Source organism: Palaemon carinicauda, chromosome 27 (genome assembly GCF_036898095.1).
Source record: "Palaemon carinicauda isolate YSFRI2023 chromosome 27, ASM3689809v2, whole genome shotgun sequence".
Taxonomy (NCBI): Eukaryota; Metazoa; Arthropoda; class Malacostraca; order Decapoda; family Palaemonidae; genus Palaemon; species Palaemon carinicauda.
Window position 1 is genome coordinate 36,926,357 of NC_090751.1, and position 102,253 is coordinate 37,028,609.

General features: G+C 41.2%; 1 protein-coding gene across 2 annotated transcripts; it reads left to right on the forward strand.

The window, feature by feature from the left end:
* Window positions 1-995: 995 nt before the first annotated feature.
* On the forward strand, window positions 996-62,060 carry LOC137620690 (deoxyribodipyrimidine photo-lyase-like). 2 transcript variants are annotated; one of them, XM_068351037.1, is made up of 11 exons: window positions 996-1,153; window positions 6,877-7,015; window positions 11,645-11,771; window positions 14,921-15,046; window positions 41,501-41,703; window positions 41,856-42,014; window positions 42,189-42,387; window positions 44,238-44,430; window positions 45,636-45,717; window positions 46,282-46,441; window positions 60,964-62,060. In XM_068351037.1, exons 1-11 carry the CDS (start codon window positions 1,131-1,133, stop codon window positions 61,134-61,136), a joined length of 1,584 nt encoding a protein of 527 aa, XP_068207138.1. In that variant the 5' UTR covers window positions 996-1,130; the 3' UTR covers window positions 61,137-62,060. The 2 variants fall into 2 exon arrangements, with proteins under 2 accessions (XP_068207138.1, XP_068207137.1); XM_068351036.1 differs by lacking the exon at window positions 996-1,153 and adding an exon at window positions 1,695-2,511.
* The last annotated feature ends 40,193 nt before the right edge of the window (window positions 62,061-102,253 follow it).

Genomic DNA, 102,253 nt, shown 5'->3' on the forward strand with positions numbered 1-102,253 from the left:
TATATTCACATTTTCCCCCGAAATTCGCTTTAAAGTTGAGCAGGAAGAAGCATCGTAGCACGAGACAAATTGACGTTTGGCAAGTTGTTATAATTTACAACGGCCCCTCTAAAATATGTTCCACTTTTATCAGTTTTTTTTTTCGTTCCACTTTTATGAGTTTTTTTTTTTTCGTGAAAGTGAAATAGGATATTTCTAGGGTTACAGTTGGTGTCATGATTTATTTCCTTACAATTACTTTGTGAATTATTATTATTAGTTTACCCTGACTCCACTCATCTAGTTTTCATCCGTGCTCCTATATGTAGTTGAATTAGTTCTTTTAGCCTAGAAACCCATCTTCTAGCTGCCTTTCTCTTCTTAACAAATTCTTCACCTTGAACTATTTATTAACATATAATAACTCAAACGTGTTCATGATATCCTGTCCCGGGTCTGACACCACGATGTACTTATATGACTAACAAAGAACAAGGCATTTAAATAGTGTAGAATTAACAGGTGAATCATTCCCATTAAATTAATAAAATCAGTAAAAACATCACTGCATGTAAAATTAAATGAGGATGGTGCGAAAAAATGGTTCTCATTTTATCCAGTACATACAAATACACGCGATAGTTGAAATTTTCAACTATCAAGCGTATTTTTCTCAAATTCAAGCTGGACTACAAATGCACACAAAACCATGTTATGGTTGGTGTCCAATGAAACGTTCTTTTCCAAGTAGTCAGTAAGTATTTGACAAAAATTCTCAATTTGTTTCACGAAGAATATGCGTATAATAACATCTTTGCGTTAATAGTGTTGTCAAGGTTACGCAATTATATAACGTTTGCAGTGATGCCATATCGGAAGTAGCTAGTTCTTGGAGGACTGTAAGAGATACATGACTGGGACAGTCAAGAATGTCAATCAAAACACAACAGAATTTATCTTGTTTGAGAAATATGCAATACCTTTAATCATCTAGATATTATGAATAAATTGCTTTAACTAACATGACCGAATGTGGGTTAAATCAGGAGTTACGCAAGGCTTACGCAATTACAACTTTTGAACTGAGTTTGGTAATAGTGACTGGCGGGTCATATAACAATTCTCAGTCAACATAAGCGCGTTAACCCTGGATGATACAACGAGGTATCTTGAGGTAAAACCATTATTCTCTTTTGTATTATTTTACACCAAGTTTGGTCACGTATTAAAACATAAACCTCTGACAAATGTAGCAAGGGTTTGAAAGATCCTTTGTCTCTCAAATGGTATTAACCATGTTAGATATAAATAGATAACTCCAGTTTTAGACCACTTCCCTAAGTACTCAGTTCTTTGGGTTGGCTGCTTTGGCAATTCTATTAGGTAAACTACCTCTCTGGATGAGCTATATCAGCTGATAAAATAAGGTTTGAAGGAATATGCGTATTTATTGGTCAGACTTTAACCCCATCTACTCGTACCTTTATATTAGTGAATCCGTACCTTCCGTAACTTATAAAATTGTAGCTATTTTTCCAAAGTATGAAGATTATAAGCACAATATTCGAAATCGGTTTTATTATATTTCTGGCCGGAACATCATCATCTAATAAAGAAAAAAAATTCACGAGACTATAATTGGATATTTATGGCTGTCACTGTACCGTACGCCATTCATGTAGTAAACAAACATTGACTCCTACTGTCAATCACGATTCACGCAGGCTATCTTATTAGGCCTTTTCATTTCTATTATCTGGTTTTATGGAAAAGAAAACAAGTGTTCCATTTGTATATTCCACTGATAGCCTATACGTTTTATCCACTCAAGGCTTTAGTTCACAATGGCTATAATCCATAATTATATATGATCAATATGTGATGCTTTAATTGTATTTATAGCCAAGTACATGAACTATATATTTTTCCAAGTGGTTATTGTTATTCATCAAATTCTAACCATGATTAATTCCGAATGATAATAATAATGATAATACGTGTATGAGTGTTCCTACCCCTTTACAATAAAAACAATTATAAGGGATTCCAGTAGGAAAATAGGGATTATGGTAGGAGAAACACCAAAAACAAGGGATTAGAGTACAAAAAAACAAGATAACCTCTGAGAAAAACATATGGTTCATGTAATTGGCAAGAAGTTGAAGTTTCAGAATTAGCTGTAATTTGCCCCCATTATAATAGTTATAAGTGGAGAATATAATACCCAGCACTCTGATTTCTTATAATAAATTCTAGTTTTGCTGAAAGTTATGGAACCGCACATTAAACGGAAAAGTGATATTAATGATTGATATATAAATTATGAAGGTTTGTAGATCAGCGGATAATGGTAGACGGGAGTAGAAAATGGAAGTTTCAAACTTAATTTCATATATCGGCTATGTGTCCTAACAAGGTGAATCTCCTAACCTTACCTTGGTTTAGCGTGTCTACCATGGGAGCCCAATTACCTTTGCTACCGGTAGGAATAGTAGCAGGTGCATCCGATATTTTACAAATCATCCCTAGGAGGTGTGTCCAACATTCTACAAATTAACCCTTTAATTAATCACTAATACGTTTACTGTATTTATAACCTTAACCATGGGGAAAAGCTTTACTATCCCTATATTATTTGGTAAATGTGTGCATTTTTACAACTCATTTTGACCAAGGTGAAATCTAACTTCAACTTGGATGTATGTTCTATCTGATCACTAGTGGTTTTTCTCCTTCTTTGATGTTAAGATTAGACGTAGTAGGTTCCTATGATTTTTAGAGTGACACACATGAATATATCTTAATCTAATTAACGTAAGATGATGCTATTTCATTACTGACTTTGGTTTTTAGCAATTTAATTAAATAGCTGATGAAAAATGTCTAATTGGTCAGAATCAACCAACCCTAATCTGAAGATATCTTTGTTCCTTCGTGTATACAAACCTTTTGTCCTCTAAAATAGGGAAATGTCTTCAGCAGAGCTGGTATGCCCATTAAATTTGTTAATGAGTTGGTAACATCCCCTTGCCTGTCGGAAGCTCCTCACTTTTGTCTTTGGCTGCAACAAGTATGTGTGTACCATTCCATCCTAACAAAAGGCTTTGATCTTTTTGCTTTATTTTTCAGGAAATGAATGCTTGTTGTTGTGCATGATGGATGTGAAGCAAGAGTTTTGTACTTGGTGGAGGGAAAGGGTGGGCGCTGTAACTGGCTTTTGGCTAAATGGCTGTTGGTCCACACACTGTGCATTTTGCAAGAGGTATGGTTGTTTGCAATCATCCCCATGTGCCGAGTGCAGATTGTGGCCTTCTGTGCAGTGTCAGGCATATATTTTATAAAGGTAAAAGAAAGCTAAGCTTTCTTTGGTGTCTGTTCTGGCAATGTCCAAGACAGAGAGTAAGTCTGTTACCAGTTTTTCTCAAATCTCTCAAGTGTGCCTCATATTAGCCCTTGAACTGAGCATCAGTCACAGCTATGACTCTCTTAGACAGTCCTTACACTAAACTTAGTTTCAACAAAGCAAGTTGGTGAGCTTTTGACATCTTGTATGTTTGTTAGTTATTACAAAGAATACAGGAGGTTTCCTTGGCTTGTTCCTGAGTTCATGACCAAGACCACAGGTTGTCCATGATATCAGGTTTGAGTTGTCCTCCATCTCTTATGAGGATGCAGGCAGGGGCATCTGAATGACGAGCATCTATCCTTTTGGTCCTCCACTTCAGGCCTGAACTCAAAAGACTTTTCTTGACATTGGCAAGATAAAGGGGAAAGATATCAAATAACACTTTCTATCTAGCTTTGTGAGATCTATATTTGCCGATATGTCAACAAGTAAGTGGGTTGGAGGTCCAACTCTAGTAAGGTCTCACACATACAGATACAGTATTGGGTCCTACTCATCACTATTATTATTATTATTATTATTATTATTATTATTATTATTATTATTATTATTATTATTAGCTAAGCCACAACCCTAGTTTAAAAAGCAAGATGCTATACACCCAAGGGCTCCCACAGGGAAAAGTAGCCCAGTGAGGAAATGAAATAAGGAAATACCGTAAATAAACAGTATAAGAAGTAATGAACAATTAACGTAAAATATTTTAAAAACATTAACAACATTAAAACAGATATTTCATAGTATATAAACTTTAAAATGACTTATATCACCCTGTTCAACATAAAACCATTTGCTGCAAGTTTGAACTTTTGAATTTCTAATGATTCAACTACCCGATTAGGAAGATCATTCCACAACTTGGTCACAGCAGGAATAAAACTTCTAGAATACTGTGTAGTATTGAGCCTCATGATGGAGAAAGCCAGACTATTAGAATTAACTGCAGGCCTAATATTATTAACAAGATGGAACTGTCCGGGAAGATCTGAATGTAAAGGATGGTCAGAATTATAAAAAAAATCTTATGCAACATGCATAATAAACTAATTGAACGACTGTACCAGATATTAATATCTAGATCAAAAATAAGAAAATTAATAGACTGTAAGTTCCTGTCCAACAAATTAAGATGAGAATCAGCAGCTGAAGACCAGACAGAACCTGTCAGTGGCTCGGATATTAAGGCGGGAGTCTGCTAATGCAGATTTCATATACAGGTACTTCCCACTACCTTTGTGAGTATACCCACAAGTCCTTGGGTACCTTTACTCTTGTTCGTGTGGTAGCATCTCGTCTAAGTTAGCGGTTTCAGCATGAGTCTAGAATGATAGGTAGACTGGCTGACTTATAACTCTTCTTTCTTCCCAATCCCTTAGGGAATGCTGCAGCCATGGCCACAATAATCTGGACCATATGGCAGTTACAGGTGAGTTTCCTAATGGAATAACCTTTTTTTTTTTCTCAGGCAAAACTTGTTTATAAGTATCTTTCCCATCCTCCTAGTAAAGGGAGAGGATGCATAGAATATGTTGAAACCTATTTCTTAGATGCATGTACTGTACATTTGAATAACATATTCTGTATAAGGCTATAGGTTTCCTGTAACCTGTTACCATTTACACTTGGTGTAAGCCTAACCTAATGCCTGTGACATCTCCATGTTCAGACCATTATTAGGTTGGCAGGAGTGAACAGTCACTTTCGATCCTCTATTGTACAGTACTAGGTGCTCTGACATTTCATAGGAAAGTTAAACCAGTTAAGCTTTTGGAACATATGAACTGCCTCCCCTTAAGGATGAATCCATTTTAAAAGAATGATGGTTTGTATTTGTGTAGGAACAAATCACAATTTTTAAAGTAATTTTTTTTCTAACTATGCAAACCATAGACCTTGACGTTGCATATGCTCCCTCAACCACCCTGTAGGTCCCAGGCCTAAGGTCAAAAGTCAATGTCTAGCTGATTGACAGGGGGGAGGGGCTTTCTTGCCACCTGGCAGTAGTTAGAAGTGCCTCATCAAGTTTTTATTGCCATTCTAGCTTTACCGAAGTTATACTCCTATTAAAGGAGTCAGGTTTGTAGTTAAGAAGAGTAAAATTTATATTAAAAGTTGTGACTTATTCTACCTTTTTGGGCTCAAGCCATGTCGTCCTGATGGAAGTTCCTATTAGGTAGCTTCCTTGGGTATATTACAACTACGGCGATATTCCCAGAGAATTTACCTTAAGGTACCCAGAATTCTAACTCCTGGAGCGAATATCCCTAATAAAAGAACCAGGGATATCGCAAAATATCAGCGGACGTATTCTTGACACGCCACATGGCAGTCTGTACCCCGAACAGAGTTAACACTTCGTAGGGGTCAAATGGCAAGAAAACGAAAACGATAAGAGAGGGGGGAGCCGTTCGTAAGGTACCTCTCCTCTCCCGTTTCGTAAGCGTGCCCTGCGCCGCTCGCGGCGCCATCTGTATTCCTTTTTGCGTAGCTTAACAGCTCGGTGTTTTTCCCTGTGTTTCTAGCAAATCTTGGATTTATCTCAGCATTTATGCTTTCTCCAACTTCTTCTACCTCCGATAAGTTGAGTATGGCACGTTTTGAGAATCCACAGATACAGTAATGCTCTGGTAAACTTCCATCAGGACGACATGGCTTGAGCCCAAAAAACGGATTTTGAGCGAAGCGAAAAATCTATTTTTGGGTAAGATGGCCATGTCGTCCTGATCGACCCGCCCTGCCCCTTTCTTTAAAAAAAAAAAAAAAAAAACGAAGGGGCTGTAGGTCCCCTCCCTACATACAGTATCTGTAGCACCTCGTGTATCGCTACAAGGAATACAGATGGCGCCGCGAGCGGCGCAGGGCACGCTTACGAAACGGGAGAGGAGAGATACCTTACGAACGGCTCCCCCCTCTCTTATCGTTTTCGTTTTCTTGCCATTTGACCCCTACGAAGTGTTAACTCTGTGCGGGGTACAGATTGCCATGTGGCGTGTCAAGAATACGTCCGCTGATATTTTGCGATATCCCTGGTTATTTTATTAGGGATATTCGCTCCAGGAGTTAGAATTCTGGGTACCTTAAGGTAAATTCTCTGGGAATATCGCCGTAGTTGCAATATACCCAAGGAAGCTACCTAATAGGAACTTCCATCAGGACGACATGGCCAACTTACCCAAAAATAGATTTTTCGCTTCGCTCAAAATCCGTTTTATAAACCCAAGTTCTTGGAAGTCAACTTCCCACCTTAATCACACTTTTCAGTATTGAGCTGAATGTCAAAAGTAAAGTTTTTGATAGGTACTCTACTCGCTACCTGTCAACTACATTTTTTAACAATTTCAATGACTGAGCTTTGCTGAAAAAAAATGTCCTACTTTAAAGGACTCAAGGTTATATACTACAGCTAGGAAAAATACAAATTACTTTTAAAATTTGATATTTTTTCTCTTTAGTCTTACTTCAAGAGATTAACTTTATATATTTTTTTCCAGACACTTCAATAAATCTAGGTTGTTAATTTGCCTGAGAAACAAGATGACATCCGTTGAAGCTGAGCCACCTCTGAAGAAACAGAAAATTAGTGCGACCGACTTGGACATACATGCACGAATCAAGAAAGATAGAATGGAAGTAAGTACAGTACTTTACTGTTTAAAAAGTATTTTTTTTTCATAGATTGTTTTGCTTATTTTGTTTCCCTCTTATGCAAATACAAACCATCATTCTTTAAATAAGAGTATGACTTCAGCAAAGCTGGAACAACTGCTGAAAATGTAACAGTGCTGTTATAATGACCGGGGAGGTGGTGGGAAACCCTAACTGGCCCACCAGTCAGCCAAGGAGTCTCATTGTGACTTTGCTGTAAACAGTAGCAATCTTTGCTGCAGTAATAATTTTCTTTACCTGTGCTGTTAAAATGGCGAACTGTGTTGACATGCAGTTGTAATTGGGTAAGTGTGGTTAGAAGTGTGGCAGGTTTATGTCTAAGCCTGCCATTGATCCTCACCATTTGCATGTGGTTTGCTGAGGGCATGAATGTTCGTAGTCATCCCATTGTGATGAATGCAAGTTCTGGTCACCTCTGTAATTGGTTGAGTTAACCGAGAAGGAGAAGGAGGAGGTTATGAAGGATTCTATCATATTTAATCTGAAGGGCCAATACTGTTGGTGTTGTGTCGCTTTTTTGTTCCCCGCATATTTTATTTCATATATTTTATGAAAATACTGGCCAGATTAAAAGATTTCAGGGGGAATGAAAATACTGTAGAAAGATAATTTCATTTTATTATTATTATTATTATTATTATTATTATTATTATTATTATTATTATTATTCTTATTCAGATTACTTGCTAAGCTACAACCCTAGTTGGAAAAGCAGGATGATATAAGCCCAAGGAAAATAGCCCAGTGAGGAAAGGAAACTAAGAAAAATGGAATATTCTAAGAACAGTAACAACATTGAAATAAATATTTCCTATATACAGTAAACTGAGTGTACCCTTAAGTAAGAGAACTCTAACCCAAGACAGTGGAAGACCATGGTACAGAAGATATGGAAGACTGCTGGCGCGCGCAGGAGAGAGCTGGCGCGCAGGCGAACGCTGGTGAGCATAGATCGTTGGCGCACAGGTGCAGGAGAGAGCTGACGTGCAGAGATTGTTGGCGCGTAGGACAACGATGGCGCGGCCGGAAGACTGCTGGTGCGTGGAAGCAATGAAGTGCAGGAGAGAGCTGATGCGCAAAGATCGTTGGAGTGCAGGAGAGTGGTGGTGCGTAGGACAACAATGGCGCAAGCGCGCGGGAGCGTGATGGAGCGCAGGAGAGCACTGGCGTGTAGGAGAGCACTCACGAGTAGGTGCAGGAGAGCGCTGGCGTGCCGGCGCAGGAGATCGTTGGCGAGCAGGAGACCGAAGTTGTGTTGCCCCTGTATTCGTAGGTTGATTGGCGCGGTGGCAAACATTGCTCTCTGTGGCGAGGTTGCGCTGGTCGGTTGGCAGGTCAGCTGTTAGGACGATCAGAAACTGGGATGTGCCCTTTAGAAGGGCGAACATCCACCGATGGGGATCGCGAATGATCCACAGGAGAGTCCAGGACCAAAGTCCAAGAACTAGCTGCAGTGCGAGGTTGCGCCGGTAGGTGGCCGGGTCAGCTGGTAGGACGATCAGGAACTGGGATGTGCCCATTGGAAGGGCGAACATTCACTGTAGCGTCGTCAGAAGGTTCAGGAACAGATGATGTCCATGACGCCCAGTAGCAATCCTCTGAAGAGGAGTCTCTATGAGTGGCCCCTCTCGTGAATGAGAGAGGTGATCACTTTGCAGGAGAGACTTGCCTAAGACTATGCTCCACCCCTGAAGGAAGAGAGACTCAGCAAGGGGGGAATGTAGTCTAGGCGAAGACAGCCACAGCAGTCTGAGTTGATGAAGATGCAGGAAGTTCTCCCTCGGAAGGGAGAAACAACCTCACACCTGGGTAGGAAACTCTCCCTCGGAAGGGAAAGTTGTCCAACCCCTAGAGGCAAACATCCTGGTAGCGCTTTAAGATGATCTGATGAGAGCGCTACGTGAGGAAGCATAGCCGGAGCTAGTTCCTCGAAGATGAAGTGCTGATCAGGTGTTGCCACGGGCGTACTTCTAAGAGAAGGGATGACGCCTATGATGACGTCCTCTCAGGGACGGCAGTGACAGCAGATTCCCCAGGCATGAACAGAATAGCTCTGCTTTGTCGGCACTCTTAGTCGAACGAAGAAAACTGCATGGCTACCTAAGGAAAAATAAAATAAATTATGTAACAGAAAATTCCCTAGGGAGGAACACCTTTAAGTTTAAAATTCTAATATCTTGAGTGGCTCATAGTTCAGCAGAAAACAAAGCAAAAGCAGCACGTTTGGTACCCACTGAACAGTATTGTATTTTACATTATTTTATATTTTATGAGGATTTTTATGATTTATTTATTTGTTACTGGAAATTGATAAATCAGGCAAGTTTGGTTATTTTACATTATGGATACAATACTGTACAAGTGTTAGTATTAATAACACTGCAGCATTTGTTATGTGGATGATCATAAGTACTGTACATCTTGTACCAGTGGATCATCCCAGTATTTTTCCCAATGTTTTATTATTATTATTATTATTATTATTATTATTATTATTATTATTATTATTATTATTGGGCTCCGGCTCCAACAAGGAAAATACCCCAGTGAGGAAAGGAAACAAGAAAAAATAAAATATTTTAAGAAAAGTAACAACATTAAATTAAATATAAAAAAATAAATAAATTGAAACAAATAGTTAAAAATATAGATATTGTATAGAACTGTTTACTTGTTTATATCCTACTAGAAATATATATAAACAAAATAAAGCTAATGTTAACTTCTTGAAAATATAGATTTTGAAAGAAATATGAAATTATGAATTGATACATAGAAACATAACAGATCATATACCCTGTACTTGATAAAAACAAATACCAAATGCATTACTCTTAAATGTGCAGTATACTGAACTTTTTAATTTACAAAAACAGAAAAACTGAAATTGCACTGTAAAAGTACAGTTTACAATACATTATAGACTGGAAATACCATGAGTGTTTAATATGCAGTTTTGTTGATAGTGTATGCATTTTAATGATGGATACCATTGGATGGGGTTCCTATCTGGACCATTCACTTACTGTGCAGTAGTAATGTTAAGAAGGATTATCATTTAGAAAAATAATTTTTTTCCTGTATTCAGTAAGTGTCTTTTTTTTGTGTGTGTGTGTTTTCTATGGAATTTGATTGGTTCCCATAGGCTGAAGCTTGTGTCATACAGTTTATAATGTACTTTTGGAGATGATAAGCCCAAGTCTAAGTAGGGTGTTGTACAGTACTGTATATTTACATCATCCCATCTTTCTATAATAATTTTTAAGGTCTTTCGTGATTGTATTTTAATTCTTGAATGCTTTTAATTCTCTATACTAATTATCATTATATTGTTGGGAATGAGGAATGTCACCGACATTTTCCCTAGGTCCTGTACTCTCATCTCGTCATTCTATCTTGGGATAATCAAATGCTATTCACAACCCTCTGCCAACGAAGTTGGAAGGAGGTTATGTTTTACCCCCCCCCATTTGTGTTTGTTTGAGAAAACCTTCCTGGCCACAATTTTAAATGTAGAGTAATGAAACTTGCAGGGATTAACTTATGAAAAACCTGGAAACTATTAAATTTTGGAAGGTCAAGGTCACGATCAAGCAAAATGTCCAATTCATGTAATTGGTTATAAGTTTTGCCATTGTTTTCACAGAGACCTCAAACTTGGTTCATATTTGAGTGTATGGAAATCCACAACAATTAATACACTTTAAGGTTAAAGGTCAAGGTTAAGTCCAAGGTGAAAGTCAAGCAAAAGGTAAAATTCCAGTCATCAACCATATAGCCACCTGGCCACAATTTTGATTATAGATTAATGAAACTTGCATGGATTAAATGTTATGAAGAAAGCTGGAAATAATTAAATTTTGGAAGGTAAAGGTCAATGTCATGCAAAATGTCCACTTCACGTAATCAGCCGTAAGTTTGGACATTGTAATCACAGAGACTTCAAACTTGGTTCATATTTGTGTATGAAAATCCACGCCAATTAATACTTGTTAAGGTCCAAGGTCAAGGTTATGTAAAAGGTCAAATTCCAGTCATCAAACATACGGCCACAATTTTAATCGTAAAGTAATGAAGCTGGCAAGGTTTTTAAACTTATGTAAAGAGCTGGAAATTATTAAATTTTGGAAGGTCAAAGGTTAAGATCACAGACAAGCAAAACGTCAAAAATCAGTCCAAAAGGTCGAGAAATAAGCTGCCCTGGTGAAGGTCTCCGCTTTACTGAGTGCCCCTGTAATTACCCATGGATTAATCAACTTGTTTAATCTTCTATCTTCAAATGTTTTTGATTTTTTGGTAAAAGTAACATCTGTAACTAGGACACAACATTATACTATCTTTCCAGTCCATAAGGGTTTTTTTTTTTTATTTAAAGCTAATTGAGGGGCTACAATATTGAAAAAGGCTCTCTATATCTATTTTTTATTGGTCAGGCTACATGTTATTGGGTAAAGTTAAGCCAGATTTTAAGTAAAGTAGGTAGGCTATTGGTTCACCATACGTACAAATATTACATTACCTATTTTGTTTCCTTTTGAAATTATTGTCTTTATTCAATATACTGTACTTAACACTACTTTGGTTATTATTTAGGTGGCAGAGAGCATCATGGATTTCAAATTTAACAAAAAACGTGTTGAGATGTTAAGTAAAGCTACGGAAGTCCCAGATGGCAGTCAAGGAATTGTTTATTGGATGTCACGTGAACAACGGGTGCAAGGTACTGTAAAAGACTGTAAAACTAGTACATTTGTTTTGCATATTTTTTTTATTACATGTTATCTGACAGCATTGTAATATATGCCCGGTCTTGGTCATTACTGACATTATTCCTTTACAACATTATTAAAGCATGAAAAATTCTCAGAATAGAGTACAGCAGTGCATATTATTTACACATTACAACTTGGAAATACTGTATATATTTTTTCCTACACGTATAAACACCTTTTGTCCTTTGAAATAGGGATATATCTTCAGTGATGCTGGAATTTACACTTAATCATTAACATTGTACAGTAGTTGGTTAATGACAGGTTGTACAAGGAGTAGCCACACCCATCTGCCTTTTACAGAATAGCCACTTTAGTTTTTGTCATTAACAACTACAGAAATCTCTCTCTACTATTGTATCTTTTCCTACATTCATTTGTCATAAGTGCTTGTTAATAGTTTTTGGTTTTTGGCAGCGCTCTCACTTTTAAGCAGAAGAGCTCTGAAAGTTGAGCGTGTGGCGAATCGAATTTTCTTCCTTCGACCATACAAACCAAAACCCTAATGGGTTTTTACTTTTATAAAGGGTGATCTTAAGTAGTCCCACCCCACTTATGGAGTGTAGTTCTTGTTCTTCCAATCTCATATAGCTTCAGGGTAGTTCCTCTGCCTCATAAGGGAGTTACCTGGTAAAAACTAACTGTCACCCTTAGCTGTGTGCTCGCTATTGAAAATTATTTGTTTGGTTGGCTCACCTAGTGCAGAAAGTGTCCCCCGAATGATGATCCAATTGTTGCAGTGTCAGCAAGTGGTCCCTTTGTGACAAAAATCTCAGCACATAGTAGTTTATATTATGGTGGAGAAAGCTCTTGTAGCTTCTACCTTGAGGGAGTGAAGTCATTATCGGTTGCCCAGACTTTAACTCCTCTTTGAAGACAAAATGGTTGACAAGGCAGGGAAAAGTTCACTCTATCTCTCTCTCTATGTTCCCTCCTCCTTTACCAATCTCTTCTTCCTCCATTCCCTTTGTTAGACAATTTTTCTTTGTGATAGGAATGTGGAAGGGGCTTCCCCTTCACCACAACTGTCGTTAACCAACTACCTTTTTAATGATTCAATGGCCATTCCACCTCTGCTGAAGACATATACTCTAAAGGAATTGGGTTTATGTATTTAAGAAAATACTTTATATCAGGCACCTCAAGGTATACCATTACATTATCTGTACAATACCCTGTATACAAGTGCATATTATACAGCAAATGATAAAATTAGAGCAATAAGTAAACTCCTATACAGTACTCTTATTTGGATTTCTAGAATTCATAAGACATCACAGTACAGTAATTTTAAAGATAATGGCCTAAAGTATCATGAAAGAAATGTAGAAAACTAACTAGGAAGCAAAGTTGCTATCAATTAGCCACATGTTTGGCAATAGAGTCACAATGGATGTGCTTCTGGATTTGATGCGTAGTCCTTTGCCCTGTATAATCTACATAAATTACTTGTACTTAACAAAGTAGGCAAGTTTGATGGTGGTACAAAAATGTCTCATTGTTGATAATGGTAGGTTGGCAAAAGTCATAAGAACTAGAGGAAATGGGTGAATGGTGATTAAAATTGTAGATTGCTTTTATATTTTAGAAAAGGCTGTTATGTGGATAAGCAATAAAAGCAAGATACCTTTTCTGGGTATACAGTAATTCCCCAAGATGAGCACATTAGTTTTATCAACTTGCAGAGATAAGAACTTGTGCTGGCAGTAAATAAAGATTGGTTTAACTTCTTTTAAAAGTGGTTTATTACGCTGAAATGGCTGAAGGTATTCATGATACTTATGCAGGATATGTCATTATAGTTTGTATCTTTAAAACCCCAGAACTTTTCAACTTGAAACCCAGTCTTGGAACATATAGTGCTCTCATGTACGGGATTTCATGTACAAGGTTGTTATCAAGAGAATGATACAGGAGCCAATATCTACTTTTACATTCCAAGCAATGTATATAAGTTGAAAAGAAAAAACAGAAAATACTAGGTTACATCTAGCATGTCATTTACCACTTGGTAAAACAAAACTATGTGAACTTTAAAAAATGTTTATGTTGACCTCACTGAAATTATAAGGTCTAGTTGTGGGCAGCATCTTTGAGGAAGAACATAGACAAAGCAGAAACAGCACAGGCAAGAAAAATCAAGCTATTATTATCACTCGGACATTGGATATCAAAGAGGCTAGAATGCCTCACCTTATGTTATAAGAAAAGTTTCGATTAAGTGGTCAGGTTACATACATATTGTAAGTATTTCATTAAAAAAACTATATGGTATCTACAGTATTTACCTTAATTCACAACCAAAGTATGGATGGAAACCAGAACTAAAGTGGTTGGAGACCAACCTATTGGGAACAACTTCACATGTAACATAACCTTGTCTTGGAATAGACTACCATGTGTGCCTGTGCTTTTATTTATTTTTATATTCAGATGGATTAGCAAGTCGGGCAATATTTCTGCATTCATGTAACCTACTTGAACAGTACTGTATTTGCTATTCACCTACAATAATAGAGGCTAAATCAAATTACCATTACCCAGTGTGATTTTTCACTCGTCAGTTTTTTGTAAGAAAAAAGTTATAGTTTCTTGGTGTAATTGTGCGGAATTATCTAGAACAGAATGAAATGTGCTGTATAGTGTATTGATATTCAAGTAAAGCCTGGTTGTTGTTCTATTGAACTACATTTTATACATTGAATGCACAAGCAAAATGTGAAGTAATGTACAGTAAATGTAGCATAATTGATATACTGAAAAGGCCTTCTCTCCAGTCCCACTGATGGATATATTTTATTTAGCAGTTTCAGTTTGTTGAGGCAGCTGGCAAAATGTAACTTAGCGAGTATAGAAAGTCACGTGGGAGATGAGCGTGTTATTGTCTAAAACCACCATTTTAGGCAGTGCTGCTCTATAAAAGTGAGAGGGTTTTATTTAAAGATTATTCAAGGTTACTGGTAATTTTATTCTTTTAATGTCTATTTGAAAAGATGGAAGGTACATTGATTTTTTATATAATATAATTAGGAAATAATCAGAAAAACCTGTTTTATGCCAATTCATCTTTAATTACTTGAATTTTTATTATCGACAGACAATTGGGCTATGCTCTTTGCCCAGCGCTTGGCAATGAAAAATAATGCATCGCTGCATGTTGCCTATTGCCTTCTTCCCAAGTTCTTGGATGCCTCCTACAGGATGTTCGATTTTCTCTTGAAAGGCAAGTGTATATCTTTTAGTGAGTAACTACATTATATTTAAGACTTTATATCTTTATTTTTATAACAGTTTTATCAAAGTTCTGAATGTCATAGCAAATAGTCTGTTGAAACTATTTATAGGAGTAATGATTTTATAATTCAATTTGAAAATAAAGAGTTGAATATTTAGTTGTGATGTGGTAAGCTACGTGGAACATTATTTATAGTTAGTTTTATAAAAAAATGAATCCTGGACGTAGAGAGAGTTTAGTAGTCTGGATAGATCGGTGCCAAGGAGCATGTGGTGCTATGTAGTTATGATTTTGTATGAAGAAACATCTGTTTATATAGTCTAGGTTATAACATGGGCATTTGATGTAAGAGATGGACTTGTATTGAAATATTTGTTTACTTTTGTTTTACAACATCTATAACATGGGCATTTGTTGTAAGTTATGGACTTGTATTGAAATATTTGTTTACTTTTGTTTCACAACATCCATAATTTTACACTAACCTGTATCTCAGTTTATGCCAATTGAAACTCAGGATATAATTTAAAAATCTTGGGCTTGAGATTAGAAAGGAACCCAAGATGTTTTATAGAACATGGAATCATTTAGTAATGATTAAACCTCATCAGGAGATATGGAACTAGGGGTTTTACAAATAAGTATCCATATAACTTGAGTGAAAAGTATAGAGCAGTACATAGCAATGCTCACCAGACTAACCTGTACAGACAGAAATAATCCTATCTTCAATTTCTTAAATTAAGTCATTTTGAAACAGAGGAGAACTAATGAAATTGAAGCTATAAATCCACCTACTAAAGAAAAATTAAACATAAGGAAAAGAACCTTTGTTTCAAAATCCAACATTGTGTGTGTTTTCCCAATATCCAAGAAAGTTCACTAATATAATACATCTACACACATTTGCATTCATGAGTATGGGCTGACATTAGTTTTCCCCTTAAAGGACATTTAAAGATTGTGTGATAAGTAGGCAAAGTTTTAAACTGCTTAGTGCTGTCACCCTTTACTTAGCTGCTACATGTTTGTGAGGTGACCTACAAGATCCCAAGTGAAGACATGTAATTTGGTACTATTTCCTAGAATGGTGTGAATGGAGGAACTTCAGTTTGCTGTTTTTTTTTTTTTTTTGTAAAGTGGTAAATATTTAGCGGAGACAAAGAGAAAGCTTTATCTACTTAAGGTGAAAAGTACCAAGGTTGGTCCTGTTGTGTGGAACTTTACATTTGCAATCAAGTTATATGTTACGCCAGAAGTATAGCTTTTCTTGTAAGGAATCGATACTCTAGACAACTGAGAAGAAATTGCGTCAAGAGAGCTCACTCACTTGCGGGAGAGAGGCATAAATTATGCAATATTTTGTTTGGGGCTGGGAATTCTCTGCCTCTGAAATAAGCAATAACATTCAAATACAGTGGTACCTCTACATACGAATTTAATCCGTTCTACAACCGACTTCGGGTGTCGATAATGTTCGGATGTAGAAACGAAATTTCCCATAAGAATACATTAAATAGGATTAATCCGTGGTTGAGCCCAAAAACCTATGATAACTCCTTAATAAATTACTACACATAATTACACATGACAATATGTACTCTAAATTAGATAATAGAAATGTAAAAAAGAATAATTATCAAGAAATAATAAATAAACGGGTTTTTAGCATCATTTTACCTTAGAAAGTCCAGCCATATTCTTTTGCAAGTTCACTCACGCGGACGCCACGCTCATGCTTTTCAATAATTTCTTGCTTTACTTCTAAAGAAAGCATTTCCTTCTTCCTTTTCTCACCACTACCACTACCACTTGTGAAACTAAGCCTTTTAGGACCCATGCTTTACGTAAAAAAACGTAAAAGGATGTTCGTAAAAAATCACGATTAAAATACAGTTAATAGCAGAACGCACAGGGCACAACCACATGAAGCCGACGAGAACAGAGAAATTACCCAAGCCACGCTAATTGAGGGTCCCTCCGAGGTCGAAGTGCTACCTTCTATCGGCGGAAATAGAAAATACATCCAGCGCTATGAGTACCATCTACGTGTACGGGGTATTGTTTACTTTGGGTGTCGAAAAAAATTTGGGTGTAGAGTAGGAACGTTTTCGAATTGTACTTCGCGTGTCGAAAAATTCGGATACAACCGGTACGACGAAAATTGCTTACTTCGTGTGTCGAAATAAAATTTGGGTGTAGAGTCGAAAAATTGCTCGAATTTTACTTCGGATGTTGGAAAATTCGGATGTAGATACATTCATGTGTAGAGGTTCCACTGTATTCTGTTCAAAATGAGGCTAAGAAGCTTAAGGTTGATGTAAATCTCTGAAGTCTTTCATGTAGTAAAAGAAGTCGAACCTAGTCATCATTGTACAGTCCGTGGTACAATGAAAGACATTATGAAAGTTTTTGAAGTTTCCTGTTCACAATTGTTTTTGCTGCAAATCCACTACTGCCTCATTTCATGTGAGGAAAGTCAGAAAAGTAAACCATTGTCAGTGGGTGTATTGGGGTAGCTAGGCCATTTTGTACTAGCTCATCTAGCATATCATCCTCTGTCATCAAAATGAGAAGTTACCTTGAGGGATCCTCACGGGGGTTGAATCCATCATACACCATTCCTTAAAACATATCCTCTTTCGTAAACTAAAAGCTTCCCATACTGCGGATTTTACTGCATGGTGGCAGTGTCCTTAACTATGGTAGCATGTTGCAGGTGGCAATAGTAACCTTCCAGAACAACTTAGTTACAACCTACCCCATTTACTTATTCCAGCTGCAAGTGCTGCTGTTGGGTTGAACTTTTCAAGTTATATATTTCATTGTACCTTGTTTTGGTTAAGTTAAGGTTATGACCAATTATTTTTCATGAAAGTCCCCTGATGTTCATATTGTTTTCACTTAAAGCTGGGTCAATGTCTACCCCAAAATTAATATATTCAATACCCACTGACATCTGCAGTTTTGTGATTTTGTGCATGAATGATTATGTTGTTTACTAATATTCCCTCTTCTTTGAAGTTTTGTCAGGTTTGAGTCAACTGCTTTGATTATTTAATATAGTGTAAATTAATTTAACCTTAATAACACCTTTCCCCTTCTTTGTTGTCCAGGGTAATCCAGAAAAGATGAAGAACATTCGGTTAACTGCGTATGTTTTGCCTAGTGGTTAGATTTTCTTCTTTTTGTGATATTTTTGGTCATTTCGCATCCTCTGCTTTTTGGTGCAGTGTGTCTGAGATACAGTACAGTAGTTGGTGATCATGTCCACCTTTTTACGCATATATTATGGTGTGCATGTTTAGTAAAGATTATTTTCAATGATGCCTGACAAATGATCTTAGTGGAATTAGTATGGACTGGTAGGAGTCACTTACCATAGGCAGATAGGCACTGTGCATTACAAGAAACAGGCTATCCTTTGATAAATCAAGCCATTGAATTCTCTATGGATTTGTCAGTCAATGGAAAGTGAAAATGACAGAATGGCCTCCACTCCCGGATGTAGCGGGGTGCTAAGAATCTCCTGGTTTATAAAAACTAAAGAAAAATTTAAAATTGGTAATTGGAATATTAGAACCATGAATCAGATTAGGAAGTTACAGCAAGTGGAGAAGTGAAACACGTTGTAAGGGGATTGGTAAGGAAACTTAGACCAAGGCAGTATATATATCTATTAAGGAAGAACGGATGGAGTAGGAAGGGAAGAGGTAGGAATGGTGATACCAAGAGCAGAAAAGGCATTAACGGAGTGGAGAGTTGTAAATAGAAGATTGTTACTTTCAAAGTTTAAATCAAAAGAGTGCAATATGAGTATTATAGTTTGCTATGCACCAACAAATAATTCGCCTGAAGAATGGAAGATAAGTACTATGAAGAACTGCATAGCGTAATAGATGAGGTCCCAGATAGAGATATGAAAATTGAGATTGGTGACTTCAATGTTAAAGTTGGAAGGAATAATCAAGGTATAGAGAATGTGATGGGTGTTGAGGGTCTTGGCAAAGTTGCCAATGAAAATGTAGCACATTTTTTAAGTGCCTGTGCAACAAACAATCTTATCATTGGAGGTACTCTTTTCCAGCACAGGAACCATATGGTAATTACAAATATCAATTAGATCTCAGCAATTTATTGAGAGAAAAAGGACTAAGAAATGTATGAAGCTATAGTGGTGCAGTTATTGGTAGTGATCATCAGCTTCTCATTGCCACCAAAATTAAAACTGAAAACACCCAACAGAAATGTAGGTAGAATACCTAGGTTTGAAACAACTAATTTTCAATATTAAACTTACCCGATAATCATGTAGCTGTCAACTCCGTTGCCCGACAGAATTCTACGGGAGGGATACGCCAGCTATCACTATACTAGAAGGGGGTGTACTCACAAGCGCCACCTGTGGCCAGGTACTACAGTACTTGTTGTTGACGCCACCTCACTTTTTCCTCTGTCGTGCTTCCGGCAAGACGTTCTTGGATACGCTTATGATTTTGGAGTATTGTTCACGGTTTGGTGAAGTATTTCTCTAAAATTTGCAGCTATTCGCTATACTGGAAACTTCTATATTAGCTTAGTTAGCTTTTGGAATTAATTTGATTAATTATGGTGACGAAGAGAGTATGAACTCTCTTTCACCTTTAAATGGCTGACCCTTCCCTTAGACGGAAGTGTTGGTGTCTAAGAGAGTATAGACTCTCTTTCTTAATTTTGCTTAACAAAAGTTATAGATTTATTTTATATCTCTCCGCCTTTTATAGGCCTCTTCGATTAACTTCCTTTTATTATAAACTTATTAAAATTAATTTTTATATTTGTTTATATTCGACCTTTCCTAATAGTAGGCGGTCTTTTCTTGGTAACGAAGTTAATTAACATTGAGCCCGTCATTTCGGTTTTACCTGTTAACATATTTTGCTATTTTAATGTTTTTGAAAGAATTTCTTTGATAGTCTCGTACTGTTTTCAAAGTTGAACTAACGTTTTGTTTTGTCTCTACAGTTGTTGACGTTCAGAACGTTCAACTTGCGCTCTATCGTCACGATAGAGAGAGAATTTTCACGGTGTCACGTTGCAGTAAGAGTAACCGTGTCTAGCGTTTTGTTCATTCTTTCTTAACTTAATGGTTTTAAGCAGCAACCTCCGCCTCCTCCTGCGAGAGCTCCGCCTCCGCAGTCCAGTCTGCCAGGCGTACGAAGTTGAGGTTCCTCAGGCTACCTTACCGCGTTCTGAGTTGCCAGTTACCAGCGTTGTGCAGCAACCTTAACCTTCCTTAAGGCAACCTCAGCAATGGGAGCAGGAGTCTTATGCCTTACTTCCTCCGCTTCCGCTTGCGGTTCCACCAGCGAGGCAACAATCTCTTGAGGTACGACAACCTCTTCCATCAATGAGGCAGCCACCTCAGCACTCGCTGCAGCGACCACCTTAGGCTAGCACCTCAGGAACCTCAACTCGCGAGACAAGAACTGCGTTCTGCGCAGCCGCTACCTCAACTCTCGCAGCTCACACCTCAGGAACCTTAACTCGTTCCTCAGGAACCTGCTACTGCGCATCCGCAACCCTTACAGCAAGCGCAACTCTTAAGGCAGCAACCTCATGCTATGAGTCAGCCACCTCAACGCATGCATCTGCCTTTTTTTCCTCAACTTGAGCTTCTTCCCATTCAACTTGGGAATAACAAATGACAATAATAACACCTCATTACTTTCATAACTTGCATTTGTAATCATATACATGTATGCCTACACAAACATTATGATAATGGAGGTTATTTGTATTACTTATATAAAAATATATATGTATTCCTTGCAATATATTTTTAACAAATCGCAAAATATGGCAAAAATATCTTCTAAACAAAAATGAATCATGAGTTATGAATGTAAGGTAATATTATGTTGATATTAAACCCCATGCAAGCATGCATGTAGTAATGCAGTGTTGCCAACAGGGCGAGTTTCCCTTTCCTGAGGTGAAGTAGATTATAGTACATTTAGTGTAGCTTAATTCTACGATTATCATGCCGGCTATCAAATTCATCAACAAAACAGTCTAAATCAATTCCCTCGGCACGTGCACTTTCAATGAACGGTAATGCGATATTACTCACTCTAGCACTGGTCATGGAATTTCTGAGAAATGTTACACGCCATGCAACACGCTCTGCTTACCTTACAGCATGCTCTACATACAGCATGCTCTGCATACAGCATGCTCTGCATACAACATGCTCTGCATACCTTACCGCATGCTTCTCAGTCACACATCTTTGGTTGTTGCCAACTCACTAGACTGTCAAGCAGTTTCATAACGTTGCCTTCTAGTCTGCTGCTTTTGCACCAGTGAAACCCTCACTGAGAGAACTTAGCTTTTCTCGGATATGGTCCCTGTAGATGAGAAAGTGCTTTTCTCCCTCCTTCTGATATTCCCTTGAGGACTCTGTCATTTGGAGAGGAGCCTTTAGCTGCGTAGCCTCCTATGGACTTTTATTTAAGCATAACATGCTTCCAGGGAAGGTAATGGTTCCACTTCAGTCGCTAATCCCGTCTGTTACCACACCTGCTCCCATAGACCTTGAGCTGTGTTGCAAGACATGCAGTCCAAGCTTAGTCCTTGTTAGAGGATTTTTTGTTTACGGAGTCAATGTGTCACTGGGAAGACGTTCAACAACCAGCAGAAGTGACTTGTTGTGACGCAGTGCGGCAACCTCAGCAACCCGATAAGGAGTTGTCTGTACGACCCAGACAGTCTAGACAGCTTCGGGTTGTCACTGTACTTCCTCGCTTCCCCATGGTTGACAGTTCACAGACTGTGCAGCAGTACCATGATCTTGTGTCCGGCTCCGTCAGACGACTGGCTTTTAAGAGCTCCCACAAGTCGTCGCTGTCTGGAGATTCTCAAATGGACTATGGATCTGACCAAGGAACTGGGCCTCCTGGTCAATTTTGAGGAGTCTCAGCTCGTCCCATCCCAGACCATTGTCTCCTTGGGTATGGATCTTCAGAGTCGAGCTTTTCGGGCTTTTCCGTCGGCCCCAAGGATCTTCCAAGCCCTAGAATGCATCCAGAGCATGCTGAGAAGGAACCGATGCTCAGTCAGGTAGTGGATGAGTCTAACAGGGACACTTTCATCGCTGGCCCTGTTCATCGTGTTAGGGAGACTCCACCTCCCCCCCCTTCAGTATCATCTAGCTGCTCACTGGATAAAGGACATGACGCTAGAGACGGTCTCAGTTCCTGTTTCCGAAGAGAGGAGGTCTTCTCTCGCGTGGTGTAAGAACAGCTTTCTTCTCAAGGAAGTCTACCTTTGGCTGTTCAGAAACACAACCGCCGTCTCCTCTCGGACGCATCAGACACGGGCTGGGGTGCGACTTTGGACGGACAAGAATGCTCGGGAACATGGAATCAGGAGCAAAGGACACTTCACATCAATTGCAAGGAGTTGTTGGCGGTTATTCTGGCCTTGATAAACTTCAAGTCCCTCCAGCTTAACAAAGTGGTGGAGGTGGACTCTGACAACACCACAGCCCTGGCTTACATCTTCAAGCAGGGAGGGACTCTTTCGTGGAAGTTGTTCTAGATCGCAAGGGACCTCCTCATCTGGTCTAAAGATCGAAAGCTCACGCTGGTAACGAGGTTCATTCAGGGCGGTATGAATGTCATGGCAGATCACCTCAGCCGGAAGGGTCAGGTCATCCCCACAGAGTGGAGCCTTCTCAAGAATGTTTGCAGCAGACTTTGGGCCCTGTGGGGTCAGCCAACCATAGATCTGTTCGCTACATCGATAACCTAGAGACTCCTGTTGTATTGTTCTCCAATTCCAGACCCAGCAGCAGTTCACGTGGATGCTTTTCTGCTGGATTGGTTCCATCTCGACCTGTATGCATTCCCGCCGTTCAAGATTGTCAACAGGGTACTTCAGAAGTTCTCCTCTCGCAAAGGGACACGGCTGACGTTGGTTGGCTCCGCTCTGGCCCGCGAGAGAATGGTTCTTAGAGGTACTGCAATGGCTGGTCGACATTCCCAGGACTCTTCCTCTAGGAGTGAACCTTCTAAGTCTACCTCACGTAAAGAAGGTACACCCAATCCTCCACGCTCTTCGTCTGACTGCCTTCAGACTTTCGAAAGACTCTCAAGAGCTAGGGGCTTTTCGAAGGAGGCAGCCAGAGCGATTGCCAAAGCAAGGAGAACATCCACTCTCAGAATCTATCAGTCTCAAGGGGAAGTCTTCCGTAGCTGGTACAAGACCAATGCAGTTTCCTCAACCAGTACCACTGTAACCCAGATTGCTGACTTCCTGTTATATCTAAGGAAAGTAAGATCCCTTTCAGCTCCTACGATCAAGGGTTACAGAAGTATGTTGGCAGCGGTTTTCCGCCACAGAGGCTTGGATCTTTCCACCAACAAAGACCTACAGGACCTCCCTAGGTCTTTTGAGACCTCAAAGGAACGTCGGTTGTCCACTCCAGGCTGGAATCTAGACGTGGTCCTAAGGTTCCTTATCTCATCAAGATTTGAACCTCTCCAATCAGCCTCTTTTTAGGACCTCACATTAAAAACTCTTTTCCTCGTGTGCTTGACAACAGCTAAAAGAGTAAGTGAGATCCACGCCTTCAGCAGGATCATTGTTTTCACATCTGAGACGGCTACATGTTCCTTGCAGCTCGGTTTTTGCTAAACGAGCTTCCTTCACGTCCTTGGCCTAAGTCGTTCGAGATCCCAAGCCTGTCCAACTTGGTGGGGAATGAACTGGAGAGAGTACTTTGCCCAGTTAGAGCTCTTAGGTACTATCTAAAAAGGTCTTAACCTTTACAAGGACAATCAGAAGCCTTATAGTGTGCTATGAAGAAACCTTCTTTTCCAAGTTCTAAGAACTCAGTTTCTTACTATTCAGGCTTCTGATTAGAGAAACACATTCTCATCTGAAGGAAGAAGACCTTGCTTTGCTGAAGGTAAGGACACATGAAGTGGGAGCTGTGGCTACTTCAGTGGCCTTCAAACAGAGCCATTCTCTGCAGAGTGTTATGGATGCAACCTATTGGAGAAGCAAGTCAGTGTTCGCATCATTCTATCTCAAAGATGTCCAGTCTCTTTACGAGTACTGCTACACCCTGGGACCATTCGTAGCAACGAATGCAGTAGTAGGCGAGGGCTCAGCCACTACATTCCCATAATCCCATAACCTTTTAACCTTTCTCTTGAATACTTTTTATGGGTTGTACGGTCGGCTAAGAAGCCTTCCACATCCTTGTTGATTTGGCGGGTGGTCAATTCTTTCTTGAGAAGCGCCGAGGTTAAAGGTTGTGATGAGGTCCTTTAGTATGGGTTGCAGCCCTGTATACTTTAGCACCTTTGAGTTGATTCAGCCTTCCAAGAGGAACGCTGTGCTCAGTAAGGAAGACGATCTTATTAAAGGCAGAGTAACGGTTCAAGTCGACTTCCTTACCAGGTACTTATTATTTCATTGTTATTGTGGATAACTGATTATATGAAATACGGGATACTTAGCTATCCTTTAGTCTTGTACACTGGTTTTTCACCCACCCCCCTGGGTGTGAATCAGCTACATGATTATCGGGTAAGTTTAATATTGAAAAATGTTATTTTCATTAGTAAAATAAATTTTTGAATATACTTACCCGATAATCATGATTTAATTGACCCACCCTTCCTCCCCATAGAGAACCAGTGGACCGAGGAAAAAGTGAGGTGGCGTCAACAACAAGTACTGTAGTACCTGGCCACAGGTGGCGCTTGTGAGTACACCCCCTTCTAGTATAGTGATAGCTGGCGTATCCCTCCCGTAGAATTCTGTCGGGCAACGGAGTTGACAGCTACATGATTATCGGGTAAGTATATTCAAAAATTTATTTTACTAATGAAAATAACATGCTTCTAGAAGATGATCACAGAGAAACATATGCAATTGAATGTAGAAAACAATATGCCATCTTAGAAACTTTGACAGATGAAGAGCAGACAATTGATGAAGAATGGTGTGATTTTAAGAACATACCATTCAGTTGGTAGTGAAGTTTTGGGACTTGCAGTTACAAGGAGAAAGCCACGGATATCAAATGATACTTAGGATATTATATAGAAAACATACAAAGACAGAAATTGATTGTTAAAAGTTTTATAGGAAGTAATGAAAATTATAAGGTAGAGCATGCTAAGTATTCTAGTATTGATAGGGAAGCCAAAATAAAAGTCGGAGTGGCTATGGTATAAGAATAGCTCATAGAATTAATAAAATCTCTGCAGGAGCAAAGAAGAAGCATATCCCTATCAAAAGAGGGATGGATTTAGTATAACAACAGAAGATGAAGAAAAGCAATGTTGGATGGAACACTTTAGTGAGGTATGATTGATTGATTTAAAGTTTTCAGGCATCCTGACATCTAAGGTCATTGACGCCGTAGTGAAGTATGAAGGGAATAATTTGATTGATATACCTGAAGCTGATGAAAACCTTGATGTGCCCATGAATGAGTTCAGTGTGTTTGAATTCGAAGCTATCATTAAGAAACTCAGGAGATGGAAAGTCCCTGGTTATGATGGGGGTAACATCCGAGATGATACTGGCAGAAAATGGAGTGATCCCCAGAATACTTACAAGATTATTTTGTAGAATGTGGCATGAAGAAGCAAACCTGATGAATGGGAATCAAGAGTGTTGGTGAAAACAGCTACAGAGGCATCACACCTAGACAATTGTCATAAAAATATTTACAGTAGTATGCTTATTGTAAAGAGACTAGAGGGAAAGATTGATGAAAAGCTAAAAGATGAACAAACAGGATGTAGAAAAGGTTGAAGTTTTACTGACCAAGTTTCCATATTGAGATATACAACAATGGGTAGAATATAGAAATCCACATTTGATGGTATTTGTGGACTATGAAAAGGCCTTTGGTAGTGTGCACCAGCCAATTTTGTGGAGAGTCCTGCATTATTATGGAATTCCTCTTAAATATGTAAACTTGAATAAGTCTGTTCATGAGCATAGCAAGTGCAAAGTTAATGAAGTCCTATGAAAGGAATTTCCTGTGAACAGCAAAGTACTCCGAGGGAAAGTTTTGTCACTAATGTTGTTTATCCTCCTCATGGATTTGGAGATGATGGAGAAGGATTGGTAATGGGAAATTAGATGACTGAGAGTATGCTGATGACACTGTCATTATTATTAGCAGAATACCACAGGATTTAGAATGCTTGCTTATACCACAGGATTTGCAATGCTTGCTTACCAGAATGCATAAATTATCGCAGGAGGTTTGGCTCAAGATAATTAGAATAAAGACAGATGATGAGAATGGAATATGCAATGGAAAAGGAAATATCATTGGAAGGAGAAAGAATAAATGAGGTAGAATCATTTAGCTATTTTGAAACTATGATCTCTAACACAGGGTCTTTAGAATTGAAGTTTAATGAAAGATTGAAAAAAGCAAATCAGACAATGGCTAGAGTAGGTAAAATTTGGAAATCAAATTGCCTGAAATCACTTATAAAAATCAGGCTATTCTGTATATCAGTTTAGTGAGATCGATGTTACTTTATGGACATGAGTCACATTATGGCAATGAAACTCTCCTACAGATTTAGTAGATTTGAGAACAAATCCCACTGAAAAATATTGAGAGTTAAATGGCAGGACAGGATTAGAAATGAAACTATAAGAGAGATTATCCGAGTGCCTTATGTGGAGGAGATCATGGTGATGGGTAGATGGAGATGGTTTGGGCCATGCTCTTTGCACTCCCCGAGAGAGATTAATTCACCAAACATTTAATTGGCCTCCACCAGGTACTAGAAGTGTTGGAAGATTGATTGATTGATTGATTGAAAGTTTTCTGGCATCCTGACATCTAAGGTCATTGACGCCGATACCATTTACTGTATATGAAAATTAAAAGAGAATTCGATTAAAACCATAAAAATTAAGAAGTCATTAAAATAGTTAAATAGTTTTCAGAAGACCTGCTTCTGAAATAAATCTAAAAATTCCGCTCGCATAGTAAGACACATCATGTCCAAGAATCTTGGCAAGGATAAACCTGCCATCCTCACCTCGAGCCTCAAACAGATATCTATTTCTTAAGTTAGTAAAATTAGGGCAATCGGTCAACAAATGCCTCACTGTTAAAGGTACTAAGCAGTCCTCGCAATACGGTTGGTGTTGGCCCTTCAGCAGAAACTCGTGTGTCAACCGTGTGTGACCAATACGGAGACGACAAAGAGTCGTCTCCCATTTTCGGGGAATCATGTTATACCTCCAAGGTGATATGATATTTGTTACTTCCCTCATTTTATTGCCGTCTTGACTGTCCCAGTGCTGTTGCCATTTATCACAAACCAATTTCTTGATGTAAGGTAGGAGATCGTTACATGGAATGGGATACCTCCTTGGTAGCAACTCGGATGCCGCATTCTTCGCCAGTAAATCTGCCTTCTCATTCCCAGACACACCTACATGTGCTGGAACCCAACAAAATCGAACAGTTATACCTTTCCGTCCAATAATAAAAAGCCATTCTAAAATCTTTAAAACTAGAGGGTTACTAGAATTAAAAACTTCTAAAGCTTGAAGAACACTCCTTGCATCACTAAAAATTGTAAAATTACCCTCCTTTTCCAAAGCTATTTTCTCAATAGCGGTTAATATGCCATACAGTTCGGCAGTAAATATGGAAGCTGTTAGAGGAAGTGCACCTCTACAATTAAAATCATTACTATGTACTCCAAATCCAACGCCAGCATCAGATTTGGAGCCATCAGTATATATAAAAGTCGATCCCCTATGTTCTTCGACATGTTCCATAAAAAGAGACCTGGATTCTAAGTCAGTCATATTCTTCTTAACTCCAATAAAGTATTTACAAAAAGATATGTCAGGTAATTTCCATGGAGGCGTTGATGATACCTTGAATGGAAGTACCTTATTTCTAATTATATCCAGACTATTTAAAAATCGTTTCACCCGAAAGCCATAAGGTTGAGGAGATTTTGGGTGCAACTCAAAGTATGATGCGTGTCTTACAAGGCTTGCAGTCTGAAAGGCTAGAGAGCTAGGGAGTCTTTGCAATCTAAACCAATACCGAAGAATGGAAGACATTCGGTAAAGGTCTAGAGGTAACTCTCCAGCATCAACAAGGAGACTTGGGATAGGCGAGGTTTTAAAAGCTCCAGTAGATAATCTAATACCTGCATGATGTATCGAGTCTAATATTTTTAACCGGCTTGGGGTGGCTGAAGAATATACCTCACAACCATAACTAATTTTGGAAAAAATCAAGGCCTTGTATAATTTTAAAATAGTATTGCGGTCTGCCCCCCATGATGTATGGGACAATACTTTTAAGATATTCAGAGCTTCAACACATTTAGCTTTTAGCGCTTTTAGGTGAGAAACCCATGTAAGTCTACAGTCAAATATCAAACCTAAAAATTTGGTTTCCGATACACATGGTATCCGTTGACCTTTAATGTATATATCCGGGTCTGGATGTACTCCCCGGATACGACAAAAATGGACAATGGTAGTTTTACTTGTCGAGAACTTAAATCCATTCATGTCAGCCCACTGGATAATTTTATCAATAGAGAGTTGGACTTTTCTCTCAACCATTGCCATTCTAGTGCCAGCAAATGATATTGAGAGATCATCCACAAATAGTGTTGAGAGAACATCCTGGGGAATGGCTGAGGATATCCCATTAATTGCTAGTGCAAAAAGGGTTACACTCAGCACACTACCCTGAGGAACTCCTTCTTCCTGGCACTTACTCTCTGATAGAGTTTCCCCCACTCTCACTTGAAAAACTCTACGTGAAAGAAATGCCTGAATAAATAGTGGAAGCTCTCCTCTCAATCCCAATTCATGAATGGTTTTGAGAATACCATATCTCCATGTGGTATCATATGCCTTTTCAAGGTCAAAAAATACTGTAACATGGTGCTGTTTGGAAGCAAAGGCTTCACAAATAGATGACTCAAGTCGTATCAACACATCAGTCGTTGAGTGCATTTTTCGGAATCCACATTGAATCAGTGAAAAAATACCTTTCTTTTCAAGGTACCATATCAGCCTTGCATTGACCATCTTCTCCATGATTTTACATAAACAAGATGTCAATGCAATAGGACGATAGTTTGCTGCTAAAAACTTGTCTTTACCGGGTTTTAAAAAGGCTAAAATAATGGCTAGTTCCCAAACACTTGGGTAGCTATGATCATGCCATATTCTATTAATAATGCTTAAAATAAATAGCTTTGTATTAAAATGTACATGTTTAATCATTGCATATGGAATTCCATCGGGTCCAGGGGCTGTATCGTTGCAATGAGCAAGTGCGGAATCAAATTCTCTTTCAGTGAAAGGAGAATTATACGACTCTTCCCTTCTTGTTGCAAAATTTAAAATTTTCTTTTCTTCAGTGCTCCTATACTGGTGACCAGGGGCTCCTTCACACTTGCTGGATACATTTGAAAAATGATTAGCCAGGGCATTGCTAACTTCATTTGCTTCAGTTACATACTGGCCATTCACCTTCAACACTGGTGGTGGGTTGGGGGTGAATTTGCCAGCTATCTTTTTTACTTTCCTCCACACAGAAGATGGTGGTGTTCTACTGTTAATAGAGGAAACAAAAGACATCCATGACTGGCGCCTTGCTTCTTTCATGGCAAGACGGAACTGTGCTCTACATTTGTACATTATTAAATTCTCATCAGTTCTGCGTCTACGCAATCGTGTTAGAGATCTTCTTGTGGCTCTGTGGAGTGCAGTTAATTCTGAAGACCACCACGGGACTGGTCGTCGTTTGAATAACCCTGTTGTTTTGGGAATTGAATTGACTCCTGCTGTATGAAGAGTTCCATTCAGTAGGTCTATGGCATCATCAATACTTTCAAACTGTTCTGCTCTCCCTTCGATTTCACTTAGCTCACAAAATTTAACCCAGTCTGCCTTGTCTAGATTCCAACGTGGCGATCTTTGCAAAGGCGGACCCTTGTTGGTGTTTATAATGATTGGTGCATGATCACTAGTATGCCAATCATCTAATGTCCTCCAATCAAAATCAAGAAGGCAGTTAGAGCTTGCAATTGAAAGGTCAATGCATGACAAAGTACCTGTCTGAACATGGAAGTGTGTGGGCTCTCCGGTATTAAGGAGTCCCACATCCTCATTCTCCACAATTGATGAGATAATATTGCCCCTTGTGTTGGCCAAAACATCACCCCATAAAGGATGTCTACCATTCATATCTCCCAGTAAGAGAAAAGGTTGAGGGAGTTGTTGAATGACCTCTGCTAAATCATCATATAAAATATTATCATTTGGAGGTAAGTACAGAGAGCATATTGTATATTTTCTCCCAATATCAATTTGTACAACAACTGCCTGCAGGGTTGTACGTATAGACATGGGTATTTGGGGAACATCTCGACGAATGTACATGAGACTTCCGCCATGGCTCTCTGCTTGTTGATTATATGGTGTTCTATAGCTAACATACTCTCGAGGACTAGGAGTGTTAGAATCAAGCATACTTTCCTGTAGACATACAATTATGGGGGAATGCTCATGAATTAGGAGCTTAAGTTCTTCATATTTCGCCCTCAAACCCTGACAGTTCCATTGCAAAATGGAGGAGAAAACTATGGATTATTTCTGGAAGACATCTTGGATGAGGTCTTCCCATTAGCAGTTTTTAATGTAACATTATTACCAGTATGTTTCTTCAGAGGTGGTCTTGTTATGTTGGGTTTAACGTTGGTGTTTTTCTTTGTATTCTTTTTATCTATTTGTTGAGGTGGATGGTGGACCTCAACTTGAATTTCTGATTTATTCAGTCCATCTTCTGGTTCATTAGAAACATCAACAGACAAAACATCAAATTTATTTGATGTCATAACCTTAACGTTTCTAATGGAGGGTGGAGAGAGAGATGGAGGTCTCTCTCTTTTGCGATTAATAGATGGTGGGATTCGAGGTTTTTGCACCTTTCCCACAACAGGTGCATCAGGTAAGTTAGTCTTAAGTGGAACCTCCATCAGATCAGGCAAGGACATGGCCTGAGAGAGGTTTGTATTACTTTTTGTAATGGTGGCTGAAGGCTGTACAGCAATGGGCAATGACCTAGTGTTAATACACCGTGGTAAAGCCTCAGGAGGTGATAAGGTTACCTCGTTATTTGACATTTTGTCAGATAGTATACTTTTTTTTTGAGCTATTGGCAGTGCTAGGTTGGTTTGATTTTAATGCCTTAGCATATGTATTTGATTTATTTAATAGTCTTTTGGCATGGGTCACACTTATGTGTTCTAAGTTTGATTTGTTGAGGGCAGCTTCCTCCAACTTATATAGCTCGCAAATCTTGTCTGTGGATTTGTGATTCGAGCTGCAATTTAAACACCTGGCTCCAAGTGCACACTCTCCATGGTAAGATTTGGAGCAAATACCACACATCTTCTCATTTTTGCAAACTTTGGACGGGTGCCCAAATTTAAAACAATTAAAGCATTGCAATGGCTTCTGCTTGAAGGGTCTTACTTTAATCCTTTCCTTCTCGATAATAATATGAAAAGGTACATCAGCATCCTGGAACGTAAGGATTATCATTGATGTACCTGGGACTTTATGAACTTTCCAAACATTTAATGGACACATGGCCAGTATCTCCTCCTCTGTAAAATCATATAGGTCTCTGTTAAAAACTACGCCCCTTCCGTAGCTAAAATTTAGGTGGGGTTTGACATCTAACTTAATGTCATCATTATTTATTTTCATATTGGACAATATTACCGACTGTGTACTGGATTTGGCATGGATAAGGAAACTATTTTTTCCGAAACGAGATATATCGCCTGGTGCAATAGTTCCTACTTTTTTCTGAATCAATTTGCATATTTTAAAATAATTCCCTGTAACCCCCTTTGATTCAGCTATAAGCCACATCGGTGGTTTTGGATTTCTCTGGGAGGGCATGACTAAATCTGTGCCTTTTTCCAACCAATCGGCAGGCCTGTACACATCTAAATCTTTTGGTACCTTATCGCAGAGAGCAGCCGCGACATTCAAGTTATTAATTTTAATATTATTCAAATTACTTATTGCACTAAATGCTTCGTCATAACTACTATAAGATATCCATGAATCCCAAGTTTCAGCTACAAGTTTCATCCTTATTTCTTTTATGCATCCATAGCATTCAAATGCTTTACATAGATCATCATAATTTGTTTCTATTGAAATTTGTGTAACATGGAGGATTCGAAGTTTCCTCGTGTTACCCAAATTACTCGATTTAGAAATATCAGTAGAATGGTCCTTTCCCGTTCCGAGGTCATCAACAGAGCTATCCCTTATCACATTAGCAGAGGTCGTCAACAGTGCCGGGGGAGAGTCAGCGTATCCAGGGGATGGGGGTTCGTTCCTTAAAGAATCCATTATAGTAAAGAGGGAAAAGAGTTAGTTTGATGTACCTGCTCGAGAATGTTAGGCCATCACGCGTCAGAAAGGAAATTTGCACTCTCTACTATCGGCACAATGAGAGTATACTTCCCAGATGGTCCACTCCATACCCTACCCGAAGGATAGCATCAAAACAGATATAGAGGCACAGGTGTAAGCTGAACCCGCCTGTTAGGACTGACCAAGAAATTATGGAATCATCCTCCCCATATCTATAATGACGGGCTTCCGGCCAAAAGCCGAGAGTCCTACCCCAAGCATTGGATCCCCCTGGATTCCGAAGACCCAACACTTGAGAATAGTTCCGCCAAAAAGGTCCAAACCATCTTCGGGATGGCTGAAATCATCCAATACTCTCATATATAGCTTTGAATGCAAACACCTCCCAACCGCGATACATCCTCCCACTCATCAAAGCAGGCAGCAATAAAGGATGTATGAACATCCCCGCCGGGGCTACAATGGATGTGAAAACATCCAAGCCATATGAGAAAAAAAAAAAAATAAATAAATATATATGTACATAATATATACACACATATAATGAGGGAAAGCAAGACTAAAGAAAGTTTGTGAAATTAGGATAAGGTCGAAGTAGTATTGAGAAAAAGAAAAAGGTAAAAGAGAGAAATTTAGATTCGAACTGGGGGAGCAATTTCCCCAAGTTCGAGAGCCCTCTTGCCCGTCACCAAGTTTCAGCACGGGAATTAAATGCCGTGCTGAAGCTTAATGACTTCATCAAGGCATTCTCTCATTAAGAGGGAGTGTTGGAAGAACCAGGCTTACGTGGCTGTGGACTACGAAGCCTAAAGTTGGAGAGGATGAATGGAGAAGTATCGAATTAAAAGCTCAAGATAGAGATGACTGATGAAATCTAATCAAGGTCCTTTGCGTCAATGGGCGTAGGGGGAGGAGATGATGATTTTCGATATCACTTCAGGACATTAAAGTTTTATATTAAAATCAGCGGCAAGCCTAGTCAGATTAATATTTTACTTGTCATAAGATATAGGAAGATCATGATCCGCTTTCTTTTTGTGTTTTCCGCTTGGTATTTTTTTTACTTTGTAAATCTTGTGAAGAGGTGTGCTTAAAGTTCAGAGCGTGAATGAAAGCTTACTTTTTGTTCAGAGAATCCAGTGAAGGTTAGGCTTATAAGTCAGTGGCTGCTAGTTTTATTTTTTATTTTTCAATTTTCACCTTTTCCGACTCATTTTGTAATTATAGGAGGCCATTGTAATTTTGCTCCTGAAATCTTTATACTGAAACTCAACTTATAGGTCTATGATGGTCTTAGGACTCAAATTTTCCTGAGAGGAAAAGTTTCTCTCTTATCTAATTTGGAAAGACTGCTACCAGTTCATTGGGTATGTTCCTTCGTGAAAAGTCTGTCGAATGCCTCTGGCCTTCAACCATTGCTTATTCAGTAATACAAGTTAGTTTTCAATATTAAACTTAGCCGGTGATCATATAGCTGTCAGCTCTGCTGCCCGACAGAAAAACCTAAGGACAAAATACGCCAGCGATCGCTATACAGGTGGGGGTGTACATCAACAGCGCCATCTGTCGAGCAGGTACTCAAGTACTCCATGTCAACACAGAACCAATTTTCTCTCTGTCGTGCCACTGGCAAGACCTACTAAATACGCTGTTACTAACTGGATTTGTTTTCACAACTATTTGGTGAAGTACACTATTCCAGTTTTGAGCTTTCGCTATGCAGGGGTTTTATCTTCATCTCAAAACTTGAACTCGTTTTGGATAGATTTAATTATGGTGAAAAAGAGAGTATGGACTCTCTTTCACTTTTAAATGGCCGACCCTTCCCTTAGACGGAAGTGTGTTTAGGTTTTTAGTAATTTTGCTTAACACGTTATAGATCTATATATTTTATATCTCTCCGCCTTTATTAGGCCTCTTCGATTAACTTTCCATTTATTATAAACATATAAAAATTAATTTTTATGTTTTGTTTATATGCGACCTTTCCTGATAGTAGGCGGTCCTAACTTGGAACCGAAGTTAATCAACGTTGAGCCCGTTATATCGTATTTAGCCTTTAAAGAATTTAAAACTTTTTAAATTTAATGCTTTATGAAAGAATTTCTTTGATAGTCTCGTACTGTTTTCAAAGATGAACTAACGTTTAGTTTTTTAGTCTACGCAGTTGTTGACGTTCAGGACGTTCAACATGCGCTCTATTGTTACGATAGAGAGAGTGTATCACGGTTTCACTTTGCAGTAAGAGTAAATCGATTCTGACGTTTCGTTCATTCTTTCATAGCTTAAATGGTTTAAATTCTAAATTAAAGGAACTTTTAAGGAACTTTTTATTTGGAAAACCTTTCAGTTTTTTCCTTTAGCCAAATAACATGTTTTGACGATATATATAGGCTCTTCTCTCAGGTGCGAAATCAAGAGAGAAAGAGAGAGAGAGAGATAGAGACGGAGGGAGAGAGAGGAGAAAAAACGTTCCGTTCAAGCGGGTAACGTTGTTCTCGTGTTACTCTCCTCCCTAGTCGCTGTACGGGGAAGAAGGTAAAACGTTTCTAGGGTTTTATTCTTGTCCCCAGGCTATGTGCGGTGAGAGATTGTAAACGTAGTTTATTTTAACTAGTGTTTAGTCTCTTTTCCAGCCACTGAATTCTTTATCTTTATATATGTTTTCTGTTTTTGCTAGTATTAATTTCGATTTCAGTGAAATAAGTGCAAAACAGAAAATCGAAGTGATAAAGTGATATGCGCAAAGTGTTACAGTGTTGCGTCCGAGGGTTCGTCTGTTCGTGCCTGTCGTTCACCTAGTCCGGGACCTCTTGCAAGCTCCCAAGCCCAGGGGAGAAGTAATGTCGAACGACTTATGGGTTCGTCAGGCCTTGATCAACGAACAGACGTTTTCCCTCCGTGGTTTCGGGCGTATCTACCCAAGATCGCCCCACCCACACAAAGACGAGAGAGCCCATTTACTTCTCGTCTGCGGAAGAGGTTTCTCGTAAGAAACCTTGGACCAAGGTCTCGCAGCTTATTAAGCGCAAGTCGGTCCCTTCCGCGCAAGTCCAACGGCCCAGGTGTAGCCACTGGGTCAGTTCGGACTCGCTGCAGTCTTCCGATGACTGCACACCTCCTAAGAGAGGCAAAGTGGTACCGCAACAGGCAGTAACACCGTCTGTTGCCGCACCTGCTGCTGTAGACCCTAAGTGGTCTTTGCTACAGTCTATGCAGACACAGTTAGCATCTTTTATGCAGGAGTATCGTGCGGAGAAGGTTGACGCTGCACCCGTTAGCCTACAACCAACCACGGTTGTGCGTACAGTAGACGCTGACGCTACCTGCTCCCGCACTCCGCCTGTGAGAGTTCCACCTCCCATGCGCAGTGTACCCTGCCAGCCGCACGTTGACGTTCACAGACGCACGCTACCCTCCGTTGACGTTCGCGAGTTACCACAACAACAGGAGGGTGGAGTTAAGTTGCTTTGTTTTGACGCTGTGCTTCAACCTCCGCAACCCTTTGTGGTTACCGCTACTCGCCCGCAGCAGACTAGTCAGTCAGGAGTAGAGGCTTTGCTTCCCCACACAGCTATGGTTGTTGCCAGCTCACAGACTGTCTAGCAGTTACATGACGTTGCCTTCTGGTCTGCTACTAATGCACCAGTGCTGTATGTCCTTACGCAACTGTTGTGGTTGACAGTTCAGTTTTTGACAGTTCACAGACTGTCAAGCAGTTACATAACGTTGCCTTCTGGTCTGCTGCTAATGCACCAGTGAGACCCTCACTGAGATACTTAGCTTTTCTCGGACAAGGTTCCTGTAGATGAGAAAGTGCTGTTCTCCCTCCTACTGATATTCCTTTGAGGACTCTGTCATTTGGAGAGGAGCCTTAAGCTGCTTAGCCTCCTATGGACTTTAATTAAATCATGATGATTTTTTAAGGAGCTTCGTCCGGATCTTGTAACTGCTGCTCCTCGTTCGCCTCACGTCAGAACTTACACTAGGCCTAGCTACCTCGAAGCCGTTGTTGTTAAGCTAGTGCTCTCTCGCTCTCCTAGAGAGCATTACGTTGGCTAGGCGACTGGTTTTTGCACCAGGAGGAGTTTTAGGGATACAGCCTTTGATTTCCCTTCTTTTAAACTGGCTTATAGAGCGAGAGTCTGATAGGACACGAGAGAAGTTCTCGGCTTGGGAGTTCATGCCTCTGCCCAGGTAGACTTCTCAATTCTGGTAGACTCGCCCTGGCGCCTAGCCAGGAGACGCTCCAGTTGTTTACAGGTCAACTTCTCAACTTTTGTCGAGCCTTTGAAGTTTTGCTGTACTATTATGCACACATAACAAGGCTTCCAGGGATGGTAAATGGTTCCGCCTCAGTCGCTAACCCCGTCTGTTGCCACACCTGCTCCCGTAGACCCTAAATGGGCTTTGCTGCAAGACATGCAGTCCAAGCTTGTGTCCTTGATAGAGGACTTAAATACGGAGAAGAACCTTCTGGCCAACAACCTTCCTACCGGTTGGTTGTGCGCCCTGTTGACGCTGAGGTATCCTACTCGCGTCTGCCAGTTGAGGTGGTTCCTCCACCGATGCGACCCAGTGTGGGTTGCCAGTCGCACGTTGACGTTAAGCGACGCTCGGAGGTGGTTGTTGACGTTCAGTGTGTCACTAGGAAGACGTTCAACAACCAGCAGAGGTGACTTGTTGTGACGCAGTGCGTCAACCTCAGCAACCCGGTAGGGTGTTGACTGCACAACCCAGACAGTCTAGACAGTTCGGGTTGACGCTGTACTTCCTCGCGCACCCATGGTTGTTGACAGTTCACAGACTGTGCAGCAGTGCCATGATATTGCGTCCGGCTCCGTCACGCATCCACCAGTGCGACCGGACTCAGCGAGTCAGACGTTGCCCACTCCGTTGCCGTTTCCTCATCAGTTTCAGATGACGAACCCTCTGATGAGGACGTTGCTGAACAAGACGATCAACCCCCAGCCCTGCTATCCATCCAGAAGATGCTGAAGAAGGAACGCTGCCCAGTCAGGCTGTGGATGAGTCTGGTAGGGACACTGTCATCCGTGGATCAATTTGTGTCACTAGGAAGACTACACCTCCGTCCTCTTCTATACCATCTAGCTTTTCACTGGAAAAAGGACAAGACGCTAGAAGCGGTCTCGATCCCGGTTTCCGGAAAGATAAAGTCTGGTCTGACTTGGTGAAAGGACTATATCAACCTTAGAGAGGGTCTTCCCCTGACTGTTCAGACTCCCAACCACGTTCTCTTCTCGAACGCATCGGACGTAGGCTGGGGTGCGACATTAGACGGTAGGGAATGCTCGGGATTATGGAACTCGAGTCAAAGGATAATGCATTTCAACTGCAAGAAGCTACTGGCAGTACGTCTGACCTGGAAAAGCTTCAGGTCTCTCCTTCAAGGCAAAGTGGTGGAGGTGAACTCGGACAACACCACGGCTTTGGCGTACATCTCCAAGCAAGGAGGGACCTACTCTCTGACATGGTACGAGATCGCAAGGGACCTCCTCACCTGGTCAAAAGGTCTAGACATTTCACTAGTAACGAGGTTCATCCAAGGCAACTTGAATGTCATGGCAAATTGTCTCAGTCGGAAGGGACAAATAATTCCAACAGAATGGACCCTCCACAAGGATGTATGCAAGAGACTTTGGGCCACCTGGGGCCAGCCAACCATAGATCTCTTCGCAACCTCGATGACCAAGAGGCTCCCAATATTTTGCTCACCAATCCCGGACCCAGCAGCAGTTCATATAGATGCCTTTCTACTAGATTGGTCACATCTAGATCTATATGCATTCCCTCCGTTCAAGATTGTCAACAAGGTACTGCAGAAGTTCGCCTCTCACGAAGGGACAAGGTTGACGCTAGTTGCTTCCCTCTGGCCCGCGAGAGAATGGTTCACCGAGGTACTTCGATGGCTAGTAGACGTTCCCAGAACACTTCCCCTAAGGGTGGACCTTCTACGTCAGCCACGCGTAAAGAAGGTACACCAAGGCCTCCACGCTCTTCGTCTGACTGCCTTCAGACTATCGAAAGACTCTCGAGAGCTAGAGGTTTTTCGAAGGAGGCAACCAGAGCGATTGCTAGAGCAAGGAGAACATCCACCCTTAGAGTCTACCAATCGAAGTGGGAAATCTTCCGAAACTGGTGCAAGTCAGTATCCGTATCCTCGACCAGTACCTCTGTAACTCAAATAGCTGACTTTCTCTTATATCTGAGGAAAGAACGATCTCTTTCAGCTCCCACTATCAAGGGTTACAGAAGAATGTTGACAGGGCACCAGCCACCCGTTGAGATACTACCGCTAGAGAGTTATGGGGTCTTTTGACTGGCCAGACAGTACTACATTGGATCCTCCTCTCTGGTTACGGTTCATTTTCCCTTTGCCTACATACACACTGAATAGTCTGGCATATTCTTTACATATTCTCCTCTATCCTCATACACCTGACAACACAGATTACCAAACAATTCTTCATCACCCAAGGGGTTACTGCACTGTAATTGTTCAGTGCCACTTTCCTCTTGGTAAGGGTAGAAGAGACTCTTTAGCTATGGTAAGCAGCTCTTCTAGGAGAAGGACACTCCAAAATCAAACCACTGTTCTCTAGTCTTGGGTAGTGCCATAGCCTCTGTACCATGGCCTTTCACTGTCTTGGGTTAGAGTTCTCTTGCTTGAGGGTACACTCGAGCACACTCTCCTATCTTATTTCTCTTCCTCTTGTTTTGTTAAAGTTTTTATAGTTTATTTAGGAGATATTTATTGTTGTTACTCTTCTTAGAATATTTTATTTTCCTTTTTTCCTTTCCGCACTGAGCTATTTTCCATGTTGGAGCCCCTGGGCTTATAGCATACTGCTTTTCCAACTAGGGTTGTAGCTTAGTAAGTAATAATAATAATAATAATAATCAGTCTTCCGTCACAGAGGCTTAGATCTTTCCAACAATAAAGATCTACAGGACCTCCTTAAGTCTTTTGAGACCACGAAGGAGCGTCGTTTGGTTACACCTGGTTGGAATTTAGACGTGGTACTAAGATTCCTTATGTCAGACAGGTTCGAACTGCTACAATCGGCCTCCCTGAAAGATCTCACCTTTAAGACTCTTTTCCTGATATGCTTAGCCACAGCTAAAAGAGTCAGTGAGATTCATGCCTTCAGCAAGAACATCGGATTCTCATCCGAAACGGCTACATGTTCTACAACTTGGTTTTCTAGCCAAACACGAGCTGCCTTCTCGGCCTTGACCAATATCGTTCGATATTCCAAACTTATCGTATGGTTGGAAATGAACTAGGAAGAGTCTTATGTCCTGTAAGAGCTCTTAAGTTCTATTTAAAAACCTTTACGAGGCCCGTCTGAAGCTTTATGGTGTTCAGTTAAGAATCCATCTTTGCCTATGTCAAAGAATGCTTTATCCTATTTTATCAGACTGTTAATACGAGAAGCTCATTCCCATCTGAATGAGGAAGACCAAGCTTTGCTGAAGGTAAGGACACACGAAGTTAGAGCTGTCGCAACTTCCGTGGCCTTTAAACAAAATAGATCTCTGCAAAGTATATTCGACGCAACCTATTGGAAAAGCAAATCAGTGTTCGCGTCTTTTTATCTTAAGAATGTCCAGTCTCTTTACGAGAACTGCTACACTCTGGGACCATTCGTAGCAACGAGTGCAGTAGTGGGTGAGGGCTCAACCACTACAATTCCCTAATTCCATAACCTTTTTTAATCTTTCTCTTGAAATGTTTTATTATTGTTTTTGGGTTGTCCGGAAGGCTAAGAAGCCTTTCGCATCCTACTTGATTTGGCGGGTGGTCAAAGTCATTTCTTGAGAAGCGCCTAGATTAGAGGTTTTGATGAGGTCCTTTAGTATGGGTTGCAACCCTTCATACTTCAGCTCCTAGGAGTCGCTCAGCATCCTATGAGGATCGCGAGGCTCAGTAAGGAAGACGTACTTAAAAAGGCAGAGTAATTGTTCAAGTCGACTTCCTTACCAGGTACTTATTAATTTTATGTTTGTTATTTTGAATAACTGCTAAAATGAAATACAAAATACTTAGCTCTTAATGTTAACATATTATGCTGGTCTCTACCCACCCCCCTGGGTGTGAATCAGCTATATGATCACCGGCTAAGTTTAATATTGAAAAATGTTATTTTCATTAGTAAAATAAATTTTTGAATATACTTACCCGGTGATCATAGATTAAAGGACCCTCCCTTCCTCTCCAATAGAGACCCAGTGGGCCGAGGAGAAAATTGGTTCTGTGTTGACATGGAGTACTTGAGTACCTGCTCGACAGATGGCGCTGTTGATGTACACCCCCACCTGTATAGCGATCGCTGGCGTATTTTGTCCTTAGGTTTTTCTGTCGGGCAGCAGAGCTGACAGCTATATGATCACCGGGTAAGTATATTCAAAAATTTATTTTACTAATGAAAATAACATTTTTGATAAATTATAGGAGTTTTTAGTTTCTGTTAGAAGAATTGATCTGTAGGCAGTAGAGGTTTAAACCGTACACTAGAACATGGTCTTATGGAGTACTGTACCTTGGTCTTGCTGACTGGATTCATCTGAGGAATTAATGAAGAGGTAGTTGTACATTGGGGGGCAATCATTAGACCTACCCCTAATATTTATAGTTTGGTCTACTTTCTGTAAAAGAAAAAATCTTGAATGTTCAAGACATTTTCTATTTGAGTGGCCAAATGAAGGTCAAGACAAGGCTCTAAAATGTTCTTGATAAGATATCAACTGTTCCAGTTACGTGTAAAGATATGTTGCCTAGTGTTTTGTAGGTAAAATGAGGCTTAATTCAATTAACTTTCCCACTGAGTAGTCTATTTATCCAGATTGAACATTTCTCACTGAAAGGAATATATATGTAGATTTGAAATTTTGTTGAATTTTAGTAAACTTTTTTTTAACTACCACTATATTTTTTAGGGCTAGAAGAAGTCGAAGATGAATGTCAGAAACTTGGGATAGAATTCCATCTTCTGCTTGGTGAAGCAAAGGTTGTTATTCCAAAGCTCATTAAGAGCCATAACATAGGAGGTGTGGTTACTGATTTTAGCCCCTTACGTGATCCGCAACAATGGGTAAAAGATGTCAAGAAAGCTATTCCAAGTAATGTTCCTATGTGCAGGGTAAGTAGCACTATATCTTACTTCATAATGAAAAGTAATAAAGTACATGTTCATTATACTGTACTGTATCTAGAATGTCAAGGAAATTTTAAGTGAATTCATATTTTTATGGAAGAGTTTGCCATCCTGATTTTGAATTTGGTAATTCTTAGGTGGATGCACGTAATATTGTGCCATGTTGGATAGCTTCAGACAAGCAAGAGTATTCTGCCAAGACCATTCGTAAAAAAATTCATGATAAGCTTTCTACATTCTTGACCAACTTTCCACCAGTTATTAAACATCCACATGAAAGTACTATCAAAGCCGAGGTATGGTTCTCAGGTTTTATCTTGTGAAGTTATATGTACCATTAAAATTACACTTAATGAAAATATGTTGAAATATGTGAAACTGCACTTAGTTTTAGACTTTTTTTTTATTGTATTCTTGAAGCTCAAGCAGAACAATGCTATTATGATAATCTAAATTTTTCTCATTCGAAGGTTTCAGATTGGATAGCAGCAGAAAAATACTTGGAATGTGACCGTTCTGTGGGGCCAGTCGCATGGGCAAAACCAGGAACAAAAGCAGGGTTAAACACACTTAATGAGTTTTGTTTGAAGAGACTTCGTAAATATGGTATAAAATCCAATGATCCAACAGAAAATGCACTGAGCAATCTCTCTCCTTGGATGCACTTTGGTAAGTACCATATGATGAATTTTGCCATATTTGGATATACCAGTGTGAGTTGTTTATAAGGTACCAGTTTAGGTTCTTTATGCTGTCCCAGTGATAATATTTTCTATCAATTGCTCTTTGCCCTTTCCATATGGACATTCCAAACTTTGATATCCATCTTATTTTAGCTAAGTTTTGCTCTAATTTTATTTTTTATTTAAATTGATGTGTATATTAAATCATGGGAGGAATTACAAAAGATAATAAGTTATGCTGTAAATTAATAAGCAGAACAAAGAATAGTGTAAATGAAGTGATGTGGTTGTAGATGATAACATGAATAAAATTTCTGTTCACTTAATGTATAGGGGTAACTCGTAACTGTAGAAACAGAAAACGAGCACTCTATGGTCACGCTCTCAAGGTTACATAAAGACTAACATCACACAATAATATAAGAAAAATAATAAATTTGATTGCTTTTTTCTTAATAATTGTAATAACCAAGAACGAAGAATAACGACAACGTAACAAATAAACATAAAGATATAGTCTAAAACGAGCACCTTCTTGAGGCGTGTACATAACTATAACAAAGACTAAATCGCTATTCTTCATAGGTCCAAATTGGACTTGCTAGCAAATAAATACTGTACCATAGTAAAAACCAATAATAAATAATGATAATAAAATTGGTCCTAAAACGTAAGTGATATAACCTAGATGACAGAGTACCAGATGGGCAAAATTAACTTGAAAAACTACCGAAGCGAACATACCCAAAATGGCTGCCGACACCGAGGCAGGCCAACCGCTTCCAAAACAAAAATCCACAATACTGGAAAAAGAACAAATGCCCGGTACTGAAATAAACTCAAAACAAACTATGGTACTTAACATTGGTAAAGGTGAAGTAGCAACGTCAGTCATGTTGAATTAACGACAATCACTTGCGAAAAACACTGAGCAAAACACTTATCGACTTTGCGGGCAAGTCCAAAACAGAAGGATGATCTGGAGAGCGCGAGTAGTAGGTGTCGGTGGGGTAGCCCAACTGTATTCTCTAGGGCCTGTCACGGCCCTCCCCTTTGATGAAGGGATTATCTAAATGGAAGACAGCCTGTGAATAGTGGTTTTCACACGCCCTTGTTAAATACACGACACCCACAAGGTGATCGCGCGAGGGTTGTAACCTCTGCATTCCATGCTTTTATCTTTCTCTAGTATATTTGGAAGATTTTTATTAGAAAAGTGTAAAGAAGGACCCTTTTCACCGGGCGTCACAGGTCTCTCCCCAGAAATAGATTTTTCCTTCGTCAAAATCCCTTAATTGGTGGGAGGTAATTTTTCATAATTATTTTGAATGTTCTTTAATTGACTGATGTATTTTCAAAGGGATTTTTAAAACTTTTGCTTTTGCTTGTATTGTAATAGATTAAAATTTTTAGTTTTTATTCTAAGCAAATTTATATCCTTGATAGATTAGTAGCTCTACTCTACTACTATTAGATGATCCCTTACTAAATATGTTCCAGGAAAACAAAAAATTAATAAAAGACACAATTTTATATCAGCAATCTAAGTAGAGATAACTGAATTAGTGTGTGCCACAAGTTAAACAGATCAATGCCACCTTTGTAGCTGATTGATGTGCTAGTTGTTTATATGGCAATACTGTATTGTTTATAGTAGTATGAGTCATTTGGAATTACCCCAATAATAAAGTCGGCAAGTAAAAAAATGACTACCGTATTTTACCGTTTCAAACATAAATGACTAAAAAAAATCCTTTAACATTTGAAAAAATATTCATTACACCATATAGTAATGGTTTTATCATGAAATTGAATTAATTTACTGTACTTTTACAGGTCAAATATCAGGTCAGAGATGTGTGTTGGAAGTTCTCAGATACAAGAAGCAGCTAAAAGAACAAGTGGATTCATTTGTTGAACAGATGGTAGTGAGACGAGAACTAACAGACAACTATTGCTTCTATCAAAAAGATTATGACAACATAAATGGAGCTTATGCATGGGCAAGGAATACCCTGAATGATCACAGGTAATCGATGTAAACTGTTTGTCATTGTACTACGGCAAAATTAACAACTTTTGTCATTTTATTTTTCTTAGCTCAAACCTGAGTCCTTTAAAAAAGGGACATTTCTTGAGTGGCGCTGGAATAACGATTGAATTGTTAACAAGGTAGTAGATAACGACAGGTGGTTTACAAGATGAAACCGCCGCTTACCTGCCTATCACAGAATAGCCACTGATGTTCTTAGACCTGGAACAGGTTTTTCTGGGGTAGAAAATTTAATTTAAAGAACTTTGTCAGATTGTTTTTAATTGCTATATTTGTAAATTATCTCTTGACTATTAATGAATAGCTGATATTGCATATTGACCTACTGTATTCCTGTAACACTTGTGATACTGTTGATGATGACTTGCTAACTAAAGATGAAATAATATATGCTAGTTTTGATGAGAGCTGGAAATAGAAACCACTTAAAAGTCACAAGACCTACTAACCAAATAATCTAACAAAAAGAGGAAAATAAATTATAAAAACAAGCAACTCTTTGAAATTTGTGACTTTAGATGGAATGACTTATGGCGGTCAAGGTAAGGTGAAGTTGTCCCACTTGTGGTTCTATTGCTTCTTAGATGTAATAGCACTGAAATCAGATGGAAGGGAAGAAATTATTTGTATCTAATCTTTTTTAATATCCTATTTTTATCATATTTTAAAGTACAGTTTTATAGAAGTTTTAAGTGGGTCATGATGAAAGATTTTAAGCATTCCATTTTCACAAACTTTTATGTATCAATCCTGGAGTATCACCCAGTATGGGAAAGTTCAGTAGGTGTAAAGTCAGTAACCAAAAATTAATCTTAAATGTAACCTTTGTAAATGTTTAGGCCTAATATATGGAAAAAAAAAAAACCTTTTCATTCAAGGGTATGTCTGTTGTGTTTTAAAAGTCAAGTGCATGCCTTGTGCAGTGTAACAACATTTGTACAATAATAATATGTTTATTTTGCAATATAGTAAATATTTAGTGACTTTCTTTGGGAGAGAAGTATATGCTCGAATGTAACCCTGGCCTACCCCTTAATTTTTACTTTTTCAGAATTGTACCTCTGAAAGGTATTACCTTGTAATTGTAACCTAGTAATTGTCTAAATAAGTCTAACTTAAGTATATTCTAACAGAAAATGTACCATTTACCATTTTAATTTTTTTTTTCCATATAATCTCAGAGATGACAAACGACCATATTTATATACCAGAGAGACCTTTGAGGAAGCCAAAACTCATGATGAATTATGGAATTCTGCTCAGGTTGGTGTTTTCTTTGGACTTAATGTATTCATTAGGTTAATTAACTTGGATTTACTTCCCAAACATTTATTTGTTCCATAACTGGAATACAAACTTACACTATTTATTGGGGTATTACTTTCGGTGAAGCTGAAAGGACGAGCCATTAAAATTTATCGAGGATTAATTACCCATCCCGCTAGTTAGGGGGGGGGAATTGCTTGCTACCCCTCTCACTCACACACCTGTGACTGTGCTTCACTTTACTTTTGGCTCAGAGAGTAAACGGTTGTTGCCGCTCTTCCTCCTAGTCTTTTGGACTGCCATTAATAATCTTGTCTTTTTAACTTATATATGGGTAGTTAACCCTTGCTAAATTTTAATGGCTCGCCCTTTAGCTTCGCCAAAAGAAATACCCCTATAAATAGCTATGATTGTACCGTTAGGAAAAATACAAATTACTTCCAAATTAGTCAGAGTTTTGATGTTCATAATTATTACGTATATGAAATTTTATGTTTTTTAGTTTCTGATGCTTTGTCTTTAATTGCTTGTCTCATTATTGAAATATTTTTTTTGTTGCAGATTCAGTTAGTTAAGGAAGGAAAGATGCATGGGTTCTTGCGAATGTACTGGGCAAAGAAAATCTTGGAGTGGACAGCAAGCCCGGAGGAAGCACTAGCCAACTGTATATATTTTAATGACAAGTATAATCTAGATGGCAGAGATCCTAATGGTTACGTAGGTAAGTAGATTTGGTGTCTGGCCTCCCGATAAGTAGTGATGAATACCAGATCCACATAGTCCATGATCACCCCCAAGGGATACTTATAATTTATAGTCGTTCCAGCGCAAATACAAACCTTCCACTATTTATATTTGTTATATTGTTTTTGGCAAAGCTGAAGAAGCCGTGATAATTTTAACTGGGGGGGGGGGGTAGCCTGGCTACCCCATTCACTCTCACACCCGTGGTGAGAAACCACTTTGCTTTCTTGGCTTGGCACGCGCTCTCCTGATTTTGATGGGCTTTGATTATTTTACAGTTAGTTCTGTTTCTTTTTCATTATATATATAAAAACATTCACACATTTATTTTTTATATATACATGTAACTTTTATTACAGTGCTGTTTGTGTGACAGTGTATTACGGTGGTCTCGCCGCAAGGGAGACGTCATTGGATTGATACTACCACTCCCTTACTTGCCGTCTTCCCTCTTACGTGGATGGCTGTCAGTTCCTCAAGGAGGGGGGGGTGTCACCTTTTCCATTCATGGATTATGTGTCGCTCCGTATTAGTTTCTTCATTTCACTAGCTGAATGTATTAACTTTTTCTGCGGTTTTATTTGTATTCATCATAACTTTTATTCGTTTCTCTGATAGCGAAACCTTTCTTCTTTCGGCTAAAACAGCTGACGTAGAAGCAGATCTGTTTGTTCCTGTGGAATTAACCGTTCCGGTCTGTCTGGTGCTACCGGTGGTAGCTTGTGAGCTGCCCACTATTTACGAGGTAGCACTCTATGCCGACCTTCAACTTGAACAAAGCTTGTTGAAGGAAAGCAGAGTGCTATCAGGAGGTTTGCTTCCAGAGGTTGGAGAACTTTCCGTTTCAAGGGAGTGTTGACCTCCCCGGGTGTTGGGCTGCTCTCCCTTCCGAGGGAGAGCATCCCTTCATCAGCCATTTAGCAACCTTCCCTCTTTTTTTGGAGACTTGCAGACAGCTCACCGAAGATTAGCAGCTGCTATCTCGTCGCCGAAGACTATGCTTCTCCCCCTTGGGCTGGGGGGAAAGGAAAGTCCAAGGCAAGGTCCTCCTTTGTGAGGACTTCCCTCTCATCTGCGAGAGATTGTTGGTGTTCAGTGTCCAACACATGATGTGCGCCTATGTTTTGTCCCGTTAGGGTGGGGGGAAAACTAGTTCTAGGTGATGTCCTCCTTCGGGAGAACATTCCTCTCGTTCATGAGAGGAAGCTTGTTCAGATTTTTGTGACAGAGCAGACTCCTTCTCCGGATGTTCCTGCTAGAAGTTTCCCTTTGAGGGTCCATCGGGAGGAGGAGTTTCTGACCCCTCTTGTCCTTGGACTTTCTCCTTCCCCTGCGGTAGAAGACGCCCTTTTGAACCTTCGGGTTGTCGTAGGTACTGTAGCTTGTCGGCTTGACCTTGGTCTCATGGCCTATGCCGAAGACGTTGCTTCTCCTCCAGGGGCGGTGGGAGAGCAAAGTTCTAGGCATGTTCCTCCTCTGGAGGAACATCTCTCGTTCGCGAGTGAGAACCGCTTTTGGTCAGCGGTCTCCTTGCACTTAGGCTTCTCCCCCAAGGGCAGGGTTAGTGTGTTGTCCTAAGCAATGTTCCCCCCCCCCCGGGAGGAATTTCTCAAGCTTGAGTAGTCTCCCCCTTGGGTGGTTTCTGCTTGATATCTCTCTCTCTCTCTCTCTCTCTCTCTCTCTCTCTCTCTCTCTCTCTCTCTCTCTCTCTCTCTGTGTGTGTGTGTGCGTGTGTGCAATAGGAGACACATTTTTGAGCCCTGGGTTTCAAGTTGCGATGTCCCTTCTGGGCCTCATGGCGATCTGGCATTGGTCTTGCTTGATCCGAAGCCTTCGGGCTTCCTTTGCGATGTTCTTTCGGGTCCTTGTTTCCCTAAGCCTTTGTGGAGCCCCCTGTTATGAACAGCATGAAGTTTTTCAAGTAAAGTCTAGTAGCTGACTCTTATATCTGACATGCATAGTCTAATTTTCTCAGACAAAGAAGTATAAATTCTAAACAAATTTGTTCTATCAGCACCCCAATCAAAATGTGATAAAACTTTCAAGATGTTTACTTTTTAACCCTGATGGGTATGTCATTTATATGGTGACCAAAGGTCACTTTCTTGTCAAAAATTACCAAGAAACTTGACATCCTCATTTGGCAAAATACTATCATTTAAGAAAAGGATGGGAATTTCTTCTCTTTTATAAATGAGTAAAACTATTGGATTTGGACTTCTGAGGTGAGAACATGAATCACTAAGTATTTTCCCATGCAGGAACAGTATTTATTGTAATTTGAAACCTTTGGGATGCTTGTAGTGCAAATGATCTACTACAATAAATTGCAAAATCATCAACAAATAGCGACCTTTGTATACCAGGTGGTAGGTGACTCAAGAGGCTATTAATCCATCCATCCATATACCAAGGCACTTCCCCAATTTTGGGGGGTAGCCGACACCAACAATGAAACAAAACAAAAAGGGGACCTCTACTCTCTATGTTCCTTCAGCCTAATCAGGGACTCAACCGAGTTCAGCTGGTACTGCTAGGGTGCCACAGCCCAACCTCCCACATTTCCACCACAGATGAAGCTTCATAATGCTGACTCCCCTACTGCTGCTACCTCCGCGGTCATCTAAGGCACCGGAGGAAGCAGCAGGGCCTACTGGAACTGCGTCACAATCGCTCGCCATTCATTCCTATTTGTAGCACGCTCTCTTGCCTCTCTCACATCTATCCTCCTATCACCCAGAGCTTTCTTCACACCATCCATCCACCCAAACCTTGGCCTTCCTCTTGTACTTCTCCCATTAACTCTTGCATTCATCACCTTCTTTAGCAGACAACCATTTTCCATTCTCTCAACATGGCCAAACTACCTCAACACATTCATATCCACTCTAGCCGCTAACTCATTTCTTACACCCGTTCTCTCCCTCACCACTTCGTTCCTAACCCTATCTACTCGAGATACACCAGCCATACTCCTCAGACACTTCATCTCAAACACATTCAATTTCTGTCTCTCCATCACTTTCATTCCCCACAACTCCGATCCATACATCACAGTTGGTACAATCACTTTCTCATATAGAACTCTCTTTACATTCATGTCCAACCCTCTATTTTTTACTACTCCCTTAACTGCCCCCAACACTTTGCAACCTTCATTCACTCTCTGACGTACATCTGCTTCCACTCCACCATTTGCTGCAACAATAGACCCCAAGTACTTAAACTGATCCACCTCCTCAAGTAACTCTCCATTCAACATGACATTCAACCTTGCACCACCTTCCCTTCTCGTACATCTCATAACCTTACCCTTACCCACATTAACTCTCAACTTCCTTCTCTCACACACCCTTCCAAATTCTGTCACTAGTTGGTCAAGCTTCTCTTCTGTGTCTGCAACCAGTACAGTATCATCTGCAAACAACAACTGATTTACCTCCCATTCATGGTCATTCTCGTCTACCAGTTTTAATCCTTGTCCAAGCACTCGAGCATTCACCTCTCACCACTCCATCAACAAACAAGTTAAACAACCACGGCGATATCACACATCTCTGTCTCAGCCCCACTCTCACCGGAAACCAGTCACTCACTTCACTTCCTATTCTAACACATGCTTTACTACCTTTGTAGAAACTTTTCACTGTTTGCAACAACCTTCCACCAACTCCATATAACCTCATCACATTCCACATTGATTCCCTATCAACTCTATCATATGCTTTCTCCAGATCCATAAACGCAACATACACCTCCTTACCTTTTGCTAAATATTTCTCGCATATCTGCCTAACTGTAAAAATCTGATTCATACAACCCCTACCTCTTCTAAAACCACCCTGTACATCCAAGATTGCATTCTCTGTTTTATCCTTAATCTTATTAATCAATACTCTACCATACACTTTTCCAACTACACTCAACAAACTAATACCTCTTGAATTACAACACTCATGCACATCTCCCTTACCCCTATATAGTGGTACAATACATGCACAAACCCAATCTACTGGTACCATTGACAACACATAACACATATTAAACAATCTCACCAACCATTCAAGTACAGTCACACCCCCTTCCTTCAACATCTCAGCTTTCACACCATCCATACCAGATGCTTTTCCTACTCTCGTTTCATCTAGTGCTCTCCTCACTTCATCTATTGTAATCTCTCTCTCATTCTCATCTCCCATCACTGGCACCTCAACACCTGGAACAGCAATTATATCTGCTTCCCTATTATCCTCAACATTCAGCAAACTTTCAAAATATTCCGGCCACCTTTTCCTTGCCTCCTCTCCTTTTAACAACCTTCCATTACCATCTTTCACTGTCTCTTCAATTCTTGCGCCAGCCTTCCTTACTCTCTTCACTTCTTTCCAAAACTTCTTCTTATTCTCTTCATATGACTGACCCAATCCCTGACCCTACCTCAGGTCAGCTGCCCTCTTTGCCTCACGTACCTTGCGCTTTACTTCCACATTTTTCTCTCTATATTTTTCATACTTCTCTATACTATTACTCTGCAGCCATTCTTCAAAAGCCCTCTTTTTCTCTTCCACTTTCACCTTCACTCCTTCATTCCACCATTCACTGCCCTTCCTCATGCTGCCTCCAACAACCTTCTTGCCACATACATCACTTGCAATCCCAACAAAATTTTCTTTTACTAACTTCCACTCCTCCTCTAAATTACCAGTTTCTCTTACTCTCACCTCGTCATATGCCATTTTCAACCTTTCCTGATATTTACTTTTTACCCCCGGTTTTGTTAGCTCTTCAATCCTCACTACCTCCCTTTTACATCCACCTACTCTATTCCCCCACTCTTTTGCTACAACTAATTTTCCTTCCACCAAAAAATGATCAGACATACCGTTAGCCATACCCCTAAACACGTGCACGTCTTTCAATCTTCCAAACATTCTTTTAGTTATCAGCACATAATCCATTAATGCCCTTTCTACTACTCTTCCATTTGCCACTCTTACCCATGTATACTTATTTTTATCTTTCTTTTTAAAGAAGCTAGCATTTATTACCATCTCTTGTTCAACACACATGTCTACCAGTCTCTCACCACTCTCATTTTCACCTGGTACGCCATACTTCCCAATGACACCTTCTACCTCTCCAGCGCCCACTCTAGCATTTAAGTCACCCATAACAACTACATAATTCCTTCTACCCAGTCCTTCTACACACCTAGTTAATTCATTCCAGAACTCATTCCGCTCTTCTTCACTTTTCTCACTACCTGGCCCATACGCACTGACAAACGCCCAACATTCCCTACCCAACCTAACCCTTACCCACATTAACCTAGATGATATCTCCTTCCATTCCACAACTTTACCTGTCATCCATTCACTCAGCAATAACGCCACACCCTCTCTCGCTCTTCCCCTTTCAATCCCAGACACTCTACCAGACATTTCACCAAACATTACTTCACCTTTTCCTTTCATCTTTGTCTCACACAAGGCCAATACATCCATCCTTCTACTTCTAAACATACTTCCAATCTCACATCTTTTACTCTCTATCGTACTACATCCACGCACATTCAAACACCCCAAAACTAGAGTGCGGGGAGCAGTCACTCTCCCCCCAGCTCCATCTCCTTGTCGATGTCTCGCAGGAATTTCATACAGGAGAGGGGGTTCCCAGCCCCCTTGTCCCGTCCCTTTTAGTCGCCTCTTACAACACGCAGGGATAACGTTGGCGCTATTCTAATTTTTATATGCCCCCGCGGCCACAGGAGGCTATTAATAGCAACAGCAAATAAGGTTACACTCAGTAAGATGCCTTGGGGGACACCTTGCATGTAGGATGAAGATAGTTCTGACCCTACTCCTACTTTAATTAATCAGTTTGATAAAAATTCTTTAATAAGAGAAAACGTATGTCCTATACCCCACAAGGCCACCAGGTGGTGTCATATGAATTTTCGAGGAGGAAAAAAAAAAAAAAAAAAGACGCCCACCACCTGGTTTGGTGAGAAAAGGCATTTGAAATTTCCCTTAACAACATCAGCAAAGGGTCTAGCGTACTTCGGTTCTTCCTAAAACCACACTGCCTTTTTTATATAAGTGTTTTGTATTCAAGATGTCATGTCACTCAAGCTGTTGTTGATCATTCTCTCAAATAGTTTACATGTGCCACTAGTCAATGCTATAGGCACATAACTATACGGCAGTTCTGGGTCTTTACCAGACTTGTGGCCTGGAATTATGATGGAAGAATGCCAGGAATCATTAGGGGTTTCTAATAAAAATTCCTTTGTATCCAGTGGGAGATGTGAAATTTCCTATCAGATGCCAACCCCACCTGGGGCAGTCAAAGAAGAGGTAGAGATAGCATTTTTCATCTCCTCCATACTAAAAGGCAAGTTAAAAGCTTCATTATTGGAAGAAGAGGGAGAAACAACATATGATGCTCTAATCTATTGAAATGCTGGGGAATAATTGTCAGCATTTGATACATGATCGAAGTGCTTAGCTAGTACCCCTGCTACATCTTTGGGGTTATATATATATCTATTATTTTCCCTTAATATTTCTAAAGGTCTAAGGACAAATTTTCCTGGAAATTTTCTATCTTGTCCCATATTTCCTTTGCTTTTTTAAGTTCTTTTCTGTTTCGCACAGGCTCTGAGGTAGGCTATTGTATGTGCTTCATAGTTCGTTCTTAAGTATCTTCTGAAGCAAGTTCGGGTCACTTTTCTTGCATTGGCACATTGTTTACTCCACCAAGGAACCACAGAGTGATGAGGTAAACCACATGGTTAGGTATACACTTGCTAGCATTATCATCAATAACATTTGAAAGGTGTTGATAAGCATGTACTGGAGATGTAAAGTCACCACTCTCTCATCATAAGATGTCTAGTCTGCCTCATCTATCTTCCATTTTGGTGGACACTGAGAAAGAAGATTGTGGGCATAATATAACACTATTAGCTAATGGTCACTGCCATGTAGGTGTTCATTGACAGACCAAAGGTAATCTAATCTAATGGATGAGGAACAGAAATGGCTAAGACACACTTCATTGTCTTCCAACTCTTCTAGTGCCTTGTGAAGCACAGTTATAAGTTTGGTAAACTGATCTTTCTTGGGGAGTGTGAAGAGCATGCCCAAACCATCTCCATCTATCCCTCACCATGATCTCATTCACATAAGGCACTCGAGTAATCTCTTATACAGTATTTTCATTTCTAATCCTGTCCTGACATGTAACTCACAACCATCTGAGAGCTTTTTTTAATCAAATCTACAAAATCTGTTGGTTAGTTTCATTGTCTTACCAGGACTTATGTCCCTACAGTAACACAGATTTTTCAATATTAAACTTAGCCGGTGATCATATAGCTGTCAGCTCTGCTGCCCGACAGAAAAACCTAAGGACAAAATACGCCAGCGATCGCTATACAGGTGGGGGTGTACATCAACAGCGCCATCTGTCGAGCAGGTACTCAAGTACTCCATGTCAACACAGAACCAATTTTCTCTCTGTCGTGCCACTGGCAAGACCTACTAAATACGCTGTTACTAACTGGATTTGTTTTCACAACTATTTGGTGAAGTACACTATTCCAGTTTTGAGCTTTAGCTATGCAGGGGTTTTATCTTCATTTCAAAACTTGAACTCGTTTTGGATAGATTTAATTATGGTGACTAAGAGAGTATGGACTCTCTTTCACTTTTAAATGGCCGACCCTTCCCTTAGACGGAAGTGTGTATAGGTTTTTAGTATTTTGCTTAACAAGTTATAGATCTATATATTTTATATCTCTCCGCCTTTAGTAGGCCTCTTCGATTAACTTTCCATTTATTATAAACATATAAAAATAAATTTTTATGTTTTGTTTATATGCGACCTTTCCTGATAGTAGGCGGTCCTAACTTGGAACCGAAGTTAATCAACGTTGAGCCCGTTATATCGTATTTAACCTTTAAAGAATTTAAAACTTTTTAAATTTATGTTTTATGAAAGAATTTCTTTGATAGTCTCGTACTGTTTTCAAAGATGAATTTCTTTGATAGTCTCGTACTGTTTTCAAAGATGAACTAACGTTTAGTTTTTTGTCTACGCAGTTGTTGACGTTCAGGACGTTCAACATGCGCTCTATCGTTACGATAGAGAGAGAGTGTATCACGGTTTCACTTTGCAGTAAGAGTAAACCGATTATGGCGTTTCGTTCATTCTTTCTTAGCTTAAATGGTTTAAATTCTAAATTAAAGGAACTTTTTATTTGGAAAACCTTTCAGTTTTTTCCTTTAGCAAATAACATGTTTTGACGATATATAATTGGGCTCTTCTCTCAGGTGCGAAATCAAGAGAGAAAGAGAGAGAGAGATAGAGACGGAGGGAGAGAGAGGAGAAAAAAAAGTTTCGTTCAAGCGGGTAACGTTGTTCTCGTTTTACTCTCCTCCCTAGTCGCTGTACGGGGAAGAAGGTAAAACGTTTCTAGGGTTTTATTCTTGTTCCCAGGCTATGTGCGGTGAGAGATTGTAAATGTAGTTTATTTGAACTAGTGTTTAGTCTCTTTCCCAGCCACTGAATTCTTTATCTTTATTTATGTTTTCTGTTGCATTATACGACTGTTTTCGCAATTACTACCTTTTAATGAAGGGTAGGATTGCGTGTTTCAGGTAGAAATCAGTAAAAGTTTCGATTTCAGTGAAATAAGTGCAAAACAGAAAATCGAAGTGATAAAGTGATATGCGCAAAGTGTTACAGTGTTGCGTCCGAGGGTTCGTCTGTTCGTGCCTGTCGTTCACCTAGTCCGGGACCTCTTGCAAGCTCCGAAGCCCAGGGGAGAAGTAATGTCGAACGACTTATGGGTTCGTCAGGCCTTGATCAACGAACAGACGTTTTTCCCTCCGTGGTTTCGGGCGTATCTACCCAAGATCGCCCCACCCACACAAAGACGAGAGAGCCCATTTACTTCTCGTCTGCGGAAGAGGTTTCTCGTAAGAAACCTTGGACCAAGGTCTCGCAGCTTATTAAGTGCAAGTCGGTCCCTTCCGCGCAAGTCCAACGGCCCCAGGTGTAGCCACTGGGTCAGTTCGGACTCGCTGCAGTCTTCCGATGACTGCACACCTCCTAAGAGAGGTAAAGCGGTACCGCAACAGGCAGTAACACCGTCTGTTGCCGCACCTGCTGCTGTAGACCCTAAGTGGTCTTTGCTACAGTCTATGCAGACACAGTTAGCATCTTTTTTGCAGGAGTATCGTGCGGAGAAGGTTGACGCTGCACCCGTTAGCCTACAACCTACCACAGTTGTGCGCCCAGCAGACGCTGTGGCTGCCTGCTCCCACACTCCAGCTGTGAGAGCTCCTCCACCCATGCGCAGTCGACCCTGCCAGACGCATGCTGACGTTCACAGACGCACGGAACCCTCCGTTGACGTGCGTGTGCTACCACAACAACAGGAGGGTGGAGTTAAGCTGCCGTGTTTTGACACGGTGCGTCAGCCTCCGCAACCCACTGTGGTTACCGCCACTCGCCCGCAGCAGACTAGTCAGTCAGGAGTTAAGGCTTCCCCACACAGCTTTGGTTGTTGCCAGCTCACAGACTGTCAAGCAGTTACATGACGTTGCCTTCTGGTCTGCTACTAATGCACCAGTGCTGTATGTCCTCACGCACCTGTTGTGGTTGACAGTTCAGTTTTTTGACAGTTCACAGACTGTCAAGCAGTTACATAACGTTGCCTTCTGGTCTGCTGCTAATGCACCAGTGCTGTATGTCCTCACGCACCTGTTGTGGTTGACAGTTCAGTTTTTGACAGTTCACAGACTGTCAAGCAGTTACATAACGTTGCCTTCTGGTCTGCTGCTAATGCACCAGTGAGACCCTCACTGAGATAACCTAGCTTTTCTCGGACAAGGTTCCTGTAGATGAGAAAGTGCTGTTCTCCCTCCTACTGATATTCCTTTGAGGACTCTGTTATTTGGAGAGGAGCCTTAAGCTGCTTAGCCTCCTATGGACTTTAATTAAATCATGATGATTTTTTAAGGATCTTCGTCCGGATCTTGTAACTGCTGCTCCTCGTTTGCCTCACGTCAGAACTTACACTAGGCCTAGCTACTTCGAAGCCGTTGTTGTTAAGCTAGTGCTCTCTCGCTCTCCTAGAGAGCGTTACGTTGGCTAGGCGACTGGTTTTTGCACCAGGAGGAGTTTTAGGGATACAGCCTTTTGATTTCCCTTCTTTTTAACTGGCTTATAGAGCGAGAGTCTGATAGGACACGAGAGAAGTTCTCGGCTTGGGAGTTCATGCCTCTGCCCAGGTAGACTTCTCAATTATGGTAGACTCGCCCAGGCGCCTAGCCAGGAGACGCTCCAGTTGTTTACAGGTCAACTTCTCAACTTTTGTCGAGCCTTTGAAGTTTTGCTGTACTATTATGTCACACATAACAAGGCTTCCAGGGATGGTAAATGGTTCCGCTTCAGTCGCTAACCCCGTCTGTTGCCACACCTGCTCCCGTAGACCCTAAATGGGCTTTGCTGCAAGACATGCAGTCCAAGCTTGTGTCCTTGATAGAGGACTTAATACGGAGAAGAACCTTCTGGCCAACAACCTTCCTACCGGTTGGTTGTGCGCCCTGTTGACGCAGAGGTATCCTACTCGCGTCTGCCAGTTGAGGTGGTTCCTCCACCGATGCGACCCAGTGTGGGTTGCCAGTCGCACGTTGACGTTAAGTGACGCTCAGAGGTGGTTGTTGACGTTCAGTGTGTCACTAGGAAGACGTTCAACAACCAGCAGAGGTGACTTGTTGTGACGCAGTGCGTCAACCTCAGCAACCCGGTAGGGTGTTGACTGCACAACCCAGACAGTCTAGACAGTTTCGGGTTAACGCTGTACTTCCTCGCGTCCCCATGGTTGTTGACAGTTCACAGACTGTGCAGCAGTACCATGATATTACGTCCGGCTCCGTCACGCATACACCAGTGCGACCGGATTCAGCGAGTCAGACGTTGCCCACTCCGTTGCCGTTTCCTCATCAGTTTCGGATGAGGAACCCTCTGATGAGGACGTTGCTGAACAAGACGATCAACCCCCAGCCCTGCTATCCATCCAGAAGATGCTGAAGAAGGAACGCTGCCTAGTCAGGCTGTGGATGAGTCTGGTAGGGACACTGTCATCCGTGGATCAATTTGTGTCACTAGGAAGACTACACCTCCGTCCTCTTCTATACCATCTAGCTTTTCACTGGAAAAAGGACAAGACGCTAGAAGCGGTCTCGATCCCGGTTTCCGGAAAGATAAAGTCTGGTCTGACTTGGTGAAAGGACTGTATCAACCTTAGAGAGGGTCTTCCCCTGACTGTTCAGACTCCCAACCACGTTCTCTTCTCGGACGCATCGGACGTAGGCTGGGGTGCGACATTAGACGGTAGGGAATGCTCGGGATTATGGAACTCGAGTCAAAGGACAATGCATTTCTACTGCAAGAAGCTACTGGCAGTACGTCTGACCTGGAAAAGCTTCAGGTCTCTCCTTCAAGGCAAAGTGGTGGAGGTGAACTCGGACAACACCACGGCTTTGGCGTACATCTCCAAGCAAGGAGGGACCTACTCTCTGACATGGTACGAGATCGCAAGGGACCTCCTCACCTGGTCAAAAGGTCTAGATATTTCACTAGTAACGAGGTTCATCCAAGGCAACTTGAATGTCATGGCAGATTGTCTCAGTCGGAAGGAACAAATAATTCCAACAGAATGGACCCTCCACAAGGATGTATGCAAGAGACTTTGGGCCACCTGGGGCCAGCCAACCATAGATCTCTTCGCAACCTCGATGACCAAGAGGCTCCCAATATTTTGCTCACCAATCCCGGACCCAGCAGCAGTTCATATAGATGCCTTTCTTCTAGATTGGTCACATCTAGATCTATATGCATTCCCTCCGTTCGAGATTGTCAACAAGGTACTGCAGAAGTTCGCCTCTCACGAAGGGACAAGGTTGACGCTAGTTGCTTCCCTCTGGCCCGCGAGAAAATGGCTCACCGAGGTACTTCGATGGCTAGTAGACGTTCCCAGAACACTTCCCCTAAGGGTGGACCTTCTACGTCAGCCACGCGTAAAGAAGGTACACCAAGGCCTCCACGCTCTTCGTCTGACTGCCTTCAGACTATCGAAAGACTCTCGAGAGCTAGAGGCTTTTCGAAGGAGGCAACCAGAGCGATTGCTAGAGCAAGGAGAACATCCACCCTTACAGTCTACCAATCGAAGTGGGAAATCTTCCGAAACTGGTGCAAGTCAGTATCCGTATCCTCGACCAGTACCTCTGTAACTCAAATAGCTGACTTTCTCTTATATCTGAGGAAAGAACGATCTCTTTCAGCTCCTACTATCAAGGGTTACAGAAGCATGTTGACATCAGTCTTCCGTCACAGAGGCTTAGATCTTTCCAACAATAAAGATCTACAGGACCTCCTTAAGTCTTTTGAGACCACGAAGGAGCGTCGTTTGGTTACACCTGGTTGGAATTTAGACGTGGTACTAAGATTCCTTATGTCAGACAGGTTCGAACCGCTACAATCAGCCTCCCTGAAAGATCTCACCTTTAAGACTCTTTTCCTGATATGCTTAGCCACAGCTAAAAGAGTCAGTGAGATTCATGCCTTCAGCAAGAACATCGGATTCTCATCCGAAACGGCTACATGTTCTACAACTTGGTTTTCTAGCCAAACACGAGCTGCCTTCTCGGCCTTGACCAATATCGTTCGATATTCCAAACTTATCGTATGGTTGGAAATGAACTAGAAAGAGTCTTATGTCCTGTAAGAGCTCTTAAGTTCTATTTTAAAACCTTTACGAGGCCCGTCTGAAGCTTTATGGTGTTCAGTTAAGAATCCATCTTTGCCTATGTCAAAGAAGGCTTTATCCTATTTTATCAGACTGTTAATACGAGAAGCTCATTCCCATCTGAATGAGGAAGACCAAGCTTTGCTGAAGGTAAGGACACACGAAGTTAGAACTGTCGCAACTTCCGTGGCCTTTAAACAAAATAGATCTCTGCAAAGTATATTCGACGCAACCTATTGGAAAAGCAAATCAGTGTTCGCGTCTTTTTATCTTAAGAATGTCCAGTCTCTTTACGAGAACTGCTACACTCTGGGACCATTCGTAGCAACGAGTGCAGTAGTGGGTGAGGGCTCAACCACTACAATTCCCTAATTCCATAACCTTTTTTAATCTTTCTCTTGAAATGTTTTATTATTGTTTTTGGGTTGTCCGGAAGGCTAAGAAGCCTTTCGCATCCTACTTGATTTGGTGGGTGGTCAAAGTCTTTTCTTGAGAAGCGCCTAGATTAGAGGTTTTGATGAGGTCCTTTAGTATGGGTTGCAACCCTTCATACTTCAGCTCCTAAGAGTCGCTCAGCATCCTATGAGGATCGCGAGGCTCAGTAAGGAAGACGTACTTAAAAAGGCAGAGTAATTGTTCAAGTCGACTTCCTTACCAGGTACTTATTGATTTTATGTTTGTTATTTTGAATAACTGCTAAAATGAAATACAAAATACTTAGCTCATAATAATGTCAACATGTAATGCTGGTCTCTACCCACCCCCCTGGGTGTGAATCAGCTATATGATCACCGGCTAAGTTTAATATTGAAAAATGTTATTTTCATTAGTAAAATAAATTTTTGAATATACTTACCCGGTGATCATAAATTAAAGGACCCTCCCTTCCTCCCCAATAGAGACCCAGTGGGCAGAGGAGAAAATTGGTTCTGTGTTGACATGGAGTACTTGAGTACCTGCTCGACAGATGGCGCTGTTGATGTACACCCCCACCTGTATAGCGATCGCTGGCGTATTTTGTCCTTAGGTTTTTCTGTCGGGCAGCAGAGCTGACAGCTATATGATCACCGGGTAAGTATATTCAAAAATTTATTTTACTAATGAAAATAACATTTTGTTGAACTCATATATAGCCTTATTTTTATATGCAATTTCAGGCAGTTTCATTTATAAATTTTACCTAGCCCAGCCTTTGTCTGATTTGCTTTTTTCAGTCTTTCATTAAATTCCAATTCTAAAGACGATGTATTAGAGATCAGAGTTCCTAAATATTAAATGATCCTGCCTCAATCCTTTCTCCTTCCAATGATATTTCATCCATTGCATATTCAGTTATCATCCAGTCCAATCTTTCTCCACCATCCTTAACAGTTCTGCGCATTACAAAATTCATGAGGAGGATATTCCCTTGGAGTGCTCCACTGTTCACTTGAAATTCATTTGATAGGACTCGCACTAACATTAACTAGCACTTGCTTTGCTCATGAACAGACTTGATCAAATTTTCATATGTGGAATTCCATAATTTTATTTATAAGGCAAGTATTTTTCAAGAATACAGCATTTCAAAACCATCTTTATTTACTGATTTTGTACCCAAGATAATTTAATTTTTGGGTGCTTAGTGTACTAATTAATTATCAGGAAGACCTGAAATTAAATTCAATCTTTATTTGCAGGATGTATGTGGTCAATTTGTGGTATTCATGATCAAGGTTGGGGAGAGCGCCCAATATTTGGTAAAATTCGTTACATGAATTATGATGGTTGCAAAAGGAAGTTCAAGATAGAAGCTTTTGTGGCACGATATGGAGGGAAAAAGCATAAGTACATTCCCCCAGTTAAAGGGTAGAAATTATATCTAAGCCCTTGTTCTCAGGGCCATAACCATATACAAGTAAGGTTTTTTAAAAATGCAGCACATTATTATTATTTTATTGTTTGACAGAATGAAATTATATATTTTAATTTGTTTTAAATTTCCTTAATGTGCTTCTATATTTAAGAATGCTAAATATTTGTTAAAAATTTTGAATGAAATTTCTTATCAAGCAAAAAGTATAATGTGTTAACTCAAAATGCCCTTGTCTGAATTTTGTTACTTCAAAACTTTTTTCTTTTTTTTTCATTATTTTCATGCTATAGCTTCTTGGTAGAGGAAATGTCTTTCCCCCCCAGTGGGTACTTCAAATTTAGAATTTTTATTTCATTCGGGTGATATTACTACTTTATTATTTAATCATACCATTATCATAAGTTCTGTTTAAATTCTGGTAATATTACTGTACTATATTATTTAAACATACCATTAAATATGCAAAGAATTCCTAATGATACTTAAAGAATAAGAAATATATGCCGGGTAATTCTAAGTTATTGGTATGTATATGTCATTCTCACATCATAACTTACGAGTGATTTTCATATCAGATAAAGGTAATCTTGCATTTTAGGCATTTGCAGAAGAGTTCTCTCTTGTTATGTAGTGCTCTCTATGGGATTTACTCCTCACTGAGTAACTTGAACAGAACAGCTTAAGGTATATTGATTTCATTTTTGCTTAGCTTCATGATTTTTCTTTTTTCCTTTTAGTTCTCCCTTGTTGTTTGTGGACTTGTCCCACCTCAATGCCTTATCTTGAAATATTTTTTGTAGCCAAATACAAGATTTTAAATACGACTCTTGTCTGGATTCAAGTTTTGAAATTCCATCTCCATTTATTTTTTTCTTACTTTAAACAGGTAGATCCTCATTTTTTTTTTGGAGAGGTGGTGGGGGGGGGGGGGGGGGCTTTCAAAGCTTGTAGTTTTGTATAGTACAAATAATTCATGAAAAATAAGTTCTGAATCGACAGGTTGCCAATGCTAGAGTCTACATTCCATGTAAGGTGGGGCAATCGTAATCAGACTGAACAGGTTGGGAATACTTTATCGGATAGGGCTTGGCCAAGGTTTTCTAGAAACCTTGATAGGAAAGAGGTGTTTTTGCAGTTTTATATATGCTAATGAAGTTTTGAGTTTATCTAACTAAATTATCTTCTTAATTCATTGCTGCAAATCCTATAGTCAGTGTAGGTTCACTATAAAATTTACTATCACTTGGCATCTTATATTTGTGTTCTCACATGGCCATGTGTGAAAGATATACTGTTAGATTTGTAATTGAAAAGTGGCAGTTTGTTATCATGTAGTGCAGTTAAAAATAACTTCCCTAAAATCTGTGTAGAATAATCTTTGTTAAATGGTTGAATGAACTTGGATTCTCAGCTTATTTTGGTAGTTGGATAAATCCACTTGTTTTGTTACACTTCATCAGATAATTATCATTATCTTTGAGCTTGTATTGGCTGTCAGAGTTGTTTTGACTTTGCAATTACCATTTGACACAATGTAACTATACGATCTTGCTCTCCAACTTGTTACCTTAGCAAAAAAAAAATTTATATATTATAAAATTTCTGCTTATTTGGAGAGGATTTAACATTTTCTATCCTAACTTTATGTATCATTTGATTAATGTATAAGAATCCAAATATTAAATTTTATTATTTAGAGTTGCAAAACATTTTTGTAACATTTAGAGCTCTGAAAATTATATGATCAATGTTGGTTATGACCAAAAGGCTTCTGTACTTTAAAGTGGTAATATAATTATCTGTGATAATACAGTTGAATTCTTGAGGTTTATTTTATTACAGTGAAACTGAATTAAGTAGGAAATAATTTTCTAATTTACTGAGATTCTTTAAAAAATAAATTCATTATTTCGAGTGTGATCCCTTTCAGTCGAATTGTTTGACAATGGTCGATACCAAAAGTAAACCGAATCTCCTCTAGTGTTAAGGTATTCCTATTTTTAAGGAAGTAAAGTTGTAAATAATCTCCATTTATGTATTCATGAATCTAGTAATTCTTCAGAAATAATTGTTTCCAAAAATTTTATACCATATAATTTGCTCATTAAATTATAGCGTTTCACCGTTTTGTTTCCCTAACACTGTACCATTACTCTTTAGTATAGAGATCTTGCAAATATAAGTTGGTTTGTAGAAATAAAATTTTTAATGAAGGATTATCTAAATGGAAGACAGCCTGTGAATAGTGTTGTACAAACGCCCTTGTTAGATATACGACACCAACAAGGTGCTCGCGCGAGGGTTGTAACCTCTGCATTCCATGCTTTTAATTTTCTCTGGTATATTTGGAAGATTTATATCAGAAAAAGTACAAAGAAGGACTTTTTCGCCGGGCGTCACAGGTCTCTCCCCAGAAATAGATTTTTCCTTCGTCAAAATCCCTTTTATATAGATTACCTTATAACAGAAAGGTCTTGTACAATGTACAGTACCCTGTTTCTGCTTTTTGTCACAATCAAAAATTGCATTCTATTAAAAAAAATTTCATAAAGATTAGTCTTACAAAAGACGCCTTAATTTAAAAAAGGTGTCTAATGTGGCATAAAAACTAAAAAGGTACCTACGTAATGACTTTTCTACACCACTCTTCAAGTAAATTTTTTTTTCAGTCCTCAGTTTTTTTTTTTTTTTTTAGTTTTATATCTCCTTGCCTTTAGAATTTATAAAGACTTAATTTTTGCGTCATTTTTGGGACAAACGGTTTTGCAGATACTGATGATCCTGATCTAGGAACTGGCTTTCCAGAACATTGTGCTTCCATAAGTGGAACAAATGATACTTATGGTAGTCAAATAAGCATTTTAGGTTTTTACTTGAATAAATTTCTAGGCTATATTCAAAGAATTGTTAAAGTTTTTTCGTCCTATTGGACCAGTCTCATGACACCAGAAAAATGGTACGGTAGTTGTAGAATGGCAGACACCCCACTACCTAGTCTTATTACAGTAAATGGAAGGTTGCAGGGCCTTTAGCCCAGATATCTCTAAGAAAATGGAATTATTATTTTTACTAGCTAAGCTACAACCCTAGTTGGAAAAGCAAGATGCTATAAGGCCATGGGCTACAACAGGGGAAAATATCCCAGTGAGGAAAAGAAATAAAATAAGAAGTAATGAAAAATTAAAAAAAAAAATATATTTGAACCATTAAAACAGATACTGTATTTGATATATATATCCTATAAAAGGACTTATGTAAGCCTGTTCAACATAAAAAACATTTGCTAAAAGTTTTGAACTTCTAACGTTCTATTGATTCAACTACCTTCTCTTGATGGTCAAATTGCTCTAAACTTGAAGCAAGTCAAATACTTACCCTGTATGTCTACCCAAAAACTAAAGATTTTTAGTTTTCTTTCCTTGTAATAATCCTTCTCTATTGTAGTTTTGATGTTTGTGACAACTTGCTCTCTATTGTCTTCCGGTTCTCTCATCAACTCATCATAAATGGTCATAGGTGTTTTACCTATACTCCAGATTTTTTTTGTTTTAGGATGTTCATTATTGATTATTATAGATTAATAGGGAATGTATTCTAACTTTGTTATGAAGTCTATTAGTTTAGAACAATGTTAAGAAAGACTAGTTGATTACTGGATTATTATGGTTAGGCTACTGATGTTTATCCAGACGTTACCAAATATGACAAATTCGAAGATAATTTGTATTTTTCCTAACCATACAAACCTTAGCTATTTACATTGGGTTTACCTTTTAGCGCAGCTGAAATGATGAGCCAATAGTTTTAACGAGGGTTAATTACCCCCGCGCTAGTTAGCGGGGGTTAGGGGAAGGGTAGCTTGCTACCCCCTCCCCCCCCCCACACACACACACACCGGTGACTTGCTTCACTTCACTTGGAGGTAGGACTTGACTTGGGGGTCAGGGATGGCGGGCACATATGTGTAAATAGCTAAGGTTTGTATGGTTAGGAAAAATACAAATTATCTTCGAATTTGTCATTTGTTCCGCAACCGAAATACAAACCACGCTATTTACATTGGGTGACTTACCCCTTAGGAAGGGTGGAAAGTCCCCAGCCTTACTGACTTCGGCTTGCCCGGGGGCTCAATCCCTCAGTGAGTAGCACTAGAGAAAAGGAGCCCCTGTACCTCATCCTAGCATCGCTAGGAACGAGTGGCCTACATAAGCAGTGTGTGGAGGAGTGTGTGACTCGTCCTATGAAGTTGACCTTGAGACCTTTAGATAGGAATCTAGGATAGGACGTTCCCAATACCACCTCGTCAGGGTATGGAGGACGCAACAATATTAAGCTTAATACTAGGAGCACAAAGAAGCATAGGTTACCTGCAGAGGTCGAGGTCAGCTATGCGAGGACCAGGATGCTGCTTCCCCAAGAGAGGAGAGGATGAAGAAACTCATTCACGCAGACTAAGACCGGGTAACAACGCCCTCAACCTACTGCTACTTATCCAAAAAGGAGCCTGAGGTTAGACCAGCTGTTGTGCAGCCACCACAGGGCCGACAGAAAACGTATCTAGGCTCCTGTGGGTCACGTCTTGCAGATAGTGGGCTGTGAAGGTCGTCTGACGCTTCCAGACCCCAGCTTGAAGTACCAGCGTCACAGAGAAGTTTCTCTTGAAGGCCAGGGATGCAGCAACACCCCTGACATCGTGTGCCCGAGGGCGACGTGACGGAGGAGGGTCTGGATTCAAGGCATGGTGGATAACCCTTCGAATCCAAGCTGAGATGGTGTTCTTGGTGACCCTCCTCTTAGTCCTGCCTGTGCTCACAAACAAAGCTCGCACTTGAGGACGAACTGCAGCCGTTCTCTTCAAGTAGTGCCTCGGACACCTCACTGGACATAGTAGCAGCTGGTCTAGGTCGCTTGTTACAGGACGGAGACTCGCGATCCTGAAAGAGTCGAAGCAAGGATCCGGCACTCCGGGATTCTGAATCATGGCAACAAACTCAGGGACGAACCTGAACGTTACCTCCCCCCATCCCCTTGAATGGGCGATGTCGTATGAGAGACCATGAAGTTCACTAACCCGCTTGGCCGAAGCCAAAGCGAGTAGGAAAGCGGTCTTCCAAGACAGGTGGCGATCGGAGGCCTGGCGTAATGGTTCAAAGGGAGGTCTCTTAAGAGACCTGAGGACTCGAACGACGTTCCAAGGAGTAGGTCTCACTTCCGACTGGGGGCAGGTAAGCTCATAGCTACGTATGAGTAATGAGAGTTCCAGCGATGAAGAAATATCCACACCCTTCAGCCTGAAGACCAAGCTTAAGGCTGAGCGATAGCCTTTCACTGCCGAGACCGAAGGGCGCATTTCTTCACGCAGATAAACGAGGAAGTCCGCTATTGCTGGAATAGTGGCATCGAGTGGAGAGATACCCCTCCCACGACACCAACCACAAAAGACTCTCCACTTTGCTTGGTAGACTCCCTCAGAGGACCTTCGCAGGTGCCAAGGCATTCTCTCCGCAACCTGTTGCGAAAAGCCTCTCTCCGCGAGGAGACGCTGGATAGTCTCCAGGCGTGAAGCCGAAGCGAGGCCACGGCCTTGTGAGGGACACCGGAGTGAGGTTGTCTGAGAAGCTCGTGTCGTGGAGGAAGTTCCCTTGGGAGCTGCAGAAGGTCCGGGAACCATTCCGCGTGATGCCATAGCGGAGCTACCAGAGTCATCGAACAGTTGACGATAGTCTGGTCCTGTTGAGCACCCTTCTCATCAGACAGAACGGTGGGAAGGCGTACACGTCGATGTTGTCCCACCGTTGCTGGAAAGCATCTTGCCAGAGTGCCTTGGGGTCCGGGACTGGGGAGCAGTACAGGGGCAGCTTGAAGTTCAACGCTGTCGCGAACAAGTCCACGGTCGGGGAACCCCACAAAGTCAGGACTTTGTTGGCTATCTGAGGATCCAAAGACCACTCGGTACTCACCATCTGCGAGGCCCTGCTCAGACTGTCGGCGAGCACATTCCTCTTGCCAGGAGTGAAGCGAGCTAAAAGTGTTATCGAGTGGATTTTGGTCCACCTCAGAATCTCTACTGCAAGATGGGATAGCTGCTGCGAAAAAGTGCCTCCCTGCTTGTTGATATAAGCCACTACCGTGGTGTTGTCGCTCATCACCACCACGGAGTGACCCGCCAGGGACCGTTGGAACTGCTGAAGAGCCAGAAAGACGGCCTTCAATTCTAGCAGGTTGATGTGTAGGCACTTTTCTGATTCTGACCAAAGGCCTGAGGCCCTCTGGTTCAGAACGTGCACCCCCACCCTTCTTTTGACGCGTCCAAAAACAGAGTCAATTCCGGGGGGAGGACGAGAAGATTCACTCCCTTCCGCAAGTTCTCGTCGACCAGCCACCACCGCAAGTCCGTCTGTTCCAAAGACCCCATTGGGATCAGAATGTCCGGAGAGTCGGATCCTTGATTCCACCGGGACTTGAGCCGCCACTGTAGGGATCTCATCCTGAGGCAGCTGTTTGGAACCAGACGAGCCAGGTGACCTAAGAGACGCAACCACGACTGGGCGGGGAGCTCTTCTCGCCTGAGGAAGGGTTCCGCCACCCTCCTCAGCCTTGCTATCCGGTCGTCTGATGGAAAGGCTTTGTGGAGATTGGTGTCTATTAGCATGCCTAGATAAACCAGTCGTTGGGACGGCTGCAGAGAGGACTTCTCGAGGTTTACCACGATCCCCAGATCCTGGCAAAGATCCAGAAGCTTGTCTCGGTGCCGAAGAAGGGTCAACTCCGAGTCTGCTAGGATCAGCCAATCGTCCAGATAACGAAGGAGACGAATGCCATTCCTGTGCGCCCAAGATGAAATTAGGGTGAACACTCTGGTGAACACCTGAGGAGCTGTGGAGAGACCGAAACACAGCACCTTGAACTGGTAGATCTTGTCGTCTAGGCAGAATCTCAGGTACTTCCTGGAAGACGGATGGATTGGGATCTGGAAGTACGCGTCCTTTAGATCCAGTGTGCACATGAAGTCTTGTGGTCTCACCGCAAGTCTGACCGTGTCTGCTGTCTCCATGCTGAACCCCGTTCAGAGCTGAGAGGTCGATGACAGTTCTCCAGCCTCCAGACGTCTTCTTTACAAGAAAGAGTCGACTGAGGAAGCCTGGAGAGCCGTCGACGATCTCCTGGAGAGCACCCTTCTCGAGCATGGTCTCGACTTCGGCCCGAAGGGCCAGCCCCTTTGCGGACCCCGTGGCATAGGAGCTCAACGACACTGGATTCACTGTCAGGGGAGGTTAAGATGTTGTGAATGGGACGCGATAGCCTTGGCCGATCACTGAGACCGTCCAAGCATCGGCCCCAGTTTGCTGCCACCTGCGGACGCAACGCTGAAGGCATCCCCCCACAGGTGGACACGCAGGGGGACTGCCACCCCTAGGGCTTGCGGCCACGGCCGCCGCCCCTAGGAGTCTTGCCTCCCCTGGAGGACTTACCGCCCCTCTTGACCTTGGCTGGAAAGGGCTGGGGCTTAGACACCACCTTTTTAACTGCCGGTGCCTGCTTCGGAGCCTTACGAGGCCGCTGCTGCTGTTGCTGCGAAGCTGGAGGCTTATAGGGCCGAGCTGTAAGGGCCCTATGGAGGAGGGAGTCCGTGCTGGATTTCCTCCACCTCTCAGCCGTTCGCTCCATGTCCTAAGGCTCAAAAAGGTTCTCCCCCAGAAGGGAAGCATGTCTGAGCCTACACACATCCACGGCGGGGACCTTCGGATGGAATCTCTCGGTCACAGCATCGCGCTGCTACAACACTGAGTTGGCCCACAGGGTGGTAATCTGGTGCGCCAAAAACTCGATGGAGCGGGTGCCCGAGAGTAAGAAGGTCTCCAGGGCCTTCCTATTGATCTCCTTGGACAAGTCTCGGAGCGCAATAGGATGCCCAGAGTTCCTAGCCAAAAGTCCAGCCACGAAGTGGCCTGCATGGCACACTTAGCGACCTTTTCATGGTTAAGGATCTCTGCCGCTGAGAACGACACCTGCCGGGCAGAGAGTTTCTCAAGGGGAACTCCCTTCGCCAGCTCCTCCACGGAGTGATGGAGAGGAAGAGCAAGGCTGGACTCACCCAAGATCTTAAAATACCTCCTCTGCTGAAGACGAGGAGGAGGGATGAGCTTGTTCCCGGCAGAGGAACGACTGGAGGAGGCAAGAATCGCGAGCTGAGCGTTAGCCCTAGCTCTGGCACTCTTCAGACCCCGAGACCAGGGCAGAGCTGCACTGGACTTAGGGGCCTTCCGAACGTCAAACACTTCATCTAAGATGGTGTCCTTGCCTTCACGGGGGGCGATCACGGGGTCCATAAGCCCGTTAAGTTGCCTTATCAGGCTCAGGACCTGCCAGAAGGCATGTTCGGATTCCTGCTGATCTCCTCCTTGCGGGCTGGCAGCTAAGTCTCCTGTCCCAGGAATCTCTTCCTGGGGTGAAGCGTGGACGTTCCCCCGGGGAGCCGCGGGTTCCTGGCGAATCCTCGAAGATGATTTCGGGACGGTCTTGGAGTCCTTGGATTCCCTCCTGGGAGGGATACAGGATCTCAACAAAGAGGTTCGGAGAGCCCCTTCCTCACGAGACGACTCTCCTCCATAAAGCGAAGTCTCCCCCCTTGGTGCCGAGGGAAAGACTACCGCTTCACTGGACTCACCCGAGGACGGAAAAGCCTCGTCCACGGGAGAAGGAGAAAACACTCGAGCAGGAGAAGGGGGCTTCGCGACAGACCTCTTGGGAACCAACTTCGCCCTGGGGGAAGTCACCACGAAGTCCACTCCTCTCTTTCTCTTCAGCGTAGGAGAGGCAGCCGTTGGTTTGTTGCCCTGATCAGCATGCTGGTTTCATTACCCTCATTAACGCCCGCATCAGAGGACCAAACCAAGTCTGTTGCTCCATGGACACAGAATCCAAAATCCTCGCTGGAGGGAAAGGGATCGGGCGATCCTTTGGAGTGGGCACCACAGTACCTGCCTGAATAGAAGGGGGGGTAGAGTGATGCACTAACCTCTCCGCAGTGCCTTCCCTGTCCTGTATTAGTCCTGCGTTTGGATGGAGGCGATCCCGAGCGCTGTCTAGGAACACGTGTTCCTGCTGCTACCACTGGCTGCGAAATTTGCTGCGAACGATGGTCTTGCGGGCGCGCGGGCCAGCGGGCGAGCGGTCGCGCGGGCGAGCGGTCGCGCGGGCGAGCGGTCGCGCGGGCGAGCGGTCGCGCGGGCGAGCGGTCGCGCGGGTGTACAGGTGAACGAGCGCGTGGCCGAGTCGGCGAACGAATGCGTTGGCGCGATGGCGAGGGAACGCATTGCGCATAGCGCGCAGGACGCGCAGGTGAATGATCGCGCGATGGCGAGCTAGCAGATGGCGAACCATGTCCTTCTAGAACCTCTGGTCGACGACGCGTTGGAGAACGCGTGCGCGCAGGTTGTAAATCACGCGGGCGGTTCGGAGATCGCCGATAAACAGGTGATCGTTGACGCGTAGGAGAACGCTGACGAACAGGCGATACTAGGATCGTCTGTGAACGCTGGTGAGCAAGGGGGCGACGCGTGAGATCCTGTGAAGGAACAGGTGGCGCGTTCACGAACAGGAACAGGAAGATTGTAGGCACGTGGGCAAACATGTGCTTTTGAAACACGCGCTGGAGAACGCGGACGATGTTGCGTAGACACAAGATGAGGATCGCGAGAGAGCTCAGGAGACTGATGGCGCGCAGGGTGTCCAACAGGGACTGCAGGATTATCAGAGACCACAGGGGAGCGCTGGCGAGCAAGCGGGGGATGATCCTCAAAAGAGCGCTGACGAACGGGAGAGCGCTGACGCTCAGAAGAGCGCTGACGCTCAGAAGAGCGCTGACGAGCAGGAGAGCGCCTGTGCGCTAACACTGCAGAAGGGCGAGCAAGAGAATGCTGGCGCGCTAAGCGCTCTTCAGGAACCACAGGATGTAGGATGTCCTCAGGAGAGCGCTGACAAGGAGGGCGAACATCAGGAGAGCGCTGACGAGGAGGGCGAACATCAGGAGAGCGCTGACGAGGAGGGCGAACATCAGGAGAGTGCTGACGAGGAGGGCGAACATCAGGAGAGTGCCGGTGAACAGGTGAGCGCTGACGAGCAGGAGAGCAATGACGAGCAGGAGAGCGCTGACGAGCAGGAGAACGCTGACGAGCGGGAGAGCGGTGACAAGCAGGAGAGCGGTGACGAGCAGGAGAGCGCCTGTGCGCTAACACTGCACGTGAAAGGGAAGAATCCCTTTGCCCCGAAGGGACCGTTGCCCGTTGGGTGACGAGTTCCCCAGAAGGTGAAGTTCTAGCAGGAGTAGGAGAACGGTCTGCGGAGAGGTCCAAGGGAGCAGGAGCTGTAGACTGAGTACGACGAGGAGAGTCCCCTTCGGAGGAAGAAGATCCAAAAGGCGCCTCTTAACCCCCTTATAAGGGGAAGGGAGGCCCTTGCAACGCAGCGGACGGTGAAGATCATCAGGACCATCAGTCCTCCGAAGGGGAGTCTCAGTCAAGGCACTTCCCTTCGAGGGAAGCTGAACAGCAGAAGAGCCCATAGGACTCACTTCCCCCTTCGAAGGATGTACGGAAGGGGGAGGAGAGCCGTCAGCACCATCACCCTCAACTGCACCTGCAAAGGATTGCCCCGCCTCGTCGGAGGCCTCTGCCACCATGACGTCGACGATAGACAGAGGGTCCACCTCTGCTACCGCCGGCGACTGCGTAACGGCGGCCCCCAACGAGACAAGGTCAATCAAGGCGACCCTGGAGGGCAAGCCCTTAAGCCCCAGGGAAGCCCAAATCTCTAAGAGATCATTATTAGACAACGAATTATCAATAACCTCCCCCGGAGGAGGAGGGGGAACCGCCATGCTATGGGAGGTGACGCCCTCTCCTCCCACCCAAGGTCGGGAAACAGAACTAGGGCCTGCGCTACCACTCGGCCGACTCTCCTTAGGAGCCGGACGAGGGGGAGTTTCGGAGGAGGTTTGGGCAGCGAAAGAAGAGTCCCGAGAGCCTTCCTCCTTCAAGGCAACCCCCGAAGGAGAACGGTCTCTCTTGGACTTCTTCTTACGCCGGCGGCCAAACCTCTCCCACTGGGAGGCAGACCACTCCCTACACATGTTTTCCTGGTCACACCGTCGGCCCCGACACTGAGGGCAAAGGGTGTGAGGATCCGTATCCAAGGCCGACATAAAGGTCCCACAAGGGTGGCCGGCAACACCAGGGCACGTACGCATAGCAAAGATAATATAAGGAAGTCAACTTCAAACACACACACAAGCTGTAGTAAAGAAAAAGAAGAAAAAAGATTAAAGGCTGTCAACGAGGATGATGGACAGACACGTCTGTTCATCGCCGAGCCAAAAGTGAAGTGAAGCAAGTCACCGGTGTGTGGGGGGGAGGGTAGCAAGCTACCCTCCCCCCCCCCCCGCTAACTAGCGCGGGGGTAATTAACCCTCGTTAAAACTATTGGCTCGTCATTTCAGCTGCGCTAAAAGGTAAACCCAATGTAAATAGCGTGTTTTGTATTTCGGTTATGGAACAATTACAGTTTGATTGTTATTAGCGTTTGGCTAATTTTGGTATGTTTGTATTACTACTATTCTTATTAATAGCAAAGTTTCAACCCTAGTTGGAAAAGCAGGATGTTATAATCCCTATGGCTTCAACAGGAAGAAAAGGGCCCAGTGAGGAAAGGAAATATACTATATGAGATGTAATGAACAACTAAACTAAAATAAAATATTTTAAGAACAGTAACAACATTAGAACATATCTTTCATAAATAAACAAAAAAGAGACTTATGCCAACCTGTTCAACATAAAAACATTTGCCGCAAGTTTGAACTTTTAAATTTCTACCGATTCAACTACGTAATTAGGAAGATCATTCTGCAACTTGGTCAGAGCTGGAATAAAATTTCTAGAATACTGTAGTATTGAACCTTATGATGGAGAAGGTATAACTATTAGAATTGACTGCATATCTAGTATTACAAACAGGACGATCAGATTTATGAAAAATCTTATGCAACATGCATAACGAACTAATTAAACAATATATCCAGAAATGAAGAACATCTAGATCAGTAATAAGAAATTCAATAGACTAAGCTCCTGTTCTGCTAATAAATTAAGATGAGAATCAGCAGCTGAAGACCGGAAAGAACAATACTAAAAAAAAAAAAGGAAGAATAAAAGAATTAGAACACTTCTCCAGAATAAATTAATCAGCGAATTTCTCAAGACTTTCTAAAGAAGCCAAATTTTTGTGCAATTGAAGAAGAGACAGACCTAACGTGTTTCTCAAAAGCAAATTTTTTGAGAATCACACCTAAAATTTTAAAAGAACCATACCAAGTTAAAGAAACCTTATCAATGCTGAGATTCAGATGTTGAGGAGCCACTGTCCTTAACCTATTTGCAGTCTAAGTTTTGTCTGGATTCAACCTTACACCTCGTAATTTCCACCATGGACTAATTTTAGCTAGATATCTATTAAGGGATTCAGCAACCCCAGATCTACATTCAGGAGATGGAATTGATACAAGGAGAGTAGCATACCCTGCATATGCAACAAGCTTGTTTTCTAGGCCAACCCACATGTCATGTGTATATAGTGTACATAGTATGAAAAGTAACGGGCTAAGAACGCTAGCCTGATGAACACCAGATATCATATTCCTTCCTATACTCTTATGATGCCCATCAACAACTCTGCAATCTGTTTCTTAAAAATTCATTAAGGATGCTAAGAAAAGCTCGACCCACTCCCAACTGTTGAGTTTTAAAACAAAGGTCTCATGATTAACACTGTCAAGGTAGCATTAAAATCAAAGCAAATAATATGAACTTACTGACCACAATGAAGAGATTTCTGTACAGCATTGGAGATTGTAAAAAGGTCATCACATGCTCCAAGTGCATTAAGAAAGCCAAATTGCAAACTAGGGAACAGATGATTACCTTCAGTAAACCGATTTAGACATTAAAAAACTGAGATATGGGAGTTATGGAATTTGGGCAATAATCAGCTGAACTTGAACCACAAATACATTTAAATAATGGAGTAACATTACAAATTCTCCAACAAATGCTAAAATAACCTCTTCTTGGTAACTTGCTCAAAATAACAAAACTTTGGAGTTAAATAATCTGCAGTCTTTATAAAAAGTAAAGGGATAATACCATTTGCGTCGACACCTCTATAAGCATCAAGATCCATCAAAAGAGCTTTAATCAATTTCATAAGATCAAAAAACTAAGCTAGTTAGTTTAACAAGATAGTTAGTTTTGCCTTAGGAAAACAGGAATGAGGAAGATAAAGTTTCTCACTGCTCTGCTGTATGTCTCAAAAGAGGCCCTTGAGCTTTCAGGTATAGACCGTGGTTCTAGCCTAACCTGCCCTGTTTCAAATCTGAGGCTAACTCCTCAGGATGTACTCAGCAGTTATTTTTGTCAATATACAAGACTTAATACTGTAGTCTATAGTCTCTCTTTGAGCCACTATTTGAAATTAATACTTTAGCTCCTTCTATTGCATATCCTTCACATTCAGTCTGCATCCTAATATCCCATCCTCCCGCTGAAGTGAGCTCTCATGAGCAGCCTTTGTTGGACTGTTCCAGACTTCCAGTGGAATGGAAATTACAGATAAATACTAAAGTTCTTTGAAAGCTTTGGCTGAAACTAAAAAAATTTTATATTTTGAATGGCAGTGGGGATTAGTCTGTTGTAACCTCGGCCACTAACTCATTTTGAAGTTTACCTTGCAGCATTAGCATGGGTATGACAACATAAGTGCCAAAACGAGTCTCGTCCCAAGAACAGGTTAAAATAATAGCAAAGAAGAAAGAAGGATTTATGATTCCAATTTGGAAGATTCTACTTAACAAAAGCCTGAAGGTGAGGATTATAGACTGAATCAAATGAGGTATCGGATTCACTCTTTGCACTCTTTGCAAAAACTTGAAACAAATGTATCCAAATAGACTGGCTCAAGTTTCTTATAGGTATCTGGTTATTCTCGTGTCACTGAATGCTGCTGCTTGTAAGATGACAATTAAAAGTTTTCTAATCTTTTCAAGACAGAAATCTCCCTTATGCTTCCCAGACATGATGCACGGAAAAAACAAAGGCACAAAAATATCCACACAAATGGAGCACCAAAATCCAAAATGCGCATCCCAAAGAATGCACACTCCTTGGAGTTACTTGCTCTCTGCATCGGGAAGTAGTTCGTTGTATCAACGAACCAATCGTTTTATCTCGAAATTAAGTAACGAGGATTCTTTTAAGAACAGTACCTTATTGGAGCCAGTTCAAAATGGCAAATGGGGTTGTGGTGGCCGATGTGGCAACGTCCCTGACTGGTGATTGCCAGACTGGGGTTGGAGTACCGCTCAAACTCTTTAGTTTCTTTGATCACTGCAACCTCACCATCCTTGTGAGCTAAGGATGAGGAGTTGGGGGGAGCCTATATGTCTATCTACTGAGTCATCAGCAGCCATTGTCTGGCCCTCCTTGGTCGTAGCTTGGGTGCTGATCATATGTATATATGGTCAGTCTCTAGGGCATTGTCCTGCTCGATAAAGTAAGGCAATGTCAGTCCCTTGCCTCTGCCATTCATGAGCGACCTTTAAACGAGCCCGTCATAACACAAGGACCTCCTGTACACGAAAGACTATTGAACTCGCGGACTCTCTTTGCCGATGCTAAAGCTAGCAGAAAGACAATACAGTATTTCAAGTCAGATCTCTGTCTAATGATCACCCCCAAAGAAATAAGAGTCTTGAGGACCAAGGATATATCCCACTCCGAGGGCCCGAGATCCTGGGATGGGCAAGACTGCTCGAAACTTCTCACAAGCACAGACAACTCCCAGGAAGGAGAGGTCCAAGTTCTTCAGTCGAAATACCATACTCAAGACTGAGTGCTAGTCTTTGACAGCTGCAAGTGTGAAGCATTTCTTGACGAAGGAAGAAAAGGAAATTTGTGATCAGTGCTAAAGTTGCTCTTAACAGAGAAATACCGTTCTACAACACTAATCATAGATGATGGCCCACTTAGCCTGGTAAACATCTGTAGAGGACTTCTGGAAGTATCCAGACAACTCATGTGCAATGCCTTGTGAAAAGCCTTTCACTCAGAGATGTTAGATAGTCTCCACCTGTGAAAAGTTAAGAATTCTACAGACTGGTGGTACCTCTGCCGGTACGTCTGAAAGAGAGGTGTGGAGTACAGGGGTAGTTCTCTTAGGACCTCTACCAAAAGAGCAAGAAGATTGGGATACCTCTCTGCATGAGCCCATCTGGGAACCACCGGTCATCCAGAGTCCTGGCATATCCAGATGATACCATGGGTGTTGGAAGGCGCCTTGAACAATGCTCATAAGTCCGGACCAAGGGAGAAGCACCCACGAAGTTTCCTGTTCAGCCACATAGCAAACAGGTCGTTCCCTGGGTAACCCACAGAGCAAGAAGCCTTTCCGATACCAGAGGATGTAGAGACCACTCTACTACAACCTGTCCCAGGCAACTGTGTGTGAGCTGGTACATTCCTCTTGTCCGGAACATACTGTACCTTGCTAACATCTCCACAGTATGAAATGCCACCAAGATATACATAGGTTTTGTCAGCTTGCAAAGAAGGTGTGAGACACTGTCCCCTTGCTCATTGAGTGTTGTTGTCACTCAAACACCATGTGCCTTTTCAAATTTTCTTGAAATGCTTGTAATCCTAGGAGGGCTGCTTGCATCTTGAGGATGTTTGTGTGTACTATAACTGTAGATGCCTTTCCTCTTTGGTTCACTCACCCAAAATGACCAGGTCAGCCAAGTGTGCTCCCCTCCCCTCATCCAATGCATCTGTGAACAGAAGCATGTCCAGAAGAAGAGTTGAGCGAGACTCCCCTGGAGAGGTTCTCCTGGTAGAGCCACCTGGTCAGATTGCTCAAAACCTCGTCCCTATGGAACAGGAAGCAACAGCGATCCCAGTCAGTTGACCCAGTGATCCTTCAGATACCATTGAAGAGATCTCTGGAGGAGGCACCCTCGAAGATCAAGCTTCTCCAACGAAGAAAGGTGACAGAAGATATTGCCTGAGCCGAGCTAGAACTTCTGTCTTTGACAGAAAGGTTTGTGCAACCTCCCTAAGCCTGCTGATGCTATTGTCTGTGGGTAAGACTCACTGCTGCCCTGTCTATCAGCATGCCCATGGACTTTAACCTCTGCTTTGGGTAAGAAGTTCGATTTTCCCAGTTTACCAAACTCCCAAGATTGTAGCAAAATGCCAGAATCCGATCTTGATTCAGAAACAACTGACTCTCTAAAGAAGGCCAGGAACAACTAATCGTCAAGATACATCAGCAGACTTATCTCTCATGAGAGGGCCCATAAGGCTACTGGGGTGAACACCTGAGTGAACATCTGAGTGAGCTGTACACAGTTTGAAGCTCAGATTCTTGAACTGGTACACTGTACTGTAGAGGGAGACGGGGAGGTACTTTCGAAAGGACTGATGAACAGGCACTTAGTACAAGTACAAGTCCTTCAGGTCTCCATCCTAATCTTCATCTAACAAACAAACTTCTGAACTTCAGAGGAAAGAAGTCGATGACTAGTCTCCAGCCCTCTCATTGACTTCTTCACCAGGAAGAGCCAACTGCAGAAACCTAGAGACTCTTCTTTAATAACTTTGAGTGCGTTTTTTTCCACCATTACTTCCACCACTGCCTGCTCGGCCAGGGCTTTCATGGATGTTGGACGCTCCAACTTGAACTATCAAAACTAGACTACTATATAGGGGTGGGGGTCAGTGGTCTAGGAAGGGTAGCAAGTAACAGTTCCAAAGGACACTCGCCACCAAGACTTGGCCCCGGGTCTCTGCCAAGTTGCCCAATGGCAAGACTACCAGCAGGAGAGGAAGAATGCCAGAAGCAGCAATTCCCTCTCCCTCCCCTCTTTCCACCAACACCCTTCCTAAATGGAATGGGTTATGGGTACTTGACGAGGCTGTGCACACACAGGCTCTTTTCTGGAAGAGGTTGTAAGAGCTGTGGAACAGGGTCTTGGAGCGGTTGAAGGGCCCTTCCTCGATACCAACCCTGCAAGCTTGGCTGCTCCCAAAGATTTGGCCAGTGCTTTGAAAGAGACAGCTCGGTGGATCAGAGAGCCCTGCAAAGCAATCCTTCAGAATTCATTGACACCACCACAAGACTCTCCAGCAGGAGAGAAGTGGCACCCCACACCGACGACTTCCTCAATGCCATCACTACCTATGGGGTAACTTTAAGAAGTGAGAAACCATTGCATCCTGCCTATTCAAATCTCAGTTAGCCCACACGTTTGCTGACTGGTGAGCAAGGAAAGTGACTGCCTTCCCACCCGAGGTAACACATGGCTCTTGCACTTTTTCAAATCCTTCGGGGTTGACAACCTTGTCGACTCTACAAATTACATAACTACTCGTGACCATTGATCGAGCCCGGAAACAAGATGGAAAGAGGCCAAGGCTGAAGCCTTCATGACTGGTGACTCAGAGACTAAGAAGGATGTGCCTTCCGCCTTGAGTCTCTCCATCAATAGGACCCCAGGTAAGACCACACACAGACGTGTTAACCTGCAGAGGTACAGACATAGTGTTCTCCAATGCGTAAAACCTTGCTTGTTAGATTGCTTTACATAGAAAAAGGGGAGGAAGTGACAGGATCTTGCTTGACCTGTTGGAACAATGAATTTTAAGACCCGCAAATCTGATCAATCACCCAGTCCAGGACAAGTCCACAAGATCTGACCAAGGCAACTACAACAAGGGCTTTGATCCATGAGGAGCACAAAAATGCAGATCAATGACCTGAAAGTGGTGCCATAGTAGCCTTCCCCAGGCAATTGCACTTATGAATGAGTACAAGGACCTTTCAAAAGAACCCTCTGACTCAGTGTAGTCTGGATCAGCAGGTTCCGGTTCAGGGTCCTCGAGACAACCTGCCCCCAAGCACTCTTGTCCCCTGCCAGGGGCAAGAATGAGGCAGCATGCTCCAGAGACTCAGCTCTCCCCCAAATGGATACGACCATTCTGTTCCAAGAACAGAGCTGGGAACGAGATCAGGGGCCGACAAATGCCATGGCAGGCCAACAACAACGTGAGAACTCCTGGCACGGGACCCAACAGAACCAGGAAAAGTAACAGGTACTTCCCTCCAAACGGTGCCTTCCTTTCTACAGAACTTAAGAGATCACTCAGTGGTAGAGGGAGGAGCAAGCATACAGCATCTTGCAAGGAAGGGAGATGGAGGTCACTGAAGCTCATCAATAAACTTTGAAACAGAAAGGGCTAGTCAGGAATACCCAGGCAACTCCGGCCCATGTCACAAGGACCTCTATCCCTTTGACTACAGCTAGCTTTCGTTGTCCTCTTCCTACTTTTCATGAGAGTAAAAGAGTTATAATCCAAGTCAAAGGACAAAGAGGAGAAGAACAAGGAGTAACTGCACGGATGAGTCTTCCTCTTCCTGGCTTTGCAAGTAGAACGGTTGAGGTCTGAATGACCATCAACAAAGACACTGCCCGGAGTGGAAGAACCACAAAGGAATTGAATTGAATTGAATATGGGATTTAGGCATTAAGCCAAGCACTGGGGCATCAAAGGCCATTCAGCGCTATATAACGAAAATCATTCAATCATATCTGTACACTCACACCATTTAGTATCATTTTAACCTTTAATACAAATCGTAACACTTTCATACAATAAAATCTAGATGTGAAATAAATAGGGATTAAAAGGGTAAAATAAATAAATAAATTAATAAAATCAATCATAGCTCGTAATATAACCCAATACTTTGTATAAATTTTCTCAAGTTCAGGGTATTACAGTTTTCCCCCAGTATATCTCTTAACGGTTTGTCCTGGAGTAAATGTGTCCTCCTCTGGAGATTAAAAACAGGACAATCGACTAAAATATGTTTAACATCCATTGTCACTTGACAGGTATTACAAAGAGGGGCCTGTCTCCCTTCCCCACTCTTCATTAAATAATTGTGCGTTGCATGTGTATGGCCAATACGCAGCCTAGTTAAAATAATGGTATCCCTTCTACTTGTAGAATTACAACATGACCATTTATCCACCAATGGGTGGATTTGTTTCAATTTTGTATTGGTGGTCAGTTCAGACCATCGAGCTTGCCACTTATTTTTACAGTAAAGATGAATCTCACTTTTAAGATCTTTGTAAGGAATACTCAAGGGGGATGGATTACTTAGCCCTGAAGCTTCCTTTGCTGCCTTATCAACTTGTTCATTCCCATCCACCCCAACATGGGCAGGGACCCAACAGAAGTGAACACTGATACTCTTCCTAGATTGCAGAAGTACTAACCAGTCCTGCACCTCTTGTACTAGATGATGGCCTGGCATAATTTGTTTTAATGAAAGTAAAACACTATTGGAATCCGTAAAAATTGTATAAAAACTATTTTGGTTGCCATTTTTAAAAATATGTTGGACTGCGAGAATTATTGCGTACAGCTCAGCAGTAAAAATTGAACAAGAGTATGGGAGTTTCCTTCTAATAACAATATCCCCCATCACAGCTGCACTTCCAACTCCTGCAGCCGATTTGGAGCCATCTGTAAAAACATGTTTCCCATGATGTTGAGCAGCATGATTTAAAAACTCACTTTTCATTACCCTACTAGGTAAGGTATTTTTCCCTCCTGCCGTAAAACATACTTTAACAGGTGGATTACACCAAGGAGGAGACTTGGGATATCCTACCTCTGCTATCTGTGCTGTTAACAAGCCTACTTCTCTAGCATCATTTTTCAGCTGTACTTCCAAAGGCTTAGGCACTCTAGATCTGTTAGGAGCCCGATCTAAAGGCGCCCTAACATATTTACAGTTAGGATTGTTTCTCACAGCAAGGGACCTAGCTAAAAACCTCAAACTCAACTCCTCTCTGCGAATGGAAAGGGGAGGTATGCCAGAATCAACATAGAGACTGTCAATGGGAGATGTTCTGTAAGCACCTGTGCAGATGCGAAGCCCAGCATTGTGAACAATATCAAGTTTTCCAAGTAAAGTCTTTGTAGCTGACCCATATATTTGGCATGCATAGTCTAACTTGCTCAGACACAAAGATGTATAAATTCTAAGCAAAGTTGTTCTATCAGCACCCCAATCAAAATGCGATATCACTTTCAGAATGTTCAGTGACTTCTTAACCCTGATAGATAGGTCATTTATATGGGGACCAAATGTCATTTTCTTGTCGAAAATGACTCCAAGAAACTTGACACTATCCTCATATGGCAAAATACAATCATTTAAGAAAAGGGTGGGGATCTCTTCCCTTTTACGAGTACGAGTAAAGCGAATGGCTTTGGTCTTCTGAGGAGAAAACATGAATCCGCGAGAATTTGCCCATGCGGAAGCAGCATTTATTGCAATTTGAAGATTTTGGCATGCTTGTAGTGCAGATGATCCACTACAATAAATTGCAAAGTCATCGACAAATAGTGATCCTTGTATGCCAGGAGGTATGTGACTAATGAGACTATTAATAGCAACAGCAAACAAGGTCACACTCAATACGCTGCCTTGGGGGACACCTTCTTCTTGCATGTAGGATGAAGATAGTTCTGACCCTACTCTCACTTTAATGGAGCGGTTTGATAAAAATTCTTCAATAAAAGAGAACATATGTCCTCCTATACCCCACGAGGCCAATTGCTTTAAAATACCACCCCTCCAGGTGGTGTCATATGCCTTTTCAAGGTCAAAAAAGACACCCACCACCTGGTTTTGGTTAGAAAAAGCATTTGAAATTTCCCTTGATAACATCAGCAAAGGGTCTAGAGTACTTCGGTTCTTCCTAAAACCAAACTGTCTGTTAGATAAAAGATTTTTTGATTCTAGATACCACACAAGTCTATTGTTGATCATTCTCTCAAATAGTTTGCATATGCAACTGGTCAAGGATATGGGCCTATAACTAGATGGCAGTTCTGGGTCTTTACCAGACTTGTGGCCTGGAATTACAATTGAAGTATGCCAGGAATCAGGAGATGTATGGGAAGCCCATAGACCATTAAAGGTTTCTAATAAAAATTCCTTGGTATCCACTGGAAGATGTGATATCATTTCATACCGGATGCCATCCTCACCTGGGGCAGTTAAAGAAGAGCTGGAGATAGCATTTTGCATCTCCTCCATACTAAAAGGCAGGTTAAAAGCTTCAGTATTTGAAGAAGCAGGAGGAACAACAGATGTTGATGCTCTAATTTGTTGAAATGCTGGGGAATAGTTGTCAGCACTTGATACATGAGCAAAGTGCTTAGCAAGAACCTCTGCTACATCTTTGGGGTCAGATATATATCTATTATTTTCCCTTAATATTGGTAGAGGCTTAGGGACGAATTTACCTTGAAGTTTTCTAATCTTGTCCCATATTTCCTTTGAAGGAGTTTTGGTATTAATATTAGATATATATTTCTTCCAAGATGCTCTCTTTGCTTTTTTAAAAATTCTTTTTTGTTTGGCACAGGCTCTGAGATATGCTATTCTATCTGCTAAATAGTTTGTCCTCAAGTATCTTCTGAAGCAAGTTCGGGTCACTTTTCTTGCGTTGGCACATTCTTTACTCCACCAAGGAACTACAGAGCGATGAAGTAAACCGCATGTTTTAGGTATAAACTTGCTAGCATTATCATCAATAATATTTTCAAGATGTTGATAGGCATGCACTGGAGATGTAAATTCATCATATTCTTTATCAGTGTGTGAACAGTTTTCATAAGCTGCCCAGTCTGCCTCATCTATCTTCCATTTTGGTGGACACTGAGAAGGAAGATTATGGACATAATTTAACATTATTGGCCAATGGTCACTGCCATGTAGGTGTTCATTTACTGACCAAAGGTAGTCCAATCGAATGGATGAGGAACAGATTGACAAATCAATGGCTGATGTAGAGTTGTGGAATACATCATACCTAGTTGGAGAACCATCATTCATTAGTATTACATCATTGTTGTCGATTAATTCTTCAACAAGATTACCCCATCTATCGCACACATTTCCACCCCATAAAGTATGCTTTGCATTAAAATCACCCATTAAAATAAAAGGGGCAGGAAGCTGATTGATCAAGTCTTGGAGGTCAGAAAGTCTAAGCCTTCTTGGATTACCAGCATGATCTAAGAGGAAAAGTTCTAAGGATGGTTCAATATATAGCGAGCATAAAGTAATTTTTTTCCCGATATGAGTTCTAACTGCACATGCCTGTAGTGGTGTATTGAGTGGGATTGTTTCAAATTTTACAGATTTGTGAATAATAAAACCTGTACCACCTTGAGCTCTTGCAGCTTGCAAAGGAGGGGATCTACAAAGATGATAATTGAGTCCAGGATTAAATGGTTTGTCACCGATCTTGGTTTCCTGTAGGCAAATTACCTTCGTGTCTGAGTCCCTGGTTAAAGTTTTTATTTGCTCAATGCTAGTACTTAGACCTCTGCAATTCCACTGGATGATAGACATTATCTTTTGTTATTATTTTTCTTTGTCTCATTTGTCTTTTGGGACTTTTCAGATGAAGCCATGTAAGGCCTGGAGATGGAAGGCTTTACTAGGCCACTACTCTTCTTTTCTTTCTTTCTAGAATCTTTATAAGAGTCAACCTTAGGATCATGAGCAGTAGGGCACTTACCTGACTTAGATGAAGGTGAGGATGATGGGGACCTTTTCCTCTTTGGAAGATCTTGTTTTCCAATCTCCATCAAATCAGGTAGAGATTCTGCCTGAGACAATACATTTAATGTGGTGGAAGCCACATTGGCTTCCTTGGAGGATTGTGCTAGAACTTCTACAGTTCGAGCACTTAACCCAGAAGGCTGGGCTACTACCTCTAGGGGAGATGCTCCTATCGGTGACAATACTTTTGGTGTGTTGGACACAATATTGACCTCTTTGGAGGTTTGTGCTCTGGCTTTTATAGCCTGAGCACTTGACCCAGATGGCTGGGCTACTACCACTAAGGGAGATGCACCTGACGGGCCAGGTGCTGCCACTGGTCCCCCTGTGGTAGTAAGGGGTAGTGGATTATAATCTTTTGTTGGCATCTTAACCGCGCGAGCAAAATTAAGTTGCCGATTGAGTAAATGCTTTGCATAACCTACACTTATATGTTCAGCATTTGCTTTCAAGATTGCAGCTTCTTCATTCTTGTATTCTCTACATCTTTTATCATTTGGTTTATGATTATCTTTACAGTTTGCACAGGTTGTATCTCTGTTGCATTGGCCATGTTCTAACAAAGAACAGTTAATACAGATCTTCGTATTATTGCAGTACCGGGAAGGGTGACCGTACTTGAAACAATTAAAGCATTGTAAAGGCCTAGGTTTATATTCTCGAACACGTACTCTTTCATTCTCAATAATTATATGATCTGGTATAACAGGGGTTTCAAATGTTAAAACTACCATGCTTGTTTGAGGGATCTTACTTACTTTCCAAACATTAGCAGGGCACATGTCCAGAATTTCTGGTTCTGAGAATTCATATAGATCTTTATCAAAAACTACTCCTTTACCATAGCTGAAGCTCATATGTGGTTTAATATCCTTAATAGGATCAATTTCTGCAATCTTCATGCCACAAAGCATGTGAGCTTGAGTATCTGATTTTGCATTAATCAAAACAGATTGCTTACCGTATCTACTAATATCCTTACTTTTAATTAATCCAACTTTTTTTTGTATAAATTTACTAATCTTATAATAGTTATAATTATCTATCTTTCCAGATGCAATTATCCATGTTGGGGGCTTGGGGGTTCTTACTTCTGGAAGTCTATGCTCTATTTCTTTTTCCATCCATTCTTCTGGTTTATATACCTCTAGGTGTCTTGGTGCTTTATCACATAAAGCCCCAGAAATCAAACAATTGTCAATTTTTATGCTCTCTAAATTTTTATTTGCTTCTAAAGCAATCTCAAAACTTGAAAATGATACCCAAGCTTCCCAAAAGCCTTTACTACCATTAAGCTCCATTAAAATTTCTTTGATTGCTCCAAATCTACAGAAGGCTTCATGAATTATGTCATAGCTACAACCAATTGGTATGTTTTTTAAGTGGAGAATTTTCAGATTTTTTGTTGGATCTGGTAATGAGCCAGAACCAGAGAGTAAAGTATTACGGTTATTACAAGCATCATTTTCCACCAGTGTCGATAAATTGTCTTTAACAACACTGGTCAGAGAAGTATTGTTGGAGGAATCCTTTTTATTGCCGAGGTTGTCAACAGAGCTTTCCCTGTTTAAACAAGCAGAAGTCGTCAACGGTGTCTGGGGTTCGCCATTTGATCCAGGGGTACGGGGAATATTAAGTTTACTCATTAATTATTTTTTCAGGGGGAGGGAAGGGGTCATAATAACAATGAAAAAAAAAACAATGGAAAAAAATATAGTTTAAGGGAGAGAAAAAATTAAGACTGTCTGAAATTCCAAAGAAGACACCGTTAGCCTTTCCTGGAATTAATTTCTCCACCAATGACACCTGTGAAAGCTGCTTACCAAATGTCCACTCCCTACCCTACCACAAAGGGATGGTACCACTATGATTAGAGTGGCTCAAGTGTATGCCAAACCCGCTTGATGGGACTGAGAGCATTTCAAGAATACAATCATCCCCACTCTAATCATAGTGGCAGGCAAACCGGACAGAATGCCGAGAGTCCTATCTCTATAAAATCGCCAACCCCTGGAATCCGAAAGCCAAATTTCCTAAGAGATAGTTCCGCGTGCCAGTATGGGAATACTGACACTCCTAGGTGTCCAAACATTTTCGGGCAGTTGGCAAGACCACCACAGCTCCCACAATTGATTTTGAAATAAAAACCGATCATGGATACAATGTCCCCTCTAAAAAACCTGGACAGTGAAATGGGTAAAAGAGTTTTGACAGCAAGGTTGGAGACAGCTGATAATTATGAAGGAGGAATAAGCAATAAGAGGTAATAGAAAAAGAATGAGAGAAATTTAGAGTCAAACTGAGGAAAAGAAATTCCCCAGTTCGAGAGCCCTCTTGCCCGTCACAAGCCTTCAGCACGGGAATGATATGCCGTGCTGAAGCCCAATGACTTCATCAAGGCATTCTCTCGTTAAGAGGGAGAACCACAAAGGAAACCAAAGCCTTCTTTAAGTCAAACTAGTTTTCAGCAGTCTGCACAGTCACAGAAAAGTATCTAGTCTCTGAAGGGATGTGGTGAATACTAGGGGTTCCCTGGTTACCCTACCTCATAAAAACCTGAAAAATCTGCCAAAGCAGACCAGCGTCCTCCTGACACCTGCAGCGTAATTCCGGGGATCTATCCAGGGACATATACACAAGCGTGGAAGCAGCAGTAGTACCCTTCAAAGAGACAGAAGTAGTGAAAGACTTCACCGGAGTCTTCTTAGGCATCACCCAGCCTGATCCTGACAAACACTTCTCTTGCTTCTTCTCCTTCAAGGCGTACACCTGCCCCTGCACTGGAGGCTATGACCTTCACAAGGGACATGGGGATAACTGTGAACAGTCCTGCTCCCTCGAGGAGGCACAGAGGGAGTGAAATTAAACAGCCGGCTTAGCCAAAAACCAGTTGCAACGTTCTCCCGACAAACACAAACTTCTTGCTTTCACTCCATCACTGACAACCATTCACTTCTTGCAAAAGAGATTAATATAAAAGAAATTTACAAAGATTTTCAGGAATTGTCTATACGTGTGTACTAGACAGAGGCCGAAATGAAAGAGGAATTTCTGACTGGAAAGGGTGAGAGGCTCCTTACCAGTTGGATAACCACTCTCTATCCAACTCTAACAACAAAGTTCCCTTGCACTGAAATGATGTCCCTAATTAAAGTATGAGTGTATGATGCATTGGAATAGATGTAATTTAGACTTTGTCTACGTTATCAAGGGATATTCACTATTCCTTTGCTAACCAGAATAAAGTTTTTGGAGTTTCATTGAATTTTGAGGAAGCTTACGGCACCACATAGAAGAATGGTATTCAAAAGCCAAAGACCTCCTAGGGCATTGGAGTTATCAATGGTTATTATTCTTAGATAACTATGCTATTTACTGCAATAGGGGCACTGCTGCACAAGCTTGTAGGAGCATTTAATCTGCAATAAATAGTGCCTCATAATATACGGATTCTAATCTATTGAAGTTTTAACACAAAATTATCTGATTTACTGATGCTAGGAAGCGAAATTCCCGTTTTAACTAGCCAGATTTGGCTTGGGCCTTGGGGTAAGAGTTCCCTTTCATCAAGGTCTAGGACGATACCGGGGTTGAGGGTTTCGTCATCAATCTGTCGTATAAACTCCACTTAAAAGGGTACTAGAAGGTTTTATATACAACTTGGCCACACTAAAAAGACAAAGTTACTCATACAGTATTGTAAATGGTGTTTTATAAACAACTGAAAAGCAATTAAATCTAATTACGTATCACTATGCTATATTAACATAACAAGGAACACATATTTTGTTATTTCTATCTTATAAATTCCACGAAAATTTTTATATATAACTAAGCTATATTGAAAAGGAAAACTTGATTACACAGGTGTTTGGATCAGTCGCTTTGTGACAACTGATCTTTCACTTTAATAGGAGTTTGAGGTGACTGAAAAAGCTAGCGAAACATCCAACATATTTGAAATATTTGTACTGTAGTGTGTGACCTATGCAGTATAATTCAGAAATATTGGTATTCATATCTTCAAAATGATTTTGCACAGAGGCCTCAGTAATTTTGAAAACACATATGAAGAATACGAGTTTTCATGTTCTGGCCTTAAAAATAAGTGCTATTATATTAATACAAAGAAGTATAAGCATCAAATGAAGAGTTGTCTAGGATGATTTGAACGTATCCGAGGGATAGTGGTAAATTGACAAATAAATAATGTCCAATAAACAGAACAAATATTTCTAATGTCAGTAAAAATGCACTAATAATCATTAGGCATGGTATTAGAAAAATATTTAATATGAAAGTTACAACCATAAATACATTAGAAGTTGATCGAATTAATTCTTAAACAATTCGAGGTTCTAATACAGTGGGTAATCCAAGTGGACGGTTCGGTTCATATTTTCAAGCATGCCTAGAATATAAGATAGCATATATAGAAATTACAAGACCGTAAGATAATCTTTTTTTATAATTTCTTTGCTTCAGGCCTACAAGTCTATCATTACCATTTATACTTCTTTTCTGTGATTTTAGCCTTCTTTTTATCATAGCCAGAATTCACGCAATAAATAGTTCTTCACTTTTTAATACAATGTAATTCTACTTATGATATAATTTGACGTAATTATAGTAGAATGCTCTTCATAGGTTGCAATCAAATGTCCGCCATTGTGCAAAGTGAAGTGATGCTAGCTTCCTTCATTAAGTCTCACATTTTGCCAGCTCTTTTTCTTTTTGCCCTCAATTTGCAATATTGTGTTATTCAGAGCAGAATATTGAATTCGCGTCATGTAGGAGATATACGGATTTTCTCTTTGATGAAACCGTTTGACGAGCAAATCATGAAATGAGAGCAATATATATTACTCGCCGATGAAGCAGCTAAATCATTTATTCTCATGTACCAGTTTGATCACGTGTCATTCATATAACGTGACATTTTATGATACGATAACATTTCAATAGGTTATCAGTTGTTATATGATAAAAATAAGTTATATATTTTATGGATTACTGCCTAAAGCAAGTGTTAAATTTGTATTTTTCCAAATATTGCATAATATAGTTATTCATAAGGATGAACCACCTGCATCTCTCTTTCTCTCTCTTAGGGCCATTAGGTTTTTTTCATTATTATTATTATCATTATTATTATTATTATTATTATTATTATTATTATTATTATTATTATTATTATTATTATTATTATTATAACTAAGGTAAATTTCTCAAGATGGATCAATCCGTTCATTTGCTAACCGAACCACAGCTCCTTTTGATACCTCGTCAATATTTTCTAAATACAAATCATACTATCACATGGCTGAGTGGTTGCTTTTTAATGACCCTTATGTCACAACGATTTTTAGTAATCGACGATAGAATAAATAATAATCAAGGTAAATAACATTATCATGGTAATCATTTCAGACTATAAACGAAAAAAAATATATATTAAGAGTTTTCATGAAGAACTCTTAGTCAGTTTTATGATCTCATAGGTGACTTCGTTCAATGTTTATTTAAATGAATACCTTTTGAAAACGTAGAATTTTGTAATTTCCATTATCGAATTTCACATTTCTCTTTAAGTTTCTGATGACACACCAATACGTTCGAAATGCCAATACAATATATATATATATATATATATATATATATATATATATATATATATATATATATATATATATATATATATATATAAAGTACAAAAAATATTATTTCAACGCACTAAAGCTGTTAGATTTGTATGTATCAGACGCACAATTTTCTATTTAAGTAGTCATTTTGACGGCCTGTATTATTTCTTTCAAAGTCTCCTGACCTCATATCCATAAGGTTATTTTCCCAGGTCGACTTCTGGATATAACGCATATCTTAAAAATGCGAGCAGTGTGTTTCCATTGTTCTACGTGGATCAGAGTGAGAAAACTCAAGCGATGGTCGAAAATAGACAATACTTTTCAAGTCAACCATTAACGATAGCATATGAGAGAGAGAGAGAGAGAGAGAGAGAGAGAGAGAGAGAGAGAGAGAGAGAGAGAGAGAGAGAGAGAGAGATATTGTCACAACGGTAAAAGAACAATCGAAAACTGATATTTGCTGCTTAAGTCGAGCCGTTAATCAGCTAAGATCAATGACAACTCCGAAGCAGCAGCCTCGATAGCGAGATACTCCGGCGGGGGGAGCCCTACCGTACATCAATCACCAGGCAAAGGAAAATTCCACCTGTCGAAAGCGAAATGCCTTTCGATAGAATTCTACTTTAAAATCGATGGTATGCAGTCACTAATGCTTGTTTGTCTGCCCTTTGGTCCATGTACCAAGTCGTAAAACAATAGAGATTAAAAATGGCTGATCTGCAATATCCACAAGGGGAAAACATGGCGCTGAAAAGAGGCGCTCTCAAAAATATTTTCCAGAAGCGGGAGACACTAATGGTTGCGTCTCGCCATACGCATATGTGTGTCTGGTGATGTGTTTGTCTCTCTATCTGGTGGTGTCTGTGTCTGCCCAGGCTTAATTTTGTGACAACTGGCATAGCTCAGATTGGTCATTCAACATCGTCTATTCATAATACACAATGATACCAAGCCGTGATTTTAGTCGATATAGAAGAACTAATGTGAAAAAAGTAATAATGTTACATATATTCAAATACTGAAATATAATTCCGGAAGCTTTTAATGATTTATATCATGGTCATATTAAGTGCTTTTGTGCTTGCAGATTTTGGTATTTTGTTTATGATTTTCGGAGGTTTTGTTTTTCTGGTTGCGGAAAAAATCAGTGATTTTCAGGATTATTTTTAGCCATTGTTTGGAAACAGGCATTACCATTAAGTGTTTCTCTTGTCTAAATATGAAAATATTATTGAGACCTCAAACAATACAACAGTTACTGCATCCTACTGACTGACTGTGTCTATATCTGACTGTGTCCATCTGTGTCTTACACCATAATACCCTTTAATGGGTGGTGTCAAAGCAATTTTATTATATTCAACTGTTTTTAGGAGTAAGTTCGCGAGCCTCATACCCATATTTTTACCCCAACTACCACACGTACCCATTTATGGGTGGTGAACTTGTGGAAGACGTTAACATGCATATATGCCATGAAATATGACACGTAATTTCTGAAACAGGTCAATAAAACATTACGTATGTTTGCAATCTGGGAACTTTGCAAACTAAAGATAGTACGGGACAAGGCTTTGGACTGTATTCGATTAATGTAATTTAAGCCCCATGTCCCGGCACTGAGGACGGGGAGGCCAATCCGCACCGAGGTGCAATTAGTAGGGCAACTAAAACTTGTACCAAGAGGTTAAAAGTCTTCGCCTTAGATTTCTCGGGGATAAAGTAGAAGACTAAAAATGGGTGTAGCCTAACTATTGGGCGAGGGACGCTTCAGCAATGACAACGAATGCAGCCGTTTCAAGTCCATTGCAACATACCTTGGTCATACCTGGGGTTTGGCCATTTTCATCACGCTGGCCACTGCGGATAGGTGATGGTGGGAGACTTTTGTCTGATCACTAACAGCAAACCTATCTAGCATGGGTGGCTATGACTAGTACAGCTTTTCTGATCATGGCGATACACAAACCCTTAAACAACGTTAAGATATCCCCACTCAGAGAGGAACACTTCATAGGCCCTCAAATAATACCTACCGGACAAACCTTGAGTCATGGCGCAATTGATTAACCGAAATTATATTGGGAAGGTTTAGCTTTAATAAAATAGCTATATATTGGAAAACTTTTAGTTCTGGACAACTTATACTTATATATATATATATATATATATATATATATATATATATATATATATATATATATATATATATATATATATATATATATATATATATATATATATATATATATCACAAAAGTCATGGATGAACCCTTCCGAAAACTTGCACAATATTGACTTCATAAGGTACCCACGTAAAAGGCTAAGCTGCAGAAGTCTAACTAGCTTACGTACACTATCAAAATTGTATTTTTTTACTAGTTTCGTATTAGATATCTGATTATTTCCATTTCTGTTTCATGTTACTTACTTTATTAAATTATGAGCATTAGAAAGCTTGTTCTGCTTTAGTTTTAAGAAACCCTTTTTAAAAAAGCATTTTAAATATTCTGTATTACACTCTTTAGCTTAATATATCTTTATCCCGAACCCAATATTTTTATGCATATTTTCATTTTTTTCTTTATGAAAAGCATTTTTAATGAACACACGGTAACTACATATAACCAAGATAAGTCTCTTCACATTAAGTATAATTTGCTTAATACCAAACAAACAACATGAAAGCCTTCACCTGAAAAACGTTTGCATGCTTTGTTAGGTTGACCAAACAGATCTCATTAATGAATTACATGAATGACAAAGGAAGAAATAGGCTACATAAAAGTCACGACAAAACTCGTCGAATAGTCTACGTAAAAGCTGCGGTTACCTTTCATGATCGATCCCAACAAATAAAAAGCAAATACTGTCTAGTTCCTCTTAGGGAATTTGTAATGAGAACACCAGAGAGGCCGAAATTGATGGGAACTTTTTTTTTCGGTCACGAAATAACAACATATACTTGCAACTGGCCTTCGATGATACAGGATAAATAGATTCAGTGTTCTGAATAGTTTGAATAATTATCAAACAAACATATATATATATATATATATATATATATATATATATATATATATATATATATATATATATATATATATATATATATATATATATATATGTATATATACATTATATATATAAAAAAATTATACATATATATATATATATATATATATATATATATATATATATATATATATATATATATATATATATATATGAGATGAGAGAGAGAGAGAGAGAGAGAGAGAGAGAGAGAGAGAGAGAGAGAGAGAGAGAGAGAGAGAGAGAGAGAGAGAGAGAGAGAGGACCTCGTAACTTTAGGGTTGTGGTGGCATATTGGAAGCGTGCCTGCCTGGCGCTCGCTCAAGCTCGAGTTTCTTTGGTATCTGCAATCTTACCATTCACGTGAACTAAGGTGCCGGTTTGGGGAAGCCTATACAGTAGGTCCAACTGCAAAGTCATCAGCAGCCATTGTCTGGCCCGGCCTAGTCGTAGCTTGGGTGGCGAAGGGCTTGGGCACTGATCATAAGTATATATGATCAGTCTCTAAGGTCTTTGTGCTGCTAGGTAGGGCAATGTCACTGTCCTTTGCCTCTGCCATTCATGAGTGGCCTTAAAAGCTTTATGTTTATCTTCTATACAAACCGATACCAGGGTAGGGGAGTAAACGAAGGAAATATTCGAACCTTTAGTAAAACTCGAACCCGTAAACTAAGTTAACATCTGAACGTTTAGTAAAACTTGAACTCATGCGCACAATGTAAAAGCTTAAAAGCTATAAAAAAAAAAAAAAAAAAAAAAAAAAAAAAAAAACCACTAACTAGCCCACGAAGACAGTTTGTGTAGTTGTAGCTAACTTGAGTACACATCGAGTTCAAAAATTTTGCCAAAGCTGTCGAGACCCATCTGAAGCACATAATATATTATTTAACAACAGAATATTGCCTTGCAGTAAAATATTGGTTTACTTGGTCCCTTTTAGACGAAAACGATTATATAGAATGTACTGGTCGTTATTTTGCCAGTTACATATGTATTTTGATAGCAACTCTTGACTCAACTTTCTACTTTCTCTTAATTCTTTTTAATCCTTGCTACAATAAGTAATATTATTGCATTTAAATGTTTTTGAAGACATTGGTCAATGCTATGTGTGTGTGTGTGTGTGTGTGTGTGTGTGTGTGAGAGAGAGAGAGAGAGAGAGAGAGAGAGAGAGAGAGAGAGAGAGAGAGAGAGAGAGAGAGAGAGATTCCAGTTCTCTTTCTCACGTCACCGGAATAACAATTAACTAATCATGTCAATATGCATCTAAAGTTATATGAGTAGATATGATTACCGTTACAGATAGAATAAACCTTTCTCATGCGTGATGGTTTAAATGGAGATAGGAATAGTCAACAATATAGGGATATATTTAAAAGAACCAAATAAATGCCCATATTCATTTTAAAGATTAAAATTATCAAGAATAAAGAGTTAAAAGAGCTACGTTTTGCTATTAAACTACCCTGGTAAAATAACAATCAGTATGTTCTATATGAAACTGAAGCCTAAATGATCATTAACCGCAATATTTTAAAGGGAAAATTGAAATAGGATATTAAAACCGATTAAATTAAGCGTAAATATAAGAGCTTCCCTGACAACAACGAGCAGATTAAATCAAATAAACACCATTGTAGACTAATAATTGGAAAAGCCACGCTCTTCCTTTAGAAAAAAAACAAATACCTGGACAAAAAAGCTCTCAAGCTCTTCAGGCTTGTAACCAGGCTGCGTATGGTAATATCGGCCTTATTAGAAAAAAATGTGTTGGAAAGACATTTATCGATTAAATATTCTTCTACTTAAAACATTTGTGGTAACGAATTCTTCCATTTTTGAAAGTTTTCTTTATGTTGGCTGGCGAATTTGCGCTTTTCACACATTCCTGTTATTCCTCGGTTCCACTAAAGGGATTCTGAACAGCGTTAGGAGAAAAGGCTTACAACCTTTAAGCTAATGAAAGGAAGGGACCTGTACGTCGTAGTCTTTACTGCTCTTAGCGCATACGAGTTTTCAAGGAAAACTACGAAAAGTTAATGTGAAAGTTATATTGAAAAAGTTATCTTGTTAACACGCAGCATCTGCTCATTCGATTGAAAAAAGGTCGAAATGTAAGAAATTTAGATTAAAAGAGGCATTATGTCACTATCCCGAAACGAATTACAATGCAAAAACTCGTCACAACCAACTCGCTGATTTAAGCTATAAACAACGAACACATGATTAAGTGAGGAAGAAATATGTAGTCTTTTGTCTGTATGTCGCTTCTTTTGTTTAGGTGGACTACCAAGTAAGGAGAATAGATTTTCCTTATTTTGCTCACAGATGGTATAACGAGTATCTTAGTTTCGTTATTTGTTTACAAATGCCAGGTGTCTTGTCTTGAAAACTATCTAACCTTTAACTCATGTTTCGGATTTGAGTGGCAAGAGAGTATTAATGATTCAGTGTTCTAAAATTATTCTATCCACTCATATTTCTTTATAGATTAATTCTCTGATATACACATCGTTCAATTTCTGCTTGCCATGCCATAAAAATGAATTTATTCATCATTTTCCTACTTTGAAAAGAATATTCAGGAATATACATTTCGTTAAAATTCTCTGGGCGTGATCATTAATTAAGGAGTAAGTAAATGCCCATTGGAGTAATACAAACACTTGGGGTTTGTGGAAATCTTCCAATGATTGAATTCAAACATGAAACTCTTATACTAGCTAGGGTAAGCAACTGCTAGATTAGGAATTAAAGCTTTTAAGGAAACAAAGAAGGCTCTGACAGAGGTTATAGCCGTTCATTGGTCACCTGCTTGCTAGGCAAACTTTGATTTCCGACACAAATTAGGTATGACACACAAACTTACCACTCAAGTTATGGTTACAAGTACGGTGCAACTTGAACTAACCCTTGCCATAATCTGCACGGAAGGTAACTAGACAAAGAGTTCTTTGAAATAGGGGGGGAGGGGGAGTCTCATACCTGTGACAAGGGGGTCAGGGCCGTGGCCACAACACGGGGGTCACGTAGCCCTTTCCTTATGGCTATGACTGGCCTTCCTGCACCTCTTCGATGGCTGCTGCTTCTACGAAGCGCAAGAATCGGGATCGGAAGTCAAAGAGGAGGACAAGAAAGGAGAAAGTTTCTTCCTCTCACCAACCATCACCCCAGGCTATACAAGCCCGGGAGTAGAGGTCTGAGCGACTATCCCTGACCAAACTCTACCCAGGGTAGAAAACCGTACCTGTTCCTCCAACAGGAAAAAGTACAACAGCACTAGGCGCCATAGGGGCACTGTCACAGGGGAAGCAGTAGGCACACTCAATGAGGCTTGAAACACAGGATGAGGGCTGAGGTCACAGGAATATGGTCACAAGTTTAGGCCTGGGGTCAAGAACAGGCCTGGGGTCAAGAACAGGCCTGGGGTCACAGGTATAGGTCAAGTATAGGGCTGGGGTCACAGGTATAGGTCAAGTATAGGGCTGGGGTCACAGGTAAGGGTCACAAATATAGGGCTGGGGTCACAGGTAAGGGTCACAAGTATAGGGCTGGAGTCACAAGTATAGGGCTAGAGTCACAAGTATAGGGCTGGGGTCACAGGTATAGAATCACAGGTATAGGGCTGGAGTCACAAGTATAGGGCTGGGGTCACAGGTAAGGGTCACAAGTATAGGGCTGGAGTCACAAGTATAGGGCTAGAGTCACAAGTATAGGGCTGGGGTCACAGGTATAGAATCACAAGTATAGGGCTGGAGTCACAAGTATAGGGCTGGAGTCACAAGTATAGGGCTGGGGTCACAGGTAAGGGTCACAAGTATAGGGCTGGAGTCACAAGTATAGGGCTAGAGTCACAAGTATAGGGCTGGGGTCACAGGTATAGAATCACAGGTATAGGGCTGGAGTCACAAGTATAGGGCTGGAGTCACAAGTATAGGGCTGGAGTCACAAGTATAGGGCTAGAGTCACAAGTATAGGGCTGGGGTCACAGGTATAGAATCACAGGTATAGGGCTGGAGTCACAAGTATAGGGCTGGAGTCACAAGTATAGGGCTGGAGTCACAAGTATAGGGCTGGGGTCACAGGTAAGGGTCACAAGTATAGGGCTGGAGTCACAAGTATAGGGCTAGAGTCACAAGTATAGGGCTAGAGTCACAAGTATAGGGCTGGGGTCACAGGTATAGAATCACAAGTATAGGGCTGGAGTCACAAGTATAGGGCTGGAGTCACAAGTATAGGGCTGGAGTCACAAGTATAGGGCTGGGGTCACAAGTATATAATCCCAAGTATAGAGCTGGGGTCACAAGTATAGGGCTGGAGTCACAAGTATAGGGCTGGAGTCACAGGTATATAATCCCAAGTATAGAGCTGGGGTCACAAGTATAGGGCTGGGGTCACAAGTATAGGGCTGGAGTCACACGTATAGGGCTGGAGTCACAAGTATAGAATCACAGGTATAGAGCTGGGGTCACAAGTATAGGGCTGGAGTCACAAGTATAGGGCTGGAGTCACAAGTATAGGGCTGGAGTCACAAGTATAGGGCTGGAGTCACAAGTATATAATCACAAGTATAGAGCTGGGGTCACAAGTATAGAGCTGGGGTCACAAGTATAGGGCTGGAGTCACAAGTATAGGGCTGGAGTCACAGGTATATAATCCCAAGTATAGAGCTGGAGTCACAAGTATAGGGCTGGAGTCACAAGTATAGGGCTGGAGTCACAAGTATAGAATCACAGGTATAGAGCTGGGGTCACAAGTATAGGGCTGGAGTCACAAGTATAGGGCTGGAGTCACAAGTATATAATCCCAAGTATAGAGCTGGGGTCACAAGTATAGAGCTGGGGTCACAAGTATAGGGCTGGAGTCACAAGTATATAATCCCAAGTATAGAGCTGGGGTCACAAGTATAGGGCTGGAGTCACAAGTATAGGGCTGGAGTCACAAGTATAGGGCTGGGGTCACAGGTATAGAATCACAGGTATAGAGCTTGAGTCACAAGTATAGGGCTGGAGTCACAAGTATAGGGCTGAGGTCACAGGTATATAACCCCAAGTATAGAGCTGGGGTCACAAGTATAGAGCTGGGGTCACAAGTATAGGGCTGGAGTCACAAGTATAGGGCTGGAGTCACAAGTATAGGGCTGGAGTCACAAGTATAGGGCTGGAGTCACAGGTATAGAATCACAGGTATAGAGCTGGGGTCACAAGTATAGGGCTGGAGTCACAAGTATAGGGCTGGAGTCACAAGTATAGGGCTGGGGTCACAGGTATATAACCCCAAGTATAGAGCTGGGGTCACAAGTATAGAGCTGGGGTCACAAGTATAGGGCTGGGGTCACAGGAATATAATCCCAAGTATAGAGCTGGGGTCACAAGTATAGGGCTGGGGTCACAAGTATAGAGCTGGGGTCACAAGTATAGGGCTGGAGTCACAGGTATAGAATCACAGGTATAGAGCTGGGGTCACAAGTATAGAGCTGGGGTCACAAGTATAGGGCTGGGGTCACAGGTATAGAATCACAGGTATAGAGCTGGGGTCACAAGTATAGGGCTGGAGTCACGAGTACAGGGCTGGGGTCACAGGTATATAATCCCAAGTATAGAGCTGGGGTCACAAGTATAGAGCTGGGGTCACAAGTATAGAGCTGGGGTCACAAGTATAGGGCTGGGGTCACAAGTATAGAGCTGGGGTCACAAGTATAGAGCTGGGGTCACAGGTATAGAATCCTAAGTATAGGGCTGGAGTCACAAGTATAGGGCTGGGGTCACAAGTATAGGGCTGGAGTCACAAGTATATAATCCCAAGTATAGAGCTGGGGTCACAAGTATAGAGCTGGGGTCACAAGTATAGAGCTGGGGTCACAAGTATAGGGCTGGAGTCACAAGTATAGGGCTGGAGTCACAAGTATAGGGCTGGGGTCACAGGTATAGAATCACAGGTATAGAGCTGGGGTCACAAGTATAGGGCTGGAGTCACAAGTATAGGGCTGGGGTCACAGGTATAGAATCACAGGTATAGAATCACAAGTATAGAGCTGGGGTCACAGATATAGAATCACAAGTATAGAGCTGGGGTCACAGATATAGAGTCACAAGTATAGAGCTGGGGTCACAGGTATAGAGCTGGGGCCACAAGTATAGGGCTGGAGTCACGAGTATAGGGCTGGAGTCACATGTATAGGGTCACAAGTATAGGGCTGGTGTCAAAAGTATAGAGCTGTGGTCACAAGTATAGAGCTGGGGTCACAAGTATAGAGCTGGGGTCACAAGTATAGGACTGGAGTCACAAGTATAGGGCTGGAGTCACAGGTATATAATCCCAAGTATAGAGCTGGGGTCACAAGTATAGGGCTGGAGTCACAAGTATAGGGCTGGAGTCACAAGTATAGGGCTGAGGTCACAGGTATATAACCCCAAGTATAGAGCTGGGGCCACAAGTATAGAGCTGGGGTCACAAGTATAGGGCTGGAGTCACAAGTATAGGGCTGGGGTCACAGGTATAGAATCACAAGTATAGAGCTGGGGTCACAGGTATAGAATCACAAGTATAGAGCTGGGGTCACAGGTATAGAGCTGGGGTCACAAGTATATGGCTGGAGTCACGAGTATAGAGCTGGGGTCACATGTATAGGGTCACAAGTATAGAGCTGGGGTCACAAGTATAGAGCTGGGGTCACAAGTATAGGGCTGGAGTCACAAGTATAGGGCTGGAGTCACAGGTATATAATCCCAAGTATAGAGCTGGGGTCACAAGTATAGGGCTGGAGTCACAAGTATAGGGCTGGAGTCACAAGTATAGGGCTGGAGTCACAAGTATAGAATCACAGGTATAGAGCTGGAGTCACAAGTATAGGGCTGGAGTCACAAGTATATAACCCCAAGTATAGAGCTGGGGTCACATGTATAGGGTCACAAGTATAGAGCTGGGGTCACAAGTATAGAGCTGGGGTCACAAGTATAGGGCTGGAGTCACAAGTATAGGGCTGGAGTCACAAGTATATAATCCCAAGTATAGAGCTGGGGTCACAAGTATAGGGCTGGAGTCACAAGTATAGGGCTGGAGTCACAAGTATAGGGCTGGGGTCACAGGTATAGAATCACAAGTATAGAGCTGGGGTCACAAGTATAGGACTGGAGTCACAAGTATAGGGCTGAGGTCACAAGTATAGGGCTGAGGTCACAGGTATATAACCCCAAGTATAGAGCTGGGGTCACAAGTATAGAGCTGGGGTCATAAGTATAGGGCTGGAGTCACAAGTATAGGGCTGGAGTCACAGGTATAGAATCACAGGTATAGAGCTGGGGTCACAAGTATAGGGCTGGAGTCACAAGTATAGGGCTGGGGTCACAGGTATATAACCCCAAGTATAGAGCTGGGGTCACAAGTATAGAGCTGGGTCACAAGTATAGGGCTGGAGTCACAGGTATAGAATCACAGGTATAGAGCTGGGGTCACAAGTATAGAGCTGGGGTCACAAGTATAGGGCTGGGGTCACAGGTATAGAATCACAGGTATAGAGCTGGGGTCACAAGTATAGGGCTGGAGTCACAAGTATAGGGCTGGGGTCACAAGTATAGAATCACAAGTATAGAGCTGGGGTCACAGGTATAGAGTCACAAGTATAGAGCTGGGGTCACAGGTATAGAGCTGGGGTCACAAGTATAGGGCTGGAGTCACGAGTATAGAGCTGGAGTCACATGTATAGGGTCACAAGTATAGGGCTGGGGTCATAAGTTTAGGGCTGGGGTCACAGGTATAGGGTCACAAATATAGGGCGGGGGTTACAAGTATAGGGCGGGGGTTACAAGTGTAGGGCTGGGGTCATGGGTATAGGGTCACAAGGATAGGGCTGGTGTCACAGGTATAGGGTCCCAATTATAGGGCTGGGGTCACATGTACAGAGCAGGGGCGATATGAACACGGGCGATACACACTGCGGCAACACACTTAGGGATCACCCCTGGGGTTATTGGTACCTGGGTCACTGACCTGGAATTACCACCGAATCACTGCCACCACAATGGGCTTCATCGGCCGGAGGTAACTGGAGACGATTTGGGTAGTTCCATGAAGTGTTAAGTGTAAATCCAGGATTTATTAAAAACACCGGGAGGCTCTTGCCTCTCACAACAATAATATCCAACTGGCGCGTGAGCAATACGGCTGTCAAAAGTATGTTTAGGTTCCCTCCCTCGAAGTGTTTACAAATACAATCGATATAAACTAGCAGTTAGACACTTCGTTAATACTCTTCTTTTCTCATTTTTATTCTTTGTAAAGGAAAACAAAACAAAAAATACATTAAAAATATAACCTCTGGTAAAGTCCTTAATATATATATACATGGTTAAAAACGTAACAACACCGAAAAAAAAGTATATTCTATATTGGCAAATTACAACGACAAATGAGGATGGTTTAAAATTTTAGACTTGAAAAACATTAGATGATGAACAGTCTTTATTAATAATATTACTGTTACAATGAATTTTTGTTTTAAATAGCGTCTCATATTTTTGCTTCACAGCCAGATGACGTGATCGTCAATGGCAAGTCTATATATAGACCTTGGTCAATAGTGTGGATTTTGTTTCCAATTGCTTTCGCAAAATTTATTTTTGAGTTTCTTCTATTTTTCTCTTACATCTTTCAGCCGTAACGACTCCAATATTTTCGGATTCATTCGATGGTAACTTCAGGTTTTCAGCAGTTGGGCCTGATCTTATGTTTATCCGATTTCTTCGATATTTTGCCCCTCTCTCATATCATCATCGACGACATACGAACGTTCACTACGACGTTTACCTATCATTCTTTTTTTTTTTCATTCAGTTTTTGGTAGTTAACCATTTTTCCTTGATATAGTGAGGAAGATCTCTTGGTGTCTTGTATTGCAATAACGGTGAACTTTGTCCTGGTGTTTTTCTACTCTCTCTCTCTTTTTTTTTTTTTTTTTTTTTTTTCAGCTTGATGTTCTTCTGTGGGTACCAAGGACCGTGATCGTTTACCAAACATTAATTGAAAAGGACTGAGAAGTGAATCTTAGCGTGTTGTGTTTATGAATTACAATATTGCTAATCTCTATCATCTTGTAAAATTTTTCTTTGAATATTTTTCATACTTTTACAGCAGGTTCTGCACACAAGATGATACTAAATTATTCCTCGAGACAATATGTCGCAAATACAGTGAAACAAGCAAATCCAGTGAAACAAGCAAATCCAGTGAAACAAGCAAATCCAGTGAAACCCCTTTTTTTTTTTTTTTTTTTTTTTTTTTTCTCCAAACTTACCTTATTATACCGGACACAGTCGACTTTGGAGCATATGTTTCTCCTACGACATAAATGTAAAATCACAAGTCTATCTCGCTTAATGAATCCTTCATGATGATATTTCGCAAAGCTTCCCATTGGAAAAAAAACTCTCTTTTAACATTGGTGTCAACCTCAGTCACGAAATGTTTTTGGAACAGCTACTCACATTTCACCAACGACCAAACATAGAAGTTGGAAGAACGGTGTCTCAGTTCTCAATTTCCGTGTAAATTAAATAGGCTTGAGGGTAGACTCGGTAACACTATTCTTTCTTATTTCCCTTCCTTTTGTTTTTTCAAGTTTTTAAAGTTTATATATGAAAGATCTATTTTAAT

Bases quoted from the DNA above. Each gene is read 5' to 3' on its own strand.
- LOC137620690 (XM_068351036.1), top strand. From the start codon at position 2,381: ATGTGTCCTAACAAGGTGAATCTCCTAACCTTACCTTGGTTTAGCGTG. The intron at 2,512-6,876 runs GTGTGTCCAACA...ATTTTTTTCCAG, and splicing joins TTACAAATCATCCCTAGGAG to ACACTTCAATAAATCTAGGT. The intron at 44,431-45,635 runs GTAATCGATGTA...ATATAATCTCAG, and splicing joins AATACCCTGAATGATCACAG to AGATGACAAACGACCATATT.